The sequence below is a fragment of the Semicossyphus pulcher genome, unplaced genomic scaffold, assembly GCF_022749685.1.
Source record: "Semicossyphus pulcher isolate SPU_LCO1_2020_fin unplaced genomic scaffold, fSemPul1.0.p SCAF_5, whole genome shotgun sequence".
NCBI lineage: Eukaryota > Metazoa > Chordata > Actinopteri > Labriformes > Labridae > Semicossyphus > Semicossyphus pulcher.
This window is the reverse complement of record NW_027211726.1, coordinates 26146707-26290885: the sequence shown is the minus strand read 5'-3', so window position 1 is coordinate 26290885 and position 144179 is coordinate 26146707. Positions and strand designations below refer to the sequence as shown.

General features: G+C 40.3%; 3 protein-coding genes and 1 pseudogene across 7 annotated transcripts; 2 read left to right on the top strand and 2 right to left on the bottom strand.

Annotated features, from left to right (window-relative positions):
- The first annotated feature begins 42169 nt into the window (after nucleotides 1-42169).
- Nucleotides 42170-87329, top strand: LOC138608783 (hippocalcin-like protein 1). The gene is made up of 5 exons (XM_069681353.1): nucleotides 42170-42590; nucleotides 74835-75004; nucleotides 77471-77752; nucleotides 82236-82341; nucleotides 84328-87329. The coding sequence occupies exons 2-5, from the start codon at nucleotides 74909-74911 to the stop codon at nucleotides 84423-84425; spliced, it is 582 nt and encodes a 193-aa protein (XP_069537454.1). The 5' UTR covers nucleotides 42170-42590; nucleotides 74835-74908; the 3' UTR covers nucleotides 84426-87329.
- A 451-nt stretch (nucleotides 87330-87780) lies between these two features.
- On the bottom strand, nucleotides 87781-98444 carry tmem54b (transmembrane protein 54b). 2 transcript variants are annotated; one of them, XM_069681842.1, is made up of 6 exons: nucleotides 98371-98444; nucleotides 97248-97444; nucleotides 95614-95673; nucleotides 93298-93489; nucleotides 89265-89411; nucleotides 87781-89113 (listed from the first exon to the last, which is right to left on the bottom strand). In XM_069681842.1, exons 1-6 carry the CDS (start codon nucleotides 98381-98383, stop codon nucleotides 88790-88792), a joined length of 933 nt encoding a protein of 310 aa, XP_069537943.1. In that variant the 5' UTR covers nucleotides 98384-98444; the 3' UTR covers nucleotides 87781-88789. The 2 variants fall into 2 exon arrangements, with proteins under 2 accessions (XP_069537943.1, XP_069537944.1); XM_069681843.1 differs by having other exon boundaries at nucleotides 89265-89360.
- A 2082-nt stretch (nucleotides 98445-100526) lies between these two features.
- Nucleotides 100527-112179, bottom strand: LOC138609440 (gap junction beta-3 protein-like; annotated as a pseudogene).
- A 2210-nt stretch (nucleotides 112180-114389) lies between these two features.
- On the top strand, nucleotides 114390-130782 carry LOC138609336 (homeobox-containing protein 1). Of its 4 annotated transcripts, none has more exons than XM_069681980.1 (11): nucleotides 114390-114547; nucleotides 115592-115703; nucleotides 116700-117126; nucleotides 117438-117523; nucleotides 118499-118609; nucleotides 121047-121271; nucleotides 122569-122725; nucleotides 124280-124362; nucleotides 125806-125901; nucleotides 126202-126320; nucleotides 128864-130782. In XM_069681980.1, the coding sequence occupies exons 2-11, from the start codon at nucleotides 115622-115624 to the stop codon at nucleotides 129008-129010; spliced, it is 1533 nt and encodes a 510-aa protein (XP_069538081.1). In that variant the 5' UTR covers nucleotides 114390-114547; nucleotides 115592-115621; the 3' UTR covers nucleotides 129011-130782. The 4 variants fall into 4 exon arrangements, with proteins under 4 accessions (XP_069538081.1, XP_069538080.1, XP_069538083.1 ...); XM_069681979.1 differs by having other exon boundaries at nucleotides 124280-124368; XM_069681982.1 differs by lacking the exon at nucleotides 121047-121271.
- Nucleotides 130783-144179: the final 13397 nt, after the last annotated feature.

Here is a 144179-nt window from a genome sequence, read left to right as displayed (position 1 = left end):
TAGGTGACAGAGTAAGATGCTTTGATGGTTATGGTTAGAGTAAGGGGCTGGGGAATGTTTTATGTCAATTGGAGTCCTCACAAGTACAGTAGTGTATTTATTGTAAGTAAAAGTGTGCATGTGTGTGCAAGATTACAAAAAATGTGTAAATCAGAGACTTATGGAGAAGTAGAATGGAGTGCAGAAGTGCTATCCAAGACTTTCCCTGGTGCAGTTCTTGAGGAAAGCTAGGCTACACATGTTGTCCTGGACCATCAGTATTTCAATATATGGACTGACAGAGGAGTGATAGGAATAGTCTGACGAGGGAAATATGCTTAATCACTGGAAAAATCCAGGAATTCACTTTGGCCATTAAAGTACAAACTAACAGTAAAACCACAACTTGTCATTTTTGTGTAAGAATTCAATTAACAAAACAAATTGTGTTTTAGCTTTTTTTTGCAATAGCTACTAACTGAATCAGTAGCTTTTCGTGTGCTCCTTTCACCCATGTTTGAGACGCCACTGTTAGCTCAGCAGGGATTCACAGCACATTACTTCCTCATTAAAAGACTCCAAAAGCAAAAACAATTATAATCTGATAATATTTGACTTGTTGCCTACATTGCCTAATTTTGTGGCAAATAAAATGTGTAAAAACTGAATAAAAGTAAATAGCAACAGAGTGTTCAATTTGCACTGTGCGCACATACAATACTATTCGTATGTGCTAAGGAGAATCCAAACATTATCTATTACATTAACACAGCTCTACTTGTTATTATGTTACTCGTTATGCTGTATAAAACAATTGATAAAAGAATGGGGCAAATATTATATGTCACTCATAAAGGTGTCTTTGAGATTAGCCCTGACACACACAGTAACAGTGCCTCTGGTGGGTTGGAGGTCAGCAACTGTAACAAAGAGCCCATCGTTACCGGAGACTGACGGCTTGGTTGCCATGTAAATATTGCACACTGGGTTTGTTTCGATGCACAACTTAAGTTATTAATGGCACTTGGCACTTTGATAGCGGTATTTGCATTTTATTAGCGATCTTTGCATAGTACATTTTTCACATTGCATATTTGCACATTTTGGACTTAACATTATTTATTGATTATGTACCAACAGTATTTATTCAAGTTAAAAGCCCATGAATGATGTGGTCTTCCAACAGGTGCTGGCTTGAGAGCGCTGCTCCGCCTAAAAGAGAGGGGAGTTAGAAAGCTCCGAGAATACTGTTTGTTTACGTGAATTAATAATTTACTAACGGTAACATGTGTTCCGTTTAGGGTGTGCAGTAATTGTATGTCTTGATCGTAGTAATAAGTGTGTGCTAGTGCCTTTAATGTAGAAAATTGATGGTATAAGTTGTGTGATCACTCACCTGACTTGTCCTGTGTCCGCTCCAGGGTGTTCGGGTCAAAAGATTCCCCGGGGTAACGGACACCCAGATAAACGTCCGGGAGGGACCAGGGGATAAGATAGGCAGAGGGGAGGTGAAATAGTGGGGTGTATATTTATATTTTTTGTAAGTACGTGTAATGGGTTTATTTGGTGTTAAATAGCAGTCTGTGTGTATTGTAAATATTATGGATAGGGGTATAATGTATACATATTTCCTCAGCTCATTTTGTTAGTTCATAAAATTTTGGAGAGCACCTCCTAATCGGTTAGTCCAATATGAGTCTACCGGTGGCACAGTATAAAAGGCGCCATGTATCATCTGTCTGTCTTGCTGGTCAGAGCTATGTTGGACGTTGCAGCATCAAGTTGTGCAAGTACAGCAGAAAGTAAACGAAATGAGCCAAGACAGACATGGGCATGACACACAGGCTGACCAGCCAAATGATGATAATGGTGAACACTATGAAGGTTATGATGACTATGATGATGATGATGATGATCCAGGTGAAATGACCAGCAGAATGAGTCACGGTTTCAGACTCAGGTGGGAACCCCTTGCCCACAGGGAGCCCAAATTGCTGCCATTAACCACAGAAGATGACATTGAACACTTCCTGACAACGTTCGAGAGAATGGCACATGTATGTCACTGGGCCAAAGATGGATGGGCTGTGCGTCTTGTTCTCCTGCTAACTGGCAAAGCTTGCAGTGCCTATGTCATGAAGGACATTAAAGACTCTGAAAATTATGACAAAGTTAAAGGAAGGAAGCAGCTCGCCTGGCAGAGGTCTTCACATCAGCCAGAAAAGGGAGCCGGCAGGCCACCTTTTGCTGGGAAAACCACCAAGCCCATTCACGTGAGTCCACTGGGGGGGAACAGGGGTCTGGTCAGCCAAGAAGTAGAGGGTTTTCTAGTAATAGGCAGTTCACTCCCCAGGCCCATGCTAAAAAGCCTCCACCTAGGTCATTCAAACAAGAAGTCAGATGCTACCACTGCAACGGTTTAGGTCACACTAAGCAGTTTTGCCCAGCCTTAAACCACACCAAGCCATCTCTCCTGTATTCAGTCCCAAGGCCTACCAGGTTAGACACTGTAGGTAAGGCAGGCAGAACCGCACCAGTCCTGATCAATGGTCAGCGCGAGGAAGCTCTACTTGACATAGCATGCTTTCAGACAGTTGTTTTGTCTAGTTTGGTGCCAAGGGAAAAGTGGAGTGAGGACAGGTCAAGGATAGGCTGCATTCACGGGGATGAACATATTTACACCACAGCTGAGGTCAGAGACAGAGCTGGAACCAGGGCAATGCCAGCTACGGTAAAACCCCACGACGGGGGGTACACCAGACCAGCTACAAGCCATACTGATGATCACATGGTAGTGCAAGACCTTTAGTGATCCAGTGAGACCGGTTGTGTTCCTGAGCCGCATGCTTCTCGACAGGGAAACGAGATACTCGTCGGTGGAGAAAGAGTGCTTGGCGATGAAGCTGGCCATCGATACCCTCCGATATTATCTGCTGGGACGGCATTTCCTACTGGAAACAGACCACCGAGCTCTTCAGTGGCTTCATCGCATGAGGGATGGGAACATGCGCATCGCTGGATGGTACCTGTCCCTGCAGCCATATGAATTCACTGTCATTTGGTTTATTGGTTTATTTGGTGTTAAATAGCAGTCTGTGTTTATTGTAAATATTATGGATAGGGGTATTATGTATACACATTTCCTCAGCTCATTTTGTTAGTTTATAATATTTTGGAGAGCACCTCCTAATGGGTTAGTCCAATATGAGTCTACCTGGCACAGTATTAAAGGCACCATGTATCATCTGTCTGTGTTGCTGGTCAGAGCTATGTTGGACGTTGTTAACTGCTGCTGTTTTTGTTGATGGCTGAATAAACCATGACTTTTGGTACACTTTACCACCGACTTGGCATCATTTTCCAGCCTGAACACTGCATTATCCAGCAGCTGAACGGGTCATTCTAACAGCAACACAGCCTCTGATTGGCTGATAGATTTGGCCCGATGCATCATGGTAATGGCTGTGGACCACAAACCTTTTTCAACAAGGAAAAATGGTCAGTGTCAAGTCAAAAAAGATACAATAGTTCATCACATGATCGACACAGCATTCTGCTTTACAGCAAGAAAAAGTGAGTCTCCAGCATACAGCGTTCCAAACATATTATCGATACAGTTACACTCTTATGTTTTAGGACATGGCCAACCTATGGTAGTTAACATTTTTAACAACATGAATTGAGTTTGGTTATGCACATGGCGACACACGTGAGGGGACTATCATATTTTTGGGAAGTTGTGGTGTTTGGAAATTGCAAGGCAGGCAGAGAGCACAGGATTTGTTAAAATTGGCTTAATTGTTGCGATCACGACAGGCTGACTTCCTGAAAGGACTGTACAGAGAGAGGAGTGGTATTACATTTTTTTTATCTAACTCTTAGCACAAAAGCAAATTCCCAACATTTCAAACTTTTTTCTGAAAACCTTGCTGCAGCTCAAACAGAGAGACAAGACCCCAGATATAGAGACAAGAGGATTTGAGGACATTTTTACACTATGCAAAATACTGCGACATATGAGAGCAGTACAAGAGGCAACGGAACAGGAATGTTTTTTTAAATACTTTTTATATGTGTAAAGACAGAATAATGTAGTAAATGTAGGCCAACCCTTTATCCATATTCCCATCTATAACCATACCTAAACAACAATACACAGCATTTGGTGTGTTTCCCTTATCTTACTATTACTGTAAAGACATTTTCTCCACACCAAAATAATAGTACAACACACACACACACACACACACACACACACAGTCGGCACAGTTAGTGGTATGAGTCATAGAGCAGCTGGATGAAAAAACAAACGAGAAATAAGGAAGATGGAAATGGCAGGGCACAGTGATCTAGATACTGTAAATCAGAAAGAAAGAAAAAAAGAGGAGGGAAGGTCTGGAGATTTGAAGATAGAATAAAACGTGAAAAGAAGTGAAAAATAAAAGAGAGCAGAGAGGAGGGATTTTTAAAGCTCTGGAATTGGTGTGGTGATCCACCAGAATTTTGCTGCCTTTTATCCCAACCGTCCAGATGAAGCAATCAGCTGTGACTTCAACATCAACCAGTATAACCTGCCAGTTCTGCATGTTCATTCATTTACATACACACACACACACACACACACACACACAAACACACAACCTTGAGTACAACACACTCCATCACTGCCATACTGCGTCTTTTTCTCCCTGAGGGCCACCTGCCAGCAACCGCTATCTCACCCGCCGCATTACAGGGATCCAATCATGACTGATGGCCTGTCACACACATGACAACACACACCGCAAACAGGCAGATGCACGGCTGAGCTGTACGCACACAGACATGCAAACACACAGTCGCTCCCTACCTTATTGAGGTCAGTGGGGTTGCATCACAGTGTGTTTGTCGAGCTGGAAATGGTCTGCTGTGTTGTACCCCTAAACAATATGAAAGCATGGATCCATCCTGCCTTGGATAAAAGGTTCAGGCTGCTGGTGGTAATGGTGTGGAGGATATTTTCTTGGCACACTTTGGACCCCTTAGTACCAACTGACCATTGTTTAAACACCACATCATATGAATATTGTTGCTGACCATGTCCATCCCTTTCAGGAGATTCACATCATGGATGTGCAGCCGACAAATATGCAGCAACTGTATGATGCTATCATGTGAATATGGACCAACATTTCAATTAAACATATTGTCAGGAGTTCTCGAGACTTGTCCTTTAACACATGTAGCACACAGCGGGAGATCATTCGTGTCCTCAACTACTGGACATACTCTGTTTTGGGTTAGGAGAGGTTTGCCGCCTGAGTAGAACGAGGAAGAGGGCTTGTCTGAAAGGATGACTGTTTTTATGTCAATATCAATACAACATTTATAAGGACGTATCCACAGTAACAACAAATAGTAGAAAGTAATCAGGCAAGCAGAAAAAAATGAGGCAGCTACACTCTGTACAATGTCAACCACATCAACAACAGGACCACTTGCTAGCAGTCAATGCTCTGGACAATTACCTGCTCCCTTCACACATCGCCCAATCAGACACCACACAGACTTTGTACTTGGGGGCTGAGAGGGTAATGTTTGTTTTAATGTCCGGTTCAAGTGACTTGGACATTTCTGTTCTCATATACAGCCCCCCTGGGTAATGTCCTGTCTTTTTCAGGGCTGCAGTGCATATATGAATGGGGCCATCCTGTGCGTTTGAAGGTAGAGCAAGAGCAAGGAAGCCCTTACAGGATGGATGGATGGGTCAAACACAGAGAAGGGGATTTGTGTCCTATGTCAAACCAAAAGCCAACACTGACTTATGATTTAAACCAAAACCCTGATCTTTAGGTAAACCTAACCAACCTACGACTGTTTTAAAATGTTAGCCATGGGTTTAAAAAGGCTCTCTGGCAGAAGGGAGCAGATGACCGATGCTAGAAGGTGTATGTCTGTATTAGATGCCAGAGAAAGTGTTGGAATTTGACAACCTGGGAATGAGAATGAATTGTCATTCTTTAGTTCTTCTTAATGTGGTTACATATGAATTCAATTGTAGTTACATATTGAACTGCCTTCTGTGCTGACATTTCAGTCTTCAAATGTCAGTACATTCATTCTGTGGTTGACTCACTTTAGAGGTAAATGCGAGCGAGAAATACGAATCGTGCCTGGAACACACAAAGTCATATTCAGCATTAATGAACTCTCATGCCTCTTTTGACATGAGCCTTTGGTATTGAATACCTGTTACAGAAGGGGAATGAATGTATGTTTGTGTTGGGCCTGGATCTATTATCTAGTCAGCCCTGCTGTCTATTCTACCTTGGTTGTTGCACACATTGGAGCACACCTTTATAATCACTAGCATGTGCTCAGGGCCCATGTGCACATCGATCAATCGGGTGTTCAATATGTGGTTAATGCAATGCACAGGCTTATAGAATCACAGTTTTATATAAAGCCAGGGGGAAGAGGAGAGGATGTTAGATGCTCTATAAATGAGAGGAGGTGATCAGGAATTGTCAACTTTACTGTGACTCACATTATAACAACGCTAGGTCAAAACCTAATATGTGGCTTTAGGTCCGCATTAGGTCAATGTGCGCTTTTGGGAGCAATGTGTTACAAGGACTCTCCGATGAGGCCGATGACAACGTTTTTGAAAGCATTTGCACGCTGTGGATGTAGGTGAGGACAGCGGAGGAGCAACTCCGCCTACTCCCTGAACAAAGTATCCAGAGCCATATAGACAGAGAGTCGTGTCAGTGGAGGTCCAATATGCTCCATAATCCACCAATGCGAAGTCGCAACTCTCTCTACGGCTGTGAAAGTACCATTATGCACTCAGTCAGTCAGTCAGTTACTCAGTCAGTCATATACAGACCTGTGTGCTGTGTGTAGGGCTGACCCTGGCTGTCATGCATTTAACATTTGCACGTCTGACAGGCACTAATGGCTTTATTGTTCTCATTTTTTTGTCCTGTTTGTCAGTAGAGGGAGTTCAAACTCTTGTTTAGATCAGCAGATACAAATGATCTGCTAATAAGTGGAATATGTATTTAAGATACAGTTGTTATCTGAAAAATAGAAGCCTACCCACCTCCAAATCTTGCGCAGTTCACGATCTTCTTCTAAAAATCAATCTTTATAATATATTAATTGTATTTTGTTTGTATTTATGTGCATTATATTGGCAGCGATGGAATATCGGGGCGCTTTAGGATAGTTCGCAGAAGTTCCCATATTGCTTGTTTTCCAAGATTCTGTAATTGTCATATTATAAGATCGTCGTGAATGTGGTTTCCATGGGAATGCAAACAAGGAGCCTTTCCCCACATGGTCATGGGTGTGGTTTCATCTCAAGCTGTTTGAAAAAAATGATGTACGCAATCAGGATCATTCAGCCTCTTCTGCTTCCAACTGCAACGGATTACACAAACCCTGATGGAAACTACAATCATCCCACTGGCCGTGGGAACGATTCACTCAATGGCCCTTCAAACAGAGAGAAGTGCTGCTCTCAACTGCATGCCAGAGCTTACTTTGCTGTACAATCAGTGGCCATCAAAGCTGACACAGTAAGCAGAATGTCACTCCACTCATCAGTACAATCAGTGTTTGTAACACACTCTTGTTGACAGAACATTACGTTTTGTAGACAGTTTAACCTTCGAGATCACCCCCAACTCTTGACAATGGAACATGTGCATGCTTGTTTGGTAGGCTTACATATTAAAACGGTCATGTAAAATTCAATTGTAACTGAAAGGACTTAAATCCATATCCATCTCAACAACCACTAAATCTACCTTTGGCTAAAGACAAGTGCTCTATCCTTTAGACCGCTTGCAGGTTTGATACTGCTCTTTCCATACATTTATTCTTCATGCCTCATCAGTTCCAATCCAGCAAAAGCAGTAAAACTGATTTATAGCCTTCAGACCAGAAGAGTCTATGTTTTCCAAGACAAACATTTCATAGGGATTAGTAGGTTAGCCAGATAATAGGAAGCAACAGGGAAATTTATTATAAAGAATTTTACATTTTGACATAAAATTCAAATAATTTTGTGGTTATGGCTGACATAGGGACAGGGTAAGAAAAAGGACAAATAGCTGATTAGAGGAAAGATGTAATAGATAGTTTTTATGTTGGGGTAAAACATACATGAACCTCTGTCAGTCATTCAGCAGATGGAGAGAATTACAGGATTGAAAAGATTCCACACTGATTTTAATTTGGCTTATTTCTCCTAAAGAGATATGTAACATGTCTGTCTTTATTCGTGAAATACATTGTAGGACATTGCTCTGTAGCTTAAGTCCATGAAGGTCATTGGAGTCCGTAAGCCAGTAGGGTTGGTCGGTACCATCTGAGGGGAATAATGCTCATAGTGATTTTTGGCAAGGTATACATCTCTAGAGTTAGAAAATATTCGATAGCATTGCACTAGTGGTTGTTGTATGTGTGCTGTCAGGCAATTTATAACACGACCCTAAAATAGACATTTCTGTAAAGTGGCCAATACAAACATGTACGTATATTCAACCTAATGGCATTTTGTCATCAGTGATCCCTCAACATTGAAATTTGTCACAATGAAAGTTCAAGCACTTTTCATCAAATGTTATAAAATTCCATATTAAAACCTGTGTCATTGGTGGTACTCACAGTTCAGTGTCCAAATTCAGTACAGTGAATCATTTCATTTTTAGAAAAATATTAGTCTGTTTATTTTGGAAAAGTCAATAAAAACCCTAGGACACATATAACAACATGTATTTGTCGATAATTTATTCACAAATTCAAAAAAAATTCTATATATTCCATATTAAGATCCAGTTGGGTGATAAAAAGTTGAGTTTTATCACCCAGGGTTGCTTTAAAGGTTTCCATGGGTTGGTGTTAACAGAAAAGGATTTGATTTACATTACAAACGAGACTTTAATTAACACACATCGAAAACAACCGTATGAGCCGAGACGAAGAGACGGAGAGCAAGGGAGGGGGAGAGAGGGACAGATCGCACACAAGTTACGTCTGTTACGTGATGTTATTTATCTATTTTTACTAACATATATACTTATGGGTTGCGGGAGACTTATGACTACGTTTTTATTTCAACGAAAATTAAGCAGGAACCGCAATAAGGAGCTCTTGATCCATGCCTTCATCACATCCAGAATCGACTACTGCAACAGCATCCTATATGGTTCATCCTCCAAAGTCCTCAATAAACTCCAGTGCACCCAGAACTCTGCCGCCTGCCTCCACACTTCCTCCCGCAGCCGCCGCTCCTCTGATGCAAACCTCCCCTCTCCGCCACTCAGAACCAAGCACCGAACCTGGGGTGACAGAGCTTTCTCCAGCTGCCCCCTCCCTCTCTACTCCAGCACATCCGAGACTGTACTGACCTGACCTCCTTCAAATCACTGATTGAGACCCAACTTTTTAGAACTGCTTTTTACCTCTGATGCTGATTTTTTTCATCGTTTTAATTGTTCGGTTACCTCTTATTGTGTTTCCTCTGTTCTTATTTTGTTTCTTTAGTTGTTTTAATAATGTTAAGTGACTTTGAGTATCATGAAAAGCTCTATATAAATAAAATGTATTATTATTACATAAGTACAGTCCATTTACCATTTACCATTTACATATGAGAAAAGGAGGGGATAATATTTAGAGAAAAAAAAGTACAGGAAAAAAACTCACAAATCAAAAAAGCTTCTTTTGAGATTAAAAAGTACTTTGCAAGTAAGAACTATAAGATTGAAGTCATAAATTTGAGAGAAAAAACTTGGGTTAGTTTTACACACCACAAACACAACAGCGGATTGTATACTGTAGTCTTTCCGGTAAACACGGGATTCCTTGACGAAACATATATTCTTTTTATTTTTGTTCAGTTTGTCTGTTTTTCTTTCTCATAAATTAACCGCTTTAATCTCAGAGAATATACCTTTTTTCTTTAAATCTTAGTAATACTTTTTTTTTTTCTTTTTTTTTCTTCTGTTCAGCACAGGAAATAAAAAGTTTGTTTGGAAAGTAGTTCCGAGCACTGTTCCAGCACAACACAAATACATGTGTTATACTTATAGGTGGCTTTGCCTTCAACCCTTTGTCTATTTCATCCCAAACTAGCTCAATAGGGTGTAAGTGTCAAGACTGTGCTGCTGTTTAAGAATGTGAAACCTACATTCTTGTTTGGCTGAGGTAGTTCCCACATAGCCTGTAGGTATGTTTGTGTGGTGGCCTTTTTGTTTGAGGGAGCTGATCAGTCTGTGCAAGTCCCTGACTCTGGATCAAGCAAACGACCCCCAGACCATCATAATACCTCCTTCATGTTTGACAGTTAGTGTTGCGGAAACATCCTTTTACCACCCTGCTCGATACATTGATGACGAGAAAATTTGTTTTTATGCAATTTAGAAATGATAACCCTCGTTTTTCATGGTCTATAACCAAGATATATCTTCCTAATAAATTATGTGGAGATAGTGTGAGGGAGTCATTTAATTTCACTTCACTTTTCATCTGTTATACAGGCGTGTAATAGAGTACACAAAGTGCCTCGTGGCTAAGTAATGGCTTAATTTGCAGTTCTGCACACTGATTTGGTAAGCCGAAACAGAGCTAAAACAGCTCATTCAAAACAGTAATGAAAGAAGGTTCCTCTTGGTAAAAGTGGAAATTGATTATGTGTTTATAATCCTGATATTATAAGAGATTTATCTCATGTGAGGCCATACAATAAAAAGTAAACATCTGTGGTAGTGATCATTGAAAACCTAAGAAAAGAATCAGATTTGGCTCGAGGCATGAAAAAAGTCAAAGGTCAAATTAAGCGTCACTTACTTGCTGGATCACTTAGTGTTTTTACTAAATCCAAGTTTTAATGTAGCTGTGTGAATGTAAAGCAGTGTCGTCTGCATAAATGTAAAGAACCCCCTGCTGCTAAACCAATGATGACCACATGCCCTCATCAACTGTCCTCCCGGCAGCCCGGCCATTCCCCAGCGCAACAGCATTTCTATATTTAGATCCAGGACTCAGTATACAGTAGCCAAGTAATCACCCCCATCCTGAGTGAGTGATGAACCGCTCCCAGCCTCCCCCCCAGGCTCTACAGGGGGCAGAGGAGCCTCTGCCAAACAGCACTGTGGTCTGCATCAGCTGCATGTTAGAGTAAGACAGAGCATTGCTTTAGTGTCTGCAGTCAGAAGCATGCACATACACAAACAGACACAGACACACACATGCACGCACGCATACACAGGTTTGCAGAGTTGTGACAGAGCTCAGTAACATGAGCATAAGAATGTAAACGTACACACTGTCACATATATGCACTTTCATTAACACCAGTATTTTCACCTTTAATATTCTTTGTGATGGAATTTCTATTCTTCAGCTTCATTAAGTCTGTATAAACAAGTGTAAAATCAAGCTTCATTTATGCGATTTCATCTTCACATAACACCACAAACTCATAATAACTATAATACGTTGTAAACATGTAATTGAAATATTCACTTTTATCAATTAGTAATCAGGAAAAGCTAAAAGATAAGCATTTATAGAAATATAAGGCAAAAGAAATACAATTGACAAACAGTAAGGAAATGTCGAAAGTGGGCTACTGTACAACCCCTCCCCCCTTTAAGATGACTCAAGATCTCAATCTAACCAAACTTGGTTTCCAAGGTAACAGTCCCCTCCTCTTTCTCTCATCTCCAATCTATTTTAATTAAAGTGTGAGATGCCAAAGGCCAGTCAGCCAGTTTAGTCCTCTCCTCCCTGACTCTATCCTCTCATGTTTGCAGTGACTCACACAGACATTCCCTTCCTTTACATCCACATACTGTATGTATGGGGCCAGCACTTCCTTTACTGATTTCACCCCCTCTAAATCATTCATTATTCAAAAGTAAATGCCTTTGTCACAGTTTAAACTATACGGAACAATTCTGCTTATATTTTAACAGAATGTGGCAAGGCATTTATTGCAAAAAAAGTGATTGTCAGGATGTTTCTCACTCTGATGGATGATGGGAATGGAGCTGGACAACAGAATTCCCAACTTGTTCAAGTGTTTTTACGTTTCATTTAATTCATGGTCAAACTTGATTGACTGACAAAGCAATTTAACATTTTTGTGTTTGAAAAAATAATGTTAAGCTCATATGCAGTGAATTTTTGATAATGATTAAGCGTTGAGTCTGAAATCAAATGTCAATAGTAAAAGAATCATCACGACAAGTTCCAGAAACTGACAGCATCTTCAAATTGCTTGTTTTGACTTACCAACGGTCAAAAAGTAAAAATGGATTCAGTATTTAATGATATTAGCTGCACATCCTGACACTAGCAAAGATGGAACCAATAAATGTTTGTCATTTTTGATTGCTAAAGAAGTTTAAGTTGCATAATGATTTTTAAACACTGGGTTGCGGATAGCAAAAACAAATCCCACAATACTAAACACATCCCCAAATAGCACATTTTCCGTGGGGAATGTGATGGATAGCAGTTGCTATGAGTGTTTTTGCTAACATTCGTCTATTTTTCTATTGTTCAAAGAGCACTGTTATATTTTTCAAGTCATATGATTCAATTCTGAAGAGGTTGCCGAGAACAAGGTTTGAGGGAAGGCACGCCTACAACAAAGCAATTAGCTAAAGGGGCAACTGTGGCACAGTGGTAGAGTCGGTTTTCTTTCGATCGGAAGGTCGGAGGTTCGATCCCCAGCTCCTCAGGCTACATGTCGAAGTGTCCTTGGGCAAGACACTGAACCCCAAATTGCTCCCGGTGGCATAGCCAACGGGTATGAATGTGATATCTGATTGACAGTTGGGCACTTCACGTAGCAGCCTCTGCCATCAGTGTATGAATGTGTGTGTGAATGGGTGAATGTGACATGTAGTGTAAAAGCAGCTTTGAGTTGTCGCAAAGACTAGAAAAGCACTATATAAGTACAGTCCATTTACCATTTAAAGATTCTAAAAAAGTAGTTCCTTTTGTGTTTGTGACTAGTCACCCCTTTCTTTTTAAAGCCCCTGTGAGGAGTTTTTAGCTGGTTATGAAACAGACTGAAATTAAATTTGATTCCTCTATACGACCTACAAAAGCAAACCAGACCATCAGCGACAAGACTGATTATTTCTATGTAGTTATTTTTAATGATTGAAACTGCTGGCGGGGGGTAGGTGTCAGACGAAGTGATGAACTGCATGCTGCCTTGGTGTACATTTTCAGTGGCAAATATTTAAAGTGAATGATACATATGACTGAAGAAAGCAGGATGAGATTTTTTGTTAAAAACCACCACTTGAGCATGTACAGGACAAAATGAGCAAAGATACAAGAGGTACGGCTTTGTCCACAAGGGGCGCCAAAATCAACACAAACCGAAAGTTCCTCACAGGAGCTTTAACATTTAACCTACCGTATAATAAAGTGTTTAGCACCATATCAAACAGCTTTAGATTAGTGAACTAACCCATGATTTATTTAACAGTGTTAGCACTAGCTTAGTTTATCTTTGGCTGTAGACCTACTTCTACAAGGCTGACATGTATGAAGTACTGCTGTTGGCTTTTCCTCCATCCCACTTTCCCTCAGCAGCATCTACTTGCTCCATCACCTCAATACTATTTGATTAATAAGAAAATCACAATTTAGAAAATAAACTGCATAATTGTCACCCAGAGCATGAACACAAGTTGATAATGATGATCTTGTGTTTGAAACAAACTGTTTTGCTTTCTAACAACATAGCGTCCCCTCCCCCACATCCCTGGAGGAGAGATCAGAGGAATTAGATATCAGACCGCTCATGTGTCACATCACATTCTTCATGCAAGCAAACTCCAGCTAATTAAATGTGCAGAGAGAACAAATCGGAAACATTTGACCTCCTCCAGCTTAAAAATAAGTCCCACAATCCTTTGGGTTGTCAGAACTACGCTATGGGATGTCCCGATTTCCAGTGCATAAATGTGTGCGAGCGTATGATAATTACTGCAGTGCAGAGGCTAATTGGGCCAATGCATATTAATTCATTAAAATGTCTCCCTGCTGGTATCCACATCAAATCTGGGCCTCATCTGTTGAAAGGGTAGGTGTCCTCACAGGTTCCTGTGAGAAATATAAAGAAATTATTCTCAGCTTATATCCAGAGATATCAAGATGTCTGTCAAAGCCAAGCTTAGATATTTAAGGCTGCTTCGACTGAACAACTTCCTGTTTCTTTTCAAGTTAGCTGGAAATATAAATTCACTGAGCACATCCCATTTTCAAAAAGAACATCACATCTTTATGATACCAGGTATTCATTACATGCCTTGTTATTAAGCCCTTTTTGAGAGTGGATGTCATTTAGTTTTAGTCATTTAGTCCTTATAAGTGTATGTATTGATATGTGTGTGTGTGTGTGTGTGTGTGTGTGTGTGTGTGTGTGTGCATGTCAGTAAGAGTAACACAACTAAAGGTTATAAGGGCCCAAAGGGGCAGTTTCCAGGGCCTAGATTGAGAATGGTTGCCATAGCAAACTGCTTAGTATTGACTTCTGGCAAAGACTGAGATCCTCTGGTTTTTGTCTGATCACTATCTTGTGTGAGTGTGTGCATGTTGTGTGTGTGTGTGTGTGTGTGTGTGTGTTTAAGCTGTTCATCTGAGAAAGCCTTTTATAACATGTTAAATGAACCAAATGAGCAGATAGCAATCAGCTAAAGGGAAAAATGAGTCTCTGCACAGCAACACTGAATACAATAGAGGCAGGCTGTGACCTTAAGCCACAGTGTGCATGTGTGCATGTGTGCATGTGTGTAAGCGTTCACCCTACCTGAGGCCATATTATGTATAGGCTATTCACCAAAGGAGAGATACAAAATATAGCCATCTATCAATCCTCCATAGACTGAACCAACTATCCAACCCCGAACAGCATGAGTCACAGTAAGTCTTGTCCACTTATTCTTCATGAAAATCTTTGTTATTCATTTGAAGTATACATAATTGAAGCTGTGGGCGAAAGGGCTATTTACTAGAATGGTGAGTGAGGGAGGAAAAAATCAAATTATGGCTAATCAATGGCCTCATTTGAAAAGGATTTGAAAAGACACTGAGGAAATGTAGATAAATGGGAAAAGAGGAAAGGTGGAAAAGAGGGTAGAGACATATGAGTGAGCCAGGCAAGGAAACAGGAAAATGTCTGACTGAGTAGTTTATAAAGTGTGAGAACAACAGAATAATTAGGAGACAAAACAAGTAGATTTTTAATTTTCCCTTTAAAGCTGCTCTTATCTTTATTTTTTTCTATAAAATACATGCATCAAATGACCACATAATGGCCCCATATTAGAAATGTTGTCACAACAGATCTCCCTGTGGTATGATAAACATGAGGAAGTGTCCTCTAAGGTAGCCCAATGCAAAAAACAACAACTTCAAGTGTGCCCTTTCAGTGGAGAATATGTGATGAAAGACCCTCTAGGGTGCCCTTTCTGTAGAGACAATGAAAAGATGTGACGTCTTATAGTAGGTGCCCTTTCAGAGGACAAAGACATACAAAGCCATACAGGCCACTCTGGAAAATTTGTCGGCCTCTATGTAAATGGTTAAATAGTTAATATTTCCTGTGCTTTTAATACAGAGATGGTGTAGCTAATCTTTAAAATTGTTCACATGTAAAAACCTATTTTAATCTTTTTAGTATCACTCTGAGGGGCAGCTGTGGCACAGTGGTAGAGTCGATCGTCTTTCAATCCAAAGGTGGGAGGTTCGATCCCCAGCTCCCCCAGGCTACATGTCAAAGTGTGCTTGGGCAAGACACTGAACCCCAAATTGCTCCCGCTGGCTTACCCAACAGGTATGACTGTGATATCTGATTGACAATTGAGCACATATGTAGTGTAAAAGCAGCTTTGTTTGTTTGTTCCATTTACTGTTTCCCCATAACTGCTCAAGACTTTGGAATCCTCTTTGGTGTCACACCACGTGCAGCAGGTGCTCTTTACATTTTTTACCCTGCCTGCAAGACAGCCTGAGTGCGTCATTAAGTCTTCACAAATTGAATGGAGGTTTTTTTTGGTTCAATATGGATTTGAGTTTCATGTGTGTTCTGTCTTGATTTACTCAACATTATCACACAGCTGTGTTAAATACTTGATTATCATTGGTTAATCACAGCATTCCGAGGTCTGTTTTTTCTTGATAACAGACTGTTGCTATGAAGAACAGACTGTTGCTAGGGATTCAGCTCTTATCACACAATCAGGAGGAAAATCTGTAATTAAATCAGCTGGAAGAAGTCAGAAATTTGACATCGGTCTGTTTACAGAAGAAAAAAAGAAAAGACGGCACAAACTGAAGACGGCACATGAAGTAAAGGGGCACAGTATGGGATATGGTGCTGTTGCAGGTTGTTATCGCCGAGCGACCCCTTCAGGGTGACACAAAACCCCTCCGCTTTGTGTCGGGGTCCTGCTCACCCTTTCGGGGTTCTGTTTTGCAAGACAACATGCTCACTATACATTGTCCCTTACATATTCACATTTGAGAACATAGTCAGTGCACCCAAGAAGGATGGCATTTTAATCTGGGTATAATAGGAGTAATAACTGTACAAGCACTGATGTTGAAACATTGGAAGAAGTACATCATGTCCTTTTTCTCTCTTTATCATTTTTACTCTTAGGCAATAAAACTTAAAGAACTTCAGGAAATTTACTGCACTTGCTGAAAAATGAAAAACTTCCATAAATGCAAACGAAAAAAAGAATTTGAATTTTAAAAGGAGTAGAGTTGTTAATGTCCTCTGTCCTTCAATTCCTTTATCAAGTCAAGGCACAAAACGAAACAAAAAAAACGAACAAACAAAGAAGTTGACAGAAGTGTATTATCCCACAGAAGAAAAAATGAGATTGAGTTAACTGTTTTGTCCTTCTGGGTAACAGTGCATAAAACCATCCTCTGATATTTATGGAGGCACAAACATCTCCTACAAATCAACACTGTTTTCTGTGGCCTGGCATTCCAGCCTCCCAAGGCATCAAATACCGACGCTTTGTTGCTGGGCAAACTGGGTACCCTAAAGCACCTGCATGCGATGGAGAAGGCTTTTAGCTTAATGTAACTTAAACCCTTCAACATAGACACAAAATGTTCTTAGGGACATAGTAGAAGGGTGGAGGTTTGGGGGCGATGGATAACAACTTGTTGGAGAGGAAAGGAGATGCTACCATGTACGTCTGTATCACACACAACTGACACTACATTGGGGTCCATTTGAGACACAAAAGGACGAAGGTAAATCTGTGGTTTGATGAACAGCGTTTTGAACATGCACCCAGCACAAAAAGGGACTGTTCCTGTGACCAGTGGTACTGTTTCCATCGCCTACCTTCAGATGAGGAAGCCAAAAGAATGTGGCTGTAAAACACGAACTTAAAGAGACCACCGCTCATTTCATTTCCTCGACAAAAAGCAGACGGAGGAAAATACGCATCCTACATTGTGGCTGGGCTACTAATTGTCCATTATAAAATACACTCAGTAACTCAAAGTAAATCAAAGCACAGGTCATTACAAAATGCATTACAGTAATAAATCAGGAGACAACATTTTATCCTTCCACAGTATTGCAGCTGCGTGGCTGCAAGATCAGCCTGATCCTGCAACACATGAGCACCCAGCTGTTTGTATTTCACCTGACAATGAAACTAAAACCCAGGCCCGGTGATGTGGGACTTTGAGGCTCTGGCTAGGGTCTATGTCTGTTTTAACTCCCGATCACTTCAGAAAAACATTAGCATTAGCATTCCGCAGAGATGTGGACTTGAGACTTGGTGACTTGGACTTGAGTCGACTCGAGTCACTGTTTTGATGACAAAAAATAAATGACTTGAGACTCAACTTGGACTTGCAAGTTAATGACTCAAGACTTGACTTGACTTGAGGCATGATGACTTGGATGACTTGTGTGTGTTCATAAGTTTGAATGTTCGCTATTAAATAAAAAAACGATAGAATTCAATGTTGTCAAGTTTCTGTCTAACTATCAAGTATGCCGGGAATCATGATTGGACGACTCCAACAGCTCCCCGGTATGTGATTGCCATGATTGGAGGACTGGCTGTCAGTCAAACTCCTCGCTATGACAACACGCAACATCAAAGACCCCCAGCTACCTGATGTTTTTTTCCCCAAAGAGAAGAAGAATCAGTGGTACTCATTACTCAGACCAGACCATCATCATGGCTGCATCTGTGCCAAGATAATACAGATACAATTCATTGTCATACTTTATTATAAGATTATATACATTGGCCAATAAAATCATCATTAGAGGGGCTACTAATACCTTGGTAATACCGGTTCAGTGACAGATGGGCTGGCGGAAGTCGCGCCAATGAGGTGGATAAACCTAACAATTAAGGCAGGAGTGAGTTTGGCTTGAAAGACGGGAAAAGTGAGAAACATGAATGTAACTGAAAGATACACTGTAAATTTGAAAAAGGGCTGTATGCTCCCATCGTTCTAACTTCCCCAGCTCAATACTCTCTGTCTGTCTCTGTTTCTCTCTCTAACAGGGTTGTATGTTCTGAGCAATGTTTCCCCCTAATTATGTGTTAAGTATGTTTCCTCAGGACAGTGTTGAATGTCAGCACATTCAACTTGTAGCTTACTGATATTACATGATCTTGACTTTACACATAAAAATTTCTACAGTTGATGAATTGACTTTTACTACTCATTTTGCATCTGATCAAACGGTCTATGGTGTTTTTGGTATTTTAACTGTAAAGATAGCCCCTATTAATCTCTTGCTAGTAATAAAAATAGGACTCTGGGATGATAGGACACTGGGACACAGGGATGACCCTTCTCTGTCCTTCACTCAGTGTGAGGTCGGCAGATGATTCAATCATTAGATAACTCGCTGCAGCTTCAAGGTCAGCCCTGTCTTTCACACCAACACAGGCGTCCTAAAAACTTATTCTAAAGAAGCTGAAACTTTGAAGAGAGCGATACAGAGTACGGGGAATGCTACAGTAATTAATTGATGTTGTAGTGAGCTAGCTGAGGATATGTTCATCTTTAATGGTGCCATTGGGAACGCACTCAGGCAAAGTGTGCATCACTGCTTATCTATAATTGATGTGTCAGGTCCACCACATAGAGGCCCCAGCATGGTGGATTATGTAAAGAGATACACCATACATTCCAGATTGAAAAAAAGCATGCAACTGCACACACACACACTGAGAACTAAGAAAAGAGAAGAGGAGATGAAATGTGAAAGGTCCCAGACTGGATTTGAACTCAAGATATTGAGTTCAAAAATTGTGTTTGTACTTTACGTCAGGTAAACATCGCCAAGGCTGCGGTAACCAACTTTAAAGAAACCATCAGAGTTAGCTCGATTGTGAAAGTATCTAAAGAATTGATGCCAAAGCCACTCCCCCTGGCACGCATGAACGTGCACTGCCTGACTACCAGTGGAGTCCACAAGAGAGAAAGGGAGACAGAGCATAACATATTGCGAACTGTATCCAGCGCCCTTTGTGCAACGAGCTTGCTAGCTTACTTCCGACATAAGCAATGAGTTCACAGGCAGAGAGCACTCAGGTAGGCAGGTAGACAGGAAGGTAAGCCAACTACAATCACAGTACCAAATTATTTTTCTTTTTAGTCAGAGCATTTGATCTATTGATTGCTTAATAATAATACACGCGAATAATACAATCCCTCAGGTTTACGTAGTCTACAGCAGATCAGCTTCTTGTGTTAGTTAGACTCCATGTCAACTGCTCCTTATCTTTGATTAATTGATTTCGATTTTTCTAAAACACAGGTACAAGACCAGACACATACTGGTATTCACCAAACATTTCTAGCAACAAATGATCCAGCAAACTCCCACAAAGTGTGGGTGAAGTGAAGTCACTATATTACTTCATGGGATGGACTGGTTGCTGTTGTTTCCACATGCATATTTGGGCAGGGCCTTATGAGTAATCCAAATGTTTCCTGTAAGCAACGGACAACAACATCCACCCAACAACACACACTTTCTGAACTAGGAAATGTCATCACAGGGAGACCACTTATCTTGTACACAGACATAAATACACATTGACTAAACTACATTAAAGGTATAATAAGTAGGATTTTCCCTTGCATTTCTCAACAACACATCCAAACTGGGCCCCTCCTCCTGGGCTCTTCATCACCAGAAGCTCACTCTCTCGTGCGAGAACACACACACCCCGCCGAGCTAACACCGACAGCATCATGGTTACCTTTGCGCTAGCATGCTAAGCGCCGGTTACCGTTGCGTTAGCATGCTAAGCGCCGGTTACCTTTGCGCTACCATGCTAACCGCTGGTTACCTTTGTGTTAGCATGCTAACCGCCAGTTACGCTCGCCGGTCTAAATGGAAAAAGTGCACAGCAAATCAACAGAATAGATGCAAAGGGAAGGGTCTCAGAAGGGTCTGCACACACACTCACCAACACACATGTATAGTGATGATTTATATTATATTTGAAAAAGTCTATATCTTATTTTTCTAGGAAAAACCCACTTATTATACCTTTAAGTAATCTCTTCATCCATACACTTACAAACACATACACACACATACTGACATCACTTAAGAGTCCGATGTATGATTAACCGTCCACAACAGTGCTAATGATTTGTGATTGAAAGAAACAGCTGGGCAATCCATTACTGAGTCTGTGTAGCACAGCTACAGCGAGATTATGCTTGTGCAAGCATTTAAAACAATATAATTGTAGTGTGCATTTATGCAAGCAACAATCAAACATAGACATGTACTGCTCTTTGGCAATACTGCCTTAGTCTATTATGTTCCTTACGCTTCCTGTTGGGTTTGTTGCAGATATGTAAATTGTTTTACTGTGTTGGTAAAAGCATGAAATGAAGATAGAGAAAGGCAGAGAGAGCAGTCATGGATAATAGATTTATCTAACAGTATCTCTTTATGTACAGTAGAGTGTGTGTGTGTGTGTGTGTGTGTGTGTGTGTGTGTGTGTGTGTGTGTGTGTGTGTGTGTGTGTGTGTCTGTGTGTGTTTGTGCTCAGATACAGATGTCCTCTCAAGGGTAGAAAGAACCAGAAATTGGTTTGGGCTAAAGGTTGGGATTAGAATAATTATCTTGTTTATTGAGGGGTAAGGGTTCAGATTAAGGGTATATAGTTTGGGAAGGTTAGGATTACAGGATTGCAAATAATTGTGACAGTACAAAGTTCTCTTGACTGGTATACTAAAAATGTGTGTATATGTCTGTGTCCTAAGCAGAGGACTTATCCATTCCCCAAATAACTTTGCCTCATGCAGGCAGGCCAGAGAGGTGAGAACTAATCCTCTATTCTGTTTTTTAACCTTCTGAGCTTAAATCCAGTGATTTATTACTTAGTCAAGGTTCTGTCACAATTGTAGCCCTCTATTCGTTTCAATGAAAATGCACAGGACTTTTATTGTGCTTGTCATAGTTCCATTACAGATAGGTTGGCATGTGTATTGGCTTGGGCGAGCTCAATATTACCCTCCCCAGACGAGAGCTGAGTACCTGAGTAATCAACCTTACTTTATGTCAAAATCAATGTTTGGAAGAAGTTGAGTTCTACTGCAACTACCAACAAAAATAAACCATCCTCTGTAAAGGCAATCAGTAAATGCTTTCTTTGTGTTGTGCCTGAAGGACAGGTGGAGTCTGACAGGTGCGTAGGATCATCACACAACAAAACACCAACATTCATTACGTCATTATTGTAAGGATTGACAAATGTTGACCAGCACATAAAATATGTATAGTTGTCAATACAATTTTCAGCAACACCTTTTCTGTATCTTCTGTAACTGTGTCTTTATAGTATTTTATATAAAGTATGTTTTCATCCACCTGTTTTTATTTGCATTTTAAATTTGTACCTGAAAGGAGCAATGAGGAGAGTATAACATTCCTCCAGGTATTACATCAAGAAAACAGAAATGCAATAATTATTATTAAATGTAAGAAAAACTGAGGAGATGGTGCTGGACCCTAGGTGCTGTAGTCTGCATGTTGAAGTGTCCTTGAGTAACACTGACACTGAACCCCAAATTGCTCTCAGAGGCACAGCCATCAGTGTATGATTCTGTGTGAATGGTTAGACCCTGAAAGGCGATTGGCCCTTTGCATAGCAGCCTCTGCCATCAGTGTGTGAAAGGGTGAATGTGACTTGTAAGGTAAAAATGCCTTGAGTGGTCTGAAGACTAGTAAAATGCTATTTAAGTGCCTGTCAATTTGACCATTTATTTATACATGATAAACAGTCAATCATGTCTGCTCGTACGGTTCTCAGGGTTCAGGGTGCTCACCTGTTCCGCTGTAAAGTCCATGAAGAAAGTTGGTGTTCTCGTTTACAGCGGAGACTGTATTTTTTACACAGACTCAGGGTGTACTGGGTGGATCAAAGGATTATGTTTTTATTTTACCAGGCAGTAATGGAGAGCATCATCAGGTGTGGGATGGCAGCATGGCATGGCAATCTGTCTGTTCTATTAAAAATCCAAGTTTTCTCATCTGATTCAGACTGCCACGAAAGGTAGGGAGGAATGTACACCAGTCCCTCCACTCAATACATGAGCAGTCTGTTCTCAAGCAATCACGGGGAATATTGGCTGACCCAACCCATGTTGGTTGTTTTTATTGTTTTATTATTTATGAGTATACTGTGGAGGCAACTAATTGTATGCAACATTCAGGTCCGACACAAATGTCCCTATGGGGACAATATCGTATCATATACATTTTCACTAGAGCTTACGATGACCTTCATGTGTGCATGTGTCTGTTTAATGTATGACTTTAATGCTCTGCTGGAAAAAGGAACAGAGGAATATAAAGCCTACATGATGAATTGTTGGAATTATGACCATCAGACCATTAAAATGTGTAGATCCATTTTGTGTTATAACTGTTGGCCCATGTTGTCCCAATGGCCACTGTGCTGTAGCATACAAATGAGGTGGGAATTCAATATATTTGGATCCATGCAAAAGGCCTCTGGAGGTTGCAACCTGTAACTTGGATTCAAAACATCAAACCAAAAGAACGTGTGTTGAAATATTGAATATGAAGACATTAGGGGTGATATGGAATAAAAATGATATCACGATATTACACAAAATTGTGCAATAACGATATACATGACGATATGAAAAAAAGAAAACTTTATGTGATTTCAGGCAGCAGCATTTATTCATGCAAACAAAATAAAGTGCTTTGACAATTTCCCTTCTGTCAATTTTGGCTGTAAAAGCCCAAATTTAATTGCTTCTGGGACATTTTCAAAGGGGAATTAGGCCTTTTGTACGTTTAAGCCCACTCTGTGCCCACCCATTTAGCATTTACATTTGGATCTACAGTACATGAAAACATAAAAATGTACACTGCCGTAGCCTGCTACTACAAGCTTTGATATGCTTAGTCTCTTCTTACTGATTAATAAGAGGTTTTTGATCAGCCACTGTAACAGCCGTCCCTCTATGTTTATTTTGAACTCTGAGTCAAAAGCGAAGCTGCGCGCTTTAATACCCTATGTCTATGCTACAAATGTCAATTAGATGGTAATCTGAAGAGAAATAAAGAAGACAAGCAAAATGTAGGCTATATAAAGGTAATTCATTGATTTGTTCATTCATTACGTCTGCGTGGCGTGTTGGGAAAACTTTTTAATGCTTACTGTGCAGGCATCACGTAGCTGCCACTGCTTTCCACTGTTTTCTGAAGCAGCACGTAATGACGATGACCGCTCTCTGTGCAGTAAAATGCAACTGTTCTTCTTGTCCTCTTTTGCTAAAATCTATCAAACACTAATGTTTGCTCTCTGCCAGACGCGCTCTCTGCTCTCAGCTGAGCGCCCCCACCTCTCCACACTCACACACTCCGAGCATGCAGGGGCGGGGTTTACACGGACCGACAGGCATCTCTCATGCTCGTATTGATTTAAAGCAGAGGTGAGTGCTTCTATGAACAGGAAAAGCAATACCCAACCTGTTAACCTTAACAATTTTCTTGCAAATTTACATCTTTGATATCATGATATGGCACTTCCTTATCACGTACAAAAATTAGACCGGTATAATCTGAACAATATGATATGGCACAGCCCTAGAAGACACACATACACACATGCATGCCCGCACACACACAAATTAATCAATCAGTACAGGTCAGAGGGAGTGATATATGTATTTTATGACTGTCCTATATTTTCATAATGATCAGTCAATGATTAGTATTGTCAGAGACTCAATAATCTCAATTTACAGATTCTACAGAAATGTAGAATCTATAGGCAGGGATGTGGATTTTAGTATGGGAAGTGATCTGGTTTCCATTTGTAGTTGTAGGTCCAGGTGTAGTGCAAGTTGTATTGACCAATCACGTATCCGCAGGCTGCAGTGTATGCAGGAAATCCTGTTTTGTGTGGAGAGCAAAAGTAAGTAAGTAAGTAAGCAGGCTGTAATGACATCCCAGCTCCCAGTGGTGATCATCTGATGACCATTTCGCATTCATCTCTATAAACAGAACTCTGCATGCAAGTTCAGCTAACAATACGTTCTACATCAAAATATTTCTTGAGTTCATACCGCAGTAGTAAGCCTCTGTATAACTTACTATTTACTCACCAGAAACAGATAACCGGAGACTCCTCCGGTGGATTTAAGGATACAATCTGGAAGATTTCAGTTTTGTGCTCTTTAGCGACCCCCACCTCTGGCAGACCAACCACTGCTGGCTGATGGAAAATGCGTCACTAACTGGGCACCACTTGTGTTATTTTCTGCAAATGTCACCACTGACACCCAGTCTGTAATAACACTCTATTCTGCAAATGCAAAGGCTTTCATCAGCCATAGGCTCAATCACCATTGTGTTACCTCATTCTGCAATAGATAGTGACTTAACAGACATTTATTTACATGAAAATCTTCGAGATTATACCTTTAATGAACCAAGAAATGTTGCTGTTTATTTTGCTGACATGCCTGGAGCTGCAAATTTGCCTAATTTTTCATCTGAACATACGGTCACTTCTCAAGGTCCTAATTAGACTGTAAGCAATGCAACGCACGGAAGAGGAAGTTGTCTTGAGGTCCGTATCGTGTAACGCTGGCTAAACAGGAATACCTGCAAATATCACCGTCACTCTAGAGGCTATATCGTGGTCACACGATAGCCGATGAGAAGTTTTTATTTCCCCTCATTAAAAAGCGTCTCTTATCACTGAATTTATAAAACAATCACTACTATCCCAACGCTGGTGTATTGTTGTAGTTGTGGCTCCTTGTTGTGTCAGTTAAAATGAAGTCACAAATGTAATCAATGATATTATGACATACTTAAAATAGGGGAGAGAAACACATATCAGAGGTTAGTCAAAAGTATTAGGTAGAGAAAATTAGGCCAAATGTATAAAGAATATCCTGAAAAGTCACTAACAAGGCCTTTCATATCCTCAGATGTATTTGCTGTAGTGATACATTGTTTTTATAAATATATTCCTTAGAAAGGTTTTTTTGAAGCCTCAGTCAAAAGCTCTGTATGGTCAGCTTTCAACTCAAACCCTTTCCTGGTTAAGAAAAAAGCTGGATGGTGATGTAGTTCAAAAAGAAACAAAAAGTCAACAAAAAACATAATTAGTAGGAGATATGGTTGGATGCTTTTCAAAAACAACACAGTTCAGAATGTTGTTGTTTTTTTGTCCTCCAGTTGAATTATTCATTGACCACATTGTCTTTAAATGCCTTTGAATAATCACAATATTTATTCAGATTTTTTGGCAGTCTGCTCAGAAACTTTGTGTTTCCACTCCAACATGTGGTAGAGGTTGTAGTAACGGATGAAGCCATTAGTCTGAGTAGTAATTCAGAACAGTGATGAGGGAGCCATGTCAGAGCAGAGGAGGGGTTTAAACTGGCCAAACGTGCGTCCTGTGTTGTCAAAGTTGGAGCCAAAACCTTGACATTTTAAATGACAATGAGGCCACAACATCATCAGTAATGATTTTAAAACTATTTGTGTTACGTGTTCTATTTGGAACATTGTGTGATACTTTAGGCTTGGACAGTTTAATAAGCAGTTCCCATAGCAGATTTGCAGTATGACTCACAGGCAGCATCATTAGCTCAGTGACACAGTGTGTATGATACACCTTCCATTTCACGTAGGCTACTACAAGCACTCAATTCTGACGTCAACAAAACAATGTCTGACAATGTGCTCGAAATGTACTTTCATCTGTGGAGAGAAGATTTTGTTTCTTTTTTCTGAAAGCTGTTAGACAGTAGCTGCAGAATCATTTCAATATAATGATTTTAAAGTCACCTGTTTTCCCATTAGTTTCCTTAGCTCTGCAGAGGATTATCTACTGCCAGAGGGTTTCACCTTGTGTCTGCAAATGCGTGCTTTCCTCTGGGTGTCATGTGGATAAACTATTTTCTCTTTAATTTCATATCATTCTGCACATGTGGGTTATTTCCTGCTTTAGGGATATTTGTTATACAAACCTGCGTAGTAATGTTTCTGCCAATGTAAGTATGTAACTGCAGCTGGTTTTTGTGTGCCAAGAGTGAGACACTTTCTCCTAAAATAAAATGTGCACTTGTGCCTGTAGTTCAGCAGAAACAGAGACACCTACGCTAGCTAAAACCCTTCCTTTGTGTAATACTGTGAGCTGGGAAGAATGCAAGTGTACAGGAGCTGACAGGCAGAGGTAACAAAGTAACCTCTTGTCAGAATCATGTCTTATGTTAGCAAGCAAGGCTAACTGCTTTCTTCTTCAGGAAGCCTGTCAGCCTATTGTTCCTTGCTCGTTCCACTTTCTCAGTGTCATATTTCAAAGATGTTATGATCAAAATCAGTGTCATTCCTTCTCTAAATGTTAAAATTTTTTATTTTGAGCTCTGGGGTGGCTACATAAATGTGTCCAATCTGATTTGGTCCTCTAAATAAGCCCTAGAAACTGCCACTGACCTGTTAGCTTTAGGGTAGCTAGCTAGCCAAACAATATCTCAGTAGCTTATCAGTTAAACGACTGTGTTTGGTTTTCAGCAGAGAAAAACTCTTCACACTTTTTTTTTTAAATGTGGTTGAGGTGTAATGTATTTATATAACTCTTCTTTCTTTTGCTCCAACGTGGTTAATGGAGGTGTGAGAGGAGGCGACCTGTTTCTGTGTAGTGGAAATTTTTTTTCTCTCTTTCCAGTTAGACCTGAAGATTTTGATTTAAGTTTCTCATAACTACCCAGACCTGATTTCCTCATTTGTTTGCTTACTTATCCGTGTTTTAAGCTGGTTGTTCCAAACCCTGGCAAATACCTGGAAGACAGTAAAATTTGCCTGTTTTCAGCATTAAAATAATTACTAGACTATTTGACTTCCCAGCTCTTTTTAAGACATTCATCATGTTACTTTAAGGCTTTAAAGCCTACATTTATATACTGATACAGTGTATGTACAAAAGCAGAGTGAATTTTAAATGGTAGTGCAACCGTCACACTGTATTGGAGAGTATGCATAAAAAGCAATGAGGTTCTTGGAAAGCCATGGACATTACTAAATTGCAGTTTTTCCTGTGATATGACGTGGAGATTCAGGGTTGAAATATAAAGTCTTGATTTGTACTGTAGATTGTATGCTCTCCTTCTCCATCTCCAGCTTCAGATGAGTCATTCCTGCTGCACTCAACTCATCAATATTACAAAACCCTCCTTTCTCATGCCAGCGGGTCCAAGCCGCATTACTAATTTAACTTTTATTTTTCTGTTTTCTCTGCCTGCCTCACCTCTGCCTGCTGTGATGAGAAGAGACGATTGGAAGGAGCACAGTGATGAGCTGATGGTCCCTGCAAGCTACAGGAGATCTAAAAGTTGCTGCTGAGCCATTGATTTAGTGTAGGCTACCAATCATACCTTTGAGCTGTTGAAGACAACCTTTGTATGTAAGACAGCTTCAAGGGGTGTTTTAATGCAGAGAGTAGAAGTGCAAGATCACAGAAAATCTGTACTTAGATCTTTTGCAGAAACACAGAACTGAATAACTTGCCTTTTTTGAATCTTTAAGCAGTTGCATTCTGAACTTACTTGCCTTGTATTGGAAATTAGCTTCCCCAGGATTGTTCTCTCACACAACCACAAAGGTCATTCTCTGCTTCACCTTATTGGTCTTCTCTGGTTTGGACAGTGTTGTGTTATTGGACATTGATCCTGCATGATGCATACTTGAATTGCCAAGAGGCCAAGTACCAGGCTGGGCTTGTTTTCTAGGCTGCTCCTTTAGAAGATGAACTATCAAGATTTATGGGCCAGTGTAAGATAAATATCGACCACTTTGGCTCATTTGTATTGATCATTTTGATTTTTTTTCTTCACATATAAAAGCCAGCAAATGCAACACATTTATGAGTTTGTGATGTGTGTTTGTGTGCATGTGTTACATAACCTCCGTGGAGCCTTGGCTTATTCTCCACTAGATTTCATTTACTAGCCCGGGCATCTAGCCAAGTCTGATCCTCTCTTGCATTTGGTTGCGCTGTCATAGCTTGCTTGTGAGCAACAGCTGTATGAAGTGCTACTCATCACAGCACTGTGTGACAATATATTATATATGTATAATGACTGTCAAGTACATAGTATGTAAGGCAGTAGTGCTGGTGACTCAAAATGTTGTGGAGGACAGGAGAAAACCAAACTATGCTGTCATGAGATTTGACACTAGCTGGCTGTCTGTCTACACTTTATAATGGCTGTTGTCTCCTTCCATACACCCTTCTGTTACGGCAATACATCTCAAATTTCTGCTGTGAAATGTTATTTTTGTCAGCCCGATCCAGTTTCTGGAATTTAGAAACCTTAAAGGTATAATAAGTTGGATCTTTCCCTCGCATTTTGTCAACAACACATTTAATCGGGGCCCCTCCTCCTGGGCTCTTCGTCACCAGAAGCTCACTCTCGCTCTCTTTGGGCGAGAACACGCCCACTCTGCTGAGCTAACACCGACAGCATCATGGTTACCTTTGTGCTAGCATGCTTAGCACTGGTTACCTTTGTACTAGCCTGCTAACCGCTGGTTAGCTTGTCCTACCCGGTTTGAGGCACTTACCTATCCAACCGAAAGAAGGCCAACTCTGCATCGCTCTTTCGCCATGTTCGCCGGTCTGAATGGGGCCCAGTTGCTAATTTGAACCACTCCCACACTCACCTATATGCTGTGATTGGCTCAGGGAACCACAACAGCGCTCCTCCTGAAAACATCCCGTGCAAAGCAAAACAACAGAATAGAAGCAGAGTAAAGGGTCTCACATGGGTCTGCACACACACTCACCAACACACATGTGTAGAGGCCTATAAGTGATGATTAATATTATATTATATTTGTAAAAGTCTATATTTTATTTTGGAAAATCCTAGACTTATTATAGCTTTAAGTCCCACCATGATGTGGCACTGAGAAAGATCCTATTTGCTGAGAATAACTATCTACTGCTGACACTTTTCTGATGCCTTGTCTCCCACAATATCAATGCTACTTAGGAGACAATGATCTGCAGGAAAGGCAAAGTCATATTGATGCTGCAATAACAATGGTTTCAGGCTGACTTACTTTAAGAGTAGTTTATGTGTAGATCCAACCTACCTGAATGTCATCTTATCGCACACTTCAATAAAAGGAATACAGTTCAAAGAAATCTGACCTCTTGTACCAAAGCATTATGTTGTTCCATGTCACAATGTGTTTTCTTCATGTGTTTTTAAATGTTTCAAATTATTTACAGGATATGTGAAAAAAGTTTTCAATGTGGTCTGTACATACCACATAAATAATTATATTACATTGACATACTGCATATTTCACATAAAATATAAACACACACGATCTTAAAATCAACATAATTTAATTAATTTAGTGTTAATTAGTGTCTGCCACTAAAGAAGGCAAATAAACAAAATTGTAAGAGGAAAAAAGCCAGTTGAACTAGTTAAATTTCCAGGTGTTTCACTCTGCATTCAATATGTATGCAATGATCATCTGAAGGCAATAAGATTCAGGCAGTTTATTTAGTTCTGCAGGGACTGGAAAGTAAAAACCTGAGCCTTGTGTTGTCATCTACAGCGTGAGGAGAGTGCTTTCAAGAGAAAATGCCAGAGACAGTTACAGTGAAAAGTCTTGTTATAACAGGAAACTTGCATCCCGATGGGCGCAATTGGAGATCTGCTTACAAATGAACACTCCTGCAATCCTATTTGCAGTTTATGCACAGTCACTCTCCTTCATCTAAAAGATGGCACTCTTCATCTTTGCACCAAAGACTACTTTTTCTGCTTCATTAGCTGAGAGGTAAACACCAAAGTATTTCACCTTGGTGTGGAGGACCTTGGACCATCTGCCAATTCCATGATTAGGTTAGGATGCACAGACTGTTGTTGGGATGGAAACCCTCTTGTGGATTCTCTCTTTGAGAATGTAACTCCTTGGGGAAGAAAATGGGTTTAAAATGCAGATCATGCACAGTTTCATTGAGCACAGTTTGACCTGTGAAATGTTACATGGAGATCCACAATCATTTTTTTAACTGACAGAATTTTACTTCTGTAATTTCTTGAGGTCAAGTATCTCAAAATGGTGATCAGAAGCGCAGATATCTCTCTATTTCTTGTGTTTATAAGAACAAGTTTGTCATCCTTGTTGCTGAGGACCTTATTAGGACAGTCATTTATCACTATCAGTTCAGTCACAGCTCTCTGCCCTCTCTCTGATATTCATTAAGTCCTCCTGTGTTGATCTCACAGGTGAGAACATCCTCTCCTCACAGCCAAAGGAGATTAAATGGATGCATTACTGTGTGCAGTCAAAGCATTAGTGAGAGATGCTAAGTGCGTTAAAACAAGCCAAGTAAGGCTGGACCCAAGTGTTTAAGTCTGTGAAACCAAGCATAGAATAGTTACACTTCACTGAAGCAGGAACTGCTTTGGTCATTTTAGATTTGACTCATACCACTGGATGTGTGTTCACTTCCCCTCATAATTGGTTGTACTATTTAGAGTAGGATGTTTTTTGTTGTTGTTTTTTTTACAGCAGTGTTTCACAGTCACGACTCATAACAGGAAATGTTTGCATATTTAAAAAAAGTTTTGTAAATTAGCTTCCAGGAATGATTTTCTTTGGGATTACAAAAAGAAAGTCCCTCTTCCTCTCTCAGAATTAGCTCCGCCATAATCCCTCTATCTGAACACAGGTGATATCAGCTGCTGGATTAACTGTCACACATGGTAGATTTGTTGAGGGAAACCTAATTTCCCCCTACAGATCATAATGGTCAGTGAATTTTCAAACCCACATTATCAAACTGAGGATATTTGCAGAATGTTCCAACATATTGAACAATAATAATTAAAGAAATATTGCAAAATGTTTCATTTGTGCTCATTTGTGATGAACGGTATATTCTTTTCTATATTCCTGCCTCTCGACAAGTCCAGCACACTTTTGTAACAATCGTGCTGTAAAAGCAATAACATGATTTTCCACATTTCTTTTTAGCAAATTAGGTTACATTACTTATTAGTAGAAGCTGTCCTGGATGCTATAGCTTGGGGTAACATTAGCGTGAGATGGAATACATACTATGTATAAGCATACATTCATTTTTGACCTCTCTTGTCACTGGGAGCACACATACTGTGGTTTGTTTACATACCTTGACCTGGTTGCTTTTTGTGAACAAAAGTATATTCAGCTGTCTAGCTGTTTGTGAATCACATGTTGCTCTTATCTAGAGTTTATTCCCCTTGTGGCACAATTGATGGATAGTCAGGCATAACCTTGTTAAGTTTAACCTTGAGGAAGTATCCAGCAACAATGAGCGAAGCCTCAGGATTATTGATTAGTGAGTAGTTCAAGTATTTGTAAAGCTCTGACAGGGAAGCCTCTATATCTGTGGTTGGATGTAGACCGCTGTGATTACTGATGTAAATTACATTGGTAGAAAATTACAGCCTGACTTTGATTGACAAGAACTTCAGACAAGAACATGCCACAAGTCATCTGTTCTGTTAGATTGCTTTACAGAACAGTCTCCTTGTTGTACAGGGCTGTTTGCTGTACTGGGATATAGTTGAATTTATTTTAGTTTTCGTGGGAAAACAACATAACGTTGATATCCTGACACAGATGGAAGCTCAGCAAGCTTATTATCCTGCACCTGTACATTGGCAAGCAGAATGCTTTGCAGGTGTTTAATCCCTCCACGTTAACCTTAGTGTTTACCCCAATGTTGGGATGGAGGCAGAGATGGTCTTGGTTGCATGTTTCGGATCATAGCAGTTGTTAATCCTCCCCAGCTTTTCCTTGATGTTTACTCCAATATTAATATTTGAAAACCTGGACTGGCCAGGTGGTGCAGTCTGCAGGAGGAAAATGAGTGTCTCCATTGTTACCATTGTCTATTATGATTCACAAACAGTACAACTGATATTTGTAAACATAAATTAAAACAGCACAAATTTGCATTCATTTATTAAAAAAGTATGAAAGGTGACTGGAGTGGTTCACGCCCTTGAATAAAAACTTCAGGTCAGTTGGTGGGTGTTCACACATTCACATACAGGGACAAAGTAGTGTGGCTATTTGAGCACAACCTTCTCTGCATCTCTTGAAATGATATCTGCTCTTTATTGAACAGAGCTCCCCTGCCGAGTTAGTATGTGCGCTAGGGATGTAGGTGAGGTTCAGAGCTACTGCCATTGTATTTCCTGAAAAGACAAATATCCAGTTACATGTCCAGCTCTATTCATGGATTTTCCACATGTCATTGAGCTTGGGTCAAATGAAGCTGTGGAAAAAGCAGGTACCATATTTTTAAATTAATAGTTAGCTATGACCAGGCCATTACCTTCAATAATTTACACCACAAACAATCTAAATTGATTTCCTTTTGCTGTGTTTTTCAGTGTCAAAAGCTAGCAAAAATAAGCATGAACCCAAGCTGTTTCCTAGCAACACAGTGAAGCGGACTAGATTCAGGTCCCTTAATGCACCACCAACTTTGGCTTGACAGCAGCAGCACACCAGTAGGTGATAAACAGACCCCGGGCACTCTGGCTTGCTAATAAAAGTTTTCTCTGAAAGGGATGCCTGCAGAACCTATCATGTAAATAGTGCGGAGGCAGACGGCGATCCACAGGAGAAATATCTGGTTTTGATAATATACAGACTTCCTCCGTCCACATCCCTGCAGCCGGAGGTGTTGTTGTGATATGTGGAGAATGTGGGGTGTTTCAGAGAGTGAAATTAAAGATGTTTGTAAAGTTATCTGCTCTGGTGGGAGAAACAGCCTCTGGCTTATTTAGTAGATCTTTTGAATTGGCACAGCGAGCAGTATGCAACTCATTGTGTTTAAAGTTGCAAGATGTTTGAGTAACTCACCGTAAGAGTCCAACACAAATGTTGCTACCACTACAGGTGCTAGTATTTACTCCTGGCCTTGGACTATCAATATGTTTCCTTTGGTAACTGCAAGACTAAGCATTAGATAAGTATCCCTTTTTGTATTTTTTGGTTAGAATTAAGTAAAGTCCAGAATTTCCTTGTGTTTATTTTCAGTGATTAATCTTTAATTATTCTTTAATTATTAATGTTTCTGAAAACGGGTGAGTCACAGTGGTGTGGCTGTCAGCTAACTTGTAAACACTAGCTAAAAAGAACACCTCTTTGTTGACACACATGCAGACTACCGCTGACAATTAGTTGGCCTCCACACACATGTGAGACAATGTTGCCTAATGCCGCTATTGTTAATAATGCCCCTGTCGTTGTTGTTGTTGTTGTTTCTTTAAAAAAACAGTCAACTCATTTTGGAGTTTGTTAGAATGTTAGCATGTTAAAAAGTTAGCATGTAGAATTTAAACTTATATTTAGAAAGAAAAAAAGTGTCTGTTACACACACACACACACAAAACACACACACACACAGAGGGACAGAGAGAGAGAAATGAATGACCCCAGATAAAGATCACTGCTACATGTGATCAGAAAAGAGCAGAGGAGCAGAATTGCTTGCTGACCAGTCTGGAGAAACATGCTTTTGGTGTTCAGGGCAGACTCTGCTCACACGAGAATTGACGCTTCGCAGCACTTTTCAGCTCTTCGCAGCACTCCCAGTCTGAACGTGCTGTCAGTGCAGTAGGTTTAGTACAGTCTGAGCTGTAACCTTGACATCCCCCTATGTGCAGTATTACATCGCAATATTTTTAACATTTAAGCCAATTTAAAGATTGTACCTTACTTAAGAGGATACATTAATAACATGTGTAGACTAAATTCTGTGGTTAATAGTAAAAAAGTTAAAAAGGTAATTGTTCCCTGTGTGTTTTTTCTATAAAGGTGTCACCGTATTACATTTTATCTTAACCAGGTTTTGGTTTCACCATGGATTGTTTTTCATCACAACTTTCTGCGTGCTAGTGCCCCATGGCATACAGATGGTGCCCTTTTTCTTTTTTATACAGCCAGTATGCCACTGCATGTGCCTGATAAGACGGTATTAGCCCCATTGATAGTTCCCATCAGGCGTCTGGTAAACTCACTTTCTTCTTATTTAGTGACCCCTGATTTCTTTCATTTGTAATGTAAACTTGTAATCTTCAGCCTTAACAGATGCTGACTCAAGTGACTTGAGTTGAGACAACTTATCAGACTCCCAAAGACTAGGAAACCGAAGTGAAGGTGTAAAATTGGTTCCCAGTTAATTGCAAACATAAAGTTGCCTTGGCTACTCTGGTGAATTCAACCTCATGCAACTGCTTTCAACAGTAGTCCAACAATTTAAAAGAAAAGATTATATCGCTTTCTTCAGTGAGCATACAGAAGTATTGTGGCGAATTCAAAGCCAAGTTTTGCCAATGTGTAGAAGCTTTAAGTCGACGAAGTGAATGTTGTCATCTTATTGATGAATTAAAAGCATTTTATTTATATTCTTTTTTGGACAGGCTGTTTTTATTGATTGCATTTTTGCCATTCAGTGACTTCCTATATTTAAACACATGTGCGTTGCTCTGGGGTGAATGGCATTGAGAACAGCAGAAACACTCCCAACACTAAATTATGAAATAGGCTGATTGGCTCCTCTCATTTATAAGTGTGAGCCTTTGTCTTAAGTAGATCTCAGTGCTATTTCCTATTTCAACAAAGGTCGAGCAGGTCTAATGACGCTCTCCTCTGGGGAGCCGAGCTCCACACACGGTGAGGGAAGTCTTTCTAGAATACTGAAATGAAGATCACTTTTCTGGGCCGCCTTTTCCCACAGTGGCCATCCCGCCTGGGGAAAAGGAGATGAAGGATGCAACGCAACACGACCGCTGCATGGTTACACAAGACCAGAGAAAGTGCAACAACAGCATTGAACCCTGGCTCAGAGGAGGGAAAGTGCCAACAGTACACAAAACACAAAGGAGAGAGAGAGAGAGAGAGGAAAGACAGGGAAGGAGAAGAGGAGGGGGTAATTCAATCACATCAGCGTCCTCATTCACAGGACAGAGAGCCAGAGTTATGAACAACTAATGAAATAAGCAAAAGCTGAGTCAGATATTTGTGCCCGTCTCACCCTCAGTAAAACAACAGACAGGGGAGATGAAACAAGGAGAGGGAGGCAGGGGTAGGTAGAGAAAACACCAGCAGCAAAGCTGGACAGACAAACAGAGCTTGTTTTGTTGCTAGAGAAGCTCCTCCGTTCCTGCAGGTCAAAAGGTTATTATAGAAACAAGACAAAAACTGATGCCATACATCTTCTCTTTCTCCCCTTATCCCTGCAAGCTGAGTTGAGCACGCATGATCAGATACACACTATCAGGCCTTGAACACACAAACTCTCAGAGCCTCAACCTTCAGGCTGCGCAGCCTACCATCCACACTTCCATGATCGTCCCCCAAGGTTTGGAGTAAGATCCCAGAAGTGAGGGTGTTCTTCTACAGATGCAGCAATGCTGATGGTAGGGTATGGCTTTTTAATACCAGATGTAAATGGGGTCTCAGAGTGTACAGCCCTGCTAGCAGTGTTAGATATTTGTCAGGGCTCTTGGCTGCTGTACAGAAATCTGGAAATCAGTGGCAGCCGGTGAATCATAAAATTGGGCAGGACAAGAAACCAGCCCACAGCTTCATGTTATTTTACATCAGCTTGCTACTTAGCTCTACTTCAGCATGGTTCATGCAAAATCAAGCGATAAAATAATGTATCACAGGTTTTAAAACAACAAAATTTAATGTATTTCTTGTGTGTCCAGAATAACTATACAGAGGTCACGCAGGTAACTTATCAAGTGTGAGATGCAACTCGATGAAGGCATAATGTCTAATGATGATCACTTGCTGGTTGAATCCACCTGTCCTGATCATCTAGATAAACAAAGCTAGCGTCCAGTTCCTATACTTTATTTAGAACCTTAAATTATTAAAAGTCCTTTTAACCAGGGCATGTTTTAGGTAGTGTGTGGTTTTCATTTAAATCCAATTAAATACACAATTAAGAGCTGATAATTATCCTTAATAATAATTAGTTTCAACACACCAGCTCTATTTCTTGGCTGCAATGGGAAAAAGAATGACACACTATCACTTTGTTCCCTGGATGGGAATGCACCTCATGTGTGCATAATGTGTCACTACAAGCTTGACAGTCCACAGAGGAGTGTCGCAGCACCCAAGTTTGCAGCCTGGGCAGCAGACTGTCACTCATAATGGGATCCAGTCCAGGATGAGCACAGTGTAGCACATCGGGCTTCCACATTCAGCTGTAGTCCCATGGGTCCTGGCCAGACAGCTGCGTGGAGGTTGAGGCCTGACTGAGCAGAGCTGCCCTCCTCTCCCTGGAGCGGCCTGTTGCTGCCCCCAGTCCAAATCCATTTACACTTATAGTTCCTTCAGAGCAGCGATTAAAAGCTAACTGTTACGTTTTCTAACACAACTACCTACAGCTTAATAAAAACAAGCACATCTGAAAAAAGTGATGTTCTTAAACATAGTTTCTCAACTCAAACATAAGACACTACTTTCAAACACTTTTTTCAGACTTTTTCTTTTTCAGAGGCTCCACAAACAGGTCCAAGAAGCCTATAAGACCAAGGATAAGGAGGTCAAAAAGAGCACAACGAATGACAAAAGGGCCTTTGTTGAGATGCTATTGATTCCATCCACACTGAGATGCTGGAGGCTGACCTCAACACCACAGTTAAGGTTCTCACAGACCTTTTAAGAGACATCTGGAACAGAAACGTCATTCAAGGAAGAAGGTCTGATTGCCAATATCCCAAAGAAAAGCAACCTATAAAACTGCAACAACTGGAGGGCATCACATTGCTATCATTATTGTGCAAGGTCTTTTGCAGAGTCTTGCTGGGCAGAACTGAAATGTCGACTGACACCAAACTGAGGCAGGAACAGGCATGCTTCAGGAAAAGAAGTCAGCTCACAGACCAGATCTTTATACTAAGGAACATCATTGAGCAATGCCTGAAGTGGAACAATCAATTATACATCAACTTCCGGAAAGCTTTTGACAGCTTACACTGTGACACCCTGTGGAAGATCATGCAATCCAATGAAGTTTCTCCAATGATGACTGCATTGATAAGGATGTTTTACTGCCAATTTGTAGTATCATCGTTAATGGCAACCTTGCAGAATGGTTCCCTGGGGAAATTGGTGTATGCCAGGGATGTATCATCTCCCCCATACTCTTCCTGATTGCCAATGACTGGACCATGCGAAAGACCACAACAGACAAGCCCAGAGACATCAAGTGGACTCTCTTTACCCAACTAGAAGGTCTTGATTATGCTGATGACCTTGCTGTTCTATCCACAAATCATACTTTTCTGCAAGTGAAGACGAATAGGGCTGACAGATTTGCCAAGCAGCTGGATGTCCAAAACCCAAAAGATGTGCATAAATTCAACACGACAAGCACCAAGCACTGTGGACCGTAACCCTCTTGATTATGTAGATGAGTTTACATATCTGGGAAGTCTCCTCAGGAGGACAATTCAAGCAGCAAAGACGTCAGCATAAGGCTTGGAAGAGCTCGCAGCACATTTGAAAGCCTTCAAACCATCTGGAAGTCAAAGCAGTACAGCCTAAAAACCAGGATCTGACTGTAATGTTAAATCAGCTCTGCAGTATGGTTCTGAATGCTGGCAAGCTGTTTAGAGTGAGATGAAAAAGAGCAATGCATTCCACAACGGGGTCTTCTGAAGAAATTTCCCATCCTTTGGCCAGAAAAATTTCTCCAACGAGGAACAAACAAACACGAACTGTTGCAATGTAGTGCTGGAAATTAAACATTGACTGCTCTGATGGCTTGAACATGTCCACAGAATGGACCTAGACTGCATTCCTAAAGTAGCCTTGAGATGGACTCCACCTGGAAAGAAGAAACAAGGGAGGCCAAGAACAACCTGGCAGGGAACTGTGATCTTGGAACTGAAAACAGCAAACTTATCTTGGGGCAAGGAACACGTGCTGATTCAGTAGGAACAGATGGAAGCAGATAGTCGCAGCCTTTTGTTCAACAGTGAATGAAGAGGTTTAAGTAAGTTAAAAGTAGTTTGCAATTGGCTAATATAATTAATTTACTAAAATGCTAGTAATCTCTCTATCACTTTTCAGAACTTTATTCAGAACTTTATTAATTATAATATATAATATATAATAAAAATATAGTTTATAAAAGATACTGACATTGGTAATGGTTTATTTTAACCAATTACTCTTCTTTTATTTTGATCTCTCTCCAGCCTCCTAAAAAAAGAGGAGGCTGCCTCTAAGGACCAGCCTCTTATTCAGGAAATACATAATGATTCCACCAAAACAAGCAGTTTATATGGTAAGTAAATCAGGGGATTTTTATACTGAAGGTTTCAATTGATTATATTACATGATGTGCTTTAAAGGCATGATCCAAACCCAACCTAATTCTGGAAAAGGCCTGAGATTGTTATACTCTGCAGAGAGCTCAACTCTCTCACTGAGGGTTTCTTTCATCAGTCATTATAAAAAACCCCGCCTCCCTTACGTTCACTATTATTACTGAAGATATCACAGGTGGTGCTTGATTGTCTTTTTTCTGTTGAAACAAAGAGTCCTGATTACCTTATAGATTACATGGAGTTCTGTTGAGTGTTAATGTTGTTAGATAGCGGCGGCTAGCTCCGCTAAATATAAACATCAACACTCCAGGCGAAACACTGAGACAGTTATAGGCCTGCACCGATCATTCCTCTGAAGAGGATTATGCAAAACCAACGGCGAATGATCCAGCTGGACTCTTTCTAAAGAGAATTAGTGTACCCAACCATCAGGAAAGCTAGCACCAAATAAATGAATGAAACAACTCACCAAACGACCGCAGAAGTTTTCCCCTGTCTCTCTGTCAGTCAGTCTCATCTGTAAAAGTACCTCCTCTGTTCATAAAAGTATCCTCTAGTCTCCATTGGTTTTGCATAATCCTCTACAGAAATATATCTGCAGCGGCATATAGCCTAGCTTCCGTGCTGGCACTCCTGCCGGTTTCTCAACACCGGGGCTGTGCTGACCGGCATCCACTGTATGTAGTACACTTACTATTGATAAATATCTCATACAACCCCACTTCAAACAAACCGAACTATCCCTTTAACGTCCCTGGAAATTAATTTCCGCTCTCCATGTTAAAGCTTCAAGGTTTCATAGTGTATTGGAGTTTATTAAGAAGAAAAGAAACATGAATGGCTAAAGATTTGTGGCTGTGCTTTCAGTTTGTGTCAGACTCAAATTTACACTTCTTATGCCTTTCAATCATTCGTCCCCTGGACATCCCTGGAACCACACAGCCACATCCAAACATCTGGTCTGAGACTTTGAATGCAGTCACTTCACCTCCCCTTTGTGCATGCAATTAAACACAAGCTGTGCATGGAAATTGTAATTCCACTCTTGCCATCCTCCAGTTGCATCTCACTCTGCACTTGATTTTTTCCAACCCCGCTGTGATTTCTTCTCATCTCCTTCATTTGTATGCCAGTGTATGATATCTTGGCAATAACATTCATCCATAAATTATTCCTTTTAATCAGACATCCAACTTCTGTATTTGCCACAGCCTCCACCTTGTGCTTATAGTCTTTCTGTTTGTTCTGTCTTTTCTCTCTTTGAAGAGCTGGAAAAGTGACTCTGATGTTCTGATCTGTGAAATAGCAGCTACGACTGGAATGATCTCGAGCTTTACTGTAAGAGCGATTCATCACATGGCAGAAGTGAATGTACTGAGAACACACACTGGCCACATCAACAGATGTTACCTCGTTGAAGAAAACCAAATAAGACATCATCACAAGCTGCAGTGGCTGACTTAAATCCAGCATGGCATGGATTGTCTCAGGTAATTGTTGCAGCTTTGAGAGTTAATGTGCTCCCCTTTGGAATGTGTCGTTCTCGATGTTCCTGGTGGGCGCTGGTTACGCAGGCCAGCTGTCCCTTCAATGAGCCACCAGATATAGTCTGAAGAGGCCACAAACTGTGAGTCATCTCCAAACTTAGGATTTGTTAAAAATCTTTCCCACCGCTCTATTAGGTTCTGTGAGGTGTGACAGAGTACGGCTGATGTCTGGCTCAGATGGCGTTCCTCAGAGTGAGTCTTGGTGTATGTGTGCGTGTGTGTGTGTGTGTGTGTGTGTGAGAACGAGAGCGAGAGACTGCTGGTACTCGGCTTGTCAAATCAAAGCTAACATAAACAGACTGTCCAATGTCTGACTCAGATCTGAAGCCACTTTTTCTGATGAATGTGTATTTGTGTGTGCTTCTAAATGAAATACAGAGAGGTTGCCCTATAATAGTAACAAGCAGTGTGTTTGTTTCCATCCACCTGCTTTATGGAGAAACATTGTATTTCACAGCGAGCCCTCTAGACACTGTTTAAGTCACAAGCATGTGTGAGTTCCATAGCCACTGCTCTAAACAGTTAAGTCAGCCTGAATAATACTGATGGATGATAGACACCGTATGGAGTTAGTATACACATGATAGGCAAAATATACAGTCATCCTGTAGATTAAAAATGTCTAGATAATAATAAAATTCTCTGATAGATTACAGTTATTGGCATTTGTTGAAGATGCTGAAAGGAAAGCACTGAGTGTTTTCATCTAGACATATCAATGTTAAAGTGATAGTTCAGATTTTTGGACACTAAGTTGTATGAAATACTTGCCAGTAGTGTCGTGGATGCAAAGCTCTTAGCTTACTCACCGAGTCCATTGGTCGGAGTTCTGTCCGGTAACGAACGTAGAATAAGTAGTGCCGTTAAGATGCCAGGGTCATGAAGCCAAAAAGTTTTACCCTACAAAAACAACACGCAGGCAATGGTGATCCATTTTCAACACAAAATCACCATCCTAGGATTTCATATAATGTGGCATTCTATTTCCTCTCTTGATCAATCCAGTATCACAACGCCTGCGACAGGCTGTGACAAGCTAAAGGCTTTGCATCCATGTCACTACTGGCACATATTTAATACAACTTGGTGTCCAAAAATACCTTTAATTAATTGATTACGTCTTTATGGTAAAATAGCATGTATGAAGTCATGTTAAAACTGGCTAGCTACCCCAAGTTACAGCTGACACTCCGGGGGGTTAGAAAGCCAAGGCGGATAATTCCTAAATTTTCCTATTTTGTTCTCCTTTCCTTTTTTCCCTGAGTGATTTTATATCTTGTCAACATGATCCATATAACATTATATTGATATTTATAGACCTATTGCGAGTTTGTGATCTCTATGCAATTATCATCTTCATGTGGTGCAGTGAACTAATATTATAAACACAGCATGGTGCGCCATCATTCTATGTTGTGACACACGCACAAACACACACCTATCTAGTCATTTACTGGTAGAGAGAGAAAAAGGGAGAGAGAGATACATAGAGAGAGAGAGAGAGAGAGAGCGTAAGAGAGGGGAGGAAAGTTGGAGGAGGGTTGTGCGCAAGGTCGGTGCCAATAGGCGCTGCGCTGTCTAATTAAACCCCCACCACGTAATCCCAACGAAACCATCCCCCAGTTTAAATCCACTCCAGCGGCGCTCTTGACTTAAACACACTGTCCTCCACTGCTATCCCGTCCCGACCCGGCCCCTGGAGGAGAGGAAACGCAAGCAGCAGCAGCAGCAGCAGCAGCAACACCAGCCCCTCACCGCAGCACCCTCACTGCTGCTTCTCGCCTGCACGGTAACATGGTTTACAGGGCTCGGCTGTTGTAGCCAAGGGCCACTTAGTCAGTCACTCAGCTAGTTCGGTGTGTGTGTTTGGATGTGTGTGCAGTAAGAAGCAGGAGCAGAAGTGGGCTGGTAAGCAGACAGAGATCGGTCCCGCACCGCTGTTCATCAGTAGCACAGGAGGAAGGCGTCCGGAGCGAGCCGAGCATCCCTGCATCTCTCCTCGGCCGTCCTGCACACCGGCCCAGCTCAACCGGAACAGGGATACCCTCCTCCCCTCGGTACACACCACCGCGGATTTATCGGGTAAGGAAGTGGGTCGACATTCATATGCATCGCTGATGTTTAGCATATTTCTAAATATTAAGGTTTCTATGGGCTAATGCGGTTGTGATAAAAGAAATCGACTTCCCGAAAGGCGACGCAGACGCTTTTGTTTACCGCGAGAGCAGTGCGTACTCCGGCTGTGTGGTGACAATAACCGCCGAGTGAAGCACAGCACACAGTATGTGACCTGGAAACATTCCCGCACAGCCCCTGCAGTTAAGATGATGGTATTAGCACAAATATTTCTTTTATTGTACATTTCACTCAGGTTAAACATCTCCGTACTGCTTAAAGCGTGTTCACCCCTGAAATAAGCGACGGAAGACCTTTTTAGTACATCTCATCTCCCTCTCTCAGCGGTATCGGCCTGCCATTTTTTATGAATGATCTTAACGCGGGACGAGGCACAGGCGAGGATGGATGCGCATGGCGGTGCTCTTCCAGCGTCCCTTCTCTGTTTTACATCCATGAGGTGTTACTCTCATCCTCATTGTAAGAAGCCTATAAGAAAAAACTGAAGAGATTTTATGCCATCATCTTGATTGCCATAGGCTGTAATTCTTTGGTTTGGACTGCACAGAATGTGTGTAAAGACTTATGTCACAGTACTTAACAGTCTTTCTCATGTGGAAACATAAATATTCCATATAAGCTTTAAAGATGTGCATTTAATCCACCTGGAGTATATTTATAGATGTTATTATTAAAAAATGTCCTTTATTGTACTTTATGCTATCTTTGCTGTTGCATTTCCTAACAACAGAATAGTAGGATTAGCCACCAAGCAACAACTGAATTATCTTAGGCTCTAATCCGTGCGCTATGGGTGAGTCTCAGGTTGGCTTATATTCTCACTCAATGCTTTGTAAAAGGTTGATAACAGTCATCCTATAAAACAGTTTGGTTAATGCAGCTTGTAGTTGGTTCATTTATCGCACACACTTTCACAGCTGTTAGCTCGGCACCGTGTGTATCATCTAAAGCTGATTTATTTGCTAATTGACAATAGAGCTGATGATTAAATAAACAACATATTGGGGTATATAATATTAATTGACCTCTGGCCTCCTGTGTATGCCTTATTCAGACCCTGCAGTTCTACTCTTACATGATGCATTCGCCTCTACGTTTTCTTACCACAGCTGTTGCGTGCCTTAAGTATAATCCCTTCAGATTTAACTGGTTTCTGTCAGACCTGGCATTAGGGAACCAAGAAGTAAAATACTGTGCAGAAAATCATCCACTCAGGAGAAAGGCACTGTGTCATTCTGCAGTCGTTATTTACGGCAGCTAATAGTGACAGGAATAATGACAGATCTGATAATGTGGCCGTCATTGGGCCTGACCCTGGGTTAATGGGAATGTGGTGCAGGGTGGAGGCTGGGCCCTGACTAATTGATTTGTATTTGCGAATTGTGTCCTGATCAACTCAATTTACTTAGGCTGAAAACTGAGCAGAATAATGCTGCTGATGTTTTTTTAGGTAGAGGCAGTGTTTAGCCTGCATGTGCTAATGCTAGTCTAGTTGTTACATAAGAAGATAAATGTGTGCTGAAGCACTACTAGCTCAGTCTCTCAGGCTCATAAGCACTCTTGCCTGCACACACACACACACACACACACACACTCATAAGTTGTATATTTACACACCAGCAAAGGTTGTAACCCTGAGGCGTTAAGCACCTAGCAAATGATCGATGTGGTAGTTAAGGTGTGTTTCAAGAGGCAGGTGATTTGCAGCGCAGAGAGAGAGGGAAGTGGTTTCATTATCACTCTTCACTCTCTTCTATGGCTCTTTCACGCACGTCTTTGTTCAATGTACTTCTTTCTGTATTCTATACTGCAGGCTTTAACAGTAACAGTCTAGTGTTGCTCATATAGTCGACCTTGCTCTCATGTGACTCTGCTAGAAATTCTCGACGAGATGCTCCTGACCGCATGTATGCAAGGAATACATAAGTACACAGGCAAAAAGTCACTTTGAATTAAGGATCCTGTCTTGTCATGTGAGCACAGGTCAGCGGTGGATCATGGGATAGAAACACACAGGCTCAGCCTCTTCGAGCTCTGTCTCTCTTCCAGGGAGACAAAGAAAACCTTTGAACGTTCCTGATGCTGGGAGACCGTGGTGGAGCTGGAGAGAGCTCTAGGCCTCGAGTCGGGTTAACTTCTCCCCCATAGAGGCTTGCTGTGTGTACATCTTCAGGCAGCATGATGGATGTGCAAGGCGATTGGAATTGTCTCGGAGGACAACTCCAAGGTCTTTATGGAAAAAAAGTGAGCATAATCATTAAGAGAATAACAAAGAGATGGATGTAAAAGCCCAGTGTAAAATGGCTCTGTGGTCTGTTGGTATAACACAGTAATGGGGAGGAAATGCTTTTATCTTTTACAAGAGTTATATTAGATGTTTTATGGGTATTTAATTGAAATTCCAGTTCCAGTTAGAGAATATTTCCTCAAGCTAAGATCCAGAACATCATAATGTTTATCTTACGTTTTGCATTCTGTGCCATTTATATTGAAGGGCCTTAGAAGTTGTATCAACATCTGGATGAAGTCAACAACTGGCTGTGAAATCAAATAAAGAAAGTCGAATATCAAATCTTTCAAAAATATTGATTATCAGTTTTCATATGAACTGAAGGAAGGACTTGGGCTGTGCTTAAACTTAAAACACTGAGTATCAGAGAAAGCTTAATGAGCTGATCTGAAAGAAAGAACCATCATTCTTTATAAGCCATGTGCTTTCAAATGTAGGAGCGTGGGATCTGGCCTGCTTGGGTTGACATGAGGTCTGTGTTTGCCTTGCATGCTGCTGGCCCTATAATCTGCCCTGATCCTACTGTGAGGGGCTGTAACCCGCCCATCCAACATCCAGTCCGATAAGACCTGTGATAAGGCCAGTAGAGCAGCTGCCCTGTTAGGGGTCAACGTCTTGGAGCAAAAACTAGCACAGATGTAACCTCATCAATCTGACTGTGACACTGGATGTAGCAAAGAGGGCAGCCAGTGTTAAGTTTGATCATTTAGCCCGAGAGTTGCAATTGTTTTTTTGGGGGGATTTGTTGCAGTTATTTTTTACAGTGACTTAAATTTGTATCTCTCTGGGTTATGCTTAAAAAAAACATCCGGAAAAGTCCCATCAGCAACTTATAGACTCTAGTTTAATCTTGAACACATTTTATTTTATATAGAATCATTTTTAAAGCAACTTTAGGAAAAGTTCTGAACACTAAAAAAATCAGGTATGAAGCTTAAACATGATTTTTCCTAACCCTGTGGTCAGGGAGGTCGCCTTCAACAGAGAATCCATCAAAACACACTTCTTTGGAATAATCTGACAGAGCTAGTCAGGGATTCCTCCTTTAGTCCTTTCATAGAAGTATTAAACAAATTAAGTAGGAGCAGGCAAGCACAACAAAGGAGCAGTGGGTTAAAACAATAAACAGCTTATGAGGAAGGAGAAGAGAACTCACATGAGAGCAAGTCAGGAAAAAAAAAAAGTTTTGAGGAGGATTTTAATAAACAACAGTAATTCTGCTCATTCCCCTCCTGTCCTGTCCTCTCCTTTCCTCTCCTCCTGCCATTAGGAGGCAGAAAGGGCAGCCAATTACTCCCTGAGCTCAGCATGCGGTTTGGCTAATGAAGGCACAGGGGCAAAAAAAGTGTGTGAGGGAGTGTCTCTGTGTGTGTTCTTTAGCATGAAAAGGAAAACAGCTCTCAACTGATAATGTGCAAATGGAGAACACACGCTCGCCGCTCACTCTGCCGAGAACCCTTTAGTGAGCATATCTCAGAGTGGCCTCTTCCTCTCTGCCTCTATCTGTCCTTCTCGTCTGTTATCTATCACTTCCCTCTCAGACCGCAAGAACATTTCTTTTATCCCTTTATGCTTCTTGACATCATTTTTCCCTGATTCTTCCACTCTCAATCATTAGATCTCTTCCTGTCCCTCATTAATAAGCCTTTCATCTTCCCTCAGTACATCTCTTACTACATCCTGTCACTCTCTGGCCTTTTCAAAAGACTCTTCGAGAAGTTTCAGTTTCAGTCTGAAGGGACTTTTAGTCGAATTAATGCCTTTAGACCGAGAAGCTGTTCTGTAGCTGAAATAAAGTAATGTTTTTGCGGCTCTCCACTGACTCTCCCTTGATTTAGATCCCTCCTTAAGCTTCTCAACAAAACATATTTGTTGTAGTCGGGGTGCTGCACCTGTGGTGACCTGCAGCAGCTTGTTTGTTTGATGTCTACTTAGCTTTCTTTATTCCATTTGTTCAATACTCCCTGTCCTGAGAAGGAGGGCTTGTTGGTCCTGTTCTCTGATCCATTGTTATCTTACTCTAATGGAGTGTCGTGACTTTGTTTTACAGTCATGTTTGGCCTTCACTACTACAGCCTGGTAGACTCAAAAAAGTTACACATTACACACTGGCATTGTTATACTACTCATGAATTTGAACGATTACCATCTATTAGCCACCAAAACCAGGACAGGTAGGGTTAGGTGGAGGGGAAGAGAGGCAGAAGTGATTCAGAAACGATGTAGCCAGTTGTGCCTACTCTCTTTGAGATGAAGAAGCTGACAGCAAGTGCAGAGTCTCTGTCGGACTACAAGATAACTAGCATCCTGATCAGAGAGCACTGCTCAAACTTCCATCTTCAAATCAAAGGTTTTTACATCCCTTAAAATTGAATCATACTTGCGTAAAAGGAGGTGGCTTGTGCTTATATTTAAACACTCACTGTTGTTGGTTTGTAGTTGAAACAGTGTGCAGCCTTGATATCGAGTTATTAACTGTTAACTTTTCTGCATTTATTTATCTCAGTTGTTTATATCCACATGGACAATGCAACATCAGCCATTTCTAGGGTGACACACTTTGCAGAGCACCTCCTAATGCCTTGCCCCCACTAAAAGATTTTTCAAATCTTAACAGATGTTGCAAATGTGAGCGACCCCACACATGATATGTAATCAGAGGTTTAACAGTTTTGCTCCTATATTGTGTGGAAACTCGCATATGTGTAAAACTCTTGCGGAAAAACGCAACTTTAGAGTAAACAAACATTTTGGACGACTGGCAGGAAGAATTGGCGATGATAGTTTTTGGACGTTTTACTGAAAATTCAGGAAGAAAAAAGAACCAACTGTGGATGAAGTGGTGGAGACGGTGTGAACATGGGCTGTACATGTCACTTTAGGCTTCACATTTGCTTTTGTCGCCATGGCTGAGGTTGTTGTGCTTCCTTCTTCAGTCAGCTTGCTTCCCCATTGGCTATTGTTTCGTTCCACGCGACAATCCACAGACTGCGTGCTCGGCTGTCATCAGGGTTCCCCCCACACAGCAGGATAACGGATCGTAAATATTGAACGTGTTTTATATTTACGATTTGAAATCGGTACGGCTACAACGGCCTTCTGAGCAGATCGGGGGAAATAAAATCACTGTTAACATACCTCACACCACAGGAACATCTGGCAAGATAATCTTTGGACTTTGCTTACGATTGTCGGAAGGGGGGGAATTGGGCCCAAAATCGGCCCGATCATTTTTATTATTATTTAGTTGAACCCAACTACATTTCACAGATTTCATTTGCTTATCTATGAATAAGTCCCATAAGCCCTATCCGCATGGGACCAGTAATACCATGGGATCTCTAGTAATTTGTAATAATTGCTCCTCTTGTGATCTCAATCCCACGCCAATCTGCCATGACCCATAATTTGTAAAGTAAAAATTTGACCCAAAATAACCTACCATATCAGCCTATCATATCTGGTCATGTGATAATGTACAAATAAAAGTGCTGACAGGATTTTGGGAGGCTCACTCATGCATGGAGGTTGATTAGCAGGAAGAGCATGCTCGAATCATCAGAAGAGATAACTCAAAAGATGATGAGCTGGATGATGGCAGAATGCAATAGAGAACATTTTTCTATCACTTAATATCTCAACAGTTATTATGTGGTAGCCTATTATTAGTAATGTTAAGCAACAGATGTTATGCTGACCCTCAACACCACATAATATCCAGGGGATAATATTAGTACATTTGAGTGAAATACTAGCTCATCTTGTGCAGATGTGCCGCATTAAACACAGACGAGGGGAGGTTACTTCAAAATCCCCTGGTAATAATAGGAAGAAACCAAAACCCTATTCCTACAAAGATTGGTTTTAGTTTCTTATTTTTAGTCTATTACATGCCCTTTAAGAGGTCCTGGACCTTTATAATGGCACCATCAGTGGTTGCCTACAGATCTTAATGAGTTCCTCTAGGCACCTCTGATCATACTACTGTTGCTCGCTTACAAAACAGCAATAAAAAACAGCTCCTGCCTACCTGAACGTCCTCATCCAGGTCTACCCTCCTTCCCGCCCATTACGCTCTGCCAATGAAAGGCGCCTGGTACTCCCATCACAACAGGGCCCTAAGTCGCTAACAAGACTCTTCTCCTCTGTAGTCCCCGGGTGGTGGAATGAGTTACCAAACTCCAGAGTCCTTTTCCACCTTTAAGAAAAAGCTAAAGACCCAGCTCTTTCATGAACACCTCTGCAATTAATGATATTGATGATGATGAGGACATTGATGATGATGATATTCGGGATATTTTTGATGTTGATTAGGATATTCATGTTGGCGCCTGTGTCCAGTCGCACTTGAAGCGGTTTGTTGGCACTTACTGACTTTGTTCCCTCCTGTCTCGGTCCTTGCTGTGCTGTATTAACTCTAGGATGTATGTCGCTTTGGACAAAAGCGTCTGCTAAATGAAATTGTGACATTGTAAATTGTACTGTTCACTTAGTTCTGCTCTACCAGCTGACTCTGAAGAGAGACAGAGATGCCACGTTGTGGTCTGGAGATTTTTTGAATGCAAAAACTGATTTTTAAAAGATATTCAGAACTCAGTGACCAGTGTCATGTTACATTACTTTTTGTGAAAATATTCTGATTCCTAGCTTAACCCTGTCCAATATATTCTAAAATATCACTTTGACAAAGTGGAGAGTGTTCTGAGAAATGGTCACATGTGCAGCCTGGGAAGGCATCAGATCTATGAGTGGAATGTAGAAAAAATGAATTTAGCAAAATAATTTCTATCTGAAGATTTTTTGCACATTACATTTATCATGAACCCTCTGAGATACAGCATAGAGGCTTATAAGATACAGATATGTGAAGCCTATAGTATATCTTTCAGACTCTTTGAATATCGTTGGAGCTTCGTTGGAACAGCAGAAGGTACCTGTAGACTTGCTGCTACAGTGACTGAAGTCAGATTAACATTAACTTATTATCACCACGTGGCACTTACTTCCCTTGTAATGAAAATGTTTTAGCAAATCACAAATACAATTTTATCCAAGTCTCAAGGCAGCCCGGACCCCCTTCAGTCTGATTATGAGGCAAGGAGGGGGAGGGAGGGGTTGAAGATGCTAACAATGCTGTTAAATGTTGTTTTGAGGCCTTTTGAAGAGAATAAAACATAATTACTGAATTGTATTGAACCCCACATCCTTTCACTTAGTCTGTTGTCACATTTTAAAATAGCTATTAATGTGTTCTGTTGGTTACTAGAGTTGTTGACAGTGAACAGATGCTTTAACTGTCTAATACACTGAAGTCTTCCACAGTGTCTCCCAAGTCCTGATTTCTTTCAGTACTTTTATTTGTCTCGTACACATTCGACTGTCAGACTTATTAAGATGGTTAAGTTCTCAAATATGCAGATGACTTTGTTGTAATCATCATTCACCATTCATGCACCATAAGGAGCAGATCACGGCCAAGTGGTCTGGGAATCTGTTCATGTTGTACGTGTCTCCTTTTGTCATCATTAAAGCTGCCATCCAGCATCACAGATAGTTATTAGCCATCCTGGATGACAGACTATCATTTTATGCCAACATTGATTTTATTTAGAAAAGGGATTTTTACTTTCACTGCTTTCTCTGATTATTTCTGCAACAAGGGACAATAACTACATGGGCATTCACCTGTGTGTTTTTTGTGTTCTTGTTTGCGCATTATGCATTGTGTTAATTGTCGTATTTAGTCAACGTTGTATTCTATTTGTATTTACTATCATTCAGTGTTGTCTATAAGCCAAACTGCCCCACAGGGGTATTTAAGCTTTAATCTACTTGGTGCTCGAATAGAATGTGAGGAATTTTCTAGATGAATAACCACCAGCTGTGTCTCTTTACAGAGTAGTGTATGTCACCCCCGAATTGTTTTTATGATGTGAGAGTAGAGAAGTATTCTGACAGATAAAATGTTCTGGGTGAGAAATTATAACCTGTTTCATACCCTGACAGCATCAATTAAGCTCAGCATCACCCCCCCCCCCCCCGCCAGCCTCTCGCAGGGCTCTCTGGGCAATAACAGAGGGCCAATCAGAAATAGAAAAATCGATCTGGCGCCGGCTGGCTTGGATGCATTTACAAGCAGCCGTAATGACTGCAGACTCATTTCTCCAGCTGCTGGTGCAATCACATAGCAACCTTTTTTTCTGTGGAGCTGTGAGCAAAAGAGCAGCATTATTCTGTAGAGTCTTTTCAATTAAATGCGCTGTCTGCCTCTCAGGGCACAGCATGATACTCTTATAATGTGAGCTGCTAGAATGCCTTTTTTCTTCTCTCTCATTTGACACAGACAGGCTCTTGTTTGTGGAGATACTTTTTAGCTTTCTTCTGATCAGGAATTGACTTGTGCCAACACTCCAAATAATACATGCATATGCACTTGCATTTATCTCTTATTTTATTGTATACAGTATCAAAAGCACATATTTGACATTTTTTCTTACTTCTATTATGCCATATATTTTTCTATGTTTCAACTGTAAAGCCCGAATTTCCCCCCGGTGATTAATAAAGTATTTCTGATTCTGATTCTGAATACTTTTCAGTATTTGTAGACGATTGTCAGTGGTGCTGCATCATAAAGCTGCTGAATTAATGGTCATTAAAGCTGAAGTAGGTAACATTATTAAAACTATTTTTTTGTCACATTTGCTCAAACTGTCACTTTAAACATGCGTTAGTACATGAGAGAGATAATCTGTACGAAAAAATCATGTTCCTCTGGCTCCTCCTACTGCTCCTAATGCCATTTGTACGAATCCAACGCTCCCGATAAACAACAACCAATCAGAGCCAAGCAGTCTCTCAGGCTGCTGTCAATCACTGCGGTCAAGCTCAATTTCTTTAGTGTGCGCAGCATCAGCCGGTTTATGTCCACAAAGGCTTAAAAACAATCACCGGGAATGAAAAAACTGCCCATCCCTCTATTGCCAACTACGGCTTATACTACAAAGACCGTTAAACTGAAGAAGAGAAATGAGGAAAAGCAAGCTAAAAAGAAAGAGTTGGACTGACACAGAAACGAAATGAGAGTAAACATTAGAGCGGCATTTCCGAGGTGGAGAGAGCTGAAAGGAGCAATGCTGAGTTAGACAGTTCTGCTTGACAGGTAATTACCCCAGCTTAATTTCTGCTGTATTTGCTTTCAAATAATATTTTCACATTATAAGATGTCTGCGGTTACTGTGACGCTGTGTTACGTTGGTGTTGCAGTCAGGCTAACGTTAGCTTGTTCCCAATGCGGCTGCTGTTTAGCGTTGTTTCATGGTGGTGTGGCTGAAAATATCTTTGTGAAGTGCCCAGGCAGTGTTACGGTTTCTGACTTTCTCTTGATAGTTTTGTGAGCCTGTGCTCTCACGGCTAAATGTTCACAACATCAGTGTGTTACTGCTTAGTTGGCTCTGTTTTTTCCACAGTTTCTGCCAGCAAATTGAGGGCTGGTGGTTTTGCCGCTGGTTTGATATGTATCTGCTTCAATAGTGTTGGTGGTGTAATACAACAGCTGCGGTTGTTGTATATAATAATGTAATGTAATAATTACTGTTTTCAGGGGAGGGGGACTCATTATATGCAGAGCTCATGTTGGTGATAAAGGACTGTGGTTTGGCGACACATGCTCTGACTTTTTATGACAAATGAATGGTTGAAAACAAGCAGTTTGCGAGGGGTCTGGTGGATATTAGTGATGGAGCAGGTAGTCACATATTTGACTTTCCAAACAAAGCAGTAGCACATGGAAAAACACTGTGGTGGAAATCTGCAGACAATCCAACACTCAATTAAATGCACTGGAATAGCTTTCCTTGAGCTTAAACATTGACTTTGAATGCAGTTTGTAATACTGCCACATAAAACATCTACATTTGACACATGATTTCTAAAGTATGTTTTATTTTGCATTGTTTTAATTCATGTTGGCTTGCGGCCATTCTTCTCCCTTATATTTGCTGACATATTTCTACTTCTTGGGAACTTCTTTGGGGGGGGTTGTAAACAGTATCACAAAGCCAATCAAAAACCCAATCCCACAAATCTTTGCATGTGAACTACTCACTAGTGTAGCGTAAATCGGTCGATTAATTATTTAATAATTAATTAAACTCGTCATAGAATGCCTGCACTCTATATTGACGAGAAGTTAACTTTAAAGTTAATTAAAAGACTTAACCTATCATAGGTATTTAACGGGGCACCACCCAATTTTGACAAAACAGGGAAATATAACATATAATTAGTTACCTAATTGTTTAATTCAGTCTCATAATCTGAAGGTTGCTACAGTTTAGAATTGAGTTCGTTTCGCGGTGTACAGAGGCTTAGTACTTCACACACACAAAGACACTTGAATCAGTACTTTATAAATGAAGAATTTATTGACTAATACTACTAAACATACATGAGATAACTAAATATGGTGATGAACGTGAAATGATTAATAACAGGATGAATATGATGAAAGATGGATTGAAACCTGTTCAAAGGAGTGAAGTGTAGCAGCTGAGATATTAGGAGGTATATCGCCCAAAACCTTATCCTAACCTTCCTAACAAATCTGTGACTAAAGCATCAACCCCAATATACAGTAAAACCAAAGTTAGACCTACTCGGAGGGTGAGGAGGGTCAACCGCGTTGCTGATGAGGCGTGTGGAGAGCGTCAGGTTGGAGTGGTTCAGAGCTTCTGATGCCGGGGCTTGTACCCGGGTTCCCTCGGAGCGGCGCCGCACGGCCGGTTCGTTCTCTCTGGATGATGACGTGCTGGTCAGTCCCACGTTGCGGCCTGAGCCGGATGGAGGCTGAATGCGTCTTCTGGGTTCGGGACTGAGATTCTGTCCGAGTACCGGGGCTTGAGCACCGGGAGAGCTAGAGTCTGTATTTTGAGCAGTCAGATCTAACGCTGGAGCAATATGGACATGCGAGGTCTTCAGCAAGGCAGAGTGCACGCAGGTTCTGGGCCTACTCGCGGGCAAAACTTAAAAAGGGGAAAGGGAAGAAGTTACGGAGGAAGGGGGAGGCGGAGGCGCTCGTCAGCAGCCGGGACGCAGGGTGTAGCACAAGGAGGGAAGAAACAAGAGAACGAGAGAAGTTGTCACCTCTCATTTAAAGGGTCTCCCCTCCCCGGTGGGGCGTCCGGGCAATGGCGCGAGTTTGACCAATCCTCATATCCGAGACTTTCTCTACTTATTAAACTACTTATTTTTACCCCAAAGTAGTTATCCTTATCCATCTAACCTCCCAACATGTAATACCTCTGGATTCTCAGCTGCACATAGACTCCAAACACCACAGGATGAAAATACACAGAATGAGGTTACATGGCAGATTCCTTAGGATAAAAGTACAAGTTAATGATGAATGTCCAGATCAACACATAGCAACCTTCCACAGTCTTTATGCATTTCCGTGTGAATGTGACACCTGGATCTATACATATATATATATATATATATATATACATATATACTTGTAGGGCATATATGTATTCACAGACACACAACTTTGCTAAATTCATTAATAGATGTCCTGACTGAATCAACATCCCTTTGTCTCAGTCTCACCCCCCCTTCCCCTGCCTGTCTGCAGGTCCGGCAGAGAGAGGGGTGTTAGGGGGGGGGGAAACAAATGGATGCTCCAAAACTCTTTCTTCTCCCCAGGGCTCTGGAGTGTGAGTTGTTTCTGTTGATCCACCGTCCCTGGATCAAAGCATGTGGTTCCTTATTTCCCCACAGCTAATCAACTAAGACAAACATTAACCGACCGTAATCCCATGGTTTATCAGATGACGTCCTTCATCTGGTGTCTGTGGAATGTTGGTCCTGCAGACGAAGAGTTATAAAGTTTCCCCTGTGGACACAATCTTTAATTTATTGGTCCCCAGAACAGAGCTAGTGGTCTAGCTCTCTTCCCGGTGGGGTCAAGTGACCAGGTCAGGCCTGGATCAGGCCTATCCTGATACCACGCTACACTAGTACTACATTGAGAGATGAGAGGTCTGTTTTTACCATCACATTAGCCATGTGAGGGAGGAAAAAAAGATAGACGAAAAGAGAACAGGAAAGAGGGATTAACAAGTTAAGAGAGGTCGATAAAAGGAGAAAGTAAAGGAGGTGGAAGGAGAGGGAGCTAAACTAGACGTCCCGTTACAGGGACAGTTATTTTCTCTGATTAGTTGCATTAATCTCCTTTATGGGAAATATCGTAATGTTAGGATTATTGATTGTTTGAACAGAATGGCTCTTATGGCCTGTGCTGTTACAGCCATACAGACAATTGGCTGCAAGTCAAATGGAGAAAGATCATGTTAAATTTCCCCTATGTTTATTTTTAGAAGCCACTATAATCGATATTGTGAACAAGCTCTAATAACTTGCTTACAGCAAATGAACACAGCGTGAGACCAGTTGCTGAATGTAACAGAGAGTTTAGCAGCTGAAAAAAAAAGTTGTTTTCCTCAGGAGATGGTTGAATTCAAAACAGAGATAGAAAAGAGTGAATATTAGACTGACATTCCCAGAAACACAACTCCACATTAACCATCATGTTCCTGAGTAACTGTTAGAGGTGTAAATTAGTTTGCTAGTAAGTATACAATATGAACTTCAAGGTGATGATTTGTCATTGCATATTAAAGCATGAAGTGCAGGTTTGGTCAAATCTAGGCCCTGCGATGATCCAGTGAGGCTAATAAGAAGCTACATTAGCAACATTTGTGTCTTCAGTACCACATATAGAAAGTTCCAAGTGTTTAATAACCGTCATCTGAGAGAGACGTATTCTCGTGGCAATGTCATCACATAAACATTGAATTTCATTGGGTTTTGGACTGTAGCAACGTAGGAATGTCATCTTTGCCTTTGGAAAATTGTGACTAAGACTAAGATAAGAGCCACACAAACTAATATCTGCAATGTTAACAAGCTTGCTTGTTGAGATTGACTTGAGTCAAATTTTATATTTGAATGGAATCCAAAATTGCTGTAGTTTTGTTTCCTGTGGACTCCAGGAAGAGTAGCTGTAGAGTAGCTGTCGCCCTATAGCTAATGGGGATCGAATGAAATGAATAAACAATAACACATCATGATATACAATTACACATAAGTAATGCTTTAACCAAGCAGGAATATAACCTATAAATCATACCTTGTTTTTATTGATAAGTCATCACATCAGCTGAAATTTGGATCTCTTGTGCATAATTTTATTCTCATTAGTTCATAATACTGGCTCCCAGTTGCCGCTTGCATCAAATTCAAAACTCTGTTGCTTGCTTACAAAACAGCAACAAAAAGGGCTCCTGCCTACCTGAACGCCCTCATCCAGGTCTACACTCCTTCCTGCCCACTATGCTCTGCCAATGAAAGGCGCCTGGTACTCTCATCACAACAGGGCCCTAAGTCGCTAACAAGACTCTTTTCCTCAGTAGTCCCCAGGTGGTGGAATGAGTTACCAAACTCCATTCGGTCCGCAGAGTCCCTTTCCACCTTTAAGAAGAAGCTAAAGACCCAGCTCTTTATGAACACCTCTGACCTTAATAATATTGATGCTATGACATCGAGGATGTAGTTTATGCTGACTAGGATTTTCATGATGATGATGATGACTATACTGATCTTCTTGATGTTGATGCTGCTGCTGATGATTATTATTATTAAAAAAAAAAAAAATACAATACAACACAATTTATTTTCATTTTATCAAGCTAAAACAGAATTTCTCATCACCCAGGTAAAGTTTCATACCTCCAGCAGTTGTAGCTCCTCAGCAGCTTCTCAGTATTTTAGAAAGAGGAGGATGTGATTCTTTGGTTTCAGCAGGTTGATGTGTGAAATTCACAGCCGTGCCTGCAGGAGCAGAGGTGGGAGGATGTGGAGCAGGAGCAAAATAAGGAGGAGGAGTTGTCTGATCGTTTGGTCTTATTGTGTGACCCAAGGGCGAGCCCTGCACACTGGTGCTTAACAATTCATTGCACTGCATTGTGGGACATCTCCATCACGCAGGCCTCTGTCCAAGCAACATGATAGCTTGCGAAGGCAAAATTCTTGCCGAGTGTGCTGTTTGTCGGGGTGTGATGGTATTTTTAGATGTTTTCTCTTTTTTCATCACCAGTGCAGGAACTATGAAAGTGAGACAGCTATAATGTGGCCAGGCGGTATGGCACAGCTTTCCAGTCACCCTAAGTATCCCTGCTCACTGACGCAGGACATTTAGTTTTTTCCCCAAGCTTCCTTTACTGCATGCCTAATTTAGGAACTGAGGGGCATTTTGATTCTCATGCGTATGTTCTAGTCATTGTGTTTCCTTTTTCATCAGTTTTTTCCCCTTTATCTTTGGTTAAAATCTGAGACACAGAGAGAAGTTGCACGAAATAAGCGAGGCTGAGTGAGAGTTAGATTATGGTCGTGAGAAGTCAAAGTGGAGGCTAAATCCTCTTTATATAAGTATATTAGAGAGCAAAGTCCTTTGCCTTATATTAATTTGAAGACTTTTAATCAAAAATACCCCGTAAATTCAATACTGCTGCTCGAAGGACACACATCAGAGTTCCAATAAATGTAATCGCCAAATGAAGCACATTAAAATGATTTCTGGTTCTCCTCAAAATAATTTATCGTTATGTAAAGGAAACAGGAATTAAGAAAGACAAAAAGAGCAAAAGAGCAGCAAAAGATACACCATGAAGAGAATATCTTTATTCAAAATTCACAATTCTGCTGTGTGAAGGTGAAACAATATGGTGAACACAGTGATCTGTAAACATACGTTTACACAAGTCACACATTCTGAATGGTGTGTGATCTGTGTTGGTTGCAGGGTGGGAGTAAATGAGGGGTTGGGATTGACAGCTTTGTGCTGGTGTTTTGGGGTGAACAGAAAATGTCATACAGTATGTTGGACAGCTGCAGGAGAGAGGTGAGAAGCTGAAAAAAAGAGTGAAATGTAGAGAATGAGAGTGTTTGACAATGAAGGGGAAAGAGAGAGAAGGTAAAGGTAAAAACTGAAAGCTAGAAGGGTCGTAACCTTAGCGTCAGTGTGTGTGCCAGTGAGCAGCTGGAAAAGACTGATGCTCCTGCCTTTCCCATCTGCCTTTCACACCCCAGACTCTCCACCACATGAGCCGAGCTTTGTCTTTTGTTTTGTTATCATTACAACACCTTCTTTCTGTCTCCACCACTTTGTTTATTTGTTGCTGACCTTCCTCTTGGGTCCTTATGGTTGTCCTCTGTCACTGCGTGTAATAGCAATAGCTGTACAATTGCCAACATCCACTTATACTTTAGTGTCTCAGGACAATGACAAGGAATAATTGACGACTGATAGATTTGGTCTAAGTGATAGAATATCTCACCTGACAAGTCAAGTCAGTGTTTTTTATTCAGTGCTGAATCACAGCAGAGGTTATCTCAGGGCAATATTCACACAGAGCAGATTGCAGCACTGTGAAGCAGCATTTGCAGTAAGTGAGGTGACTTTGGGGTTAACGCTGGGTTTTCAGGACTACGAAGATTGTTCACTGATGACAGGACTGACATCGCCATGGTAACTTCTGTTTAAAACCTAGCCTGCAGGTTAGGTTCAGGATATGAAATCGGCACAGCCGCTCAACTAAACAGGTTTTTAGATGGGAGGAGGGCAGGGTCCAATTTAAAACAAATTTCCTGCTATTTATTAGTCTTTCCAGTTTTCTCCCCCACTTTAAAAAAAAACCGAGTTGCTGATAGCAACAACTTATCTCTATTGAAGAGCTAGTTTGTCTGGTATCATCCATTTCTGTAAATATTGAATGAGTTAACACTTATGTTATAACTAAACTAAGTATGAACATATTTACACTTGATATTTGCTTTTGATAATATAATAAATAATTTGATAAATATTTGAAATTCTCTCTAGCCAAATCAGGGCCGCATCTTGCCAAATCCTAGTGATGCTCATGTTTATCTTTTTTAACATTAGTTTCTCATCACAATCTTTGACCTTAATAGCAGAATAATTGCCTCCAGCAACAAAGAACATACGTTGATGCTGGGAGGATGATTACTATCTTCATCCTGGGGAGTGTGTGTGTCTGCAGTGTCTGTTTTTGTGAGTGGAGCGTGGGATTTCCGCACGTGGCTGTGAGTATATGTTCCCCCGTGCTCTTGGTGCTGTGTCGGTGCGGCATCCTGCTTGGGGACGTGTACAGAAATACACTTTGCTGCCTTGAAAGTCCTTCACCCTGGAGGCCTCTCTCAGTAAGGGATGTCCCCTTTTTAGAACCCTCAGAGAGCTTAAAAACAGTGCAATAACCCTTTAAGCACTCAGTGCAATGTGGAACAATTCACCTAGCAGGCAACATGATACTGTTGGCAGGTTGAAAGGAGAGAGGTTTGATTCAGTGTCCTATTTAACTTGCCCTTACAATATAATTTACACTGGAGCTACAACTTAACCACAAGCTTTTCAAAGCTGCTGAACGGACACAGAAGAATGGCACTTCTCTCCTAATGCATGTAAGTTTTTTTGAATGATTACCTTGTAGTTAAACTGTATGCATGCAAGAACCTCATTAAACATTAGCGCTGCATTCAGGTGAGCAAAGGTTAGAGACTGAGATCTCTGCTACCATTACTCCTCCTGTGTTTTGTTCAGGCAACTAAACCAGGACAAAGCAACAGCACCCAGCACAACATGATGCATCTGAACCCACTTTCGGGTAGTTTAATAACGAGGCAAAAGGCCACAAGGCCGGGTTCTAGCGGTGCTGTTGCCAGTTTGTGTTGGCAGGAGCAGGACGGAGAGATCTAGAGCAGCGATACCAGGGGAGCTCAGACAGCAGCAAGCTAGGCCCAAGGCATTTAGTAAAGATCAAGGGCTGTTAAAAAACGACAAACTGACATTGGAGACGGATTGGAGGGGAAGGAAGACTGATGGAGTAGGGAGAAAGAGAAAAAGCAGAGACTGAATGAGAGGAACGGGAGACGGGTGTTGTTTGTCAGCAGATCGATTGCAGCTAAGGATAGAATTATATTAGGATTTTCCTACACCTCAGCAGCAGGAATAGCTACACTGGTGACCCCTGAGGGAAATCTGTGGATGGTATAGATTTGAGAGGGGTTGCTTTGATAGACATAATGTCAATTATACCTTTGATGTGAATCTTAGAATATCATTATAATGATATCAGTAATTTTATATTGTATACTATTCAATATCCCCACTGAGAGTCTTGGGACAACAGAAACGACATTTTAGTCATTTGGGATTTCTCAAAGCTACTGAATACTCGATTTCATGATGTATTTATATGACATTAAATGATCAAAATTAATATTTGTAAAGACTTTCACAACGTGGGTTGATCACATTTGATTGATGCGATCTGGAAACACCCTGTCATCAGATTAGAAGGTTCCTAAACTTTCATTGCATTATAGTATACAACATGCACGTATTTCCAATTAAATTTACAAATACAAAGATTTCTCAAGCGAATCATCAAATTTTCGGTTTAGACTTTTACATTTATTTTGGACTCCATTGCTCACAATAGCTCAGAAAGGTTTTCAGGGCTTTATTTGTGTCTCTTCATGTCTGAATCTAAAGCTTATGGTAGCTCCCCTGCTTGTGACTAAAACATCATCTTAAACTTAGCTGTGATATGCAGCTATGTTATCTTGTGGCTAAAAACGTACTGAAAGAGCGCCCTACCAATTCACAATCATGATGCTAAAGGCTAACTCTGTGCAAAAATGTGGTTACTAAGTGATTAGTAGTGAGAAGAAGTAGTGCTAATAGGCCTAGTTTCATAATGAGATAAACCGAACAAACACTAAGAATTTACAGACATTTAACAGAACTTAAAAACAGTTGTTAACAATGACACAAAGCATAAAAACAACTCTATAAGTCCTAAAGTCAGTCTTAGTGTACCTATAAAGTAAACCTATTTAAATCAGAAAAGTCAATAATATTTTTATGCTTTAGTATCTTAACAATATGTGCTTGTGTGTGTGTGCTATATCGTTGGTGGGAACTGATGCATTAATCTGCCAAAAAAGTTAGTTGCATGGCTGCTATACTTTAGCATGTTAGCATGGAACTAAAGGGTTCAGATCATGGCTTGGGGTGAGTTAAGAACATTTGTGTGTTAAGTGTGATTGGTAATTATTGGACACCTTTATCATTTGGCAAATCATGGACATGAACACTGTGTTTCCTCAGTACAGTCACAGGCAGCAGAAATGTAGGAGCCAGTTGGGGGGCAGTGGCACAAGGTCTGCTTTGGAGTCTGATATCACATATATTTATGAATAACAGAATGATTTTTCTCAAAATTGTACTTAAAATGAGCCAAAAGATATTTGTCACCCAGCTGACTGCTGCGACGCAATTTGACAATTCACCTATCATGTGTATTGTGGATCAATGATGTCAGGGCATGCATTTCGGCATCATGAATTGGTCATCTCGACAACAGTCGTCAAACTGTTGCTAATCCAGAAAAAGTGGGGTGCTCAGCTGTGGCTACCTGCTGTCCTCCCCTCTACAAGCCACAATAAATCCAAGAGCCACAGGGTGCACTCTCTCAGGCAGCGGCAGCTAACAGGTTGTTATCAGCTAAGAAAACAAACTACATTGTCAGCCAACGGGGCAAAAGTCATAGTAGCTGTCCTGTAATGGCCAGCATGGACTGTAGTGTTTACAATATATTTTATGTAAGCCTAAAGGGCATTCATTAGTGCTCCTTCTCCCTTGACTTGTTTGTGTTTGAATAAGCCATGAGGACATGGTGAATAAAATGCTGCTTTTGCTGGGAAAATTTATGGATCACTGTCAAATGGTGTGCAGACATCGCCCACTCAGCACAACACAGGCCTAAGCTGTTCAAGTGAGTGCAGTGGGGATCTTACAAAGCCTGATCAACCAAACGACCCAGCTGTGCTGAGAAGAAGGTACAGGGCACAGCAAGCAAGATCAGTACAATATTAGTGGTATAAGGGTTGCTGGGGAAGCTTTGCTGCTGTGCGTGAGTACGTGCACTGCTCTGCCCTGTCTTTATGTTTATAAAATATTTATCTCCTGAGTGCTGCCATGTGATTATAATGAATATGATGTTGATTTAGATTTGCAGCAGGGTGTGTTCTGTTAATGTTCACTCTCGTCTCATCTGTCTGTTTATGTGTAAATAGGCTTGACCTTGGCTTGTGTGAGAATTTTAGGGTCGAACTAGAGGAGTTACTCTGAGCATTTTGTGCATTTCATTAGACTATGTGCATTCCCGTAATGCATCCTATGTTGTGAGTGTTTCATTTCATTGAGATGTTCAGATGTCTTGACTTTGTATCGAAAAATATGTGCTCTAGTAGAACTGCAACCTGGCTTTTGAACTGTGACTTGCTCAGCTGCTGAGGTCAAGCTGTCTCCAAGATGAAGACAGGCTAAGATACGGCTGTGCAGCCCCCCACCCCCCATTGGGGGCAAGGATGCTGCTGATATAATAAGCTGTCGGGGTGGAGGATGGCCATGATTCGGCCTGTCAGCAGTTGAGCCTCCTGTCTTTGGTCTGCTCAGTGCGCAGCAGACGCTATGGATTTTCATATATTGTTATGCTCAGGAACTGTGCTAGAATTACACACTCAGTAAAGGTCATAGCTCTGCACGGAGCAGATACTGAAATAAAAACAGACAGGAGGAGGGAGTAAAAAAAAAAGTGCCATTAATTATCCATTAGTGTTCCTCTTGTTTGTTAAAGCTTTTTTTTAATCTGCTCTCCTCTTCTTTCTCTTCCTTTTCCTTCTCTCAGTCCTCCACCATGACTTACTGCATCCAAACCTAACACACATTTCCACCCATATACTCTCTTTGGCTCACTTATTGCATAATCAACAAATGTTATAGCTTGACTCCCTTTGATGCACAAACTTAGCACACATTTGACTCATTGGCTCCTCAAACCTGGCCCTTCCCACGCAAACACATGGTGCTCTACAGTCGGGAAGCCATTGATAGCCCCCTTCCCTGCTGTGAATTCACAGACAGATGCATTGCTGACCTGAGCCGTATGCTTGTGCACACAGCTCATTCTCAAAGCAACAGCTTTCAGTGTTAACAGGACAACACAAATGCTCGATTTTCTGTCTCCGTTGAACGTGTTGCAAGTTTTAAGCTTCCGCGTCTTTGCCATTAACCGAAATAAGCAAAGAAGACTGATAGCTGCCCACATTTTTTTCTGTGTGAAAGCTCACCTCGCTCTACTGTCAACTTTAGTCAGATGCATGCATGAAATTGCTGGTGTAAACAAAGTAAAGTGCATTAAAGGATCGCATTGACTTTGTTTTGAATTTCAATTCCATTAAACTGTTTCTGAGGAAAGATCTCGAGCGGCAGCTATCACGCATCACTGGTTGGTCAGAAAGGAGGGGTTGTTAGTGTAAGGTCTGAAGACACACCTGTAAAATTGCCGCTTATTGCAATACCACTAAAATAGAATGAAACAGATCTTTGAAATTGCTTTCTGAAGCCTTTATGCAATAATGTATCATACATGTAGAGAGAGGGAACATTGGAGCAGCTACAAGACTGAACTGATTAATGAATCCATGCTGATGTTACTGACTGTGAAGATGAGCCTCCCAGTGTAAATATTTCATAAGAAATAGCAGCGAGGAAGCCTTTTCACCAGTCCCTGCTTCTTGAAAAATATAATATAAATATTATATAAATGAATATCTCCTCTCTCCTTGTGGTATCAACTGGCTTCTATCTCTACCCTGCAAGGGAGGGTTGGGAATATGTGTGCATGCTTTCCCGTATGCTGACTTGTGCATGTTTGATTCCCTTTTCCCTCTGATTAAAAATTAAACAGCATGAGGGGATTTTGTGGTCGAGGACATCGCCAGAGGATGACAATCAGAAGAAAGTTGTATGCTTTTGATGATTGGAAATCTGTGGTTAGCAAGATCTTTCTATATTCACAAGCTGTGTAGGCAAGAAGAAAACACAGCTTCTTATTTAATAAGAACAGGAATAAGGGTGTCAGTGTTTCAGGAAGATGAAATCACTGCCCATGGCCAAGAAGGCTCCATGGAGTTGCAAGAATATGTTACCTGCACGACTCAATGGCCTTTAAATAGTCTCAGATTTTATAGAAGATAATTGATCTGTATTTGCTTGCTTGGAACCCATGTAATGGATATAGGGAGGCACTCGGGTTGCTTGTTGTTTTTAGTCACATAAACTTGATTGTTACTTCTATGTGGAGGACATTATTTCTTGTCTTTGTGACCCAGATGGAAATAGCTTTGCCCTCCAATGGACGTGTTATAAATGAGGTCAGCCTTCTCCCAGATGGAGGTCTGAGCTTCTGAAAAGAAGCCTGAGGATAGAAAAAAAAGGAAGTGTCTTAAAGCTCTGTCTGAAAATGTGGCATGCGGGCGGGATACTATAAATTGGCATACACACGATGTGGCACAACATTCCACTGTCTTTGTAATTTATGACATTTCTGGGGTGTTATCTTCAAAATCTGATGTTGACTTTAGCAGGATCAGCAGTTATACAAGTGGAATTTTAAGCTGAATTTCTAGTTAATGCATGAAAGTGTTGATGAGTCCTATTATCTAAAGAAGTAAAGCTTAATGTTGTTGGAATGTATTTTGGAGATTTCCATAAACCAACCCCCTGATCAGGATTTTCAACTATATCTGCAACCATTTGATAATAACATTTTTTAGTTCTTACAAGCAAAGAAAAGTGAATATGTTTCTGTTTTGGACTGTAGGTCTGATAAAACCAGACATCTGATCATCATCATCATCATCATATTGAGTGAATGTAGGAGGGGGGTTCATAAAAGAGGCAGAGGGTCTGGGGATTACAAATAATTGTCGCAGCCTTATACATAACACCAACTTCTAGAGTATTTCCATCCGGTACTCAGAACAAGTGTGTATCCAGGATGCAACATGTTCATGAGTGGAGAATGCATATTTAGGAAAACAGGAAAGAGTAAATCCTTTGGCAGTTCTCTCAGTTTGATGTAGTGTCATGTTCATTTCTGCAGTGTGTTTTTCCCCCATTATTAGTTATTTCATTATGGTGGTACCATCAAAAAACACAACACTTTCCATATCCAGTTTGTCTCATCTTCCTCAAAGCCTTCTGTTTTATGCATTAGTTACTTTAAATGAAAGAAGAAGGATCAAAGAACACTACGAGATGTGTGCGTACATGTGTGGATACACGTGTATGCGTGCGCTCCCTCTTTGGCAGAGAGTTATTATCAGGATTTGGACATGCTCTGAAAACTCTGTGAGTGCAGCAGGAGAGGGAGCTCCACACCGAGGACCAGTCCTCATTCTTATTTTTAACCACTCCATTAATGCCTTTTCCTTCTATAACTCTCTTGTCTTCATCCATCCTTCCTCTCTTCTGTCTTCTCTGCTTGTCTTTTTTCTCACTTTCTCCTAAAAAGGAAGCACATTGAATTTTGACACTTTGTATTTATCAGAAGCCTCCAGCTGACAATCTGTGGCAGTAAGGCACAATGTGGAGCAAGTAGGGAGTGAAAGAACAAGGTTTATGTGAAAAGTAATGGATAAGGAACACATTCTCATCTAGTTTTTTAACTTAGAACATTTTGCTAGTGTTTGAAGTAACAGAGATCCTCTACTCATTGTGTATTACAGCACCTTAGCGATAAGTTCAGATAGCCGTCGCTCTGCTTTTTGACTGTTTGCCCTTATCTGAACATCAAATTTGTTTGCTTTCATTTTTGGTAGTCTTCAGTCTTCAGTGACTGTAACACCTGACCCTGAATGTAAGCAGATACTGGAAAAAGACAAATGCCCACACAAGTGAGTTGAAAGAGAACTATAAACTGACTCAGCTTTATGTGACATTTTATAGTTATCAGGTCAGCATTGTTTCTTTATCAGCTGTGTAGCCACACAAAGGAAGAATTAGCACACATTAACCTATTGAATATTACCTGCAAAGCACCACATATAAAATCATCTTCATCACGAGTGCTTACAGTCATCATCATAAGTGAGACGGAAAGAAAAAAGAGAAAGAGAAGGCAAAGAACTCAAGGCCATCACGTCTCTACAGTGTGACACAGAGAAGCGTCGTGACACTCTGAAGTTCCAGGAAAAGAAAAGCAGAATTTTGTGCAGAAATTATCGACAATTGTCAGGAAGATAAAGCGTGAAGAGCAGGAGGGGGAGAACACAAAAGAAAAGAAATAAAGATGAGAAATATTCGCTGCACGGCATCTCAGGTGGCCTCTCAGATTGCTGCACTTTGAGAAGAGGCAACGGGAGGCTGAAAACACTCGAGTGAAGAGAGAAAAATCAATGTTGCCTGTCAGATTTTTTGATCTGTCGCTTCTTTTCCACATGGCACCAGCTCTGTCAGCTTGATTCTAGTACTGCATACCACTTCCACCACTCCTCCCTTCATTCTCTATCCTCCCCTCTCACTCCTCTCACTTTCTTTTTCTCTCCCTCTTTACATCCCTCTTCCTCCCTAATGACTGAGCTGTTGGCAGGCGATATGAAGGCCTATTTTCTTGTATTTTAAGCACATTGAAGAGTCGGGAAAAAAAAGACTGGCTCTCTAAAATGTTCAATTGGACTTTGGACTTATCTCTACTCTAACTCTCTCTGACTTTCTCTTTTATAAATTCCTCCTGCCCCTTCCAGTTTCACTCCCTTCATCTCAGTCTGTTCTCCATCGCTTTCTTTCTCCTTCTATTTATTGCAACTAAAGTTGGACTGCGGAACTATAGCAGGCCTTTTATTAAAACGCCAGCTAGTTTCACTGATACCATCTACCTCTGTGATGATGATGGCACCTCTCTGACCACAGCGAGTCAATATGCTGTTATTTAATACCCAAGGAAATCATTGCAGCATGGTGTGGGAGGATTTTACACAACAATCTGTAAAACCTGCTCAACTCAAAGAATTAAATTACTTTTAGTGTCCACTGATGTCCTATAAGGGGTTTCTGAAAGGTTTCTGGGCAATAAAATGGCCTTATAAGTAAACCTCATTATAATCTTGGCACCAAATATCAGCTCTGGCAGCTTAAATAAATAAATAAGGATCAGAATTCAGATGTTTTATTGTAAAGTTTTCACCAAGTAAATTCTTAGTGCCTGTTTTTTCCTCTCAAACTAATATGTGGAGGAATTTAATGATTATGTGTTGAAATTCAGCCACAGAACTGTTTTCTGACAGATAAACCCTTTTACATAAACAACACATCAGTTTTCCAGATGTTTTGGTAATATTTCAAGAGACATTCATTATTGAATTTGTGTGAAAAAAATATGCCATCTGCTGGATGAAGAGAAACAGTTCCCATTGTGTGACTGTATTTCCTGACCAATTCACGGTAGCCCGCAGTGACTTGTCTACTCGCTTGAATTGTGTGATGTGAGCCACTGATTAGTATTTCTCTTCTCACACCAACTAAGTAAGCTTTGACCTCTTAATCATTTCAAGCCAGTGTCAAGTATGTTACTCGAAAAATGTAATCAATGACTAATATTAATGGCAAACCCTCTAACTAAATGTTTATTCAGATATCCATCCATTATCTATACAACTTATCCCGTTCAGGGTCGCAGGGGGGCTGGAACCTGTTGGGCAAAAGGCGGGGTACACCCTGGACTGGTCGCCAGTCAATCACAGGGCTGACACATAGAGACAGACAACCTGTGGGCAACTTAGAGTCACCAATTAACCTTACAAGCATGTCTTTGGAATGTGGGAGGAAGCCGGAGACCCCGGAGAGAACCCACGCATGCACGGGGAGAACATGCAAACTCATTTGATCCAGTGACCTTCTAGCTGTGAGGCAACAGCGCTAACCACAGCCCTTATTCAGATATATTAATTATTTATTATATATTATCTGTTTTTGACATGAAGGGCAAACAAGATATTTGGAATTAACACGCAGCCAGTTGATGTTTTTAGTGTCTTTATTTCCTGAACAGCTAGCTTAATGTTAGCTCAACATTAGCCCAGGGGACTGCACCCATTAGTCCCATCCTCACACTGAAGATTAGTGATTCACACAGCCTCTAACTTCGAAGTAAATCAGGTGAATCCTAAATGAAGGCTTGGGAGTGACTCATGTTAGCAAGCCAGCTAAGAACATGTATGAAGATTTATTTACTGGTAGTTGCCTCTCTTTTGGTAGAGGCTAAAAATCACCCCACATCTCCAGCCACTGCAACAAGCTGCCATGTCTTTTAAGAATCCAACACAGAGATGCAAATGATATTGAGCCCTCATCAAAGATCCATTTAAACAGCAAACAAGCATATTACTAGTTGCCCCAGAAAACGGCTAGTCATGTAATGTCTGTATTTCAAGTTGTAACCTTCTACACAAATTGTTACTGAAAAAACGACATATTAAGCTACATGTTTTAGGCAAGACTGCAGCAAAACCGTTGGTGGAGTGTTGGCATTTGACTATTGGCTGTAGGTCTTTATAAATGAATAAACGCAAAGATTTTTTACATTACTTACTGTCACTCCAGATTCCATTGATATCAATACTGGCAGAGCCCACCAATACTTCACTGGTAGCTTTCATCTCACACTCACCCACTAACTCTGTGGGCCCCATCTCAGTTATAGAGCGCTCTGTCTCACATTTGGAATCCGTTAAGCTGAGGATTGGATAATAAACTTTTCCTTCAGCAAGTTAAAGGAACCAGTGGGAACCATAATTTAGACAGCTTTCCTTGCACTAAGAGGCATGAGGGAGAGCACAGAGTTTAAGAACCCCAAATATAATATATAATAGCAATCATTCTGACAAAACACTTGCTGAGAGTGAGTCAACAGATCAATTCTGTTTCAAATCAAACAACTTTTTTTTTTCGTGTTGCTGCATTTTAATACTTAAACTTAACCATGTCATGTTTCATGCTGCTACATGATAGAAAAGTTAAGAACAAATATTACCTGAAATAAGACTCACAAAGCAAGGCTAGCTTCAGATGTCAGATTCAGATACCCCTTTTCTATCACCCAATAAGACTCTTTGTCTCTGGAAGCACCTGTCATCCTTGGATGTGATTTTCTCCCATCTTAGCTCCTTTCTCTCACTGATTCTGTCTTTGCTATTACATCATTTGCCTGCATGTCACTCTGCTTCATCTGTCTTTACCTCCTTTCTCCTCTGTGCAAGCGTTATCACCACAGAGGTTAGTGACCTGCTTAGTGGCACTGGAACAGATGTTCAAGGGTGTGTCTCTGTGTGTGTGGTAACTTGTGAGGGGGTGGAACAACAAATAACAAGCACCGGGCACTTAGACTGGGGAGATGGATTAGTGATTCATGGTTCAGGATGCAGGGATGAACGAAGGGATTTAAAGTAAGTCTGGGTAGCTACAGATTAATTAAAACAACTTCAGCCTGGGAAGACAGAAACATTTTTAGCATTTTCTAGTTCTCAGACCAACAGGGCGGCCTGCAGTGGGCTTTCACAAGTCACAGCTGGGTGGAAGAAAAAAAGATGGGGGAGTGGAGGAGAGAGTGCAGTGAAAAGGTCAGGGTCTTATAATAGTATTTGTTGTGTGGTAGAGAATACTTGCAGCCTGCCTGCCACTTAACATTCACTTTCTGCAATTTGGTCTCCAAGGGCTTTGTCGAACCTGTGGAGAGCTGTCAGATGATCCCACACCTCCTCTGACAGCCGTGTCGGAGGTCCGTAGCCCAAAGAAGCTAATTCTATTTTTATTCAAACACTGGAGCAAATACAGTGAACAGGCATGGTTTGGTTTCTAGATAAGAGTGTTTTTTCATGTTTAACATGTAGCCATTGTGTCTTGCTATCAGCAGCAACCTCAAGGGTTGGAAAGCAACCTCAAGGGTTGGAAAGCCAAGATGGAGGAAACAGCACTTCCTCTAATGGCCACTTGAGGCTAGCTCAGAAAGCGAGTCAATTCCCATCAGCTCCTGTATTCAATTCCCAACTTTCCAATATAATTAAACTGCCTAGTCTTATAGCCTATTAAAAAATAATGCTTCTATAGTTCATTTCTTCATTCATGACAACTGTACATGGGTCAAGTTTTAAATAACTTTCTTATTTTCATCATATTACAGTAAGTTATCCAAGTAATTAGAGATTGCCCGCTTTGAGTGAGCGGTGGAGGCTAGCTTATGGTCTACTTGAATCTTTTGTCATTATATAGCCATGGTCTAAACTAGCATTTGTAATCGTGGAGAGGATTGGCTTGTTATCTTAGAAATTCTCCAATCTATGGTTAGAGCTGGAATGACAACCTCTTCTAAGGTTTAGTTTCTGCTAAGTTAAATGTGGTTATCCAAGTCTAAATTTACCGGTAATTGTAGACATAATTACACTGTTATGGACCTGGTCATATTACCTGCCTGGAGAAAAGCACAACAGACTGACAGGAGGTTTTATTTATTTCTTAATACATTACATAGGTTAGATATCAGTCTTTTAAAGTAGCACTTACCTGATCTTATACAGAAAAGGCAGGTAACTTAAGTGAAGGTAACACATTTGCATGCAGTCAAACAGAGGGGATTAATTTTCACTTCAATGGCATAAGTGTTTTTTTCATAAATAAAGCCAGAAGCTGAGGTCGGAAAAAATGTACGCCCTATTTTTGGTGACCACTTGTCCTTGACCTCGATGGAAGACGCCATGAGGTCAAGGAAAGGTGAGATGGAGAATTCAAAAGATAAAAAATCGCAACCGCGACGCTCAGAGAATCTGACTGCATTTACACTGGGCGGATGTTATTGATGTCACGTGGGTCTGCCATGTAAAAAGTACAATCTGAAGATGGACTACAAACAGCGCCTCTATCTCCCGTTGCAATCTTACCATGTTGTTTCATGCAGCCATCTGAATGTGGGACAACACAGTTAAAAATATCACCTCATAAAGGTTCTGAAGTGTACAAGCAGTACACCAATTGATTAATTGGAGGTTGGAATAAAAAAGGAATTACAGCATCCAAATATGAAGTGAAATGGTTGTGATATTGAGACTACTGCTGTGCTTTCCCTCCTTCCATTTCATGTTTATCCAATCAATCAATTAATCAAATTGTATTTGTATAGCGCTAAATAATAAACAAAGTTATCTCAAGACACTTTACAATAGGAGCAGATCTAGACCATATCTCTTTTTTATGTTATTTAGAGAGACACCCAACATGAATCCACCATGAGCAGTACCTGAATCAAAAGTTTGATTGTATGAAAATAACAATTTAATCCAGTGAATGACTGGCATGTTGATCGCTTGTTTTCATGAACAGCCAAGAGGTGTGTCACTTTAAAGCTCCTGTGAGGAACTTTCGGTTTGTGCCGATTTTGGCGCCCCTTGTGGACAAAGCCGTACCTCTTATCTCTGTCCGTATTTTGTCCTGTACATGCTTAAGTGGTGGTTTTTTAAGAAATACTGCCATCCTGCTTTCTTTTAACAGTCATATGTATCTCTCACTTAAAGTTTTTGCCCTGGAAAATGTAAACAAAGGCAGCATGCAGTTAACACCCCACCACCCCCCACCCCATCCGCCAGCAATTTCCGGCATTAAAAATAAGTTGTTTCTGATGGTCTGGTTTGCCTTTGTAGGTCATATAAAGTAATCAGAATTTGTCTCAGTCTGTTTCATAACCAGCGAAAAACTCCTCACAGGAACTTTAATGATAGCTGATGCAAGGAATTTTGCAAGGAATTGTTGGTGGTTATTTACTTCTCTCCTTTCCTTAAGGAGCTTGAACGCTCTTATTATGGCTGACACTTCAACACTTCTGGGTTGGCAAGGAACCTTCCTAAGCAAAAGGACTATTCGACCAAAGCCAGTGTCTTTTACCTATAATTCAAATCATCTTTTGTGCTACACTCGCTGGGTCACATCGCTCTGGTTTCTTGGTTCATAAAATTCATTTTTATATATCAGCCAGAAATAATAAAACCCTCCAGCATTCAACACAAGCGTTAAAATGATCCTGAATGTCTCATTAGTCCCATACAGTATGCAATGTTTGGGGATTTTTGCTTTTCTTATTCCATTTTTCTGCAAGCCAATTAAGGTGATGGTTTGCTTTGTTTGTCACCAGGAAGCAGGAGTTGCTCTAATTAGAGAATCTTTGTCTCTCCAATTAAAACCTTTCCTTTTCTTAAAGCTTTTCTTCCTATACGTAATCCATGTATACACACACACACACACACACACACACACACACACACACATATACAGACTGTGTGTTTTGTAGCATAGTCCAACAACTGACGATTGGACGGCGTGGGCGTCTATATTAATTTCTACAGGCACTTCACATCAATGCGTGTATGACGGCAGTGTGTTTTCCAAACAATCATCTGAGACACAGAGGTGCACTCAGTCTGTTCTCCACCTGCTAACTAAAGCATAAATTACTGGTTTAAAGCAAACCTGCTGATTTCACATATAACCTTCATGGCTGCAGTGTAGCTCTATTACTACTGCCTTTGTCCTTAGATTAGATTAGGCTTGGTGGTGTTTTGACAGAGAAAAAACAGATAAACTTGACATGCATTCTTCAGACAATTCACAGTTGGTTGATGTGAAATCACATGTACTGATTATTCTACATTACCAGTTAAAAAAAAGGCAAATATGTCTAATATTCACATATAGACACGAGAGAAAGTCTATCATTTATAGGATGATAGGATTGGGTGATGTTTTATAAATCTAATCTATTATCAGAGGGGTTTTTTTACTGAAAGGTGGAAATTAAGTCCAGCTTATCGTACTAAGACACATAAAACTGCATTTTCATGCCATATGACAAGCCATTATTTCTTATTTCCTAATCCTCAGGGTGTGAACCATTAACCAGTCGCCAAACAGAAAACAGGAAGACATAATTGGGGCGGCTGTGGCTCAGTGGTAGAGTCGGTTGTCTTTCAATCGGAAGGTCGGAGGTTCGATCCCCAGCTCTGTCAGGCTACATGTCGAAGTGTCCTTGGGCAAGACACTGAACCCCAAATTGCTCCCGGTGGCATAGCCAACGGGTATGAATGTGATATCTGATTGACAGTTGGGCACTTTACGTAGCAGCCTCTGCCATCAGTGTGTGAATGGGTGAATGTGATATGTAGTGTAAAAGCAGCTTTGAGTGGTCGCAAAGACTAGAAAAGCGCTATATAAGTACAGTCCATTACCATTTACCATAATTGATGGCTACAGTTCTCCCTTTGGTAGCCTGGGAATTGGTTGCAAGCATTGCTGTCAGTGTACACGTATTTAGTCTAAAGCCATGAGGGACTTAATATGAGTCTAATTATATTAGCTGAGGAAAGAGATGATCAGACGTGTGGGTTTTGTGTCAGTGTATTTGATGCTCTCGCCATGCCACTATAAAGACCTGCAACACCCACACCATCCACCTCATCTGCATCAAACATGCTGTTTGACTTCCTCAAGTTAATAGAAACACAAACAGGCCTGTGCTCATTCTCACTTTGTCTCACACACACTTACTCACAAAGTTGCTAGTGTAATTACCCAGCATGACTGCAGACGATTGGGGGTCAGAGAGGTCAGCCAATTCTCATCTGAGATGTTTAAGCCACAGTGATACTGTAATTTAAATCACCATTCTCTCTCTCTCTCTCTCTCTCTCTCTCACACACACACACACACTAACAGAGAAAAATACTTTGATGGTTCAATACAAGCCAATTAGCTGTACAGTTAAAAGGTAGCAAAGTTAACAAGCACAAGTTTGTTGCTCTTTTTAATAAAACACTGTTAAATTATATAACAGTTTTATATTTCTATATATCAGTTATTTTTATTTATTATATTGATAATATATGAAAGCATCATATATGAAAATATAGAATGCACTATAAAATGTGTAACCCCAAGAGTAACTGTTAAAGCCCCTGTGAGGAGTTCTTCGCTGCTCATGAAACAGATTGAAATTAATTCTGATTACTCTTTATGATTAAGATTAAAACTAAAATGATCCAAGTAATACATTAAATAACTCAGTATATCACATCAATGCTATGTCATTCCCATTAAAATGCCGTTAATGACATTGTTATTAATGGGAATTACATTGTTATTAACGGGAAATTAATGACATTTTAAGGTAACAAAAAAGAAGGGATTTGGTTACGTAGTGACAGGCTGCATTACGTAGCTGCATCATTAAAATCGTGTTTTGTAGGGCAGGTTGAGCTGAGATGAAGATTAGGAGATCTGGACACACACAAAAACACGTACACACACACATACACACCACACAGCTGATTTGACACACAAACACACAGCTGGCAGGATAAACCCAGAAATGTGATCAGTGGGCTAGTGCTTGACGTCACAGGGGTGCGCTTGGGATTATTTAATGTTTTGCGAATGTGATGCAGCAGTTTGAAGACTTGTGGTGTTGCGTAACATCCCGTGTCATGGGGATTGGGATATAACACAGTGACATGGCTCGCTCTGGTTTCATGAAGAATTCAGGAAGTCATTGTGTGAGCGGACAAAGTCATGTCATTTTTTTATGTCTTGTGGGTAACTGACTTGTTTTATATTCCATTGTTTGCTTCGTTAATTAATTTTCACAAACTCAATGTGTATTACATCAAAATAGAAATAGCTAAAAACATCCTCTGTAGCTATTTTGATTTCAGATTTTTCCTCTATTTTAACGGTCGCTGACAGAAATGCTACTTTCTAATCCCTCACATTTTTGTTGTTTGCTGACCAACTGTATTTCTCTTCTTATTTGTCACAGGAGGTCATCCTCCTGTCTGCTTAATTGTTGCTGACCTGTTTCTTTATCTTTGACTGACAGGTGTGGAAAAACGGCCTGGCTAGCGCTATAGTCACTGTTGTTGTCAAAGAAACACAGAGTCCTGTCCTGTTGCCATGGGGAAACAGAACAGCAAGCTGCGGCCAGAGATGCTGCAGGACCTCCGAGAGAATACTGAGTTCTCCGACCACGAGCTGCAGGAGTGGTACAAGGTGCGTGGATACATCCTGTACACAGAGTCTGCACACTTTTGCCTTGAATATGATACATTGTTATTGATTTAACCAGAATGCTGCTTGCACATTGTTGTTTAGTTTAAAATATATAGAGTAAGCTGGCAGGGCAATTCTGCATAACTACTTTAATAGTACATTTGCTGAAATGCGTATTACCTTTACTCTTCTTTAGGCTCGGTTTTGGTCTCCACCAATTATTGAAACTCCTAAGGCTCAGTTTAATGATCTCGAATAGGTGTTCTCAGCTGTTCTATATGTGAGTAACAATTCAGTGGGGAGCTTCTCAGAAACCTGCAAACATTCAAGGTCTTTTTTTCAGTTGACATAAAGTGACATAAAGGTTGTTGTTTAGCAACACCACATACAACTTCAGCAACAACAAGATGGAAGATGCCATGATAATTTGTCAGTAATTTGGTCCAATGTTAGCCATCTACCACAGGCTTGTTGCCTACTTTGTAACAGGGCAGCATTTTCCTCCTTTATTTTCATCTTTGTATATTAAAGTTGAGGTTCAAAAAGTACTACTTGTATTTACCATTTGAGTTGCTGTGATCATTCACAGAAGAAGTTAAGTTAAATCAAGATGTGTGTTAATAGAGTTTAAATGTCAACAGTGTGCTGGTGTTACAACTGCAATAAAGTAGAGACATATTTTAATTCCAAGTTGTGTTAAAGACATAGCCACCCCGATGTCACCCATTTGGATTTGAAGCCCTGAATTTCGCATTTTAAACTTCGCCATTTAAGGGGTTTTTTTGGAGTTAGAAGTGACCAATTTGTACACAGGATTAAATATGCATTGATATGCTTTTAATTTAATTGATAGGTCACCTTTGTTGCAATATGTAAATTACCAGGGTGTAAATCGTTATTGTCTATTTTACTCTAAATTGTACCATAATTTACTAAATTAACCACATGATTGATTGATGAAGATTTTAAACTAGTGAACTAGACCATAAACTCAGTGGGAACATCTTAAGTGAGGTAATAAAACAAGGGAGAAGTATGGTCATTATCCTATGGAAAATTGGACACCTTTTTGCAACCAGTGGAGCCAGGTTAAGTTAATTTAATACATATGGCCTAAATCCCAACAGAACTGACCTTAATACACGTTTATGGGGGCAGGAGGTGGCTGCGATCAAAGATCCAGAGTCTACAGCCCCAAAGACAGAGACATCTGCAGAAAGTGAAAGGAAAGAGAAGTGTAAGATTAGAAACCACAAAACAAGGAAAACAGTGCATCCTGGGAAATCACTTAGACCCATAGCAGCATAACTAAGGGATGGTTCAGGGCCCAAAGAGCCAATCCGTACCTCACTGTAAGTTTAACCGAAAAAGGGAACATTTTAAGCCCGCACTTAAAAGTGGATGGGTGTCCAGGATCCGTCAGTATAGCCTTCAGTCGGCTCTATTTCAACATCATAATATCAGTAACACTCAAAACAGCCGTGAATGTGACAATGTTTGTCTCAGTCGAAGGCAGAGAACCTCCAGCTCCCATCTGTGAAGTCTGTGAGTGGGTTAAGACCTTGCTGCATGACTTATCTCATCTTGGGTGCATAATATGTGTTTGTGTAATGGCTATATGGCTTAATGCTGTGGTGAGTTCGATTGAACAGCTGTTTGACCCATCCTGAATAAGAGATGTACATGTTTCACTGCTACTTTTCTGACCTTTTCTGACTTAATCACTGACCCCAGCTCTCTTCACACTGACAGTGGTCATGATGATGCTTCCTCCCAGCAGATTAACAGCTTGAGATGTCATATGGACTGCAAAGCATATTCCACAGGCGGTCGAGGTAGAAGAGGTCTCTGACAATTAATCCAAGTTATTATTTTTTATTGGCTTTATGTCCAAGCCTCACTTAAACTTGTGACACTCACTCGGAGACAAATGTCAGACAGTTGCGATTAAAAAAAGAGTTTTATTAGGAACTGGATCATGTTAACATTTTACCTGCACTTCTGACAATATTTGATGTGATGATCAAAAAGCAACTCCAGCTGTCAAGACAGGACAATGACTTTGTCACCTTGCTGCCTCTATCTAACAGGCCTCTGTTAAAAAGAGCTTCATTTCTGCTGATCAAAGGCCAAGACTGACATGACTTCTACTTACCTTTTCTTCTCAGGCACAATGCTGCTTTATCAAAGGTGACTCCTTGAAAAGAAGCTAGAACTGCATTCAACTATCCAAGACCAAGCATATTATCAAAAAAATCTTTTATCTGTTGAGGATGAAGCATTGCATGGAGAAACAGTTACTGGTTGAAATTTTGTCAGGCTTGATCGTTTCAACTGGCTTTGAAAAGGTTTTACTTTGGTCTGCTGGTGTAAAACTTGCATCATAAAAGTGTATTATTTTGTCCGTTAGACTGAAAGAAAGGCTTTAAAGGACCATTGTCTCGCTTTCTCTCTGGTTGTCTTTAGGGTTTCTTAAAGGACTGCCCAAGTGGAACCCTGAATGTGGAGGAGTTCAAAAAAATCTACGCCAATTTCTTCCCCTACGGTGATGCCTCCAAGTTCGCTGAGCACGTCTTCCGAACATTTGACACCAACGGTGACGGGACGATAGACTTTCGGGAGTTCATCATTGCATTGAGTGTGACGTCACGGGGCAAGTTGGAGCAGAAACTGAAATGGGCCTTCAGCATGTATGACCTGGATGGAAATGGGTACATCAGCCGCGAGGAGATGCTTGAGATTGTACAGGTAAGCAAAGAACCCCGGGTAATGAAATTGAGGGCAAAGATAAGTTAAAGCATTTGGACCATAGAAAAGAACTTGAGGGTTTTTCATTTCTGCAAAAGTTTGTTTGTTGTAGCTGCTCATCCTCGGGCCTCAGCTGGTAAGAGTTAGGTTATTGTGTGACTTATAAACAGGAGGGTATTTGTGTCATAAAGTACAAGATACCAGCTGTTTAAAGGTGCTATATGTAACTTTCAGAAAATCGTCATTCCTAGCGACACGGTCGGCCGTTGAGGGAACTGCAGTCAACCTTCTTGTACACGCTCGCGCGGACACTCGCACACATGAACGAGCATCCAGGGTTTTTGCCGAAGACACACGAAACTGAGCATGCTCAGTCTCGGAACTCATCGGCTGTGTTTACTTTCCACTGACGAGTCGTGTTCATTGACCGGTATCATGTTGACCGGCGTCATGTTGTCCAAAATCAACACTGTTTGTCATAAAACCTAAGTTAATATCATGTTAGGTGGCAAAGTTATTTGTCAAGCTAGACTGACAACACTGACATTCACACTCGGATAGTATTTTGGTTGTCATAACGTTAGCGAGCATGCTAAGGTTAGCTAACTAGCTCTAACATAACTACACTGCATGGATCTTGCATTGTGCTTCGTAACCAAACGGCAAATTACTCAATTACCAGGGCTCCCGGGAGTCTGCGCGAGTTAGCTGATGTTATCTACTCAATGGTGTTTTGCAACGTTGCATAACTGGCAAATCGTCTGCAATAGCAGACAAGCTTACAGTAGATTGTTGCCAGCAGCTTACAGCTGGCTGGCTAACCTTAGCCTTGGCAGGTAATGCAATGATATTGGCTAATAGAAAACAATCGGTAGTTATACACATTTGCTTTATTCTGCTATATAATTTATAAAATCAACCCCGTTTGTTATGTTAGCTGGCAAAGTTATTTGTCAAGCTAGATAACTGACACACACACTCAGAAAGTATTTTGATAGTCATAACATTAGCGAGCATGCTAAGGTCAACCAACTAGCTGTAATATAAATACACTGGATGACTCCGGCATTGTGCTTCGCAACCAAACAGCGAGCATAGCGGACATTAGTCAGGCAGGGCAGGGCGGCTGGAGTGAGCTGGGATGAAGCACTTGAGCTGTGAGAGAAAAAACGCTGCACCTGGTGAGAGAACGCTGCACGCGGGTTTTGTTTCTATGACAACAATAAGTTGTGGGTCTGTTTTGATCCCCAAAAGCAATTAAAGGTCTCCATGAGTCGCATTCCCTGTCGATGTTGACTCTAGTTTTCCCCCTGTAGTCGATCACATTCCTGTTAGGTCAGACAGGCTTCACTAGATAAAACTTATTTTTGTTTTTTATACTTGTGTGGGGTGTTGTTGTGGGTGCTGTTGTTTGTTGGCATCATCTCTGTATCTAAGTTAATACATCTGTCTAAGTCTATCCAGGGATACTCATCCACTGAAATGCAAAACTATATTGAAATAATGAATTTGCTGAAGGCAACACAGGTTGCAGTTTGAAGACTGTAAGTACAGCACTACGTTAGGGCTGTATGTAATCCTGTCACTCCTGAAGAGAAGAAAAAAAAGACATACAGTACGTATGTTGAGATATGGGTAGAAGTTTTGTGTGTGTGTGTGTGTGTGTGTGTGTCCGCGATTGGGTTCTCATGGATTAGCGAGTTAAATTTAACCAGAGTTTATCCCTGAGTGTGCAGAATACAGAGATTATACTCAAGCTCATTGAGGTTACGCACCGGTGGATGAGAGGAGGGGCCAATTGTGTCATTGTAGAAAGAGAGAGGGAGACAGACGATGGAGGAAGTCAGTTTTGTGTTATCACAGTGCAACAGGCTATATCTTCATACTACAACCTCTATTTGAAGACATTTCACCAAAATAGAATCTTTCCCTTATTTATTTAAAAAATAGTTTTTGACAAATGGTACAGATTGAAAAAAAATTATTGACGTTATTAATCAGATGGATTAATGGAAAAAGGAAGGAACATCTTCATTGTTGAGTCAAATTTGTATCTTTATTTTTGTTTTTTTATTAAAAATTATTTGAATGCTTTGCAACCATTTACATGATTTTACATTAAATAATATCTTAAATACTGTTTTATAGATTACTTGTATGTACATGTTCTGTTTGTAGATTATTTATTTTTGGCCCCTTTTAAGACAGAATATTCAAACTGATGTCTGTTTTGTTAGACTGGTGGATTTTTAAGCAAGCTGATTTATTTGTATAAATGTATTAGGCAAATGTCATAATAATAATTGAATATATTATTAATGACATAAATAATAATTGAACAATTAATTAATATCTGAGCACTTAGACCACATCTGGAGGTGGTCTGCGTAAGGCCATGAACTTTCATCAGTGTGTACACAAACATGTACTGGATGACAATGACAACTGGGGTCCGTTTCAGAAAGTGGGTTTAGTGAAAACCCCGGGTTTGTTAACCCTAAAATGAGGGAAACCTCGGGTTTGCTGTTTCAGAAAGAGAGGTAACTTTAACTCTGTGTTGGTTAAATGGTAAATGGTAAATGGGCTGTACTTATATAGCGCTTTTCTAGTATTTGCGACAACTCAAAGCTGCTTTTACACTACATATCACATTCACCCATTCACCCACACACACATTCATGCACTGATGGCAGAGGCTGCTACGTAAAGTGCCCAACTGTCAATCAGATATCACATTCATACCCGTTGGCTATGCCACCGGGAGCAATTTGGGGTTCAGTGTCTTGCCCAAGGACACTTCGACATGTAGCCTGAGGGAGCTGGGGATCGAACCTCCGACCTTCCGATTGAAAGACGACCGACTCTACCACTGAGCCACAGCCGCCCCGGTTACTATGGTAACTGTGTCTGTGAACCTAACCCGGTCAGGAGCAGGTTTTTTCAGGAAAAAGTTTTGCTCTGTCTCCTCCCTCTAGAATATAAAACCCTCATTCGAATTCCTTATTCATTCAGCCCGTCTCACGCGTGTGTTTGAGCGGTTACAAATAAATAAATAAAAACGTTGCGTCTCTGCGGCTCTGACCCCTTTGCAAAAGTCTTTTATAATTATGATAAAAAAAATCAAATGACAAATCTGTGTCAAAGTCATCATTTTTAGATTTTCCACCACCACTGCCGAGAGCACTCAAATAAGACGTCGTAAGTTATTGGATTTTTAAATTATACTGTATACACAACATAAATTATAATGTATGTGAAGTCAGCATCATGTTAGGGATAAAGCTGATGCACATTAAAACAGCCACTGAATGAAATTTAAACTGTTCAGTATTTAATATATGATTGAAGTGAGGTTCAGCCATGAGCCTGTTCTGCCTGAGCTGTACCTTTGAATGATGTTCTGGTATTTTATTTTTAACTGCTTCCATGTACATTTTTCTCCCGCTGGATTGCTCCTAAATTAATATACATTTTAGCTTCCAGTCGTGATTAAGTATTAAATAAATAGACCAGTTCAAACTTGCGCATTTACTCGAGCAGCAGTTTCAAGTCCGCATGAGGATTTCGAGCTCCACTGGTATGACGTAGGAGGACCTCTTTTTGTGTACCGTTGCCATGGTGAATCGTGGTATCGGGGCTCCATTAATGCTGGCTTTTTACAGTCAGCGTGCACGCACTTAACTCCGGCTGAACCTACTCAGAGTTGATTGAACTAACTCTGATCAGCTGTTCTGAAACCAAAAATCCAGCAAATTTTAACTCAGAGTAAGTCAAACCACACTCCGGGGTTAGACTCAGGGTTTGTTGAACCTCCTTTCTGAAACGGACCCCTGGTTCAGTCTGCAAGAAAATAATTGTGTTCCATACTGATTAGGTAAGGGACAGTGCATTTAATTTTTTCACAAAAAAAATGTCCTCACACAACTCACTGAGAAACCACAGAATTTTAGAGTAACAGGCTTCATGATCAAAGAAAGTTTTATGTCATGTCCACACTTTACACAGGCCTTCTGTTGCTCTCATGCTGTCCATTTATGAGCAGATCTCCCAAGACGCATGGTAATGCCAGATATAAACAGGGCCCCTGTGACTCTACAGACAGTATTACACCCTTTGCTCCTAATGGAGAAGATTTAGCTGATTCTTGGAGCTTCTCTGTTCGTAAGGCCCCCTACCCTGACAAGCTGTGATCTGTGAAACTGTGATGATGGTGTTGTTCTGCAGCCATACATGCCCGTTGATATCAGTGGTAAAATACACCAGAGAGCAGCTCTTAGCATCAAGAGTAACAAATGTCAGTGAATCAAGTGTGTTTATCACCATCTTGAAAGCCACAGTGGCTTCATTTTTCAGTTCAGTTGTATTTTAGTCTTTTTCTGCCAAGTCTCTTTAATGGGTCTCTGCTGGCTTGAATTCACTTCTTTTCTTCCTTCCCCATCCATCCCATACCCTGTCTCTCCCCTCTCTCTGCTCTGTCTATCAGGCCATCTACAAGATGGTGTCATCTGTGATGAAGATGCCAGAGGATGAATCCACGCCGGAGAAGAGGACAGATAAAATCTTCAGACAAATGGACCTCAACAATGATGGTGAGAGGAGGAAATTGAATCATGTGACAGATAGATCATATTTGAAATTAGCTCATTTTACTGGAAACTGGAGTTCTTTGACAGAATTTAGGACTGCATATTTCTATGCTGTGCCAAACATTTGGCCCATCCCTCGAGGGATAACAAGACATTACAAAACAGAAAAAAATAACATGCATCCTCCAGTAACACATAAAGATGGTTAATTTTATCCTCATCAAGGATTTTCATTATCTCCCATTACATATCTTTCACCTTGTATGAGTAATTAAAATTATTTTTATGGGTAAAGCCAACTCTTTCACATTCATTCAGTGTGCATAGTCTATATTTATAAAATCAATTTATCATTCAACAGGTATTTACTCACTCACTACATTACTACATTACTCACTTAACAGCTAGCTTAACGTTAGCCCTGGTAAGTGTAGCTGCACTTCAGACCCTATATCCTCATAGTAAAGATCCAGCCCTGACACAGCTTCAAACTCTGGGACAGAGCTGTCTCAGGCTCTAAAGACCCAGGGGGAGAGCTTCTGAAGGTCGCCACACAGGATTCAATCGGCAGAGTGACCTAAATCCATTTGACTTAATTGTTCGTTTTGCTATCCTGTTAAGGCTAGCTACCAAAGACATCAAGTGAAATATGATTTGGGTAGCTACAGATTTGTAGTTTTGGTGAAATGTGAACGCCTTAAGTTTAAAAAGCTGCGGCCAGCCTGGCGATCAAAACAAAGAATAGAGAAGCTCGGATTACAACACATACAGATGCATTGTGACCAAATATATATATTTCCTATATAAAAAAAATAAAGAAAATAAAAAATAAAGAAAAGTATTTCTGATTCTAATTCTGATGATCTGTTAGGACACTTTGACTCCAATCTCATCTTTAAATTGCAAATAGTATCCACAGCATCATAAAACCTTTAAAATTAAAGCTAGATAAGTAGAAACAAAATGTAAAAAAACAACTTTCAAGTTACTGGGAGTTGCATTTCTCCTCTCTCTGCGGCTCGCAAGCATCATCAGCACCACTGTCTCCACTGAATAGCCAAAATACTAATGAAAGCACAGTTTTGCAGAGTCACGCATTTGAATGCCCTAATTGAGTGATAGTTGAGCAGAGGACACATACAAGATTGATCAAATTTGTATATTTGTACAGCTCTGGAAAAAAAAAAGAAACCACTCAATTTTGCTCAAATCAGCATCTCTCTCTACATGTCATGGCCAGCCCAGTTCAGATCTGAACCCCATTGAAAACCTCTGGAATTTGATCAAGAGGAAGGTGGATGGTCACAAGCCATCAAACAAAGTCGAGCTGCTTGAATTTTGTGCCAAGAGTGGCCTAACGTCATCCAACAGCAATGTCAAAGACTGGTGGAGGGCCTGCAAAGATGCATGAAAGCGTATTATTAAAAACCAGGTTATTCCACCAAATGTATTATTATCTATATATATATATTATATCGTTATTTTCTGCAAATAAAAGACCTAAATGAGAATATTTTATTTGGAAGCTGGGAGTAATACGGTATACAATAAAACAAAAGTAAATTTTACACAAACACAAACCAATGAATAGAAGAACCAGGGGATAACTTTTTATTTTTGCAGTGGTCTCTTACTTTTTTTCTGGAGCTGTATTTGTTATTATTATTATTATTTTTTGTTTTACCTTGTTAGCATGTCATGTTGTGTTTTTTTCCCTAGCTATAGTTCCAATTAAGCAAGAAAATTAACACACATTTTGTTAGTCAAGAGAGGCTTATTATTTTTTATGAATCTGCATTGTTTAACTTGTGTGATCCAACATTAAATTGGTAAGTGATATGGATTGTAGTATCATTTCAGTTTTCTCCTTCTTCGGTCTTCTTACCCAAACTTAATTGACCTCTCTGACTTTGGCATTTGCAGGCCACATGTAACACGTGAGGGTCATATTTTCCTCAAAATAATGTTTTACTTTTTCCTATCATACAGGTAAACTGTCCCTGGAGGAATTTATCAAAGGTGCCAAAAGCGACCCCTCCATCGTCCGGCTACTTCAGTGCGACCCAAGCTCGGCTTCCCAATTCTGAATACCTCTCCACCCTCCAACCCTGCTACAACCCTTTCTTCCTCACCCTCTCTGTTGCTATTGAAACAGTCACTCAAATCAATGCATGATGGTTCTTGTCACTCATATCATATTTTCTGTTTTTGTTGTATGAAATAATGATGGAAGAAAGTTAAGAAGGCTAAGAAAAGTCATCACTATCACTTTATTTTTTATTTTTATATGTGGGAAGCATTGAAGGGACATGCGCAGGTTTATTGATCAGTTGATAGTGGCGTCAGCCAATGTTCCTGAATATCTCTCTCTTCCACTGGAACATTGGATTTCCAGGGAGTTTGTGACATTTTTTTTGCAGGGTGGGGAATGCTCAGTTTGCCCTCCAACACATGTATATCATGTATATACTGTACGTCTATGTAAATCATAAGATGAAGTACATTTGTCTTCATGTATGGTGCGCTCTCTATGGCATTGAAAGGCAGTATTATGTAGCGTAGCTTCCTGGTCTGATCTGAGATTGTGGACAGGGTGAAGGTAGGTGGGGAATAGGTGTTATTGGGATTTTACTGCTATATGATCTTTCGCTGAGAAAAAGAAGGCCTAAGATCCCATTTGGTTTTTATTGATGTACTGACATTTTTGTTGATTTTGAAATTGCAAACATTCCTTCTTGTTTGTACATACTGTTTTCCTTCGTCATGTTATTTATTTGTATTCTTATTATTGTCCTTTTACTTTGATATACTGTTCAAAATGACCATGTTCCAGTTTACAGTGACAGAGAGAGAAAATGTGAGTTCAGATTAATATGTTTGGGATTTATGGATTTGTTTAAGTGGGAGATTGTAAAATAAGGGGATCCCATAAGGCTTATGATCAATGACACAAGTAGCACATATCTTTTGAGCCGCCATGTGTTTATAAAGTATGGCAGTGCATTTGTATGAATGTGGTATGTGCATGAGAATATGCACTGTGTGCTTGAAGCTAACTTTTACAGTATTATCATGTTGTGTTGTTTCTTAATTTGTAAGTATTTAAAAGTTATTTAACAATGAGCAGTGAACTTAAGATAGTTGTTACCTGTCACTATACTGCATGATCCTAAGAACCAAACGATGACAAAAGCCACAAAAACAGTTAACACACAGCAGTATGTATCTTTTTGTAGCTCTGCAGCCTCCTCACTGTACCAGGCAGAAAAGATTTAATATTTGTCTTGCTTAGGGAATACCCCCACCCCCCCACCCCCCTTTTCCTCTGACAGACAGAGAACTTACTAAGGGCTCGTTCATCACTCTCTAGCTGAATGCTTTTATAACCTCCTGGATTAGTCTGCCTACAGAGCAGTTAGATGAAGGGACATGTTTCAGGCGACAGGAGCAGGTAGAGATACATGTTCTGATTAGAGTTTTCAGGATTTCCAGACATAAGGTGTGTAGTTATGTGACAGAGATCATCGGTTGTGTTTTCATGATAGACATCCTAAATTAATATTAATAAATAAATACATGTATTTATTATCCTTTTTGGGAGCACTAAGAAAGTGAAACTGGAATCACATCAGTTTCTCCAATTTTTTAGGAAATGCAAGACTTCAAAGTACTTTACAGAATAAAAGCCTCTATCTGAAATGCTGTGCATGTGTAAAGATAGCTACTGTTTGCAGCAATACTGGCGCCACTCTCATGTATTAAGGATGTAAGGCCTCCATTGTTAGATCACTCTTGCCATCTTGTGTTTTGGTAAATCTCATCGCAAATAATGGTTGAGACGAATGAAACATCAAACAGTAGGTAAATATTGCAATTTCTACTACACTGATATTTTTTCGTATCACTCCTGTTGGTAGATACTTTTCAAATTAAGATTTTACTCAAAACACTCAGTATTAGTTTATGTAAAATATTGCATTGTGTAGATTAAACTGCCCAATTTTGTATCGAAGTTCAAATAAGCTCCAATGTCCAACTTTAAAGTACTGCTTGCAATATCAAAATGAATATTGATTCTATTATTTATTATTAGAATATTATATTGTTATACAATAAACCAGCTGCTACAGTTCATTCATTCATTTAATAGATTGTGTTGCTTTAGTAAACAGTAAGAGTTAAGAACTTTTGAGCAGTATTTTCATTGTAAATGGTATTTAGCAAAGCTGATATTTAAATCCTTTAATTTGATCATGTTTGTGGCCTTAGCCGAACCCTCCCTAGTTAAAAGGATTCAGTATTTTTTTTCCTAAACATTGAATTTGTTTGAAATTGCACTGAAGTGCTTAGTTGAAATCCAGACTACGTCTGTTATCATAGATGGGTTAGCAGCTCCATGTAGCAGGTATAGACAGGTTTCACTTTACACACCAAAGAAGGTGAGAAACACACACTTCCATCACACCTGGCCGATTCTTCTCTCTGCCATGTGAGATAAAAAACACGTTTTCTCTCTCGAGTCAGGAAATAACTACAGTTACACCTGACAAACATCAGATTTTTAAAACTGGCAAAAATGGGCATATTTGTATGACCCAAAATTTCCCTACCACGCAGTTGTGCGCAATGGTGGAAAAGTGGACTTCCAATGAGGGCCTGAGAGTTGTGCTGGTGCAACTGCATCCAGGACTGAGCTGAGATTAAGATGTACCAAACCTTTGCACAGGCGCTTCCTTACCAGCCACACCTCTGCTTTGGGGATCCTTTAGTGTCACTGCCTTCTGCTGGTAGGATAAGGAATAACAATTGCTTTACCCTTATCTATAACCTTTTTTTATTCTCACTGCCTCTAAAGAACAGGTACTTTGTGTTGCAGAATAACACCCTCTTCTTTCTTCCTTCCTTCCTAACCTCCCTTTCCTTACTTCCAATTTTTCTGTTGCATGAAAACCTCGAGTGAGGATGTCATGATTCTTCTGTTGGACCTGAAAGCGAAATATACTTATGTGTTTCAAAGCTCTCGTGTGCAATGTTTTCTTATTTCTGGTTATTTAAGAATACATGAGGGAGCAGAGCATTTCACTGTGGACAGGGCTCATGTCTACTCAGCTAGCTGAGCATTAGTCATACATGGAAGTGTTGCAGCCTGTCAAGGTACATTGTAGGTCCTTAATGACATACATCTGGTATGACATGGGTGGATGTGTTTGTGCTGAGCTGTCGGGATCTCAACATGTGTGTCTAAATGAAACCAGTCAGACCTGTCAGATCACCGTTGACATGACCACATATTAGATTGAAGTGTTTTCAGTTACAACGTTCAGATAAAAAACACAGAATAAAGCTGCATAAATATGGATAAAACATTTATTTAAAAAATAAATACAAGAACTTGCAGTTCTAGTTTCTCATGAAACTAGACTGCAGAAAGAATGTGAACACACTTGCTTGTTAATGCCTCAAACAGGTAACACACACCAGAGGATCAAGCCTCTGCAAAAAAAAAAAAAAGGTAGAAGGTTGAAGACACACCCACACACATTCTGTAAACTGTATCGCTTTATATTTGAGCATCTTCACTTGTTGCACTACCATACCTGCCTCTATCATTTGCATGAACCAACTGACAACAATAATAGTTCAACAGTATTGAATATGGGCTTATTCACTTTCTAGCCAAGAGTTATATGAGCCAGTTGAGGCCGCTCTCATGTCTGCGCGTACAACATTGAGCTAGGGCCAGGAAATGGTTAGCTTGGCCGAGCATAGAGATTGAAAGCAGGGAAAGCAGCCAGACTGGCCAGTTGTAATATGCACCTGGAAGCGAGAAAACAAACAAATCCAGAAATGCCAAAATGATAAGTTGTGGTTTTAGGAGAGCCTACGTGCTGTAAACCTTTTTAGAGACTTAACCGTAACTTGGCATTGATACAGTTCTACTTGTGTACGAAATAATTACATGGGAGGCACACTGTTAACTGTACAAAAAGTGTCAAATAAATTTATTACAAACTTCAGGAGGGTATAAAATTGTAAGTAGCAAAAATGTAAAAAGATATCTCCCCAATTGTCAAACACTTATTTTAACTCTGAATTAACTAAACCCTTTGACAAACAAGGATTGGCATCATGTCTTCACTTTGGAGGATTTGCCTCACCTGTCTGTAATGACGTGAATAACTTCACCCTTACAAGTACAAAAATACAAGGACAGACAGACTCTTACAGCAGGGATCCTACACACTGTGCAAACACACAACCTCAGAAATTCATACATCAGGTAGTTGCTCAGGTTCACTGTACTGCTAAATAAAACATCTCCAGCTCTGAGTTCATACTTTTGAAGTACTGACTTCAAATAAGGCTTGAGGCATGATGCTTCAATTCAATAATTGTAGCTAGAACCACAGTAGCGCCTGGTCTTCAAGAAGCTCCAACATGTTAGATACAACTAAATCCAGAAGCTGGACCTTTCCAGAGTACCCCTCTCCAGCAGTTGGTGTTCCTCTGGTGTCCTGTACAGCTCGCGAGGAGGCCTTCTCTCTGAGGCAGGGAGACTCTGAGGCTGACGGGACAGATGCTGGGGAGGCTGAGGAGGTCTGTGCTTTTGTTTTGGAGGTTCAGTATTCCGCCTTGGAGATTTGCGATTGTTTCTTAGAGGTTCAGTATAGCCTGTTGGAGGTTCAGAATAGCGTGCTGGAGGTTCATTGTAGCTTCTTGGAGGTTCAATATAGTGAGAGAGAGGAGCTTCCTCCATTGGCCTCAAAACATTTATCTACACAATCAGACAAAATGTTTAATTAGGGTTAGGGTTATTGTAATTAGGGTTAATTACTTTTTTTTATCCACCTTTAAATTATATTATTCACCATGAAAAAAGGGTAAGAGTTTTAAAGTAGCACAGAATGTTTGAGTCAAAATCTCACCGCTCTGCCAGAGTCTCTGGTTTTTTTCCTCTTACGGCAGCAAGGCAGACCCAGGAATGAAATGCAGGCTACAAAGGACCGGGCGGAAAACACCAGCTGGATGACACAAGTCACGATAAGAGGCACCCACAGGATCAGAGTGGTACTCTGGGGAGGAAGGGGGGAGTGGAGTTAGCGGCAACCACCAGCTGGACCACAAAGAACACAATTTGAGGCAAGAGCAGCTTCACGTAAACAGGGCTACAGTTTGGGTAATGATGTAATGCAGAACCTCATTTTTCTCAGATGGCTGTGGATCGCAGCAAAAACACAGCAGGGTCTGGGAATTCCAGTGCGCACAGGAGAGTCAGCATTGTGAATAAAATATGCATAGCAGACTGTATCAAAGTGAGAGTGCACAGAGGGAATTCAAAGAAAAAGAGCTGCCTTTTGTTGTGAGGCACACTACAAGGAGAATGAAAGTTTGTAGTTCCAAGTTTGGGGCTGATGAAATCTGCAGAAGGTACAAAAAATAATAAACCCTGCACAGATATCATAACTGCCTCTTGGCAACTATGAATATCTGAGCCAGAAGTCCAAGTCACTCTTTCAGGTGATGTAATGCACCCTGCGGCAGCCTTATTGGAGGGCCCTTGTTAATAGGCAACTCTCAGCGAACAGCATGGTCTGCAGTCTCAGTAGACCAGACCACAGTTATATAACTGAACTGATTTTGAGTTGGAACTCAGTTTCAGATAAAAAGGATTGATCCATTTTTTAATAACTTGTTTTAAGTTATAAGTTTATTTGACAATTAACCTCAAAATGTACAATTACATGGCTGTATTATGTATTAAGGATAAAAAGTCACAGGTCTTTGTTGTAGTTGAATGTTGTGGAGGTCTGTGCATGGAGATTGACAGTTAGGTATTAGAAGCACATGAAAGAAGCGAAAACATGGTCTATTTGAATGTGCTTCATACAACCCTGCCATACCAACCGTGTTCACAGGGTAGTTCTATGAAAACCAGTTTAAATTATTGGAGAGAGCTTTTACCCATCTGGCCTCTGTTACTGACCAGCGTCACATTTGATACACTTGACCTGTTGTTAAGCCTCTGAGCCTCTTATCATTTTTACATTTTATTTGGAAGTAAAATCAAATTTTAGCACACATGAAATGAGGAACTATTTGAGCATAAGCTGTGAGATCAAGACCAAAACTGTAATAAACAAGAATTATCCTATATTGTTGAATAATGACTATTACATGCACAAGCATGACATGCCACTGCACCTATAAAGCGCTTTTCTTATCTTCTTTTACTCATTCAATTAAACACCAATTCATACATTCATTCACACACACACACACACACACACACACACACACACACACACACACACACACACACACACACACACACACACACTCACAAACAGAAGTGAAAGCTCCAAGAACAATATGGAGTGTGGTATCGTGCTGAAAACACATTAAAGGAAGAGGCTGGGTATTGAACCGCTTATCTTTCCGATTATTGGAAGACAAGATCTGCATCCTGAGTGACAGCGCACGCTAAAATAGCATATTGACTGTTCGGTAAGTTACATTATCCTTAGTTTACCTGAGGGGGAACAATGTGTACAATAGGTAAATCTACCACTGATTTTTTATATGTACACTTTTATGGGATTGTGGATACTGAACATGCCTAATGGCCCATTGAAATGTTGCATGCTTAGTAGCTGCAACTTGTGGTAAAGTCACATTTAAGATGAGCATGATGGGGTTTCAATGTTGTTATTGCCATTCCTGGACTGCAGCTAAGTGCACCTCATAAAAGAACCGCAAAAAGGGGCAATAGCATAGCAAAGAGCATGTTTTTTTTTCTCCTATTTTACAAGCTACGTTAGATAATAATCTCCAAGATTTTCATGTAAATAAATGTCTGTTAAGTCACTATCTTGCCGAATGAGGTAACACAATGGTGATTGAGCCTATGGCCCACTGATGAAAGCCTTTGCATTTACAGTATAAAGTAGTGTTAGGGACAGGTTGTCTGTAGCGACATTCGCGAAAAAAAGTGTTTTCCATCACCCAGCAATGGTTGGTCTGCCAGTGAGGGTAGGCGGAGCTAAGCGGATGCATTTCCGGTTTCTGCAAATTTTGCGAGTAAACAGTAATCTACTATTGCTGAACAAACAAAGAGAAGATCGATGACTACAGATACAACTTCAAAAATAAGTGAAAATCCAAAGAAAAAGAAACTAATTCGACGCTCAGATGAAGGCAAACAGTCTAAAAAGGAAAGCGACAATGAGCGAGGAAAACCAAGAGTAACAACGGTTACAAAGGGAGCCAACTGTAGATGTCTGGTTAAATTGGGAAGTGTCCCCCTTGTATATCGCCCAAGAGAATGAAACTGAAATCTTTGAGATTGTCAGTTTAACTTTAAGCCAATTATTTTAAGGGCTCACGTATCTGCTGATATTCAATAACAAAAAGCGCCCATTTCAGCAGGCGGAAAATCTAGGTATTTCACTTTATGTGTAGCTTCCATAACTAGATTACCCAGCCAACATTTGGCTAAAAGAATTACTATTTCTATTCAGTCACTGCTGCCACTGGGTCATCTGGCTGCCACTTCCATGAAAAGGATGCACTGTGAGTGATAGGTCTGACAGTTAAGAGACAACAGAAGGATTTTTTTATGGCTAGAGAATACATACAGACATGATGTACTGCTTTGTCCAGAGAGGTTGCCAAAATCGACATAAAATTAAAGTTCAGTAGCTTTAACACACAGCTTCAGTGCAACTTAATGGACAATAGGTTGCACATAATACCTTCTTCAGCAAGGTAAACTGTATTTAACCATAAGAAACTTGTTGTAGCCACAAATACATCTGTAACACTTAACATTAAGTCCTCAATTTCGCATTAATCAGCAGTATAAAAATAAGTGGTATTTAACACTATAATATGGAAGTTTATTGATGTACTGTATTGGTCAGCAATTTGAACTTTTCCTATGAGCACATATTTCATAATATTACAACTATGTCTCACCATATTGTCAGTAATTATTTGTTTTTTAAGCCTTAAGTTATGCTTTCCCTTATGGAGGAGTCATAGTTGTTGAAAAATGCAGCTGTGGCTCAGTAGGTAGAGCTCATCCACTTATCAGAAGACCGCTGTTCAATCTTTGGCTCCTCAAATTTTCCTGACTACTTGGACAAGAACTGAAAATTTCAAAGGCATAGCCATAGATGTGTGACTGTGTGTTAATGTATTACGTTATGATTAGTTTCCCATGGCAAGTGGTTTGTGCAGTAATGTGTTTAAATGGGTGATTGTTGACATTGCAGAGCTTTTTGAGTGGTAAGAAGACTTCAAAGGCTATAAGTGCAGTCCATTTAACAAGTGCGGTCAATTTATAAATGCTTCATGTTAAGTGCTACCTATTTATCTTTGTGTTTGATAGTCTGGCTGTGAGCACTGCTTTCTATTACAGTGAAAGTCTCCTGTTCCATAATGAGTGCAAGTTCGTACTATTAACTCTCAGCCATCACTCAATACCTTCCTGTATGTGTCTACATCTGGACTGCTATTAACACCTGCATCATATACAAATCCAGCTTAAGACAAAGGTCACTTTACTGACAAACTGTAGACTACTGGCTTGCTAAAATGCTAAAGTCAGTCTGATGTGTGGCTGCAGCTGTGAGGCTTAGCAGGTCTGACAGTCAATCTGTAACACACCAGAACAGGAAAGAGCCTGAAGTAGACCGACAGGGTTGGGTCAGCACTTCTGCCACCAACCCAATGGCTGCAGAATGTGACTAAGTGACAGAAAATCCAGACACCAAGCCTGCCATTTTCCCACACCTTGTGTCCAGTCATGCACTCACACAAAAGAGGGACAGCCACCATGATGCAGACACACCACTCTGTCGCAGTGACAATGGTCTGCTGTTCAGAGCCAGCTGCAGCGGAAAAGATCAGAGATCGTTCCTTGATCTTAGTGTCTATCTCTCACACAAATACACTCACATAAATGCGTGTGGGGTCAAAAGGACACTCGTTTGTGATGCTGGAGTAGCCAATGGCATCAGGGAAGCGGCAGTGAGTCAGGAGGCTCCGCCCGCCGTGAATGATGGCCCTCACAACAGACACAAAGAGTCCAATGGCTGACGCCGCTGCCATGAGAGCTGCAGCCAGACTGAATGTGAAGAGTGACCACGTCTGTGAAAGGAACAGAGGAGAGACAAAAAAAAAACAATCAGGGATCAAAAAAAGAAGCTTCAATGCTCTCAGTTTGGAAACTGGGGCATCTGCATCAGTAAATAGATAAATGACAGCTTCAAATAAGTTATTTCAATACAAACAGAACAATAACAGCAGATTAAAGGTAACCTTTACAAGATGACAGATGGATGTAAATGAAGAAATATCAAGTAAACAAGGAATTTGCCAAAAATAAAAAAGTAAATAGAAATAGATGAATAAAGCAGTATACATTTAAAGGAATTAATTTAGAACATGTTTTTGATCACTTTGTACTGCTTTCAACCCAGATTTGAGGAACCCTGTATTTTATTGAAGCATCTTCATCAAAGTCCAGTGGATGCTTAAAGAGGCAGTACGCAGGTTTTAAAAATAAATATCAGTGAACTTCATCAGAAGTAATACCAAGCCTGGGAAAACGGTTTTATAGCATCATATGTGGCTCTGGTGGAAGTGTTCTAATATCTGTATGTTAACCCTTAGAGCTAATATGATGATTCCAATAATAGATGGAGAGAGGCTGTCTTTCCACTGGTTATTGATACGTTTTATTCTTTTTATTGAATGAGCCTGATGTATATTATTCCTATGCGGCAAAGAGCTCTACCGTTGTGCAAAATCCATTAGTGTTAGCTGTCAGGCAATCTGTAGCACTTGCTGACAAGTTCCTTCACTACCTTGAATACACAATGTAGTTTATTTTTCACTAAATCCTGCATACACCGTCCTGCTGCTGAAACCATTCTCTGCAGGACAAAATGTGTATTAATCCACAGCTAATAATAGTCCGCAACAAACATTTTTTTTCCCTTATTGACTGCCAAGATGTTTTAAGATATAATTGACCATTTAAAGAAAATACTATTGTCCCTTTTACATGGTTTGCTCAAGGCGTGAATGTAATACCTTCATTGCATTTGGTAGAGTGTGTGGATCAATTAAGCTAGTCACACAAGAATGGTAACTTTCTTTTGTGCACTCGTCCTGCACCAGTTAACAGGTTTCTTCATATGTTTGTTTAATGTTTTCAAGATTACATTTTGACCAATCTTTTGGAATTAAAATCTTCACCACAAACAAACAGACTTGCTACAAACACGATAGCGTTGCTAAATATTGAGAATTAGACAAACTTGTTGGTTTTGATGTTTGAATGGGATATGTTGGAAACAAGAAAGAGACAAATTAATGCCAGCTATATCCAAACTCACAGTAAGAAGCTTTAGCCTTAGAAACTAAAGCCGTAAACTATGTATAACAAGTCAAATTCTGGTAGAAAAACATGTGAACCCTAAAGAAGGTGAGACAGGTAAATAAAATTCACTAGTCTTTTTAAATAACTTAAAGTTAAACTCAAGAATATTGGGGCACTATTTAGGTACATAAAAAGCTGTGGTTATCTGAATGTGTGATACAGGACTAACTGCAAAAAGCAATGTTGAGATTACGTAACATCCATGATATGTTATGCCTGGAGGACTGAAAAGGTAAAAAGGCAGATGAAGGTAGTCACAGCTGCTCTCACTAACAAAGGAAACTGGGAGTGGTATCGCCTGGTGACTTTGCCTGGGCTTACTCATACTGTTCGCTCGCGGCCTTGTCAGTCCCGTCTGAGCGGCCCGACTGCTGATTGAGTAAACAGAGAGAAGTCGCTCTGCACGACTTGAGGCGGAGACTGAAAAAAACCACAGAAACAATGCCAGCTCTGCAGGGCGGCATTCAGACACCTGGGGAAACATGCAGATGCTTAAAGGTTTTTATTTAATGTCTTCCTGTGTAGGAAGAGAGAGATTCATGCTGATAATGAGGTGGAAAAAAAGCTGTGAAATATCAAAGAATAAGAGTTTGTGCGTGAAGAGCAGGTAGACGGATGAAAATAAGTAGAGAGTGCCTTCAAAAGAGCAATCCAGGAAAGTAGCAGAGATGGATGGAAAAGGTTTAAAAAAAGGACACACAAAGGAGAAGGAGGAACAGAAGCACTTGCAATGTATAGATCTTCCACTGCTTTTGATGATTTTCATTACCCCTTGAGAACATTAAAGAAAAAATACATTTAAAAAGGTGAATATAGGTGATACTAACCAGGCCTCTATTCCTCTTGTTTTTAGACAGCACAATAGCCAGAATGCCAACAATAATTCCCTGTAGAGACAAGACAGATATGATTTAAAGAATATTCATATTGCTCCTTTGCAAACACTGCCAATTAATGCTACTTAAAAAAACATAAAATAAGAAATCACCATCATCGTGATTTTTTTTGAACCCTCAGAAAACACTTTGAGTTGGAACCTCGTTTACAATGTAGCTGAGGTACAGACAACAAAGCAGACACTAAAATGATACGATGGAAGGTCAAAAGGTAATTTCTCTCAACACGACAGCTGTGCTGTCACTACAAGCATTTCAGTTATGTGCTTAAGTACCTTGTCTGCTTTAAAAGCTGTTTTTGCAAAAGCAAATAGTCATCAGAGAATGGCCCTCTAACTTAGCAGTGCTAAAGGTTACACCAAATTTCTCAGTTGTGTGGTGGTAGTTTTGCTCTTTTCAGAATGACATTGATTTTCCATAGATTTGCTCTATCACTGATCAGATGGTGATGTAGCATCCACACCGGTTACATTTTCTAAGCATTTCTGAAGATCAAGCTCAGTGGTGCTTACTGCTGCTGTCTGAAATAAAACTGCTTAGGGTCGTGAAGAGACACCACTTCGGACGAATATGTGTAGCTGACAGAAGTACTTCTATATGACATCTTTACCAGTTCTGAAACCGGTGACTCTGCTGCAGAGAAATACAGACGTGAAAGCTTGGGGTAACTTAATGGAAAAACATTTAGGTGATTCCAAACAGGTTAACACAACACACGCCAACCATGCTACTCAAACACCAGCTAGCATTTTTTTTTTTACTCTCAGCTGTCTTGGAGGTGGGGGTTGCAAAAGATTGAATAAAACATATAAAGTACATACATGAGAGAAGAGGTTAAAATAAAAACTACTCAGAAATAATACTTCTGTAGATCTTAACACTGACCAACAGACGTTATGATAAAAATGCCTCTATCTAAACTATGGTGGTTAGTCATATGATTTGCTTAAAATGTGTACATATAGCTTACCACGATAGTACAGAGTAGTCCTAATAAAATGCCACAGTACTAGCATCTACTCAATGAAAAAAAGCGTTTAAGTAGTGAAGCTTGATGTAGGCCTAATGTAGAGAAAAATAAGGCCTAATTCACTACATTACAAGTAGCTTGCAAAACATGCCAAAATATGCCCTTGTTGTCGTATTGACTATTTGTTTAGAGCAGGGGTGGGCAACCCTGCTCCTGGAGGGCTACCTTCCTGCATGTTTTAGGTTTCTCCGCACTCTAACACACCTGATTCGAATGTTTCGCTTGTTACCAATCCCCTGAAACGCTTCAGTTGGTTGATAACGAGCAGATCATTCAAATCAGGTGTGTTAAAGTGCGGAGAAACCTAAAACAAGCAGGAAGGTAGCCCTTCAGGAGCAGGGTTGCTCACCCCTGGTTTAGAGTGTGCCCATTTTTTGATGGCATGGGTGCACTTGCAACTTGTTGTTTGCAGAGTGCCTGCCCTGATGGAAACTGCCTCAACATGTTTTGAAAAAGACCACTGAAATAAAAATGCTGTCCTCTATTTCCTGAACTGCAAAAGGATCAGTATGATTCTCATAGTCTGTGCACTCACCACAAGCCCGGAGGTGAGGGCGATCACATTGGAGATGGCGTACTCCATGGCTCGGGCCTGCTTGTGGAGGTTGATGTGTCTGAGCACCACACCATGCACCAGCGCTCCCAACAGGAAGTTAACATGACCAATAAGAACCATGCTTAGACCCATCTTCATCAGGGCCTTGGGATCCTCCAGGCGGGCACAACACACTCCTGGGGGAGAATAAAAGAAGACACATGTTAATGCTTGAGGCAGAGAACTATAAAACATTACAATACAAAACAAAGTGTTGCAGTGGTTTCACTTCATGTTACACCATCCATGTTGTCCATGAGGTATTGATCAGAAACACAAGACCCAGGTCAAAACCACAGCAGGGATGTCACTTGTATTAATCATTAGCTGCTAAATACATAACTACAGTGCAGGGGGTTCAGATTGAAGCTTGCTCAAACAAGTATATGATAGTGCTATAAAAATGCAACAAATATTGAAGCCTAAGGGTGAAGATTACAGTAACAACTGAAGATAAACTTAAGAATATAGTTTGTCTTAACTATGATCCATCCCTGTATAAATGAGATGGTACAGTTTATGATACATCGTAAGACGACTTTATTCAATGTGGTTGATTAAGGTCAATGTAAAAACAAATTACATTGGTTAGCCATCCTTGTTTGTGTATACGCAACACAGGACATATCTCCATTTAAATCGGGCCACTGCTCCCATCCTCACATGACAAGACAATTTTACAGCTTTATACAGTATTTGGAGGAATTCTAACTTACACTTTCCTGCAATCACGGAGACAACCCACCTGCAGAGGCGACAATTTACATTTCACATAGCATTCACACTGCTCAGCCTCAGAGACTTGACCATGAAGTCCAAAGGGTGTGAATAAGAAGTTCAGTACTTACATTTTAAAGTTTTACTTCAAATACGTATCAATGAAAAGTGCCAGTCATCCTTACTTTGATAACCTACTGGTGAAACTGCATTTCAGTTTCTCCGGAGTTCATCATCTACAAGTGGAATGTCCCACCACACCCAGAAAATCACACCGACAGTTTTACACAAACAAATGTCTGCAATTTACAGACGTTGAAAGAAACTTCGTAGGAACAATTATTACCCGTATTGGCCATCTCTCTTAGGTCACCATTCGTTTACATTCGCGGCGAATCTTCTGCTTTGAACTGGGCAGCTGCACTCCTGTTCTCACCAAACTAATCACTCTCTCACTCATCAACACACACAATGACACTTCTGTTCAAAGTTTCAAAATAAAGTCTAAGAGTGTACACTGTAGATTAAAGTGTGCGAAGTTTGACGGACTGTTGTACTTTCACATATGTTCATTAAACGTGTGTCAGGTTATCAGAGTTGAACTTTTAAAATGTTATGAGCCCATAAACAAAAATCCAAACAATGAAGCAATTGCTAGCAGTAGATTAAATTAAGGAAAATGGCAAGAAGAAAAGCAGACGGCAATTGTTTGTGCGAGTTAAAAATAAACATGCTTAAGATTATGCTGTGGTAAAAATCGGCTTCTATAATAATTTTAAAAATATATTTTTAATTTCTCAAAATGATCCTTATGTCCCCTCTGAATACAATCCATGCTTTTATTTTGAAACTGCTGCTAATCACCCATTGACTGCTGAATTTCGTAAACTTGATGCATACCAGCGCAGGTGCACCTCGGCACCTCCCTTTTTTCTAAGGTAGAAAAAAAATATGGAAATGCCCCATTTAGCCCAACGACCAGTGTTGGCTACAGCAAGTTCAAGTTTAATCGAGAAGGGTTTTTTTTACTGCCACTTTTGCATTTTACTCTTTGGAATAGGCCAAAGTCAATTTAATATTGGATTAATTTTCAGTGCCATGGGGTCTATGTATCTGTGAATCAGTTTGAACCTGTTTTTAATCCATTAGGCCAAATTTTCATTATTAAGGCTGTTAATCTGAAATACTTCCTGAAGTGTCTAAAACAAGCTGTTTTAGGCAGTATAGAGGATCACTTTCAACTGTCCCACTGTAACCAAATACCAGTCACTAAGGCAGAGAGAAGAAAGCAGCAGAGGCATATAAATAAATGTGTTCAGTTACAACAGTCACCAAAACAGCTTGACAATTGTGTTTTTCAGGCATATGGGTGGTAAAGAAAGTAGCATAAATATCAAAAGTGGATCAACTCAGAATAGAAAGGTAATTGGCAATTGCATACAAGTATCAAGATTACACATTTTTCTTCAATGCTTTTCAGTGAACTCTCATGATGTGCACTTAGTGTGGCCCCACTGAGTGCAGTCTGTTTTCTGAAGGCCTTCTATCCTTCAGATGACAATGTAGAATGCCTTTGGTGCCACCAGGTGGAGAAATGGCGCCATTAAAGTAGGATAAATGTATAAAAGTATCAAAGAGCAGTTTATTTATTATTTTATTTTTTTAGTATATATTCTAATATATATAATACATAATTTCTTGTCTCGTTTAACACGGGGTATGCTGGACAACCCTTTATGAAAGGAATGGTGAGATAAAACGACAATTCTTAAAACATTTAAAGTAAAGCAGTATTCAGCTGTTCATCAACCTGACAGTCATAGATGTGTATGATCATCTTGCTTAAATTAACCAACTATTTTCATAAAAGTAATACATTCAAAGAAAAATGAAATAGAATAAAATATTATAACAAATAAAATATAAAATAGAATAAGATTTTATCACATGAATACAATAAAACAAGTGAATACAAATATATTCAATGCTTTGACCACCTTTTTGGTGAAAACATAGTGTGAACAAAAATATAACACACAGTCTTACATGTTACATGATGCTTGAGTAGGATGATTACCTCAGAATAGATAAAAATACATGCTATGAATTGGTTATAAAATGTCAAGATTGGTTAAATGTGTACTACCAGAGAATGGGAACATTTTGTGGGATCATCTCATAGTAAATCAATCAGAGGCATGAGAAGAAAAATTGATCCATTATACTTGGTCGGCAGCTATGTAACAGATAACTTGCAGCCATCACAGTTCATTAGTAATTCATTGCTAATTTGCTAATTATTCAAACTGCTCGTTGTTATGCTCCTGCTAAAATTTGCACAATTCATTTCACTGCAAAACTTTGCACAAGATTCATCTTGAATATTTGTTAGGGTTATTTTTAATGTGTATTTATTTTCTCCTTTGCTGTATTCACTTTGATAACCTGCTACTGTAACACCACAATTTCCCAGTTTGGGATCAATAAAGTACATCTATCTATCTATCTATCTATTACAGGGTGGATCTTTCTAGACAAGGTGTGGATGCTACCTCCATGCTTCATCACACGGAAAGCAATCAAATAAAATATCTCACAGATGTTGAGCACCACACACTATATGGACGCCAACACCATGAAATTAGTTGTCTTCTCAGTGGGCTGTGATATATAGCAGTCCACCAAATTAGGACAGGGATTGATATCACATTAGACCTTCAGCTGCAGCTTAAAACTGTTGTAGACGTAGAGGAGCAAGAAGAGAAAAGCAATCCCCGATGTGATCTTGCTGAAGAGGCTCATGTGGCAAATCTACCTCGGACTGCCATGCATTTGTCCTGGGTTTTTATACAGACCAGTGCTTGGCTTGAAACTTTCACTTCCGCTCTTTCTGAAAGGCCATGTGCAGTACCACCATGAAGGAAGAGCAGGTAAAAAGATGAGCTGGAGACCCCCATGGCGAATGTGCGAGATGGTAAAGTAGTAATCGTAGCATATGTTGGCTTAACCTGGCTGGTGCAGTAAGAATGTTTCTGGTCGTTGCTTCAAACTCACATGGCGGCCACAACAAAGACCAACTCTCGGAAAAGAAGACCACTGATACGTCTGAAGGCAGTAGAGAACTTCACTAAGAAGAACTTCCAATCCATGAGTTAAGATTTGACTGGCTGCTTATGGCCTCAGTAGTTTCGAAGTCGGTCTTTAATATTTCAAGAGAGAAACTTTATTAAGAAAGCATCCAAACCGCTGTTTTGTCAATTATTTGATCACTGGACTGATTCAAGGTTTCATGGCTGGTCTGACTTGGTTGCCTAAGGTGTCGTATGTGTGCAATAACCTACAATCTGCCTTCAAGGAGCCTGAGATAGTAGATAAATTACTGGAGAAGTCAGAAAAGGTTTCATGATCGGACCATTTGATAAATCATCCTTTCCTCTAACATGCATTAACCCTATAGTTATAGCTACCCATAAATATTCTGGGAAAAAGCGTCTAATTATTGATGTTATACCTCTATTGACGATGCCATTAAGCTCATTAAAAAAGCAGGTAAAGGTGAATGGTTATCTAAAGAAGACATCACCGACGCTTTTAAAGGTATGCCTTTACATCATTCTCATTGGCATCTGTTTGGAGTTAAATGGAGAGATAAAATGTATTTTGCAGTTAGGCTCATCTTTGGGTGTTGCAGCAGCCCAAAAATATTTGATACACTGTCAGAGGCACTTTACTGGATCCTGTTAAACAACTGTAGGCTGCCGTTCGTGCTTCACCTTTTGGATGATTTTCTTAAAAACTTAAGGTCAACTTAAAGTCATTGAATTTCTGGGTATTAACTTGGACAGCAATCTCATGCAAGCTTCCTTGCCCCTCGCAAAATTAAATTGCAAAATTAACATTTATTGCTTGGAAAATGGAATGGTATTTCATTCTTCTATAATGAAAAACTAGAATCTTCTTTGGCCATTAGGTTGTACACAGATGCAGCTCCTTCCATTGTTTTGGGGGGTTCTTTGATAACCAGTGGTTTGCTGATGTATGGCCAAAAGAACTGTTGTCTTTACCAGGCAAAGTTTCTTCTTCTGCTTTAATGGAAATATACACAATTGTCGTAGCATGTCTTCTTTGGGGAAAATATTGGTCCAGAAAGCACATCCTCTTTCTCTGCGACAATGAATCAGCTGTCTATATTATTAACAAAGACTGTTCCTCAATTCCATTCATTCACAGATTCGTAAGGTGCCTTGGGTATCTGTAATGGGGAATTTCATAATTTGAGCAGCTCACATTCCAGGCTTAGATAATTAGATTGCTGATGCCTTGTCTCGATTTGAATTTCAGAAATTCCACAAAATGTGTCCAGAAGCGGCGCCATCCAGCCTACCTTGCCCTCCTGTCAGCTTAACGGTGCTAGACTAGACACGACTCTGCAATCATATATGCTGTCAGCTGCTCACTATATGCGATCTGTATTAGCAAAATCTACATTAAAACTGTATGACTCTGCATGGTCCTACTTCACCTCATTTTGTTCCACCTTCTCAGTTGCTATTTTGCTTGTTAATAATTCCACTGTATGCGCCTTCATGGTTCACTATTTTGAGTCCCGCAAAATGCAGCCGTCCTCCATCAAAGGCCTTGTCTAAGGAATTCAGTTTCACCTGCGCTGTTTGGATCCATCCACCAACAGCCAATGATATTCGTCTCCCTTTCACTCCACCACTATTGCACAAAATAATCACATATTTAAGGAATGGTTGCTTTGGTTCTATACAGATGTACTTTTAGAGACTGTCTTCCTCACAGCTTTCTACAGCTTTCTAGGAAGTGGAGATGTCACCACACGCACAGGATCTTTTGATCCTTCGCATGACCTCACTATAGCCGATGTAACAGTTAACAGTCTCTGCTTTTCTCTGTTCCTTAAACATTCCAAAACTGATAGAGACAGGAAAGGAACATCAGTATTCATTTCTCAGACTAATTCTGCTTTCTGTCCATTCTCTTCCATGAGCCGCGATTTGAGACGCAGATCTCAAGCCAGCCAGCAGGAGCCTCTCTTTGCCACAGAGGATGGAAAACCCATGTCAAGAGCTTGGTTCACCGTTGCCTTCGCCTCCTCTGTCAATCCTGTGGACTCTCATCAGATCGCTACACAGCTCATTCCCTCCGCATAGGAGCAGCAATAACCGCAGCAATGATAGCTCCCGTGTCTACGCTAAAAGCCATGGGCAGATGGTCATCATCTGCTTATGAACAATATTTACGTCCTGAAGTGCGAGCCATCCTCGATGCTCAAAAAGCCATGAGCTCCCTGTAATTTGCTGGCTTAATAATAAAGATAACATAAATTATATGACTATTTTATATTTCTTCATATATTTATTAGGTTGTGTGTTACGATTTAATCAACTTAAACACTCTTAATTAAATACTATTTATCTCCTACTCAGCTAGCTTCTCCTATACGAGCACCTTCTTATACCAAGAAGGGCCAGGGAGACTTTGCTCGGTATGGTCGTTTTGGGGGGTCTTTGCCACTGCGCTCCCTGCTATAGCCGTTCATGATGGCTCATGAAGGGCAGGAAGGTGTGCTCTCTCCTCAGGCTTTCCACGCAAGCGCGTGGAAGAGCAGGGGGTCCCAGAACAGAACCATACCGCCAAATATAACTTGTACAAAGTAATTAAAGATTATTTTGACAAAATGGTCCTGACTGAACTATGGTTATCACAGCACCTATAGCCTGCTGTATTGCTAAGATTTTAAGACCTTACAGTGTACCTGAGAGTGATGGCTTTCAAGTGTGTGTCCGAAATATCAATTAAATTACAGAGAATTGTCAAAAGAACAGTGAATGGCAATAACAACTGATGCCTGGAGGTCATGTGCAACCAATTCACATGTGACAATCAGCGGCCAGCTAAGGCATGGTAGTGCTAGTCCGGAACAGTAGCTCCTTTAGCCTCTTTATGTTTCCTCTGATGAGCTAATTTGTTCTCAGGATTTTACATCTATTTATTTAAAAAGAGACTCATTAAAGACAGTGAGGTATTATGCTGTCGTCTAAGCTCTAAGCTCAGTTAGCTCAGGGTGCAACAAGTTTGCACAGTTGTTTCAGTTGGGGCAGCTGTGGCTCAGTGGTAGAGTGGGTTGTCTTTCAGTCGGAAAGTCGGAAGTTCGATCCCCAGATCCCTCAGGCTACATGTCAAAGTGTCCTTGGGCAAGACACTGAACCCCAAATTGCTCCCGGTGGCATAGCCAACGGGTATGAATGTGATATCTGATTGACAGTTGGGCACTTTATGTAGCAGCCTCTGCCATCAGTGTGTGAATGGGTGAATGTGACATGTAGTGTAAAAGCAGCTTTGAGTGGTCGCAAAGACTAGAAAAAGCTATATAAGTACAGTCCATTTACCATTTACCATTTCAAAACATATATTTGTTCTGTCTGTGCATCATTTCTCTTCGTTGGAGCAGTTTGACTCAGCAGAGGTAAAATTAAAGTGGATGTTGCAACATCTTTTTCACTCTCTTCCTTGTCCCTCTAATTATATAAATATGCTTCTTATCTGATTGTCAATGGGTTTTATATATAGTCACGAGCATGAATGAGCATTTACAAAAGGACATCTGACCTGCAGAAGACAATGGTTTAAGAATTTACAGAAGTATGATCAAGTGTGTTCGTGTTTGCAGAGTCCTGCACAAGAATCATGCAACAGCCTTTTCAGAAGAGCACACATTCACTTCCACCCAGTCGAGTTTCCTTCTCTTGTCTGTTTGGACTTGATATGTCTTTTACGTCCTTTTGGTTACATTACATCTGATGAACAAATCGTCTTTTCAATTTTTTAGTCTAGTTTAGTTTAAAATCCTTCTAGATGTTGGGAATGTGGTGTGCAATGATACATGAAAATTAAAATAATTCCCCTTAAATTCATGAAAGTTAAAGTAACAGGCCTGTTCTAAGGATTTTAGGAGCAGAAAGTACACATATTTGTTATATTCAGGAAGTAGGAGTAAAAAGTTGTCAAACTTGTGCCTGTGCTTCGTTACTCACCATCTCTGCACAGTAACATGTCGATTCTGCATGTAATTTGAACATTTTCATTACACATGACTTATTATTGCTGTACCTATTCATGTTTGCTGTACTTGAACTCAACAGAAGCAGAAGTTGGAGAAAGCTGAGCAAGAGAAAGAAGAGACCAACCCTTCACCTGAGTCCACCCATGTGCACACTGACCCCCTGCCCACTGATGCACCAGAGCCCCAAATACCTGACATCACCCCATCTGGTCACGGTGGGCGCAATCAGGCTAGTCAGTTGACTTCTACATCTGAACTAAAGACATCACTAGTCCGCAGAGAGGACCTCCCTGAAGAAGAACTTGTCTGCCTTGGGTACGTACCTGTAGTGAGACTCAAACACACATTAAATGTTCTTTTAATATCTGCATTTATATCAAGTAATTCTAGGATAAGTTCTATAAACTTTCACTGGAACTCCAGTCTGACTTTGGTCCTCTGTCTTGTTGTGTTTTAGGTTCCCAAACCTGACCCAGACGTGCTACATGAACGCCACCCTGCAGGGCCTCCTAACACTGACTCCTTTTGTGCAGGAGGTCCACAACCAGCAGCAGGTGTGGAGCTCCCACCCAGAGTCTGACTTATTCAGGTACAGCATCTCCACACAATCTAACACACACATCACTCTTGGGGTCTCTGCCAACTTTGCAGGTCAACATTAAGCAACAAAAACTAAGTATATATCTCTCTTTTGTCGTCTGTTCTCTCCTCTTTTCTTTTGCTCTCAGAGGGTTTGTGGATGTCGGAGTGTGTCGTTTCTCCAACAACAACAGGGTAAAAAGAAAGGTACTCGATGCCTTCAATAGGGCTGTTGCTGACTGCAACTTTGAGTTCGAAGATGACAGTCAGAAAGTAAGCTCTGTTTTACCATCATCGTAATAATGTATTAATTCTTAATCTTTTTCTTTTAAAAACACATTAAAGTTAGACGCAACTTAAATCATTAAAGAAGGCCTGGTAGTAGTAATTAACGAAGAACGAATTAACGAAGGGGGGCTGATGTCTCTGTCCTTCGACCTGCATGCCGCAGCCATCGGCATGGGCTGCAGCTACACCTGCCCCGTCGGAGCTCACATGGCCTTCAACATGCTGAGCATCAGGACCTGCCAAGGGTATGTATCCACGACAACACACAGTTTGATCACTTCCGGGGGCTGAGAGGTTGGCAGCCTGTTAAAGCAGCTCAGAGTCACTATTTATTATTGTCTTGTTCCTATTTTCATTTACAACTGTTTTACTATTTCTTGTTAACTACTTCCATATTATACTGCACTATATTGTGTTTGTTTTTAGTATTACTATTATTATATAGTACATTATATTGTAGTATTCTATATGTATATATTCATATTATACTATACATACTGCACCAGACTGTACCGTACAACACTATATACATCACATTATGTCTTTATATTGTACTGCTATACTATCTATTACACGAAGTCAAATACCTTCATATTACTTTTTTAGTACTTATACTCTCATACTACGTTGTATACATATACATACTGTAATATACCATACTGTATTTATTGCACCTTTTATACTGCACCTTATATTGTACCATATCGTATACCTTATACCTCATAGCATACTGTCTTGTCTCATCCTGCTAAAATGCTATTACCCATACCATGCCACTTTATCTCGTAACTGCCACTTTAACTTGTCACTTACTCTTAATTGTATAACAGCTGTAACTCTTATTTTATTTCTTTTTATCTATTCTTATTTTTATACTGTATTTACGTACTTGCTATTTTGTGTTTGTGCTGTTGCAACACCTGGAATTATATTTCTTTTTCTATTATCTTATCTTTTATACTTACAGTTCAAAGATTCAATATGTTAACTATGTGCATTAAAGATGTGGTAGAAAACCTCACAACCCATGTTTTAACCTGAATTGTCCCTTTATTCTGCAGATGTGGTTCACAGTCCATGAGGGAGGAGGACTTTTTGAACCTGTCCCTGGACCTGGCATGTGGAGGCTCTGTGAGCCAGTGCTTTCAGGAGTACCTGGAAGTTAGTGACACAAGTGCTCACACTTATATACCATATGTTCTCAATATGCATTAATGTATCTGTCAAAGTGATTCTGAAGATTCATACTAAAACCTGCTTCCTCCTCTTGTTCCCTGCCACAGGAGACCCACCTGGAGTTCCGCTGTGACTGTGACGCTGAGGAGTCATCCCAGAAATGGTCGTTCCTGACGCTGCCAAAGTAAGTACTATCATCCATGAAAATAGTGACACTCAGGTGTCAGGATAAATAGAAGTTTACTTCTTCTGTCCTTCTCTGTGAACTCCTGATCTGCCCTTATCCCTCCATCTCTTTCTCCTCAACAGCGTGCTGATCCTGCAGCTACAGCTCTTCAGGTTCACCCCCTCCTTCAGCCTGGAGAAGGTGGACAGCCCCGTCACTATATTGCGGGAGCTGCTGGTGAACCCAGAATCCTGCATCACTGAAGAGGTAAGTATGACGTTCAGTGAAGATAAAGCAACTTAAACTGTGTAACCGCTTTATATTATCGACATAAAGGCATCTTGGAACAATGATTTTAATACTGTAATTGTGTTCTTTTCTAGACATCCACTCTCTCTGCTCGAGGTTTCTGCCCGTTAAAAGGCAGTTTTTCTTGCCACTGTGCCAAATGTTGCAAAGTACTGCTCATGTTGGATTCATGTTGGGTCTCTCCCTAAATAATATTAAAAAAGAGTTGGTCTAGACCTGCTCTTTTTGTAAATTGTCTTGAGATAACTTTGGTTATGATTCGGCGCTTTACAAATAAAATGTTATTGATTTGATTGACATAAATCTTTATAAATAGACAAAACCAATAAAATAACCACCTACTCTTGTGATGGCAATGAATGTAAATGTATTGATTGTTTTGTTTTGTATGGACCCCAGGAAGAATAGTTGTTACTGTGGTAATAACTAATGGGGATCCTAAACAAATACAAATAAAACAATAATATCCTTTTATAATAAAACAAATAAAAGGAGGACCATCGGGAGCCAGAAAATAATCGTTGACTGTGTTTATAGTGTTGTTTCAATGTATGAAGTGGTAAATAAAAGATTTAGAAAATAGATGATTTGTGCAGACTCAAGAAGGAAGCATTAAATGTTGGTTTACATTCACTGTGAGAGGGAGTTAAAAAGGTCATGTTACTGATCAAAAACTTTCAAATGTGTTTTAAAGCTGATTTTTAACACTACTAAAACACTTTTCTCAACCTGCTCCCGACAGTAAAACCCATCTCAAAAGGTTACTCTGCTGCCTAAAAAACACAAAAGTAAATGACACCAGAGATACTGAATATTAGATATCTCGTCTGACTGACGTTGCCAGGACCAGCATTACAAAGTCACTGCTCTTGTGCAAGAAGCAGTCCAGAACATAAACCTTGTTAAACCATGACTTGTTAAGATTCACTGCTATAAATTGGTAACTGATTTTTATCTTAAATATGTGAATACATCAGTATGCTGAGCCCTGGGCCTGTTAGACCTTTAAAGGGGGTGACGTTAGTGTGTGGAGGCTTGCAAGGAGAAAGCAACGTCCGTAAATGATAAAGTGTTTTGCAGAGATCCACATCTAAAATCCAGCAAGGCAGCTTTTGGACTTCACATGAAGGAAAGAACATTTTACAAAAGTCTGTCCATTTGTTTGCTTTGTAGAAAAGAGTACTATGGCTGCAAGACAAATCTTAATACTCACCTGCTCAGACGGCAGCACAGAACGTGGGCGGGCAACAAGGGTGCTTGCACAGACAAGAAATGACAAAGACCCAAATATGAAACACTTTTTCAGCCACAGCTCAGCTTTAACCCTCAAAGTATCAAGCATAGCGTTAGTTCAGGCAGGTCATGACGTCAAGCTCTATCTTAGCTGTCAACAGCGAGCCAAGCCAATCCTCAATCAGCTGATGACTCAGCTGACTTCCACTATGCCATCTATTGGAAAATTACATTCAGAGCGCTCTATTTAAACAGCTCTAGCCCGGCTTCCTTTGCTGCCTCCTCTGCTGGCTGATTTGCAAGCACCCGTATGAAGATGAAAAGATCGCCACTGGTACTTCTACTCACCCTGCTGCTCATCATGTCGATGACCTCTGTCCACGGTGTTGATGATCCATGGCAAATTGACTGTGTCATGGAGTCTCAGCAAAACAATGACGCAGAGGGAGCCACCTGTGAAGAGAGTGCTCCTTCTCTCCATCAAAGCTCTCGTCTGGCAAGAAAAGGTTCGTATAATCCAATCGATTGATGACTGGCTGATTCCAAAGCTCTTGGAGTTTTTGTTTGTAAATCACATGGCACAAGGAATTGTTCACATTATGGTTTCCAATCTCCACCTGCAGATCACTGTCCTTCCTCCATTCCCAAAAAAGTTGCAGAAAAACGCAAACATTGCTCCTGCAACCCCGCAGCCATACCGACTTCAGCCACTGCCCTGCTGTCCAAAAGAGCGAGAGCCCCAGCCTCAGTAGCCGGCTCTGGGGTTCCGGCAAACAACGCCATCCTGTCAGTACGATCAAATATTCAGTCATCACTTTCCAGCATGAATTGAGAAATCCAAACCTTAGAGGTCGGTGCAGCACTATCTACCAGCTCATCTCTCCTGGCCACTGTGTATACATCCCGGGACTCTTCCTTGACTGCGGGACCATCAACGCTGACCGATGACGTTGCCGATGACATTTCGCGCAGATTTCTGATAAGTGCAGTCCGAATCTCCACCGGGGTCCCATTGTACCCTCCTGCTGCTTCCATTTCATCCAATCTAAGAAGCCAGAACCTCGCAGGTAATAATATTAATCTGGTAAAAATCCTGCTGTGCTCAGACTTCAGTGATAGGCATGTGGTAGATTGTGGTGATGTATCTGTGATGCTTAAAGATAGCGACCCTAGGCTTTCAAAGATTCTGACACTGGCAGAATTCACTGTAACCTTTACTGTGTTCAGAGATGTCATCTGTGAGGTTTACCCATTCCGTAGAGCTGAACTGGACACTTACCTCGCCATCATTGCCGATCTCGCCATGACATATGGTGGAATTCTATTCTATGACTATCATAAATCATTCTCTGCCAAGGCTGCAGTGTTCATCCACAGGTTCAATCAAAGACTGGACTGGTCTTAGGTTGACCTTGCTCTAATAAGCAGGCACTACACTGGCCGTCAAGCTCTTTCCTGCTCCCTCTGTGGCTCTTTCTCGCACTTCTTCAATTTGTGTCCTAAATCTGTGGCCATAGTACATCCTCCAAAGCTGGCAGGCCCAAAAATTGCTGAGACTAAGGTGACGCCATTCATGACTCCATTGTGCTATAACTTCAATGAAAATGTGTGCAAGTTCGTTAGTTGTAAGTACATTCATGCTTGCAGCTATTGCAGGGACGGGCAACCAAAATCAGTGTGCCCAAGACGAACCCACCTTGTGAGAAAGGAAAAGGAAAATAAATCCTTCAACACCAGTCAACGTGCCTGAACTGCAAAAGGCTTTAACTGGGGACCTAGAACATAATATAGAGACAAGTCAAGTTATATAATACCCAATATTTAATGCCCTTAAGTGAGATATTTGACTGACCCAAAATACACAATTATAACATTAGTCAGCTAACACAAGAGCCCAAATAATAATGGCCTTTAGACTCACTTTTACCACGACAGTTGTATAATGAAAGAAAAATTTAAATGACAAAAAAAAACCTCAAAAAGAGTTTGAAAGAACAAGGAAATCAGTTGCAGAGTGTAAATTTGTGCAAAGTAATAGAAGTGAGATGGTATGATAAACAAACAAACATGAGTTGGACCTCATTTAGTTGGTTTTATGTCTTATGTGTACACTCAGTTTTATGTTTCTTTCCCATCAATCTGTTGTCTGTCTTTTGAAGGAATGCAGGATGTGATTGATTGTCATTAAGTTGTTTTAACTTACTGTAGGAGTGGTGATTTTATAAAATTCTGTTAATAGTGATTGATCCACAACACGTGTCAATCATTTTGTACCCAAGTAATTTTAGTACATCTTGTTGTTTTTTTTCTGTTTACTTTTTAACATGTCCACCATCATCCATCTAGATCTCTATCAGTTAAATTTCCACAACTCTGCTGCACCCATTTCAATCCGTATCCGCGCATACCTACATGTGGCATGTTACAGTTTTCAGATTTCTAAAGCTTTCTGCACAGGGATGAAAAGGGATTGAGAGACAAAGCATTTGTCACAGGCTAGTTGTATATTTAGAAAATCTTCATTTCTTGGTTCATGTCATTACATAATGTCTACTGATAAATAAGTATTTGCCTTAACTGCAGTTTGAGTACAGTGCACCTCTTACATCTCACAGGTAGAGGATCTTGCAAAGAGCGAGGAAGAAGCACACAAAGCTATAGTCGCCATCAAAGGCAAATATTTTCTAAACTGTAGGCCTGAGGAACACAAGGACACAGTGTAAAATAAGATCTATTGATTCTTTTTTGAGAAATTACCTTTTCAAGTGGACATCAAAGGCCATTCTTTTTTTTTTAACAATTTACAGTGATGGAAGTACCCTTACCTGGCAATGTGGAGTCCACCACATTGGGACATGAAAGACAGTGACCTTGTTGATGTAGAACGGCAGGAAGACTAACACAGCATCCACAATTATCTTAAACAGCATGTTAAAGAAGCAAAGGACCACCTTGCATCTTCCCTTTGTTATTATACAGAGAAGTACAGTTCTCTACTAGCTTCAGCCGATGCTTGCGCTCACATTCTTCCCAGTAGGACACATGAGGGATTATAATGAGGGCAGCTGGAGAGCCCAGAGTCTAGGTGTGGGAGATTGGGAAGCAGTGGTCATAGCACACATTGTGACAATCAGGCTGCCAAGTGTTGCAATCAAAGTCCTTTTGCTTATCCCCCCAGACTTCTAACAGGCCATGAGGAAGACCAGGAGCCTAAAGATGAAAACAATGGCGAACCAGATGGGACCTAATGCAGTGGGGTACTTGATTGCCCCACTAAGGAGTCCTTCAAGGAAGGACCAGATCACGGTGTTGTTTCAGATGTTAGGTGTCACCATATGGAATAAAAAGGAGTTCAAAATACCAGAAAATTTCGCAGGCACTCTGCTGAGGACTAAAACCAGAAGACTCGGACAGAACTGAGCAAGAAAGCACACAAAGCCTCTTTGATACTTAGAACTACAGCATTCTTGGCACAGGTCACAAGAATATCGAACAAAGCAAACACATACTGGTGATAACACTTTGAATCAAGTCATGAAGAGTGAAAAGAAAGGCATGTAAGCACTTATTCACACATGAGCCCAAATGTGTCCAGGGCATACTAAGTTCCTGTATGTGAAATATAAGAAATTAGAGGAAAAGGTTCAGCATTGTGGGCAATACCTTTGTTTCTTCATCAGAGTCAGCTGAAATGATTAACTCTTTTATGTCTCTGTTATAAAGCTACAGAAACAGCTTAGCTTAGCATAAAGACTGGAAGAAATGGGGAACAACTAGCCCTGTAAGGTAAAATAAAAATCCACAGGCAGCAAAATGTACGACATATTAGAAACTCATTGAAAAAATATTTATCTATTTTCTTTCCATATGGTGTGTGGAGAATCAGTATTACCTTTAGCCTCAACTTTGCACCTTCAGAAGGGGAATGAGGAGGTGGCCTGTAGCCTGAACAATCATCTGGAAAGAGAACCTATGACTGTTTTAAGTGGTCCAAATGTACAGTATGTGACTCTGGTTTGGACCTTAGAGGATTTCATCACTGTTAGTAAAGCAGGTCATGCATCGTAAAGCTGGTGGCATTCCTAAAATGCACCATGCAGTACCAACATCAGCACCCCTGTTCTCACTACACCTGTTCATTGTGTCAATGGTTGGATACGACACCAAACTATCTGAAAAGTAATGGGTGAAGGTATTGCCAATAAAATACTGTAGACACGTGTATGAAGACTGTTTGCGGTGGCAAATTTGAGCTTGCCACTGAGCAAGGCTTTGGACTGACCACCACTGAATTTTAAAATGTATTTTAGGATCAATCTGAATTAAAAAAGATATTTAAAAAGAGAAAGTAAACCATTTTTAATCATCTTGCACACAAAAATTCCAGCATTTTTACACCCTGGCCCTATATTTTCACATATTGTGGTGTCTAAATGGCTATTAGGTAGGCCTACACACTCTGGAATTTCTTCAGTGGATGGTGCTAAAACAGGCTGCAAATGCAAACATGCAGCGTAATGTTCGCATTTCAGCGAAAATGCCCCCTAATACAAAGGCTATGGGGTTGTTGGAAGGTGCTACAGAAAGTTCTTCCATTATTATTACTTTTAGCATTATTATCACTGTTTGTTTACAAAAATCTTTGTATAACATCTTCATATTCTTTCAACTGACAAAAGCAGCTTATCTGCAGACATTCACCCCTATGTTTTGGGTGGTGCTTCTTCAAGGCAGACAGATTTAGTGAAATAATTATTTTGCTCACAAAAGGAAAAGGATAAACTGTTAAACTGATAGTATTGTCAATGTTTAACAAACTGAATAAAGAGCATTCTTGGTATTTTGATTCCATAATTACCCTGAAATGTAGACTAGATGTATACATTTGAAAATGGGGCAAATATTTAACCTTTTTGGAGGTTGCCTGATGTGGATCAGTCTCTGCAGGGAATCGCATGTTGTGTATTTAGTGCCTTAGTCTACTGCATGGACATAATTATGTACCTGTTCTGTACTTATTTATTTTGCTGTGGTCAGTTTATAGAGTTTAGTATTGTTTTATAGTCCACTGCACATGGAGTGTATTTATGTCAACCAACCAACCAAGGCTAAATGTGTATGAGATGATGACAAGTTGTGGGGTTTGGGGTTGGGGGTTTGTATGTATATTTTGTGATCATGATGCATATTATCTTCTGGTCAATAAAAATAGTCATATAAATATATAATAATATAAAAATATATATACTGTAAAGAAATAATATGTATATATATATATATATATATATATATATATATACACATATATATCCGAAATGTAACCATCACTTCTATTTTGATTGTGTTGTCTTAATATAGCTATAATATTTTGGTACGTAAAAGATAACCGGAAATCATAATTGTAATTCTTGCTAGCTTGACAGTGTTATCGGGTGAGGGGTCATAAATTTAGACCAGATTGAGACAAACTCCCCACATTTGCATACACTTGTATTTCCCCACAGCACAGCGGAAATATAAAATCCTGCATCGTTCACCCTCTGCTAGTTTATCCACAGCCAGCTCCGCACCAAGGAGTTACTTTCTTTAGTGGGGCTGGTCGGACCGCGACCTTCTCTGCAGTTTTAACCATCTTCCCTCTTCGTCCAACCGGCTGCTGCTATCTCTCCACGGCAACGGGAGGTAAGAGAGAGGTGCTCTGAGGTGGGACAATCTGATGCTAGCTATCGGCTAACTTAGCTAGCTAGCGAGCTAACTCGTTAGCACCTGGCTGGTTCCCAGCCTCCACGACCTTACACATTATGTTTTTGCTTGTTTGCCACGACTAGCTTTGAAGTTTTCGTACGTCGCAGCCAACCTTAGACACTGTCAATATAACCTCTAAATTGTAAGTTTAGTTTTTTAGATAAGTTTTAGCCAAGACAAGACAGACAGTAGGGTGTAGTTGGCAAAACTTAGTTGTAACGTTTCCTGTGTTCTTCAAAGTAAAAGCACAATTTGTAAACAGGAATGTTCAGAAACAAAACTTTACAGTAGTGTAATTAGTCTCATCTTGTGAAAAAATTCTGGTAAATCATGTTTCTTCAAATGTTTTACAAAACGTTTTTGCTAAACTTGGCAAGGCTTTTATTACAACCGAAAGATAATGTATGCACAAGCGCTTTATGTTCAGAGAGAGATTTAAGTATGGAATATAAATTGATACATACTAGAGCTGCGCAATAAGTCGAATTTTCATTGTAATTGCAATATGATCATGCGTATGGAACACGTCGCATTTGTTTATATTTAGTGCTGATACAAAACTGAATTTAAATTGATTTTGGATTCAGGAAGGACATTTGGCAAACACATGTATAGTATAAAACATGCAGAGCAGCAGACAGACATAAACTAAGTGTTATAGCTAATGTGCACTCTCATTTGTCGCACTTAATATTGTTATCGTAATATTAACAACGTAATCGCACATCGCACACAAAAGACTTTTATTTTTTTGCTATTCTTCAATAGCAATACTTCCGCTTACAATTTGAATCGCACGGCTAGCTTAACACAACAAGGAGATGGGAGGCTGGTGCTCAGGGGAACCAACCAGAGTTGACGGTGTTAGCTTAGCCAACATAGCGTTCGAGCAAATCATCTGTTGTTGTACATTTGGCAGTATGCTTATAGAGGAAGCGTAACCGCAACACACTGCAGCAACTCTCTTGTCTGACTCTGAAGAGGTCCAGCAGAGCTGATCTCCGCTGAGCCATGCGACAGTGGTGTGTCCCCGCTGCGACCCCTCGCACTGAACCACTCCCGGGGCGCTTATCTGTATCACCCCCTCCATCAGGTATGATAACCCTCAATGACGGCTGGAACGTCTTTTGACTTCAGTTTTCAACCAAAGCTAGTTTACTGCTTAAATCTAAATCTTAGTTTTGCACAGAATGAACCTTGAAAACAACTGTGCTTACTTTGGCAGACTTGAATTACTGTAGCCCTGATGGGTGTCTGTCTGTACTGTAAACACACAATTTAAATCCCTATCGTTTGTAAAAGTCTGGCATGTTTACTTTCTACTGCCTATCAACAAATTATATATGAGATACAGTACGTGACAGTGTTGGACTTCAGGCATCTTAGAAATCGTAAAGCCTTTCAGTCATGGCTTCCTACGACCCTTTACAGTACAAACAGGTACAGAAAAGATAGATGGATAGATGTGACTTGACTGAGTGGACATGATGTTAGGTTACCTATGTCAGGGTGATCTTACTTTAATTCCACCCTGGACAAATGGAGCAAGGTTAGTCCTAAGTGTCTGTGCCAAGTGTTTGAAAATGTGCCAAACTTTTGAATGACCCAAGGGTTCTTCAGAGGAGAATGCAGTCTTTTTTCCCCTAAGTTCAGTTTTACAAACAGGTCTTCCATTTTTTGTTATCTGGTATGCTGTGTTATCTGGTATGAGCATAACTAAATTCCTTTAGTCAGATTTTCATTTGAGGTGTTCCATTCAAGATAAATGAACCCTAACAAAGGAAGTGAAGTGTTTGAATTCAGCTTTGCATGCCTTTTTTATTTGGGTTTTAATCTATTAATAATACCTTAATCATTTTTCACTTTGTAAACAGATTTTGACAATGCGACTATAGATAAATATAGCAATATCATGACTTGGTTACACTTTGTGAATTCTTTTGGTGCTTTTTATCTGGTATGAAATCAACCTAAGCATGCAGTCTTTCTGTATATTAATATTTATTTACAAAATATGTTGATTGATTGTATTACATTCAACATGCAAGTCTTAAATGCACTTTTAGACATCCCCACTTTATTTTTGCAGATGCTAGAATGGAGTGCTGTGAGGTGGAGCCACGCTACACCATAGAACAAATTGACCTCCTTCAGCGCCTGCGTCTGTCCGGCATGACCAAACCTCAGATCATTCATGCATTGGAGTCCCTGGAGAGGCTTGACCCGGACCACCGCCCGCCACACTGTGACTCCCAACCCACCCCATCTAACAACGCTCCCACTACTGCCGCTCCAGCACCTTCCTCATCTTCATCATCCTCCTCCTCACTCTCCCTAGCCTCTGCCACCACACAGACCTCCGGCCTGGACGGCGCTGCTCTGTCCCCCAGCAATAGCTATGAAGCCTCACCTCCGCCCCTCTACCCTCCCAGTGTGGTGGTTCAGCGGTCATTCAGCTATGACATTTTAGGAGAGGAGGAGTGGGACCTGGAAGAGAAGGTAGAGGAGTACATGAGGTGAGCAGGGGAGAGGGAGGATGGTGGAGCTCAGTGTTACCAGAGAGCTGGCTGAGGATGAGTTAGACAGCAAGACCAAAAGAATGGTAGAGACAAAGAGAGACTATTATAACATCAGATAATGACAGCTTCTGTCCCCTGAGGTGCAAGCTTATTCTTCAGAATTTTAGTGGAGTTAATTCAGGTCAGGTGTTTAGGGATGGCTGAAAAAAGAGAAGCACCATTGAATAAGCTTAGTCAGAGCAAAGGCTGATGTATTAACCATGGTGTAATAGTTCTAATGTCATATTGGGTTTTTGTTGCTTTAATAGGAGAGACAGCAACCTGGTGAAAGAAGAGATCAAAACTTTCCTGAACAATCGCAGGATCTCTCAGGCAATCGTGGGCCAAGTTACAGGTACTCTGCTGCTTTGTGTGTGATGGTTTTACATAGTGATTACAGCTTGTGCCTATTACTTATTGGATCATCCAGAAGAGAAACAGACAGGCTTAAGACAGCTCAGACTGAGTTTTATGACTACCTTACAGCAAAACTATCATTTTATGCCACTATTGGGAATTTTTCTGTGACAGTTAAATTGCTTAAATGTTGTTTGGTTCTGTGCTATTTTAACCTGATACAGTAGACAATACACTCTCTGCTGCCACACTGTTACCTGCGACACCCACTGTTATCCATAGTGCTCTAGAAACAAAAGCCTTTTGAGTTATTTTCTTCCTCTGACCAAAGTTGGCTCCACATGGCACATGTCTACAGCTGATGGCATACAATGCATTCAGAACATGCTTACTCTCTGTCTTGCAAAGCTAATTATGAAGTTATTAAATGAAAAAAAAACATACTAAATGGATGTATAACGATCATTAACAATAGTTTCAGTCATCTTTCAGCAAAAGTATCTTGACATACAAAGATTCACTGAAGAAGACACACAGAATTTGCTGCTTTCCTTTGTTTTTAAACCTTTTAAAATAAAAAATCTCAGGTTTGAAGAAAACAAGCAAGCATTTAAAAATGTCGTCTTGGTTTCTGGAAAACTTTTTTCACAATTTGTTTTTCACATTTTGTAACCTAAAAGATGAATCAATTCGTCAAAAAATAACTGACAGATACAATATTCATGATAAAAATCATGTCTTCTTTGAAATAAATGCTGAACTTCACATTAGTAAAACCCCCCTATGCAAAAATGTCACCTATTCCCATGTCCTGAATTAAATTATTGATATTTGGACGGCTTCATTAGCTTAACAGGAGTTTTTTAGAGCTGGCTCACAGCCAATCTCAATAGTACAGATGCTATTGGTGCACCAATGAATAAATCAATGTCTTTAATGTGTTAAGATAACACGCCTTGCCTCCGGCACACAGGCATCAGCCAGAGCTACATCTCCCAGTGGTTGCTGCAGCAGGGCCTGGAGATGAGCGACTCCAAACGCAGAGCTTTCTACCGCTGGTACCTACTGGAGAGAAATAACCCAGGTGAGAAGCAGTACAGGTCGAGGGTTGTAGTGGTCAGACAGGAATTGCAATTATTTTTATTGTCGACCCTTTCTAAATTCCCATCCCCCTTACTTACTTAGTCCTATGGCATTGATTCTCTGTATGTATTTTTTGACCTAAGCATGCTGCAATAAATGCGATTATATCACATCCATACAGGATTAGTAGTAAAAAGCTGTCTCAATATATATAACGATTATTGGATACACATTTTTTCACACTGGCTCTGGATCGCTAATTGGATTGCCAGTATGTAGGTTCAGGTATCAGAATTTTTATTTGGAAGACAAAATGGTATCAGAAAAAAAGGAAGGTTCCATTTAACTTGTTTTACAGTTAATATAACTTCAGGAACCCGACACCAAGGACTACAGCATGGTGGGTGATGATGGAAGGTTACAGATGGATTAAAAATAAAAAAAATAAAAAAAATAACATAAAGACCCTTAGTAGGGTGGTTGGTTACCACGCGCTGCCAGAAAAGCTTTAATGCACCTTAGCATTGATTCTACATGTCTCTGCAGCCCTACTGGAGGAATGGAAATCCATTCTCCCCTCTTGGTGTTTTAATGATGTTGCTGGAGAGTTAAAATCACTTTCCTTAATCTCCCATAGTTGTTTTCTAGGGTTGAGATGTTAACTGTGAAGGCCATAGCATATAATTATCCTCCTGTTCATACTCATCAAACCTATCAATGACGCCTTTTGCCCTATGGATTGGGGCATTGTCTCATTGAGAGACCACTCCCATTTGGATGGAAACATTTCTTCACATGATAAAGGTGATCACTAAGAACAACTTTGTATTGATTTGCAGTGACCCTTCCCTCTAAGGTGACATGTTGCCTTGAACCATGCCAGGAAAACGCCCTCCACAGCATAACAGAACTACCAAATCCCCTCAATATCAATGTCAAGCATTCACATTGCACTGTGACAGAGGGGGAAAGACTATAAGTCACCGTGGCTCCTTCACAATTTTCCCCTGTCCCCCCTCTGGGACTGTAGTCCTTGCTGTCAGCTGTCTATTTCATACTGCAGCACCCAGCTTAACAGAATCTAAGTCACCATGTTTGTTTGATTTTGGTTCACTGAAAAAAAAGCATCACCAAGTCTTCCACACAGTCAGGGTATTGAATGTCATATGCACAGGTCCCCCGCAACATTTTTAACTATCTACAAAATTTGGTTTCCTTTTCAACATGGAAAGCCTAGCACAAACTATATCGAGTATACCAAGTAAGGGACATGTTGACCCTTTCTGTCATTTGCTCCACTGTATTTGGAGCACAGAGCAAAAGGAGTGGGACTTAAGAAGGGTCGGAGAATCATTACAGATCATAACAGGGATGATGGATGTTAAATACAGGAAGGCTAATTAGGAGAAAGTGCAGATCAGCGCCTCAAGGTTTAATGTCAGGATAAAGATCATCTAGAAATGAAGCGTTTTAATACGAAACAAAAACTTCTCATGAATGTGAACCACTGCTTGCTAACCTTCCCTCTCCATCGTTCCTTCTCTCTGCCCTCATTGTCCTGCATGGTAAACCCACAAACCTCTTATTCCTCACACTAATTCCATCCTGGTCCTCGAGGGCTGTGAGGTCAAGGAAGGACTCGAGACAAATCTATAATTTCAGAGGAAAGACAAAAAGATAAAGGTAGTCCTGTCACAAGAGATGCTAATCAATAGCATTAAGGCTCTGGTTTGCAATTGAAACTTCACTGGGTGAATGTGGTCAGTCTGTACAGGCTACAGTAACAGCTTGGGTTGTAGCTGACCTCTCTATGTCCTAGGATTCAGGGACACAGATACTAAAAACAAGTGTCATGGTTTTAAACAGCAACAACAAACCAAACAAGCATGCATTCACAATAAATCATGTTTTTTTTTTAAAAATCACCTTTTTATATGATCAGTTTTATGAAATAAACAAAGCCACTGATGACCATCTGCTAACCCTGCTGTCTCCCTTCATCTTTATCCTTAATTTCTTTCCCACCCACCCAAAGCTTCGCTTTAGCTCCTCTGTAGTTCTCAGCTCTGATGCTGAAGGTACTCTGGTGCTGGTTTTCATTCCTACATGGCTAACAAACCAATTTTAACAGTGATACTAACAATGACTAATTTCCTCACTGGCCACAATGCTTTGCTTCTGAGAAAGGCTCCTTTTGACCTGCCCGTCATGAATCTAAAGTAGCACTGCTGTCAGGTAGAATGGCCATTTAATTGGTTGATAGTCTGGGAAACATTAAAAAGCAGACTCAAAAAAAAATATAATGAATAAAAATGGCAGGGCAGGTCTACAGGAGTGTGTCAGTCAACCCAGTTAATTAACAATTCCATCCGCCAAATCTGGTATCTGTAATCTAACCCCTGGCTGTGGCCTGACCATTGGTTTTGTCCTGACTGAAGGGCTGAGGTGGAGTGAAAGCCAGCACTGCGTGAGTCCCATGCCCAGGGCCAGGGGAGGGGACAGAGACGGGACGGTAGCAGGGGCAAGTGGCAGTCTCCCCAACATCCTCCCCAACCCCAACACCAACCTCAACCCCAACCCAGTGTGGAGCAGGCAGAGAGAGCTGCTGATGCACTTGCTGCCATGGTACACTGCCGCTGCTGCAGCAGCCCAGGCCCAGCCAGGTAACTGTGCCCTCCTTGCCCTGGCCTCAGCAGCTTGCTACTGGAGACACCTGCACATCTGCTGACCCGCATGTCATTTACCCTGTAGCTACTTTTATAACTTGGGAGGCATTTTGACAGTCTCAAATTGCAGAGATAAGCAGGAGGCTGTTGGCCCCAATGCTTTGAATGAAAAGCCTCCATTCAGTTGAAGTCTTTGTGACTTTTGTACAGTATCGGCTATCTGTGGCACCTGCTATGTGTCAAATGAAGCTTAATCTGAACGTAGTAAAGGAGTTGTGCTATAACTGCATTGCATTGTATCTGCACATCTAGAAAAGTATCACATTTTGTTCAATGAAGGTATTTAAAAGTCTGAGCTTGAGGAAATCTGTAAATATGACATTCTCGTCTGCATTAGCTTAAAAGATGCTCTTGTGGAGAGACATGTCCGTAGACATGAAACACATTTAAACTGACAACTGTTTGTAACATGATATTGTAAATGCTAAGCTAGCTGTAAAACCCTCCTTTTTGGGGGGAGTTTATGTCAGCATCAGCATTTTTTTACCCAACCACATAACTACTATATACTATATTAAATTATTTTTAGCTGAGCCCTGCAGAAACCCTGATACAAGTAAATTACAATGTAAAGATGGAGCTTTAAATTTTCAAATCCCTGACAGGTGTTAGTCAGTCTTTATTAACTGTTAACCATTGAGATGTTAAGAGCCAGAAACATTTTCTTTGATATTTACACTGGGAGTACATTTCCTGCGACAGACTACAAACCCGTTTACATTTATGAAACAGACATTACCACCTTGCACTTTGTTGTACAGTAACCATTCATTGGAGTAGACGCTTATGTTTCTAGTGTTATTTTGTGTTAAATGGTAAATGAACTGTACTTGTATAGCGTCACCACTCAAAGCACTTTTACACTACATGTCAAGTTCCCCCACACTCACGGCCTGAGTACCAATCTCCAATCAGGATCTATAGACATTCATAGACCGTATCTTGCCCAAGGACACTTCCACATGTGTCTGTAGCAGTCAGGGATCGAACCCCCAACCTTCTGATTGACAGACGACCAACTCTACCACTGAGCCATACCCAACCTGTTGGATTCACTTGGGATGGGAACAGTGGCTGACACCACCTTGTGAATACCATCTAAATAAAACAGAAAAATTTTAATGAAGCCTGGTGTTTTTAAATGTTTTTTAATTTATGTCATTAGTTTCAGTGTTTTGTCCCAATTTCCATACATTCTCTCAGGTTAAATTGTGGCATGTTCTCTCTTTTTCAGGGGCCACCTTATCAATGCGGTCTTTGGTGAAGGAGGAACCTGACTGGAGGACAGGGATCATGGCTGGCGACAGAGCAGGGATGGTGGGTGGGCCTCTGAGGCTGCGTAGAGGAAGTAGGTTCACCTGGAGGAAGGAGTGCCAATCAATCATGGAGAGGTAAGCATGTGTTGAGAAAACCTCACAAAAATCCTGTAGATATTTTTAACTGCATTAATAAATAAAAATCAAGCCTTGAAACAGTCAAGTGGCTTTGTTTTGTGTGTTTACATGAGCTTGTAGTTTTTTTTTAAAAAGGACCAAAAGGTACAAAAAAAGAGAAGAAGTATGGAAATTCCTTTGAGACCATAAATAAAGAAGGCTGAACTGACACTGTGATAATTAGATTACTATTGAACTTCAAATAAACTTTAACAGCTGTATTTTAAAATCATCTAGCAAGTTGTACTTTGATGTCAAATATAGTATGAAAAATCTACTTGGATGTCTGCAAACTAACATGTGAAAAATAATTTGGAAATGGAAAATGTCATAGAGCCCTCGATATCATTGTTTATTGAATAATAATCCTTTTACCGTCCTTAAACAAACAGCATTTCCCGTAAATCCTGAAATTTTCTAGGCTAAATATCAGAACCCAACAGAGTTGATGAGCAAGACTTAAAAGTTGCTGGAGGATTGATTGAGGTTCTTGTAAAAAAGGCCACAGGTACTTTTTTGTGCTGCAATTCATGTCATGAAAAACTGTAGACTGTAGAGTACTCTTCTTAAAACATACCATTTGACATTTGTATATATTACACTCCGCATCTTAACATTTGTGCCCAAATTTAACTGACTTCTGTAATTCTAGCAACATCAGATATTACAGTCACAGTCATGTAATCATTTGAACAGCCTGATGTAAAACATTAGTGTTGGTTCAACTATCAAGCCATGGATTTTTAACCATGTCAGAGAGGAAAGCAGCATTGCTTGAGGTAATAATCAATATTTATAACCTTTCCAAAGTGAATTGTCCTGTAGTGACTTACTGTTGTAGACATTGTAGACATTCCTGTACAGTCCTGCCCGCTGTGTGCGATTGATTTCTGTATTACATGCCAGCTGTAAGTATAGTGTGCAGTCTGGGCACTATCTGTAATAAGACCACACAGGCCCTCAGACAACACTCACCAGCAGTGCTCCCGGATTACGCAATTCTACTGCAGTGCTGATCCTTATGAGCTAGTTTAAACCCAAGGACAGTACAGTAGAGGTGAAAATGATGTGGAGTGTTTGTGTGGATATGTGTGTATGTGCGTGTGTGAGAGACAGGATAGGACAACTCTGAGGGCGAGTAGAAGACAGGGCTGGCATGAAATTGATCCCTTTGTGTTTTTTTTATGGAAAGTAATGATTTTATTTTCAGCCTTGGGAGGCCTATAAAAGAGGTAGACACAAGTGGGTAAGTTTCGCGAGGAAAGAGATGTAGGTTACTCTCATATTTACCTGGATACAAAACTCAGTCTTTATATTGAGTTGTCTAAGAAGAAGCAGAAAAAACAAGAAGCATGCAATACTTGAATTGTAGAATTGCTCCTCTATATATGATCCTTCCTCTCCTCTGGATTAAAACCAAAACTAAAAGTTGCAGAGGTTAAATTGAGGGCATAACTAGCATTGCTAAGGCTGGTGCCAACGACCATTACTGTGGCTGTTTTTCTCTCACAGTTTCTTCATAGAGAACCAGTACCCAGATGAAGCAAAGCGGGAGGAGATTGCCAACACCTGTAACTCTGTCATTCAGAAACCAGGTACAGGTAAACCTGGGCTTTTTAAACTTTAGCAAGGCCTGCATTCAAATACAGATATCCCCAGGCAGCTATTCCAAACACAAAGTCTAAGTTAAAGTTTTCATCCATCTTTATTCACTCCTCACCATTTAATACATTTCTAGTTTGATCAACAAAGGCATCCATATAGTAAGACATTTGATAATTGTAATTGACTTGTTTAGGTTAATATTTGTGTTTATGTTTTATAAAATAAAATAAGACGAGCTGTATTTACTGGTGTGAAATACTAGAACTACTTAAAAACACTAAGGGGGAAATTCACCAAACGATTGCGTGGCTTTTGCGCCCGCAAAGTCTGAGACAAAAAGATTTTGACTCATTCTTGAAGCACACGCAGAGGGTTGAATGCACCCCAATGTGCGTATTTAAATGAGTCATTATGCAGACATTCGGGACCCCTTTCTATGTAAATTAGGCTTGTGGCAAAAAACACCTTATTCACAAACAGCAGCGCTAACAGCACCACGCAGTTAGACTGAAAATATTACCTTCTGCAGAGAGTTGGTGGTAACTGTGGCGCTGTATTATAAGGGCTGTCACGCTCTGAGTTTTCATTGATCATGACGGCAATTTCACCTTTTTGTGTGATCAAAAAATGTATTTGTCTGTAAAAACAATCTGTTAATAATATATTGTCATTATTATTCTAATTGGGAAACCAATCGTCCGGGGCTGTGCGAGGCTCAACCCTGGCACACAGGCACAGACACAGGCACACTTTGGAGCCATTACGCAGGACAGGGATTATTATTTGGACAAGCTGCTGTTGCACGTTTGTTTAAAAAATCAGGCTCTGTTCAAATAGTTAAACTAGTAAACACTTGTCGAGTCGGGACTTTACAATAAACTGTTAAAATAGCTGCCCCCTCCTCTCCATTCTCATCCTTAATCTGTGCAAGGAGATGAGATCTGTCACTGTGCACTCAACTAATCCCTGAGTGTGCAGCACTGCGCAGAGAGTGGAGGTGCAGACAGCTTCTCTCCACAATCAGACGCAAAACAAGAGCGAACTGCACGGATCTGCCTAACTTTATGGGTCTGTTTGCACTTGAATATCATCAGTGCAATTTGCTTTGTGAATCGGAGCAGATAGCGGGGGGAAATGATTCGCCATCAGCGCCCACAATTCGTTCTTAGTGAATTCCCGCCGAAGTATTTATATAATATTTTAGTGAGTAGTAAATATGACCTTTTGAAACTGTCCCAGGGGCTTGTTCAATTAAATCCATTGTCCTTTATTATGTACAAGATGTCTTGTCTTGTCTTGAAAACTAGTTTTATTAACTTTATGACAAATGCACCCTAACAGGCAAAATGAGGACCGTATCTCTACTGACATCCTGTGGTTCCTCATTATCTGATGGCTCTTTAAATGAGAGATGTTTTGATTTTATCACTTAGGTTGTAAGCTGTCAGAGTTTGAGCGTGTAACCGCATTAAAGGTGTACAACTGGTTTGCCAACCGTCGGAAGGAGATGAAGAGAAGAGCAAATATCGGTGAGGACCTGACCACTTGCATGTTTTCGCTGCCCGTGAATCTCTGAAACAGTAGCTTTGTAGTATTGTGCCATGTACCCTAGGCTTTTATTCAAGCCATAAAGGAAAACTTAAACCTCTAGTTTGTCCAAAAGAAATTCCAAATCATCAGAAGGTGATATATTGTTTTCTATTTACAGCTACAATATGTAGAATCACAGGAAAGGGCTTTTTGTCTTGTTTTTTTTCTTATTATTTGTGTAAAATATACATGTTTTTATACCCTTAAATTATATTCACTTTAATATCTAACATAAACAGAAGCTGCCATTCTGGAAAGCCATGGAATAGAGGTGCCAAGTCCAAGCTGCCACTCTAATGGTGAGGAGGGAGAGATGCAAGAGTTTGCCGATCAGGTGAATCATAGATTCTCAGAGCCGGTAAGTCAACTTTCCTGACACTTTAGCAGTTGCTTTAGACGGATACAAAGCAGACAACAAGTAGAAGGATTCGCTGGCTCTGACAACTGTAGCTGGAAACTGCAAATGAAAAGATTTAAGTGCTTACAATCACATACATTTGGATGTTTATAGTATCTAAAAAAGACTCCTTCAAATTGGCACATTATAAGTGGGATTAGTTATGCTTGCATTTTCTAGATTTATTTAGACTTAAAAAGGCCTATCAGCAACCATAACACTTTGTAGCCTTGGATCTGACTCAGTTGACAGTCAGCTAAAGGCGTGATGAAAAGTGTCAGCTAGCGTTGTCACTGGTAACTGAGTAAGCCAAGTCAGACATAAGTGATCATAAGTTTGCTAAACTGAGTACACACTCAGCAGGGGCAGCAGGGGGTTTGTTGGAACAGAAACTTTTCTCGGCTGGTCACAGCAGGCAGTGAGGACATTCGTACAGTGTGTAAAGCCTCACCAGCAGCCTCAGTATAATCCACAAGATAAATGCCAGAACATGTAGCTTTTTTGAGTTTCCCTTGAAGACAGTGAATATGCAAGGTGATAAGGTCAGTCTGGATGTAGATTCCTATGCAGTTAGCAAGGATGGCTATGACATGGGACTACAAGGGGCGGGCAATGTATCAAATATACTCAAATATCACTGCTTGTTCTACTTGAGATCTAGTAAATGACTATTGGGAACATAGATTACAGATTGTTAGATTGTGTTTTTAGTCACTAGCATGAGATTTCCATTTAACCAATGGGGCTGTTTAGACAGGACAGCGAGTTTGTCAAGTGGCTCCCATGAAATTTAATATTCAAAATAGCCTAGTTTCACTTCTGTTTGTCATTGATAATTTCATTAATATCTCAAAAGAGCAATAGAAACTAGCAGACACGGACACGTACATGCAGGCAGACATACAGAGAAAAAGAGGGCGGTGGGGGTATATTGGTATCTTGTTGATGGCATGTTTTTGTTGCTTTGGGTTCTGTTGTAGTAAAGGGTCTTAGTTGATCTTAAGTTTTATAGAACAAGTCTACATTATATAGGCCTACATCAGGCCGTTATTTAAAAAGTTCAAGTTCAAAATGTTTCTGATAAAAATGATGTTGTCGTTAAACTGTTGTGATTGTATACATTAAGGCTTATATAGAGCATTTCTAAAAGTGTACAAAATATGAAGATATATTTATGAAGATATATTTAAGCTAAAGATAAGCCTGTAGGGCTCCTCTCTGGAATCATGCTTATTAAGAGGGCTTGAGAGGACTCAAGCAACTTGCCCAAATACTTGTTTTTTGCGTTTCCTCTGATCTTTATATCGCGTCGGGACCCGAAGGGCCACAATGGTGACATTTAAAGGAAATATGCAAAGTCGATATAAAAAAAAAATCTAAAATAACTTTATGTGTCCAAGTACAAAATTGCTCATGGGGACAATAAAGACTGATGAATCCAAGCTGCCGCAGAGGCAAGAAGGGGCTCATTTTCTACCAACTAGGTGTTTCTAATAGGGCTGCACAGTCTTGGAAAAAACGTACATTGCAATATCTTTTCTGTCTGCGCTATATATTTTTTAGTATGAAAAAAATATAGAAAAGTATTCCAGACAAGTGCAGTTTTTGTATACAAAATATATTTATACTTAACAATCATACTTTTTAAAATTTGGGACTTTAAGTCTCTTTTCTGCAAACAACGCAAAATCTCTCCCCTTCATTTACTTCACTTGTTTCAGCTCTCTGCCAGCTTTTACAATTACTCAGACAGCAATGGTGGTGGAGAGAGACCTGGTGGAGCAACACGTTTCTTAATAAACTTTACATATAGGATTGTGGGTAGATGCTGTGTTACTTTTATGTCATCTACTCTCTCTAACGGTGTTCAAACGGTGTTTAATTAGCGTGACCAGCCCCTTATCTTTTTGAAATGAAAGCTCACCGTCTCCCCCTGCCTGTCCACTTAACACGACATGCGCTGCAGGTGTAGTAGCTAAAAGTAAACACTCCGTGGCACCTCCGCTCCGTGAACGGTCCGTATATTTAGCCACAGCGTTAACGAGCACCGGGCAAAGTGCCACTGACAACATGAATAGACTCACTAAGAAGCTGCCCTGCGTAACTGAACGCCTGTGTTGATCATCCCGCTGACATGACCTGTGACAGCAGCAGCGGGCTCACGGGCTTGTTAACATGCAGCTGACATAAGACTCTGCAGCACAGCGGTCAGTTCACTCTGTGCTTTGGTGATCAGCTGCACACTAATTAGACGTACTTTTCTACTAGATTCATCTTGGAAGACAAGAAACTGGCGAGTTTTTGTTTTGCATCAAGACAATTAAAAGTATTAGCATGACGTGTTTCAGGTCATTTGATTGACATTGCGCGTCCTGCAATTTGACTATCGCACATGCACTCATTGCAGTTGCGACGGTTGAAGATATATTGTCCCTAGTATCAAATAAAGTACATATTGTCTGTAAATCCAAATGTTTTGCTGATATATCCATACTCTTCCAAAGGAAGAGACCACTTCCCTGAAGATTATTGACCAACAGGACCCCTCCTCACTGGCTACTACAGAGGTTGCAGCCCTGTCGAGCTCCACCCCTCAGGTCCTGGATCAGAAAGAGGAGGATTCAAAAAGGGAGACTGTGGATGAAGAGTGACCAAAGCTTGTGGAGTTTGAATCATCATATTTGAAGTTAATCAGATGAAATAGGAAAACAATAAGTGTCTACTCCTCCACCCAAGTAGGGCCTTTGGTGCCTAAAGCACCCTGAAATGAAAGGGGGAAGGGTGCTAAAGCTTGCTGAGGTGCCTCTGATGGTAAGGAGGCAACTGTATTTATCAACAGTAATCCTGCTTATATTAACGGCAATATACAGTATATATATCAATATATAGTGCATTCCAAGATGCTATTAAAAGCCTAAATTTCTTAGAGGGAGAATTATATAAAGGATACCTCACCCATTTTAAGCTAAGCCTTTTCTTTTTCCTTTGCTACATGCCTTCTTTTAGCTTTTTTACAGAGAGGTTTTTGGATGAACTGTGGTGGCATGGATGTGCTGAGCCTGCAGGTCAGGTGTGTTTGGTGTGGGCAGAAAGAACAGTATCAAAGATTGAGGGTATGGTGGTATGAATGCCCTCTGCTTGCTTAAGTGCTTTGACTCCATCTCGTTGGTAAGACTCTAACCTCAATCAGTCGATTGATTCAATCAGTCGATCAATCAAAGAGTGCTGTGCTATCAAATCGGTAGAGCCCTGAGGGACAACTGGAATCTCAGGTAATCCTAAAAATGGTGGATAAAGACGTTGAAGAGTTCTCTTAACATGCTTTGTTTTCTTCATTTTGATTCTTATGCTCTAAACTATGTTTAACCAAAACAGGATCTGTTATTTATACCTTTTTATATTAGCAAAACAAGCCTAGGACAATATATCATAGTATCTCTTTGTCTTTGGTCTTCTTTGTTATACTGAATGCTGCTGTTGGGTCATTTTTGTAGTCCATCCATTTCAATGTCCGTCTTAATCCTCATCTCAGCCAGTGAAGCTAGAATAGTTACATAATCCTTGTTTTTGTTTTTTTAACGTTTGAAAGAACGCTAAAACCAATGTGATCAAAAATGCGTGGCAGACATGCTGCAAGCACCTTCTCTTCTATTGGAATAAGCTAAAGCTTATGCTCGTGTAAGTTTGTCTGACTGCAACGCTGCACTTCAAAGTGGAACTCACTTTAATTGAAAAAAGGGGGATTACAGACTGTACCTGCATTAGACATGTACATAACCCAGAGAATATACGAGTACATGGGTGCTTTCGTTCAAATTAGCACTATATAGGAACTGTTACTTGACAAACTTGAAATATAGATAGCTAACTGAAACTCTGCATTACTTAGACCCCCTGTATTTACGGGCCCAAGGCCTTGGGAGTTACTCCCTATATGTTCATGAAATGGACAAAGAAACTGTTCTCAAATGTTTGTTCTCAAATGGTACCCAACAGGGTGCTACCATGTTACCTCCTAATGCCAAAGCTATGCCAAGGTAGAGATGAGTAAACTGTGCTTACGGGAACAGGACAAGACACAGTCACAACTCTGTAGATATACCGTACATAGATGTTTATTTGCTCAGTACAACACTAGCCAACTCTAGCTTACCTCAGATTAACTCTTCTGTCATGAATGTGTTACAGACTAACTGTCACAAAACTGACAGCGGCCATTATTGTGACTGTTTATGATATTGACAGTGTTATGTAGCATTAATGACGATGGGGTTTGCCCTACATTGTTAATGTATACTCACCTCAGACAGGTCTCTAGTCCAGCTTTGGACAGGGCCCCAGAGCTGCACGCTGTTTCTGATTATTATGCTCCTCTCTATCTGCTTTTATCTGACAACGAGAAAACAATAACTATAATAAAACTGTAAACAAACATTCGGATGTGTCTTGATTTATTTTGAATGATTTTAGGGTTGGGAGAAGAACAGTGAGCTGGTGTCGAGTGGACAAAACTAGCATCTCAACATGAGTGGTAATATATTATCAGTACTCTGATAATACTCTGACCCTGGAACAAATTATTTCTTTTAATGATTGTGTAGTGAAAGCTTGTGTGTTATCTCATGCATTCAGTGCTTATTTCAGAAATGTTGCCAGTGTGAAAGATAAGTCTGTGACAGTGAGCATTTCTGTAGTGTTAAAGCAACTAGAAGGAGCTTTTATATGTGTTATTTGGTGTTTACCAGAATTGAGACCACGTTATTTTATGGAGTCCATTGCAAGAGATTTAATATTAGTATTCTGTTTTTGTTTAATTATTTTAAGAGAGTGAAAGACTAAATTTTTCTTTAAATACTTTTTTTTTTAACAGCTGTTCACAGGATGCTTAGTGATGAGGTAATGCATCTACTTATAGCTATGCATGATTAAAAACTAACTAGGATGGTCAAACAAAGTAAACTTACTGTTACGATACCTTTCATATACCCAGGCCACATGTACGCCTTATTATACAACTAACAGGTCTGAAATTTTGATGAGAATTACTTATCAGCAGCTCTGGTGATGTTATGATAGTAATATTCCAACAGTAAGATATAGCTCTGTAGTAAAGCCAACAAAATGTTACTTTAAAAGCATTATAAGTGCACTGCACAAAGCCACGTCTTGTTGCGTATTTCACAACAAGATAGACATTTTACCTAAGGGAGAAATAGAAAGAGTTTAACAACTGTTTTGAATCCTTCCAATTCATTTTATTCTCTCCAGAGTGACCTACCTTCTTTTTAGCTGAACCCCAATATCAGCAAGAAGCAGAAAATATAACATAAAAAATACGTTCCTCAAAAAACAAAATCTGCTTCCTGATAAAAAATATTCTGTGCTGTAATATTCTGTGTGTGATTAAATTGACTATGAATCACAATATAATGCTAAATTAAACATTGGAATGGTTTTCCTGATGTGATATATATAAAAGTGTGTTATTCAATATTTTTTTTTTTTTAGTTTTAATATAATATATGATTAAAGTTTTACCAAGCTACCTTTCCTAAATGACTTTATTTAGAAGATCAGGGATGCTGAATTTAGCCATTGGTTGCTAAGACAAGAATAAAAGTGATGCAAAAAAGTCTGATCTGTCTAATAACGACCATAACCTGATATTCAGGCCAAGAATCCAGGCTGAATGTTAAACAGATGCTGAGCTGGAGAAGGAGACGGCATCACAGGAAGGAGTAAAGGTCATGACGAAACAATATAGAAACATGTGAAATGTTCTGGGAATGAATAGCACGTCACTCTTTTTGTGGTGTTGCAGCATGAATTGATCCCCACATTAAATACACATATTTCCATTATTGTCAACAGTCTTAAGTTTTCTTAGATTCTATTGAGGACACATAGTTCCACAGGTTGCCATTGAAAATATTATGATATTATTAGAGTTTTTTGCTCTGACACCATTGCTGTGTGGATTTGGCTTTAAAACCAGCCATAACATAAATATTGAATAACCTCATCTTAAAATAGAAAGATAATCTTATGCCCCGTGTTTAAAAACCATGTAAGTTTGTGAGAACCAAGAAGACATTTTTATTTAAAATGTGCAAATTGGTGGCTCAGGAAATTGTTTATACTCCGTTTACATGATTTAAAATGTTGCAGATGACTCAGAATTAAATGTAACAGTGCAATAAAAAAACTACTATTTCCAACATCCAATATCAGTTGCAAAGACACTGAACCATGATGTTAAACTGAATCCTTGAAAACATGACAGACATTTCTTCTTGTTTTTACTTTTTATTAAAAATACTTTATTGCATGGCTGGATCAGGCAAAAAGTCTTAGTAGAGAGACACAGCTCACTCTGTGTAACTGCAAAGTAGAATGGAGACTTCAAATAAAATATGACTTTCACTCATTTAGAAGCTGTAAGAACTGTTGGACATGACTCAATAATAATAATGAGAAGGATGCCAGTGCTGGAACCCTACAAATGTTCGCTGAAGCTCCGATATCCCAGCTAGATGAGATTAATAGGATTTACTGTAGTGTGACACTTGAGAGGCTTATAGCTGATCATGTTCAAAAAGCGTCTGAACTTCATCAGACCACATGCTGTTCACAGCTTCTGTTAGGACGTTTTTCTAACTTCCACTAATGCATTATACACACTGTAGCACAAGCAGTTCCAGAGAAAATATTCCCTTAAAATGTGCTCCGAAAATCATCACACACAGTCATACTTATGTGTTCCAACTTGTTAATTGATTTTCAGTTGAGGAGCGTGCACAGAGTAAAGCTCTTGGCTAAGTGCAGAGAGGTAAAATAAACTTGTCTCTGGAAATTGGCATTTAGCAAAAACATTAGTGCCTTACCGCTCACAGAGACATCGACTGATGTAATGTGATGGCAACATGATCAAATTTGCCCCAAATCCCTCAGAAAGCTGTTATGTGCTTAAAGTTTGGCCTATAAAGTCTGGATATAGTCCAAATTATGTAATCCATTTATTAAATCAGCATATCAGTGTGTGTGTGTGTGTGTGTGTGTCTATAAAGATGTGTGTTTGTCTGCTTATGTGTACACAGATGTGTGTGTGTTTATATGTATGCAAATTTAAGCATGCCCTTCCACAGATTTTTACCTATTGAATGTAAAAATTTCTGAGTAAACGGTTCCTTTTGGACCTGTTATTCCTCCCCCAAACCACACGAGGGAGACATTGTCTACTGCTTAATATTGAGCCCTGGAATTAGTGTTGGTAATGTGGCCAGTTGCAAACATAATGCAGAACTGGTGTTCCTCACTTTAAACTCAAGTTGATTTTAAAAACAGCTCATAGAGGGAGTATGAACCTGCATAGTTTGGTTTGTTACGTTTACAAATGACTTTAACAGAAACTCTAAACCTTGAAGTAAAAATGTTTTTACAGAAAACTCCTCACATTTGTTTTTGCCTTCTCAAACTGGTTTACAGGATGAGACAACATGAGTATCAGCAATCACACAGATCTATTTGCAAGTCAAATTAGCCCATCTCTTGTTTGTTTGTTTGTTGTCTGGCACTCCGTGAAGAGTCATGTTGCGGTAAAACCCCAACCATCTGGTCCATTCAACAGTCTGAAGCAAAAACTGCATATAGTAAAAAAAAAAAAACTGCATTAAAATGCGCCTGTTTGTTGAAATACTGCAATGCAAAAATGTTGACCCGTAGTGTTCTTTTGTTCTCTTTATAGTTAGGGCCCAGCCCCAAGCGGTGCGAGGACCCTATTGGATCTGCTATGTTTATTATTCTTTCTCGTCCAAAATGAATCACGTATTTGGTGGCTTTAACATGCCCCAAAACTCATGAAAGTGGACACACACATCAAACGTGGCAAAAATGTACATTTGATAAGGAGCTTGCACAGAAAATCATTGCAATTCCCATACACAATCTTCTATCTTCTTCATATTTCACATGTTTGACAAGACTCCCAGCCTGAACACAATTACATGAAAATATTTCCCATCAGGCCGAGCGCCCCCTACTGGAAACAGGAAGTGACATGTTTTACTCTACAAGCCCCTCCTCCAAGGTGATAAAACATATTAACCTCAAATTTATGTCTAACTCTGAAGACCGTGATCAAGGTTTGTGAAAAAACTTGGTGAGCTTTCAACAGAGGGCGTGACCCTGGCAGCGCGGCGAAGATTACCTTCGCCATGATGCCTCGCCATGACATTTAGGCATTGATAACTCGGCGGTACTTGATCATATCTGCACCAAATTTCATATGCTTAATAAGAGTCCCACCCTGAACAGATCCACACGCTTCTTTTTTTGCCAATTCTATAGCGCCACCCACTGGTGACAGCCTGTATCAACTCACATATACATTATCCAATCTCCACCAAATTTCACAGATTTGATGAGGGTACCACCCTGAACACATCTACATATACATTTTTTACTCATAGTCATAGCACCACCTACTGGCCAGAGCCTGTATCAACTCTCATATACATTGTCCAATCTCCTCCAAATTCCACAGGTTTCATAAGGGTACTGCCCTGAACACATAGGCATATTACTTTTTCGCTCATACTCTTAGCGTCACCTACTGGTAAGAGCCAGTACTAACTCTCACATACAATGTTATATCAGCTTCAAATTTCACATGCATGATTATTGTCTTGGCCTGAACAGGTCTACATATCAATTTTTCGCACGTACTCATAGCGCCACCTAGTGGAAAGATGCAGTAGTAGGTCTCCTATACATTGTTCAATCTCCTCCAAATTTCACATGTATGGTGCCAGGCCCGGTCTGAACAGATCTAAATATTGATTTTGCTCATGCTGATAGCACCCCCTACTGGTGGACAGCCTGTGGCTTCAGCACAACCTGTGCTTCATGCACACCCCACTGCTGAGGCGCACCATGCAGGTGCAGCACACACCGCGGCCGCAACACGCGCCAACGTGGCCATGGTTGCGAGGGCCCATTCATCGCCGCTTGTGGCTTTAATTTCACTTATATTTGAGGTGTTCTTTGCATTTCTCTCATTTGTACTGTATTTTTGGAGCTATCTGGCACTATAATTTCTTTCGGGATTAATAAAGTTCTCTTATCTTATCTTATCTGATCTTATATGATTGGACGTAGTCCTCCAGAGTCTGTGATCAGACCACTGCTTTTTTACAGCAGGGGTCTGCTATACAGAAATTATACATCAAAGAATCAGAATATTGTTCAATAAAGCTGTGTAATAAATGTGGGCATTACACTTTTGACCAATTCAGAAAGTTTGCAGACAGTTGATGAAGCTGATTCAATACGTTCATCTCCTCTGCATGTTCTGGTTTGATAGAAAACAATAACTTGGATGAATCTGGATTTTGATATAAAGTTTAAATTCTTCTAAAAAAGACACTTGCTCACAACTAGGCAGTAAAAGGCAGCACACTTTTAAGTAATTATGTCAATGCAAAATAATCAAACATAGACAAATGTTGAATTTTCTGGATACATACAAACCACTTCTTTGCGCCTCAAAGGGCTACAGGGCAATCATTGTTTGTTATATGTTCTGTCAATATAATGTAATTTTCATGCTGTCTAAACACGCTAACATGTTTCGATTTAAAAACTTTTGCTTACCTCTCTAACAGTCCCGTGATTTTTTACCTTTATAAAGACCAAAAAACCTAAAACTTTGTATATCCTGGAAGGGAATGTCTTTGGTTCAGGTTTCATTCCACATATCGAACAATGAAACAGAGTAATACTGACAATGAATTTATTTTTTTTGTTAATGAAAGTAATTATTAGACTAAAGAATTCTCAGTCTTCATCCTCAGGCAGGAAACAGCAGCAAAATGCTTTTCGAAACCACCTAAAGAATCTTTGGATTCGTCCCTTGGTGACCACACCCTTCTGTGTGGATGGATCATACTGCACGGCATCAAGGACGGTCTGAACAGCAGGTTCTTCACTGGGCTCCTCATTCCTAACCTCACCCTCCAGGACTGAAGCAATGGCAGTAGCTTCAGCTGGCAGGGTTATGGGTTATGGAGCTGGAAACAGGGTCTGAGGAGCAGGTTCTTCACTGGGCTCCTCATTCCTAACCTCACCCTCCAGGACTGAAGCAATGGCAGTAGCTTCAACTGGCAGGGTTACAGGTGATGAAGCTGGAAACAGGGTCTGAGGAGCAGGTTCTTCGCTGGGCTCCTCATTGCTAACCTCACCCTCCAGGACTGAAGCAATGACTATAGCTTCAGCTGGCAGGGTTACAGTAGGTGATGGAGCTGGAAACAGGGTCTGAGGAGCAGGTTCTTCGCTGGGCTCCTCATTCCTAACCTCACCCTCCAGGACTGAAGCAATGACTGTAGCTTCAGCTGGCAGGGTTACAGTAGGTGATGGAGCACCAGCATTCATGTTTGATTTCGCCTGAGGCTCAAACAGCACACAGATTTGCCCCACTGCAACATCAGTGATGATGTTCAGCAGGTCTGACTCAAATCGCCTCAGCTTCATCCTCAGAGTGTCTGGAGAGAAAATCTGCCTCACCCTCCCCAGTATAGAGAGGACCATGTCATCTCTCGTGGAGCGGGAGAAGCTGACCTGATGGAGCGTGGTCGACAGAGCAGAGGAGACTCGATCCAGAACTGCTTGAGTCACGCCAACAGCCATTACACTGAGCTTTTGGGAGGGCATGTTGAAGAAGGTGGTTAACCGAGGCACCCAGATGCCCCGCATGACTTTTGGAACCACATCCATCACCACCTCTTGTGGACTTAACAGTTTGGAGCTGTGGGCCTCCTGCTGCTGCGCCACCAGGATCCTGGCATATTCCTGAGCCTGGTTGATGATCTTGGGATGTTTAAAGGAGGCCTTTGAGACATGCTGATAGCACCCCCAACTGGTGGACAGCCTGTGGCTTCAGCACATCCTGTGCTTCATGCACACCCCGCTGCTGAGGCGCACCATGCGGCTGCAGCACACCCCGCAGGTGATAGCTGGTTTGTCAATGTGAGGACAGCAGTCTGTTTCCAGCGTGGTTTCAATTGTAGCATGACAGAAAGTAGCAGAGCCTGCACACTGTAGCTACAACTGATTTTATTGCATGCTTTTGATCTTAATTGGATTATCATCAGGCGAGAAGCAATTTAAATCAGTTCCAAGGTTCCAGGTTGTTGTTTATTCAGCAAAAAGTATTCTTTGCTTGGTTCCAACTTCTCACATGTGAGTATTATTTGCTTTTTTTCAGATTGGTGTGGTTTGTAAATGTAAGAAAGGGTAAGGGCTAACTTTGTTTAAGGGTCTGGCAAGAGGTTTTGGCTTGGGGGGAGGTTCATCTGGGGGTTTGTTTTATGTAAGGGGGCGTAGTTTGTATGTGAAGGAAGGGGCGTGGCTCAAGCTCTGTCGTTTTTTAACTGAAGGGGTGTGGTCTGTGGTTTTTTTGGTGTGATTAAGTGGCCTGTTCTCGCGTGGTTTGATGGTTGTAATTTCTGGAGGAGGCATGGTGTGAGGTTTGTGAATTCACTGATGGATGTGGCCTGTGATATTTTTACGAAAGGGCGTGGCTTGAGGTCTATAAATTCTCATTGAAGGGGCGTGGCCTACAATTAGTGATTTATTGAATAGGATTCATCTTTTGTGATTGTACAGGGGGTGGGGCATGATGGTTGGTATTTCAGGATGGGGTGTAACCTGGTGTTAATATATAAATAAGTTAAATAACGTGTTTGCATTAAGCTTTACTAGCCCTATACATTATTTGTGTGTTTCAAAATAAAACATTCTGATCCAATCACACATCTGAAATAATTTGATTTAAAGTGGTATTACGTAGAATACCTCCATTTATAATGTCATTGATTTTGCATTATCATTAATTTATGTGAATCACAATATGGCAACATGTCAGAGTGAGGTTTACAATTGCAGGCATGTTCAGGAATATGGTGTCAGTGAACTCTGAGCTGACCTGTAATGAAGGGGGTATTTATTTAAAAGTTTTTTTTGTCCACCAAAATTGTTCAAACACTTGTATAACAACTTATTATTGGGCGCAAGTGGGAAACTTATTAAAGTCTGAAAATATATTTGGTGTCTTAGTTAATAGCATATTTGTTGCATCATGAACTGTCAGTCAAAGATTACTGAATGTTCTGAGTCCTTACCGCAGTGGCCAGGGTCTGAGTTCAAACAAGGCCTTTGCCTTCTCTTTCCTGTTGCTCTCCAGCTGTTTTATTATTAATAAAGAAGAAATGCCAAGAATAAAGACAAAGAAAAAAACACTGTTAGATATGGCTCTAGATTATTTTTTGTTCTTATATGACCCAATGTCTTTTCCCAGGGAAAGCAGACCAGATAGGATATTACTAGACTGGCAGAGAGTGCTGATTTGATGTCTCATGTACATGTCCATAAACAGCAGCCTTAATTGAGAACCTTTAGGCAAAACATGGGAGGCAGGGGACCTTTCTCCTTGTTTTAAAGGGTTAAAGGTAGATATGACAAAACATATGAAATAAACCATACCCTACTATATCATTAAAGAAATGTGTGTACAAAGGTGTTTGTACTACTTTGTTAGGGACAATTTCCTGCTATGTGTACATTTATCTCTCTTTGTAGAAACCAAAGACTACTGCAAACTCGCCCTCTGTAACCCGTACTTGTGGAAATACATTGTTCGGAATTATTATAGTTTGTCTTATTGGAAATCAGGTCAGCTTGAATTCAACCATGCAGCCAAAGATCATAATCAGTCAGTCCACTTTCCTCTGCAGGGGTCGATAGAAACTCTGCATCAGGTCTCTATTGTTAATTTGGAGACATGATGGAACTGAACAAAATAAGCCATCATTTGGTAAGTCATTCTTTTACTGCCTATTTTTGTTGACCACGAAAAAGTAGAGATAAGTATCCAACTGATGTAAAATAACACAAAGTTGTGGGTTAGTTTTCCTCCCAACCACCTCAATTTTCTGAGTCACCATCCACCTCTGTCAAACTTACACACAAAAACACCTGACACTAACACCCACCCAAACAGTAGACAAATACAAATACAGAAACCACTGCTCTGTGTGTGTCTCTCTCTCTCTCTCTAACACACACACACACACACAAGCACACAGGTGTGTACTGGCCTCATCAGGCTTTGAGACCAACGCGGCTCTTCTATCATTCATTCCCTCAGAAGTGTTTTTCATCCTCTTTTTCCCTGTGGAAAACAGAATTCATGACCTGTCACCTTTTTTGCTGACTGCACAGGCCATCCGCTGCCTTGGTAAACGATTTCCCTGCTATTTTAGTCGCCCCACAAAACACTTGATGACACAAGTGGCATAAAAAGTATGCAATTCAATTTATCAGTGGTTATTACTTTGAAGCATGAGCATTTACAGTTATGTTTTTATAACAGGCATTTTCTGTTGAGTTGGCTGCCACTTGAACAGTTTTTTAAAGCAGAAAATATGTGTTTATTTCTTCCCCTTGGAGATGTATGAAATGTCCCCTCCTGTCTGATTATATATCATCTCATTGCAGTCTAACCTTTGAGTGAAGTGTTGTTTTGTGCGGGAAGAGAAAGGAGGTGGGAAGAGAAGAGGAGAGAAGGTGTTACAGACAAAGATAAAGGGAGGAGGGGAAGGGTTACCTTCAGACAGCCCGTAGACTGGGGAATTTGTGTGCATGCACGGGGAAATTCTATCTATTGTAGTGAATACAATACAAGCATGAAAGTGCATGAACCTTGTCTTATATAGATTACTAGGGCTGAGGATAAAAAAAATATTAGTTTGCTACACAGTCACAGGCCTGAGATCTACGGTACATACCCATATAAAATCTTCTGGGTGGGGATTTACATGTCATGCCTTAAAAGGAAGCCGTTTTCAAAGGGCCTGGGATTTCCTCAAATTTATGAAAACAATATTTAATTCTGTGTTGGGTTTGGGTGTAGAAAAATGCCTTGAGCGCGCTCCCTACAAAATTTGATTCAAGTACCACTTGTGGTACATTTAACCTAGATGTGTTCGGCACAAGTAGCATCTCTTGACGTATTACAAGGCTTCTTGGTGCTCAGCACACAACAGGATGTCAGCCTTTGTGAATTCACTGTTCATTTGAATATGTCATTTGTGCCATTTACAGTTGCTCTAATTGTGCAATTTCCTCCAAGAATATTGAAAGATCCACTTTAAATGTAGTCTGCACAGGCTAAAGACATTCACATTACTAAATTATAAAGATTTTTAGTTTTCATCATAAAACAATCTGCATAACTTTCATAACACTGTGAACACATTTCCATAACTGTACATTGTGGAATCTGTACATTTCTACATGTCTGTATTAAGTCATAGTCAAAGCGTCACCCATGACGACCTCTTCCCCTGAGGATTGCAGGGGTGCGAGGGGAAGTTTTACGCTGCTTGCAGCTTTAATGCCATTTTTGTACATATGTGAGTTTGTGTGTTTTAAAGAAGGCCCCAGAACGAGGCAAATGGGCTGCTTGCCCTTGAAACAATGACACAAGAGTAGATGAGTAAGAACCTTTTCACAATGTCCTATTTCGCAGGACAAATAAAAGTAATGAAACACACACACACACACGCACACACACACACACACAGACACATAATGACACACTGTGCCCTGAATCTGTCAGGGCCTTGGTCCCCCTTTCTCCAGTCAGGTAAGAGTTTCTACAAAGAACTTGTCGCACCCACTGTGCTTTTTTTTTGTCCTTTCCAACTTATTCTCTAATTCAGAGCATCTCTCAGCAGCACCTAGCAACTCCTCATCTGAACATGAGCAGGTTCAAATAAAATGAGCAAAACTCCTCAGAGGCTTCTCTTGTAAGCCAGATATGTGTTTTCTTTTTTCATTCTCTTCCTTTCCCCCTCTCTTTCGCTCTCGCCCTGTACCTTTTTCTCTTTGCTTTGCTCTTTCCAGCATCATTCCCCTCAGTGCAGACTTCAAAAAAAGAGTGAGAAAAAAAAGGCTTTCATGTAGAAAGAAATCCAACCTCTGGTTACTGAAATACCAAACCATCAGCCATCAAATGTTCAAATAAGACACAAATGACAGCTACATGTATATTTTTATCCTTCTTTATTTAATCCAAGGTAGGGTTTTTTGCGGAACGTGTGTGCTCTTAGCAAACAATTCCTGGTTTCGTTTTCACACAGTTATGTAGGTAGTTTGTTTTAGAATGTTACGTATAAAAGGTAAGAATATGTAAAGTGGAAAGTGAAAGATATTATCGAATTTCCCCTAGTATTAGGTGCCTGAACTTAAGAAACCCATAACTATGACGGCAGATAAAAAACATGATGGCTATAATTTTTGTCTCACTTTTTCTCAATGGGCTCCTCCCATCCACAGCTTTTTTTTTGTCTCTTTAGTCCCCCACCCCCCAGTGCTACACCCCTGACCAAACACCTAACTAAAGCCATAATCTTCAGATATCTAACATTTACACATTGTTTTACATAAGCATCCAATACTAGCTTAACAGTTGGCGATTCCTCATATGATTTATATTTGAGCCGCCCCCCGTCCCCCCCCCCCAGTCTTATAAGGGTTTTGGCTTACTGATACAGGACACATGAGATGAAGCACCTGAGTGTGCTGAGCTTCAGAGAGTGCTGCTCTGCCCTGCAATAGATAAGACTTAGTCTCCACCAGCCTCCATTGCCACACACTCATCCCTCAGTGAAAAAGATTGAAATGGAAGATTTCCTGGAAAATTTCAAAGCAGCAAACAGGATCAACAGCTTAGACGGCTTTTCCCATTCTCAGCAACTTTCTTATGCCTCGTGTTTATGCTTTTTTTAGAAGGATGCTGCTGTGTGTGTGTGTGTGAGTGTATGTCTGCATGTGTGGAGCTAAGGGTGGTCTTATGAGGGAATTTATTCTCCTGTGTATTGGAGTGTAAAAGATGCCAGAATGCTGTCTTTCACTTCACTGATGATGTGCAGCAGCCACAAGAGGCAGGAAAGTAAACCTTCACACACACACACACACACACACACACACACACACACACACAAGCTCACACTGTAACTCTTGTCCTTTTACCATCACATACTTTGTGACATTCATAGATATATACCACCTCAGTACATGATTACTTTAAAAAAGCCATTAGGTTACGCTCCTGCCTATGTCACTTTTATTGCCGCTATTTGATCGCATACATGCAAATGAGACTGGGGTATAGAGACGCAGCAGATGTGCAGCAAACAGGAGAGAAAAGCTTGCAGCTGCCACTGCCAGAGCCAGTGTGCATGGGGTGATTCTTCCCCCTGCCTGTTTTTCTCAGTCACATATTGTTGTTTACTTGATGAAGTTGGAATAAAACAGCAGTTCTGTGTTGTTCTAAGAGATTGGATTGGCTTCATATACATTCTGTGTTTGCACAGAAATGTTTTTCTGCGTGCAGCAAATTCCATGTCCCCGCCAGGGGCCCTCAACGGATCGATTGACAAAAAAGAGGATGATTGGAATACACTGAGCTTCACTGAGCTGTTGACAGAGGACTGCAGCAGTCAAGGTGGAACAGATGAAAGGTTGTTTGTTTTTTTATCAAGTTTGCTATATTCACTAAGGGAGATGACCCAAAAGCAGATTGCAGAAAATCTAATACAGATAAAGTAAAACAAATAGGCTTACTGGATTGTCCATGCATAGCAGAAACAATACTAAGATTAATACGCATCCACACAAAAAATGCGGGACAAGGTTTGAAGTTAGGCAAAAAGAACTGGCACAGAAAAAGGAAGACTGAATACACTGGGAAGGTGAGGGTTATCAGACAGTTTTCTCCAGTAAGGTCAAAGGAGCCTTTCTCTGAATCCGCTCGCTCCATCACTGCCAAATATTTGAGGAATACTCAAACATTCTTTCTACTTCATGCAGTGGCTCTTGTCAATGACATTGTCTTTGGATTTCAACACGATCGATTTTGGGGTGCGATGAGCGACAAACTATTGCGACCTTGCTGAAAAACCATTGAAGCAATTGAAACTTTCACCAGATGAATTGCACTAGCTTCAAATTTTTAAAAAGTAAAAATAAAATAAAAACCTCCTCTTAGCTTTTAGTTTTCATTAATAGAAATACTATCTGTATTTGCCAACTCAAATGCAAGTTCTCTGCATTTTAAGTGAGTAAGTCCATTAATCTGGTCTGACAGTTACTTGGTTTGTCAAATTCAAATTCCATGTGATCATTAAAAATGTGATGAGTGTTTGCTCGTTTCACAAAGCAGTGAACTTTGTCTGAAATTCTGGATGCAACAATAATTATAAGTGAATGTGTTTCAGACGTGTTTCATGTTATTAATGATTTACATTGTGAGTCATACGAAGAATATCTCACAGCTTCTTCTTCACTCTCATCTGATCTCAGACTGAATGAGGCCAAAATAAAAGGAGCAATGGAACTCTAAAAAATAGTCATGCTGATGATCCGATTACCATAACAGGGGAAAGTCATTGTAAGCATGCATTGTATTTTGAATGGAGCCTGGGGTTACAAGGTTTATTAAATTGCATATGATGGTTGAAATGTATTGTATATAGGCAAAAGTGGAGAAGCACAGAAAAGACCTAAGAACCAGAGACAGGTTGGCTGTCTGGATCTTTACATAAGCTTTGACCATTCTAAGATTTGAGCTGAACCAGTTCAGACCAGGGTTCAGCCATATGATGGAGATGTGTTGGTAAGAAATGCTAATGATAACTTGGCCTTATTGCCAAAGATAAAACTTAATTTCCCCCGTTTTCAATCGATTTTTATTTATTGATT

What these genes read in the sequence shown, in the direction of transcription:
- LOC138608783 (XM_069681353.1), top strand. Translation starts at nt 74,909, where the DNA reads ATGGGGAAACAGAACAGCAAGCTGCGGCCAGAGATGCTGCAGGACCTC. An exon ending in AGATGCTTGAGATTGTACAG is followed by an intron (nt 77,753 to 82,235) that starts GTAAGCAAAGAA and finishes TCTGTCTATCAG; the next exon opens with GCCATCTACAAGATGGTGTC. An exon ending in AATGGACCTCAACAATGATG is followed by an intron (nt 82,342 to 84,327) that starts GTGAGAGGAGGA and finishes CCTATCATACAG; the next exon opens with GTAAACTGTCCCTGGAGGAA.
- tmem54b (XM_069681842.1), bottom strand. An exon ending in CCCTCACCTCCGGGCTTGTG is followed by an intron (nt 95,674 to 97,247) that starts GTGAGTGCACAG and finishes TTGTCTCTACAG; the next exon opens with GGAATTATTGTTGGCATTCT. An exon ending in CCAGAGACTCTGGCAGAGCG is followed by an intron (nt 89,114 to 89,264) that starts GTGAGATTTTGA and finishes CTGATTGTGTAG; the next exon opens with ATAAATGTTTTGAGGCCAAT.
- LOC138609336 (XM_069681979.1), top strand. Translation starts at nt 115,622, where the DNA reads ATGCGACAGTGGTGTGTCCCCGCTGCGACCCCTCGCACTGAACCACTC. An exon ending in AATCGTGGGCCAAGTTACAG is followed by an intron (nt 117,524 to 118,498) that starts GTACTCTGCTGC and finishes TCCGGCACACAG; the next exon opens with GCATCAGCCAGAGCTACATC. An exon ending in GAAGAGAAGAGCAAATATCG is followed by an intron (nt 125,902 to 126,201) that starts GTGAGGACCTGA and finishes TAACATAAACAG; the next exon opens with AAGCTGCCATTCTGGAAAGC.